Source organism: Netta rufina, assembly GCF_964035555.1.
Source record: "Netta rufina genome assembly, chromosome: 5".
Classification (NCBI taxonomy): Eukaryota; Metazoa; Chordata; class Aves; order Anseriformes; family Anatidae; genus Netta; species Netta rufina.
The window spans coordinates 50,311,758-50,418,859 of record NC_140128.1 but is presented as its reverse complement, the minus strand read 5'-3'; the positions used below and the strand labels follow the sequence as shown (position 1 = coordinate 50,418,859).

Genomic DNA, 107,102 nt, shown 5'->3' with positions numbered 1-107,102 from the left:
TAAAGACAGAAGGAACTGCTAATTCAAACGCCTCAGTGACAGATTAATTGTAGGTGGTAGGTGCTGATGTGCCAGGAAAAGACACAGGAAATGCTATTGTGGAGAGAAAGATAATGAGGGTCTCTGTTTGATCCTTGGGAATCAGGGGTTCATTATACATCTGAGGTAGGCGAGGTTTTTTGTTCCTTTCCAAGTAAATGCAAGGTGTGGCCTTCAGTCTTCTGGGTTTGGGGATGAGCCTAGTCGATGCCTTATCGAATGCCAGGGGCTTTCTGGCTCCTAAGCAAACAGGGCAATGAGTTCCACATCTTTCTGCCACATGAAAAAAGTATTCCACTGAATTAGGTTTCAAAATGGTGGGGGTTGCTTGATTTTCCTTCTCTGGCCCGTGCGTTGAATCCGAGGAAGGAGACAGACCACTGTTAGCTTCTCCAGACCGTTTGTCATCTTCACTTCTTTTATCATGTCTTCTTTCTTTGTTTACTTTCCAAAGTAAATGAACTCAGTCTTCTCTGCTTTTCATAAGGCACCCATGAACTTGATCATTCCTGTCACCTTTCTCTTAACTGTTTCCAAAGCCAATTCTTCATTGATACACATAGCAAAAATTAAGGTCTAGTTCCAACGAAATGAAAAACTTATTGGCCACCTTTCTTGTTTTTTACTCCTCCACTTCTCCATCCTGTTCAGCTTTCCTCTCTCCCTGCAGCAGTCCTGCTGCAGCACTTAGGCTTGTCTTTCTGTCTGCCAAACTCTGCTCGTCCTCAGCCCCTCCTTCCAAGGGTTGTTGGAAAGTTTCATGCCAGAGTCTTGGTCCCACAGCAGCCAGCCCTGTCATTCCCCCATTGCAGCTCCTCCTGCAGATGCTCTGCCTTTTTCTACCACACCCTGTAGCAAAACAGCCATCTGGCTCCTTGTACCCATCTGAGGCAGCTCTGGCCCGTGCTGCTGTCTCTTCCAAGTCTCCTGCCCATGTCTTGCCCTTACCTGCCTTCTGTATTGACTCGGGGACCATCATTAATATTCACACCTGCAGATCAGAGTGCAAGGTGTTGCTTAACAAACAGTTATTAGTGATGAAAGCCCTGCCATTAGCATTGTTCAGACCCTGCCCAGACCCTTTTTTCCTCCTTCTCTCTAAGCAGGTTTTCCTGGGGTAATCCAATTACTGCATGCAGAAAAGTGCCCCTTAATCAGCGTGGAGGGCTGGTATTTTCGGATCTGTTACCCTTGTGCTGCCACTGCCTCTATGAACACTGCCATGTGCCGCTGGGCCCAGGGCTGCGTGCTCAATGGTGTCTGCCCCAGAGCTGCCCAGAATGCTTGAGTGTTGCTGTTAGACATCAAAATAAGCCAGGACACTGTTTTATTTTATTTATTTATTTATTTATTTTGATTTGAAGAAAAAAAAAGAAAGAAAATGGTCACTTCTAGCAAGCTGATTTCACAACTCATTCATCAAGCCCTCTAGCAAACTATTTATTTTAGCTCCATTTAGTTCAATCAAAAGCTGTATGTTAAAAAAGGGAGGGAAATTTGGAGAGGCTGGAAGCTGAGGGCAGGCTGTGTTGCCACCCGCAATTATCTGGGCTTTGCAGTGAGGCCTCCAGCTCAAATCTGGGGTTAGGAGCTGGTACTATTCCTAAAGTGGTCCCTACCTTCACAATCAAATTTTTTCTTTTGTCAAGTCCAACAAGCATCAAACACCACAGGCTTGGTTTCGCTATAGCTATGAACACCTCTGTATGGTACTGTCCATTGCTAAGAAATACACGTATGTATTTGTGTATGAATGGAATGGGAAGTGTAATTATTTTTCTGCTTAAAGAAAGGTGACATTCCACTTCACAATGTAACTCTCAAGCGCAGCTTTTAAAAGAAATTGTGTCTTGAAAGAAAGCTGGGAAAGTTTAGAGGTATGTGTTTAATAAGCTTTAATGAGCTTTAATAAGCTTTGAGTTAGAGCTTCAGCCTCTGAGGTGAAAAGCTCCCAAGATTATTTTCCCATCAACTTCCCAGATCAGACACTAAGAGTTTAACCTGGGAGTCGCGGACTGAGCACTGGGGTTTCTGAAGGTATTTGGATGCTGGAGGTACTGAACGTACAAACACCTCAAACACCAACCCCCATTTTGTACACGTAGTTTACTGGAAATCGGAAGAACCCTCTTTGTCTTTCTCTGAGACTCTGACTGTTTTTGTCTCAGTGGATGTATTGCTTTTGATCAGTGTCATTATTTAAATGTTTTCCTTGTAATTAGTGCTTACCCAGTTTATGGGGTGATTCCAAGAGAGCATCCTGGAATCCTCCACCCCGCCAGCCTCCAAGCTACCTTCCCAGCCTCCTACCTTCTTTTCTGTTTACCAGGCTGTGCTGGACCACTGTGAAACAATTACACAAACAATAATGTGGGTGTTGCGTTTTTCTGTCATTGCTTTTGTAAGACGTAACACTGCATTGACTTTGAAAAGTGGTAGGAGACCCAGAAACCTCATTATTGTTTACTAGCAATATAACCAATGTACAGTGCTTCTGCAGAGGACCTGTCCTCACTTCTCAAAACAGCTGGCTGTCTTGGGCCCAATTTCATTAACAAGGCTGGATTATAAACACTCTTGGATCCCTTCACCAGCACTCCATTAATCTTGCTTCCATCAGTTTTTGTGCTTTTGTTTAGTCTTAAGCTAGAGGAAAATTTAAAGAAATGTGCTGAGACACCCTTTTAGGGTGCATAAATATCCCATGTGCATCACAAAAATTATGGCAAAATGAAGGGATTTACTCTCACATTGAATAAAATTAATAAGAACTTCTAATGAATGTATTCAAATTATTAAGAACAGCCTGCAGTGAATTTTTCTGTAATTGAACCATTCTCTGCTTTTAATATAAAAGTCAGCAAATATTGTATTCTGTTAGAAGTGACATGGAACTAAAATGGGAATTGTCCAGAATTAGAGGCTTATTGATACAGATCTAAATTACACCATTATGTCCCATCTTACATCACCTGCCCCAGGGCCCTGAGGAAAACCAAAGCTGTTCACAAGAGGAACTCAAGTTGTGAATGGCTTTAAATTCTTCAGAGCTCCTCCATGGGTCCAGGGCTGGTAGTGGAGAGGATCAGACAACTTCCCGTGAACCCTGTGCATTCTGCTTGCTGAAACCCTGGCTTGAATTCAGGCCTCCCCCTCCCCAGCCTGGCTTCTTGTAAATGTTAATGTCCAAGTAGAACAAAAATGTTAGAGGCAATTACAGCACGAACATCTCCTCTTGTTTATGTGTAGTAGCTGATAGCAGAGTCTGCAATAATAATCTGTGTTTATACATGTGCTGTTCAATGTAACCGCTGCCTGCAAAATACCTTTTAAGTGTCACAAAAAAATAACTGGATTGATGTCACTTCTTGCTTGTATGAATACAATTATTTGCATTGCAGGGACCAGTTCCACTTTTGTCATGTTATTTATGATTTTAAAGTACATTTGTGATAAATTAGGCTCATTTCTAAGGTAAACAATACTGGAGCCAAGCAGCTGTCTCTGTACATGTGCATGTTATCACAGCTGATATCAAGTCCAAGTCAGACTCCTCGTCTTGCTTGGACCTTTCCTTAACCTTTCTGGCTTATTCAGGGAAATGTGGACCAGTCTATTTTCTTATTAAAAATGTGGCTTTTTGAAAAGCTAAACTTATTTTTTAAATCCTTTCTTTTTACAACTGTTGACTCAGAAAGACTGTACACTCATATTTTTCTAAACTGCCTATTTCTTGTGTTGGAAAATAGTATATATAAATATATTTTTTATTCTACAGATTTCCATGTAGTTTTGAAGCTCTTTGTTTTCATACATGTCCTCCTATTTGCTAGAATTATCTCAAGGAGCTGGATGCTTCTGTATGCTGACTCTCTATGAAATCATATAAAAACGTAACTGCATAAAAAAGACTGAGTTTATTTTTTGTTTAAATTGCTGGAGCTAAGTTGTCTTTAGTGTTATTCCATGCAAGATGTGCGGAAAGAAATCAGGTCATTTTTTTGAAAGCCTGGACTGCGTTATGTAGCACTTCCTAAAAAGCCTTGACTGCAAGTCAAGGGAGTTTATCCTAGAAATGTTGCCAGTCCGGGGCCTGACTCTGTAGGTCATTCACACCGTTCAGAACCTCATTTCACAAGCAGTCCCGTGAAATTTCACAGGAAATATTAAAAATAAGAGCCTATGATGTGTGAATAGCAGTGGCAGAGCAAGGCCCTTTTCTAACAATGGATGGGGCCCTTTCACCAGGAGGAGGTTGAGTTCTCAGTACCTCAGGACAGCACTTTGGGTTCCCTCCTGGGCTGTGGGCACCTCCTGTGTGCTCTGGGCTTACCCCACAGCTGAAACACCAGATTAAATCAGTTGAAACTGCACATGTAGATGAACATAATAGAAACCTACGGTGCAATATTGTGGAAAATGACCTGATTTCATTCCTCAGGGCAGCAGTGGGGGCTCAAGTCACCTGCAGCCAGGGCTTCTGTGCACCTGTGAAGCAGGGGCCCGTGGTGTGTGCTGTGATCGTGGCGTAACGTGGCAGGATTCCTGCATGCTGCCTGCAAAAACACTGCCTAGTCCTCTGCCTTGCCAGAAGCATACTTTCAACAGTAAAAGAATCTGATACCACGGTACTCTTCTTGGATAGGTAGGCAGCTGGGACCTCCTGTGATCAGGCCACATTATTCTGAAAGCTTATCCCTTGATGACAAATAAAATACGACGTGGCTTTGCTGTTGGCAAGGGGGATAAAGAGACTGGAAATTCATCACCCCAAGCCTTCGCCTTGTGACTTCTGTGACACTCCACTGTTTGCAGTGAACTATGTTGCATTGGATATAACATCAGAGTATTTTATTTTATTGCATGTATCCTTTTTTGTAATAAAAAAAAAAAAAGATGTTGCAGTTATAATGCCATAAATAAACATATGTTTTTCTTTGTAAGGACTTTTAAATCATTCTTGGGGGGCAGTTTTACGTTTTCACTGTGCTTATTTCTTATCATCAGAGTATTTGGACCGACCTAGAAACACCCAGAACAAGTGAAGCAAGGATAAAATTTGCTGCTGCCTGCCTCTCTGCTCAGGTACCACTGGAGGAAGGTTGTGCTAATAGTACCTGCTTCATTCTAGCCCTCTAAAATTTAATAGAAAATGTCACCTTTTCTATAAGACTGTGATGCTGTTTGAATAGAATTGTTCAGAACCCAAAGAAAAAGTGAATTTGCTAAATCATATTATGATTCAATATAATTTCTTGCAGCATTAGCATCTGACATTTCCTCTCTATGGTGTTCCCCTCAGTCCCAAACCTGGTAAGACAAAGGGGAATTTTTTCAGGACCTCAATCCTGGAGTTACCTCCAGTGAGCGAGCGGTGTGTTACTTTAGCTGCTGCTGACTTCTCTGAAGGCTAATCACCGCAACGTGTGTGTGCGGATGCACAGCTCTCATTAGCATCCGAGTAATTGCTGTTTTCTTTCCTGAATCTTTATGAGACAGAGTCTGCCAAGTTCTCTGACATGAAAGGGCTCCACAAGCAGCTACTTCTGGAGGAATAGGAAACCCCTATGATTTTTTGGTTAACCTATGGGCTCAGTTTCCTGTCGCTTTTATGAACACACTGATCTTTATCCAGGTCTTCGTGACATTTCTCAGGTATTTGTGCAATGTGGTCCTGTGCCTTCCTATGAGCTGTCTCCCATTAAGCCACCAAAAGTAAACATGCAAACACTACAGCTGACCATAGCTGTGTCAAGATCTGACCAGCAGCTCAAATTCCTCCCAGAAGAGAGTGGGATAAAACAGGTGAAAACTATGAAGGGGGGGTCAGTTACATTGCTCTAAGGGCTGCAATCAGTGCACAAACAGAATTTCTTTTCTTTTCTTTTTTCCTTTGCAAAATATATTTTCATCTTGCAGGTTTTGTTGTTGTTGTTGTTGTTTGATTTGTTTTGTTTTGTTGTTTTGTGGAGGTTTCTTTGTGTACATTAGGCCAGTTCTTCTGGCACTGGTAAGGAAACTTGGAATGACTTGATTTTGCCCCAGACACCACACATAGACCAGGGAAGACTGTCTTCCAGCAGAGAGGGGAAAGAAATGCCTAAAAATAGATAAAATAACTCATTCTTTTATGGTGAATGAATATTTTGTTGACCAGGTTCAGGCTGCTAACAGCTCTACAGCTGATCAGCGGGAGCTGGTACAGTCAATGAGAATTGTTATAAACACTTTTAGAGGACAGTGAAATACTCTGAGCAGTTATAAATCTCCTAAGTCATATATTACTAGATAAACACCTGTTTCAGATAGAAACCCCACTGCTGGAGGATAGAAATATCTGTTTAGGTTGTAGCAGCAAAAGGTGGCAAGTTCAATAAATAAAAATAATAAGGTAAGACCCTTAAGTGGAGTAAATCAGGGTAGCTGCATTAAAGCTGTTGGAACTAACTCAATTTACAACAGTAAGAATCTGGCTTGTGGTCAGCAGGGATTTTACTGAATGCTTAAAACCTCTCCATTTAGAGAGCTCTCCTCTGCCTTCTGCCTCTGCATTAACTTGTATCCACACAAAAGCCCCCACCAGTATAATGAGGTTGTTTAGGATGTGAGCGTTCATTACATGATTAGGTAAATTAAGGAAAAAAAAAAGAAAGAAAAAAAAAAAGAAGAAAAAAAAAACATAATTAGCAATGTCTTAAATAAAAGGAGCAAGGTTACCGAGTGAGAACTATTTAAATAAAATCAATCTCAGCTCTGGAGAGTTAACAGGGAGTGGCTTTCTATGGAAAAAGGGCTGATGGTGTGTCCAAGCTGAGTGTTACGGTCATGAGAAATTACAAGCTGTGGTTTGTTGTTTGTTTGTTTATTTATTTGTTTGTTTGTTTCCAGGTTAATATTTCAAACTTTCTATACGTGATTCCTTGACATACCATGAATGCAGCCTCAGTTCCCAGCTGCAGACAAACACCCTGATAAACACATATTGCTGGGGCAAATGAAACTGAAGTTTCATCCGGTTTTACTGTAGCACTCGTGGTATTAAGAAGGATTGTAATATAATCCTCTTCGATGAATAACCCTAACAGATGTTATCAGGGTTGCTCTGTACGAGCTGTGGACCTCTTGCTAGAACTCCCTCTGTGGCGGTCCAGTTCATAAATTGTCCTAATGGGCTGCCTGCGCCGTCCTGCTGCTGCAGCAGCATGAAAGGGGTGCTCGGCTGCGGCCTTGAAAGCCTACATTATTCCCATCTGGTTTGCATTACAATGCTGCTAAATATTTCATGCTCTGTGTTTTACAAACAAATAGGGGCAGAACTAATCTTTTTGTTTAATGTTCCTTGATTGACATTTGAGTGGGGGGGGCGGGGAGGGAAGATTTGGGTTTGTGCATGTCGTTGTTGTGCTTGTTTTGGGTTTGGCTCGGTTTGGTTTTCACTTCAGATCTAAAAGTGGCTCTGCAAAAGCTTTTAGTGGAAGATAGAGCAGATCTCCGTCAGCTTTTCTGGTGGGCTTTTTATGGCACCATTAATACAGAAAGAGATACCGGGGAAATCCAGATGATGAACATGCTGTTCGATCAGCTGGGATTTCTTTGCTTGTGAGGAGATAACTCGATGAAGTGCAAACAGAGATGGGGAGCAGACGCTGACTGCTTGTCAGCTGCCCAGGGAGCTGTCTCTGGCTGGAAGCATGGCGGCTTTGACCTCCGCCAGCATTTTAACCTCCCATTTTGCCCAATCCGGACGAGGCGTTTAAGCAAAGGTGAGCAGTACATAGGCAGCTTGTCCCCATGTCCGTCCCTATGCAGGGTCCACAGGGGGCCAGGAACCCCGCTGGGGTGCGCAGCCTCCCCATAGGCACCTGCTTGTAGATACATAGACCAAAGTTAAGATTTATATGGTTTTCTCCAAATCCAAAGCAAGCCCAGGCACAGGGAGGGGCCTCTCAGCTACTTCTCTGCGTCAATGGCAGCATCAGCTGTTTTACCTGATGTTTGGTAAAATGTCTTCATTAGGCTTCCAGCAGCTGCCCATCAGGCTGACTTATCCAGCAGGCCTAATCTCAGGAGGTGGGAGGGGGGGTGGGAGAGAGAGGTGCTGTAAGGTACAAAATGTCACTCAGAAAAGGCTAAATATTCAGAAAAGGTGAGTGTTCCCACTCCCAGCCTGCCTCCGCAAGAGGGTGACAGTGTGTCAGCACAGAGACTTAAACATACTAAATTTTACACTGTGGTAATATATATATATATATTTTTTATCATTGCATAAACAGAATTTTTTGTTGATTTCACTCTGGGGCTGAATTCTCTGTAATTATTGTGGGGTGAATTTTTTCCTTATGCCTGATGCATTGGACATCCCATCCCTTCTTCCTGCTACTGCTGGCCTCAATTCTGAGGCAAAAGTGTGCACTGACTTACATGACTTACACACGTCATGACTTACACTGAACAAGACATTCAAGCAGTAAAATTATATACTGCTTTCTGTGTTTTCTTTTCTATCATTTTCTTCCTGGGGATCTCAAAGCAGGCTGAGAGTTTGACTAATTCTCAGCAGTCATCTGTGAATTAAGTGCTTTTTACTAATTGCTACTGCCCAGCAGAAGGCTGCAGTTCTTGAGTATCTCTCTGCGATAGCACACAATATTTTCACTCAGGACTGTAAAAATAAATTGTAAATTCTAAATGTTGCAGTCCCATGCATTCAATCATTTTCATTGTGGAATTTGACTTTCCACTTACAAAATTTCAAACCCAGGAATAGCAAATGCCGAGTCATAAAAGCCTAGGAAATGGGGAGAATCCAGAGTGCAAGGCAGCATTACAGCGTCTGATCTGCTGTCTCCGATAATACCCTCACAAGACAGGGGTCTTTTTTTTCCATTCCTGAACAAATGAATTGCAGCATGTATGAAAATCTCCAGAGGCCATCTGTGACTGTAATTCATTTACCCACCATATTATGGAACAGATTTTCCAGTGAGTTCAAAACTTGAGGCTGAGGTGGGGGAGGGACCAGGATGATGAGAAGGATCTGTGATCCGTATCTAAAAATAAAAATATTATTCAATTGTCGTATTTGATGGATAAAGTGTCTGACACACTGGGCAAAGCCATAGCAACTAGATAAATATGTTTAAAATATTTAATTTTGATACATTAAGAATGAGATGGAGCAGAGGCTTATCGGTGCTGAAATTAAGCAGACATTTCTAAGTTCCTAAAAGCCCCTGATTTTGTTTAGCTTGGAAGAAAGGTTGCTGCAGATAACTTGGGGGTGCAAGGGGAAGGCCGGGCAGGCGGGGCCCAGCACTTACCTTTCTTCCCCAAACGGTGCCTTCGAGGCTCCAGCGGCCCCAGCCCAATCTGCGTGGCACTGCACAGGGCCCCCAGGCAAACCTACAGGTCCTCAGCTCCTGCTTTTTAGCTGAAATTAGTACAGTCATTTATGACCTTAGCCGCTACAAAAATATTTTTATATATAGAGCACTCTCGATATTTCTCCAGCGCTGTTAACATCCAGTAATGGTAATTAGCAACAGGCCCTCAGGAGCAGCCTGTTAGTTCTGTGGCTGCCGGATTTCCTCCCCAGGCCACTTCAGGAGGTGGCCGTGCTGCAGCAGGAGTCAGTTCAGCCTGCGGCGACCTGCAGGGCCAGCCTTTATGTTGACCATGAGGTAGGTACCCACCGAGAGGTTTTGTGTTTCGCACTAGGTACCAGGCTCCTTCATAAAATGGTATCATGCAGAAGAGGAAAATGGTGCAAACATCCCTGCTGGCACCAGCCCTTTCTTCCTAGTGCATCAGGCCCCCATAGCTTGCACAGGTGCCACAGGGCACAGACTGGGGAGCAGCATGAGACTATCAGGCACAGCGAGTGCCAGCAGCCCAGCCCCCAGCCCCCAAAGGAGGATTCGCAGCTCTTCATCCACACAGATAAAGCCGGGTGGGCCTGTTTGGGGGCAGAAGTTAGCCTAATACTGCTCACACCCCTACATTGCTGCTTTCAACAACAGCATCTCAGCCCATTAGGGATGAGTTGCTGCAGGTTGTATTGCTTTTTTGCTCATGACTTCAGATAGATATCAGGCAAAATGTCTTGCACAGTGCCATAGTGCTGAGTGTAGCTTTTGTGTTGGGATTATATGTTACTGGCAAAATCTTCAGTGACAGGAGATGGTTTATACCAGCAAAATTGCATCTTTATAACAACAGCATTTATTTTTACAGTAGAGAACTAAGACATATTGGCAGAAATATGTTTTTACTGGGACAACCATATCTATGCAACAAGCTTTTTTTTTTTTTTTTTACATACCTATATATATTTATATATGTACTATATACAAACATACTATTTATATAATATATATATATATACCATGAGACTCCTGATGTACACAGACACTAGGCTATTTTATTAGATAAAAGCAGTGTAGGTTTGCCCCTCTCTGTCTTGGCTCTGCTCCTTGCACTTCAAAAAGCTGGAGCAGCTGATGAGACCCATGAGCAATTCAGATTTCCACTTTGTCTACACAGGGTGGCAATTTGATCCCAGAAAACTTACAGGAAATTAAAAGAAAAGCAAAAATCAGTGCAAAACCAAATTAGCCGATGTGAAAACGAGGAAATAGAAATAAATGAAAGATGCAGCAGCAAGGTTAAATAAATAAATAAATAAATAGATAAAAAATAGCATTTACATGGATAGCAAAAGGGTAAATAACAAATGGAGTGGCAGCTTTGTAACTGTCAAGTTACAAAGTCAAGACTGCATTAGGGCACAGGCAGCTCTTGTTTGTATTCATGCACACCCATTGGTATTGGAGAGGGAAGAGAACCAGAGCATTTTTTCTGGAATCTAACAACCACCTAACATCTAACAACATCACACTTTAGCGTGCATGCCATGCTGCTCACTCTCTGCTCAAACTCATGCAAGAAGTAATGGATTAATGGATTAATGTCTGGTTTTATATGTATCTTTATACACTGTTAACACTTTATTTGCAAGGAGCCCAGGCACACAAGCAACAGGAATAAAAACTGGGCAGCTTCACAAGCAGAGAAGCCCACGAGATGCGCAAGCCATGGCCTGGTCAGGGGCAGCTCAGGAACCCTTGTGACGAGGCCATCCGCTCAGTAAAAAGGAGCAGCTGGGACTGAACTACAGTCTGTGGAATAAGAGGCTATCCAAATTTATGTTATTACTTTATTTATTTTTAGAGGACTTGGCTGGTCAGACCTCCTTGGAGGGGCCCGGCTGCTGACTGTGCAAGCAGTCAGTTTCCCAGTTCATACCTCCAGCATGTACCATTGCTACAGGAAGATCTTTGGGGCACACATGTGGATACACACAGGGCTGTGAGTGCTCCTACGGAGACAAGGACATGCTCCGTTTCCCTCACCACTCTCACACCAAGGCCTGTAACACTTGTGTTTAAATTCCATCACATCCTGCAAAACTTCTTCTGCTTCAACCAGCCCAAACCAGCTGCTATTTCTTCTTTTGTTTGAAATAGCAGTGTTTACTTTAATTCTTCAGTGTGTCACAGATAATCTGTGGGAAGGACTCCTCATTTCCCATGCACTCCGAAACCACCCAGTGTCACACACAGCTGCTGGTGCTGCACAAGAATGAAATGGAGTGGTTCGGCTCAGACAAAAGCAGATAAAAGTCCGGTGTGCCTTTTTCTGTGAGCAAAAAGGAGGAAGGGACAAGAAGAATCTCAATATAACAGAAATGCGAGGATTTTGGAGACTCACAGGAGGATAAAGGAATCTGAAATCTGCCAGTAAAGAGGGATCTGTTGCCTTCCTGAAGCATGGGGATCTAATTCCTGTTTTTTCCCCTTCGTTATAAAGCGACTATTGCAGAACATAAATGACCTTGTAGACTCGCACGATATTTCTGCCAAAAAGCGTATCCATTATCAAGTAATACATTTTCTGCTTGTATAGTTCCAGTGTGCTCTTTTGAAAAGCAGTAAGTTCTCCTCCGACTGCCTTATCGCATTTCAGGATGCCTTTAGTCATGGGACTCTGCCTATTCAGTAGTTCATGTCAAATTTTCTTCAGTAAGCAAAACTTAGAGCTCTTTCAGAATTGCTTTCCTGTTCCCCAGTGATGGAGGTGTTGGACTTGCTCCTTCCCTCTCTGAAACACATCTGAGGTTTGCTATTGATTTCATGGAGGCCACAAAGGCACCAAACAACACGTCTCGAGACCAAGCCCCTCTGGAGCTAGGCTAATTCACACCACCTGAAGTGTCTTTTTGCAAGAAATCAGCAGCAAAAAGAAAACTGAACTCCGGGAAAAACACCTCAAAAAGGTTGAAACAGCTCACGAAGTGTGTCTGCAGAATTTTAACATAACTGAATCATCCCAGCTGGCTGTACCACTGCACAACTTGTGTATCATGAAACTTTGGTGTCTGATAGGGAGTAAGTTTAGACTGAAGTCAGGTAACCGTAATTTCAGAAAAACAAACAAACAAAAAAACACTAGAAGCCATCGTTCCCAAAAGGTCTTATGCCCATGTTTCAAAGTTGAACATTCTCAGCATTTTGACTGTGTCTGTACAAGCAAATGAAACGTCTGCAAGACAGATCTCTGGCACTGAGGGCAATGCCACAGCCGAGCATGAAAGCAGGTGGCTGCAGCCCAGTGCCTAAGGGGGACATCCCTGGCCAGCCCTTGCTCCTGAGCCGTTCCCAGCAGCTGCTCAGAGCTGTGTTATCATCGGCATCCCAGCTCCGGGCCATCTCAACACGTTCTGGACACAGAAGACCAAGTGTTGGGAATGGTCACTGCAGAAAGATGTTACATAAACACAGTTCAGAGTACCAGGTTCAGGTACATGTGTTGGTCTCTGATACCTAAATTTGGATTTGAGCGGTTTGCTTTGTGATACATTAAGTGCCACAATAATAAAAGATTATAGTTCTGTTAAGAGCGGAAAAAAAAATATCCACTATTTTTGGCTTAGAGAGTGAGCCTTTTGTTTGCTTAAAATAACTCATAAATGGGAGCTGAGCCCTTAAGAATATAGCTACCCGCTTTCATTTAAGAAATATTAAAATTGCTATTGTTATTTTGTCCCACATTTTAGTCAACTATAATGTTACGGGGGGGAGATATTTTTACTGTAAAGCATTCAGACATTTCATCCCCACGGGGGTATGAAACACCACACCAAGATGTGTGATGCATCTTCCAACTGCACATTTGCAACAAGAGGAAAAAAAAAAAAAAAAAAAAAGAAAAGAAAACTAAAAAGCTTTGAAAAAAAAGAGTCACAGAAATGCAGAAAGTAGTTCTGATAATTTTTAAAAGATGTTTCTTGTTAGAACCTATCAGTTGTGATAGCCTCCCCAGCTGTGCTGAAATATTCAGTGTCCCACATTCACAGGACTATTAATGGTCTGTGGAGCCTGGAGGAAGGCACGTTATCCTTGTCATTTTGTGGTTTCCCCAAACTTGAAGCAGGATGGGTTTACTCTGTTCTGTGTGAATTTATGTTAGATACTTCAGGTTCTCCAAACAATAAGGAACACTACAGAAGATCTTCTACAAGGTTTGTGTCATTGTCCTCACTGACAGAGGGACAAGAAGTGACCTCGTGCAGTGCCTGGAGTTACCCAGTAGCTCAAGGACCAGCATGACAAGTCTGATGTGATGGTTCCTTCAAAAGAAATCCAATTTTGAAGGTGGGAGAGCTTTTCCTGAGCCCAGCACCCCTCCTGAACTAATGTCATCCTGGGGAGCCATGCAGCTCATGCTCTAGGGACAGAGGTGCCCAGGATGGCTCCTGGTCACCTTCTCTGCTGTGCCAGAGCCTGTAGGTTTGGGCTCACTTGGAGGAAGCGAGCTGCAGTCCCATTGCTTCTGCAGGAAAGGACTTGTGAGGAAATGTTCAAGAGCCTCAGACTTACTGGATCATGCAGTCTCTAACAACTAATCATGAGGCTCTCAACATTGATCTGAATACAGCAGATAAAATATAGGTTTTTCCAGCTTGTTTTAGTTTCTGCAGATTGGTTCAAATTTTTTTATTGTTTTCAAAGTAGGAAAACATTTTATCTTTTTTTTTTTTTTAAAGAGCATTTCCCCAACGGGTGGTGTCCCAGTAGCTGTGTCTAGCTGTGACTCCTGTGTCCTTTCAGTCTTGCTTTGGACCTGGGTATGGTGCAGTCAGATCGCCCAGCAAGTCAAGGATGTCTCTCAGCAGCAGAAGAAGCAAATCCTGATTTCAGGTGAATCTGCATCTCACAGGTCATTTTATTTTATTTTTTTAACCAAGTTAGACTGAAGCTGCAGCATGTGTTTGTGAGAGGAGAGAGGACTTTATGAATGCCCTTAGCACCGGAAAAAGCTTCATCGGAATTACCTTTTATTACACACAGGATATGTACCTCATTTAGGGAAGACAACTTGAATGATAGGTGGATTTTTATGTCTAATAGAGCATTAACTGTGATCTACATTTTCCTGCTGTTAAAGCATTTAGAGTGGCCCTTTCCTGTGTGGATTCTCTGAAGTCTTAAAGAGCTGAGCTCAGGCTGTGTGATTTCTCTCCCTGGGCTGTTACTAGCAGGAGATGTTCTCCACCTCATTGCAGGAAGAGCTAGTGCATGGGTGCAACAGTTGTGTTTAGGAAGTAAAAGGGAACCGGGAACACCACTGAGGTACCTGAAAGGTCACATCACGGTGTGTCCCCATCAAATAATCCCCACGATGACACATCTACAGCCTGTAAGACACCGACTCCATCTTTCTTCACTCTCAGTGTACCCCCATGGAGCAAGGTCTATCCCAAGCAAAACCCATCCTGCCAGCTTCCTAAGGAGCAGCTCTTTGCAGGCCTATGATTCACCTTTCTTTGACTAGCTGAAATCTTGGGTTTCTCAGTCTTGCGGAGCATCCCAAGCCTTCTCCCTTCCACCTGCCACTTGCCACAAGAGCTCGGTTGTGCTACCAAGCCGAATGGAGATGACTGAAGAAAAACACCCAGACTGCCTGCACACAAAGCCCCAAATGTGAGGGAAACATCAAAAAAAAAGCAGGAGATGTAACTCAGCCAAGGCAAACATGTAAGAAACTGTGCAAGGTTCTCAGAAGAGAAACCAGATTGCTGTTGAAATAGCTGCTTAACGTTTTGTCTGGAAGCACGGCTTCAATAAAATAGGTAAGGAAACCAGCTAAGGACCCCCAATGGCAAACATATTTATTGAGAATCCAATAAAAGTCTCAGAACAAATAGCCTGAAGGACCCGTAGACACAGCCTCTGCTGTAATAAAAACGCAATACAAGGCTTCAGGGAAATGGTAAGGGAAAAGGGTTGCTCCGCGAGGAAACCAAACAGGAATCCCAGAGCATGAGGCCTGGAGACACAGGCTGCGATGTAATAAAGTCACTGCCATTAGGGAAAAAGAAAGAAAAACAAAACATCCAACAAAGGCACAAAGCAGCCCCAGATACCCCAGCTAGCCTAGAAAATCAGCACAAGTTGCCGTAAAAACACATGGGAAAATAGGAAAGGAATAATGGCTGCAAAGAGATCGGCACCGGCAGGTACCGCAAGTCCACAGGAAGCAATGTCAGCGGCAGTAAAGGCTGAGGGTGCCTGGGAGACAAATCTGCAAAACGTGACAAAACGGAGGCCATGGAGGGCCTGAACCTCTGCGTCGGAGGGAGAACTGCATTAAACACACACCCCCACCTTGCACTGATTCCTGTTTTACTTATCATGGAAAACTTCTCTGTAGGTGAAAAAAAGAGGTCAGAGGATTCCTGTTGTATGGGGACAGGCAAAGTGGGTTTCAGAGGCAGCTGTTGGCTCAAAGGGTTCAACTTGTACCCGCATATCGTGAAGTTTCAGGAACCATAAAAGCATACAGGAAAAAAATATATATTTTATTTTATTTTATTTTATTTTATTTTATTTTATTTTATTTTATTTTATTTTATTTTATTTTATTTTATTTTATTATTTTTAAAATTATTTATTGCCAGAGTTGTTGTGATGTTCACAACAGCTGATGAACATTACAAGCAGGCATTCATATGATTAAGCATTAATTTTTTGTGCCTCATTAAGGAAAATGAGCGAGCTGAGGATGAAGGTGGATTTCACTGCATGGCTGTGGCCACACGCTGCAGGTCGTGGCCATAAAAGCACAGGGTGAGGATCAGTGTCCTCGGGTTGTGCTGCCAGGAAGGCTGTAGGGGCAGGTCAAGTCCAGCACAGCATCTCAGCAGCACGTCCTCCATCCGGTGGCAATTTTTAATTTGGGGAACTCTCTGCACAGAGTAACAGTCACAGCCTCCAGGAACCCCAAGTCACAAAGCACACAGATGGAGGGCTCTGACACCAAGGTCTGTTTGCCTCTCTGCTTGTGCTGTTCAACTCCTTCCTGGTCACAGGCCCGTATTTTTCACCTTATGAAGCATGGCTTGCTTCAGAGAAACGTTTGGACGTAGGCAGGTCTGCCACAGGGGTTTCCCATCACCACTGCCAGCTCTGTCAGCAGGGAGTGAGGGCAGAGCATGGCAGCTCTGCCCGTGTTTGAGCAAGGATGCCCTTGAAACAAGCCAACACGCAAGTGTCAGCTGCACTCCCCCAGCTCTGGAGGAGGGCGGCACACACGTGTGGTACAGCTCTCTGCAGCTGGCAAGGGATCCAGTGCTTTCCGCCTGAATTGCAGCAGTCTCTCCCAGCAGTAGAGTTTGTTGTTCAGATAGTGAAAAATGTTTTGGAATGTGCTGGGATTTTGAGTCTCATCAAAAGCATCATTCTACCCATGCCCAGAGGTTGTGCTTTTTTTTTTTTTTTTTTTTTTTTCTTTTTTTTTTTCTTTCAGATATACTTCTGGAACAAGCTTGGATTTAACTAGCTTAGAGATGTGTTAGAAGTTGTGAGTAACAAAGTGTCTCCTTGTTTACAAGCCTCTGAACTAGGAAACCTAGCATGGACAGTGCCAAGTGACACCCTTGGATCTCCTTGTCTAATTTTATTTTGCTTTGCTGGGAAAGAGGTGCTTTTTCAACAGCTGTGCTTCCACCTGTTCCTTAGTTCTATTGCTTGCACCGATCCATCTAAACTGCCTACACTCCTGAAATTTGTTGTCCTGAACTGGACTTCCTGGGCTGCAACAGTCCTGGGATTTGCTTGGCACATGGCTTAATGGTCAAGGATGGTATTTGAACATTTCTGAATCATGGCTCAGCCTGGCAGGCTGCTCCTCACAGCCTAAGTCTCTCACAGCCAGCTCCCATCAATACCTTGGGGTAGATTTGCACAGATTTGCCCTCCTTGGGTGATTCACAGCATCACTCCCTGCCAAGGAAATGGCAAGTAACAGCCACTTTTTCCAGCTGTCAAGGATTTATCCACCACTACCCACGCTGTTTCCATTTGCTGCCATGCTATGACGTGCTCAGAGGACACAGCGGGGTCTGTAGTTCACCGCACCATACGTGTAGGGGTGCTCTCATCACACACAGCTCTGGAAGGAGGAAAACCTGAAAAGACTCATTACAGCAAAAAGGTTAAGCTGTTATATCTGTGGTCCAAAAGAGTGGTGAGCTGAGCTCATTCCACCAAGTCTCTTGCTAATCTGGAGCTCTCATGGGTGTGAAATATTATCAGCTGTTAGAGTTATTAACCAGTGTTAACCAGGTAGTGCGTGCGCTGAGCTATGTTTAAGGTTAACTGTGCCATTAAGGGCTTACAAACTCAATTAAAGATTTTAGTGCTCAACAGTTAATGGTTAATTTCTGCAGATGTCCTGTTTCCAATTACTATTCATATATAATGTAAGCAGCATGGCATCACACTTCAACCCAGACTGATTTCTTTAATATATTTTATACCAGCAGCAGGTTTCACTTAATTGCGTAATACCCAATATTTAGTATTCCTGGAGTGTCTTTGAAATCCCTCTTAAATCCCAAGTCTTTTCACCTTTCTTTTTCTATTACTATCACCACTGCCTGCCTCACTTGCTCTCATCGAGCCCCGCCAGGACAAAGGCATGCTCCCTGCATCATGCTGAGAGCCCGTTGATGGTAAGGAAGACACACTGATAGATGTGCTTGTGCCTTCCTGCTCCCTGCACTCACAGAGCTTTCCTTTTTTTCCATCTTACTGGAAATGACGTGGGGAGCTCAATACCCCTGAAGTGCATTGAGGATCTCAAATACAGAGCCTAAACCTGAGTCTGCTGAGTTTGGAAAATTTTAAGCAAGAACAAGCCCTTTGTAGGACCAACTCTGGTAAGGGAGGGTTTCACTAAATCTGCAGTGAGTTAGCTGGAAACTTCTGAGCCCTGAGTTACATCCAGGTGGGAGGAAAACTGCCACTGTCAGTAATGAGAAAGTGTGAATAAATCATCTCTCAACTAATGAGACAAGTAAATTCATAACTGGAAGATGCATTCTTACCAACACACCCATTAGGAAAAATTGGTTCCTTTCTATACATGCAATTATGCCATTCCTCATGAGAAATATTCTCATTTCAGCAAAGAACATGAACACATACCTAACTTTGCACATGCAAGTAGATCTATGCTTATCATTAAGTTTAAGTTTAAAATAAAATTAAATTGAAATTAAATATGAATTGCCTTGGAAAATACTCATGAGCTCAAAATGCAGTCATCTAAATGCAATGTTGAACTGAGACCTTGGGGAAAAAAGGATGCAGGGAGATGCACATAGTGCTAAATCTTGCAAAACTCTCTGAGATGGTTTCACAAGCACTTTCAGCCATCTGATGATTGCACTGTTATTAAAAAGGCACGTCCCACCTCTTGCCCCTGCCATGCTTTCCTAACACAGCAATCATCTGGCTGTTCGGCCAATTGCATCAGCAAACAGATCTGGATTAAAAAGAAAAAAAAAAAAAAAAAAAAAAAAAAAAAAAAAACACTAATAGTTTTCAGATGGCTACATTCTCTGATTCACATAACTACACAGTCATGAAACTGCAGACAGTAGCCCACAAAACAGAGGGGTAAGCGGACAGGGCTGATCCCACCACTTTTGGTGACAGCAGTAGCTTCAGTCAGCCAAGCTGATAAGGAAATCTCATGCGCCCTGACAGCTTGTTACAAAGTTCAGGTCATTTGGAAACTTTCACCCCAGCAGTCATTTCTGACGTGTTGTATGTGAAACCATGTCTCTCCCAGTCATTCTTTCAGATAGAAGAGAATTTCTGGAGGATATTTAAGGAGAGCATTGAGATTCACAGCACCAGTGCCTCCTATGGCTATGTAGGCTGTTGTTGGTCTCTGTAGAAAAGGTGTTACCACCCAATGGTGGAGATCTGATTTTTCCTAAGAGAAACATCAACAGGAGCCATTAACGGCATTGGCATAAGTGTGCTCAATCACTGTGCACTGGCAAAGACAGGAACAAGTTTAACAGAAGAAAGATTCAACTTCAGCTGTTGAATCCAAAAGAGGCAGTGCTAAGTTCATATGATGGCATATCTAAAAATCACAGTGGGTACAACAGATGGTTGGGACCCAGAGCTCGTCTAGACCCCTCCATAGTTGTGGGGTGAGAGTTATCTGTCTCAGGTGTATGGATTTTTTAGCTTGCAGGTAGGGCTGCTCTGGGAAGAAGTCCCAACTCTGGTGGCTGTCCAGAAGCTGTGGGAGAAACTCCAGAAAGATGAAAGGTCCTTCCTTCCTAATGCTTCTTGTTCCAAATGTAAGGAGCACTTATTAACCTTGTCATCTCCTACAGAAATACAGATTATTGGGCACCTCGAAATGCACCCTCACCCACGGATCCCCAGAGGGGCAAGAGCAGCCCACACAAATCTTTCAACAGAGAGCAGATGAGAGGAGGAATGAAGCGTGTGTGACTGATATTAGTCATGTCCCTCACGGCATCACTACATTTACACAGCCTATGCAAGTAAAAGTAGTGTAGAACAGACAGAATTTATCTATGAAAAGACAATGTGTGGGTGACTTTTTCCTTCATTTAAGCTTGTGGAAATGAAGGAACAGACAATGCTCCTTAAGGACCTGTTTCCACTTAGTGCTGAGCACCTTGCTGTAGACATCTATTTTTATCAGGCATTTATTTTACAATAGCAGTGATGCCAGAATACCAGGCCACCAGAGTGGAGAATAACCACCTCCCTACAAAGAGGCAAAATCAACTGATAAGTTGAAAGGGTTTCTCAAACCTTGTAGGATATATATTTTTATCCTGGGTGGAAACTCATTGAAGCACTCCAGTGGATGGCAAAGTATCTCACAAATATCTTGTATAGTTTGGCAACCACCATGTTCCACATCTAATTTCACTGCAGTACATTTAGTGCTTTGTGTTTTGTTTTGTTTTGTTTTTTTTTTTTTACAGTGGTTTTGCACCTTTAACAACATGTTGATTATTGCATTTTGAAATAACTCGCTTAGTTCTTTAAGAAAAACTTAAGTGAAAATTTCATTTAGAATTGCAACACCTGGAGAAAATCAACATCATGTGACTTGTAGGCACTTCTAAACAGGAAATACTCCATTTATTTTTTTAGCTGTGTTTGTGTAATAAAGTCTAGCATCCAAGTGTGAGCAACACATTTTCTTGTTTTATTAAACAGCATGAAAGGATTTATTACTTCTCCTCTGAATGCACTTCTGGCACCAAATGGAGCTGGACAATAATTGTCAGGCACTGAGTTTAACATTACGAGAAAACACCTTCGGTAGAGTTCAGAGTTTATTGTATAATGAAAAATACACCTAGATGGTGAGGCTTCCTTTGAGAGTTTGCTTGGTGAGTGTAATCTCAGGTATTGCTGCTAAATAAATTGGCTTCTTTGAAATAAAAATTAAGGTACAGAAATAATACCTAGGAAGGTTGTTTTTCTTCTCCTCCTCCAGTTATATGAAGTTCCTTGAGAAGGAAAATAAAAATGCAGGGAATAGTGAACATTTCTTTCACCACTCTGTAGGTTAGGGCTGTGGGATGCTCTCGAGGAGCAGTGTACAACACACAGGACTCTTCTCCCCTTCTCTGATCTCCCTTTTAATGAGCTGGCTGCTCCTGCGGTCACACCCCTGGCTGGAGATGGGCAAAAAGGATTTTCCTCCCTCTACTTGTTTTATTCTCTGCATAGGAAAGGAAAGGTGCCCTGGGCAAGACAGGAACCTTGATGATGGACTTGGCTGAAGAAGTTATCTGACTTTTTGCAGGTGTGCAGCATTCTCACACCTACAGGAGCCCCTGCAAATAGAGAGTGACAAGGACAGGGAGAGATGTGGTTAAAACCAAAGCCCTGTGTAAGAAGATGAAGAGAAGGGATCGGTCTCAATGACGGCGAGTTCCTCGCACACACAAATGTGCTGGTGCTGTAAAATGCGGGCAGCAGAGCTCTGTGCTCTGTTGACACTGCCACAAACGGCTGCTCGAGGCAGAAATAAGAAACAGGCCCCGTATAAGTCCATGGCCCTAGGCTGAAAAAATTCTCCCCAAGGTCTCGGTGGAGCACTGCAGCTCTCCACATACGCCTCGTTTTCCGCAGAGACAGGCAGTGCACGTGTTAGGGGTTTCGGGTTAACTGCAGGAATGGGAAAACGCTTCACGCCAGCCCCAAATTAGGGGTTCTGCCTAATGACAGAGCTCCCCCATTAACCACGCTCCTCAGAGCGGGGCGGTGGCAGCTCCACGGCACGTCCGGGCTGCGTGCCTGGGGCAGGGGGCACGGGGGGGTGTCCCCCCGTCGGGAAGCACCGAGAAGCTGCTTTGTGACAGCGACCCACGCCCTCGCCCTTCAACCCGTCGTGGTTTTGGCTGGGCCGGGCTGCGGGCAGCCCCCTGAGGCGCGGGGCCATCGCCGTTCGCCGCGGCGCCAGCAGAGGGCAGCGCTGCCCACGCCTCAGGCGGCGCCGCCGGCCGGGCTCCAAATGGCGGCCTGTGCCGCGGGAGGGTTTCGGCCCCGGCCGGCTGCTTGCCGGGCCCCGAAGGGTCCTTTCGATGGTCTGAGGGTGCGATGAGGCACGGGGAAAAACGCCTTGCCGTCAGTGGTTGTAGCAGGAGCTGTTTGTTAAGGAGATGACTGGTGGATGTGTGGTGGGGATGAGGGGTCCTCTGATGCCCTCACCTTTCCTCTGGTTCTCAGGGCTGCACGGCTTGGTGTGGCCCTTCCACGGGCAAGTGTTGAGCAGGGAAAGGAGGACAGAAGGAGGGAAGGATAATAAAGGTGGCTTTTTAGCCCATGTAGCAGCTGCCCTCCCAGGAAAGCCACCAGGCTGGCGGGCAGCGGGGTGCAAGGTGGATTTAACCTAGGTATCAATGGATGCGGGCCACTGCAGGAGCTCTGCTTCTCTCCATCTTGCAACATCAGAGAAACGGGCCTCGCATGGGAGCTGGAGGTGGTGAGATCAAGCCAGCCATTCTCTTCACACGATTAGGCAACACAAAAGCTGCTCCTAGGGCATATTAAAAAGCTCCCTGTAGTCCAATTTAGCCTGTTAGCAGAGCTGTGCAACGGTAACAATAATACCTGGAACAGCATTGACCAAAAAAATCAGAAACAATGTTCAATGTAATGTGTCAGCTTTTATGCCAATATCTCTGTTTAACAAATGAAGGAGGCTTCCAACACAGGGGAGAGATGACCTCATCTGCTTGGCAAGAGGTTCTTATGCTTTTTGACACTCCTGGTGCTAGTCATGGTTCCAGGAGAGGATACTGGACAAGACGCCCCTCCTGGCTCACCCAGTCTGACCATCCCCGTGCTCCCATTGTCCATGGGGAACAAGGAATGTCATTGGCATTGCATGAGAACCACAGGTGAAACAAAAGAAAACCTGTCTATTAGCCTACTCTTCCTGTGCTTACTGAAGGAAACAGAAAATCACAGCTGGTAAATATGGTTAAAAGTAAGATAAATATCTAAAATTGTTTATGTTTTTACACATTAGTACCTTGATCCTGAAAACAGTTATGCACATAATTAACTTTACCACCATGATAATCCCATCATGGCACATTTGCTGTAGGTATTTGCATAGTTACAGAACCAGAAGATAAGATAAGCTATTTTAGTTCTTCCTCAGTTATGCAAGTTGTAGGATATAACATCCTTATGAATGTGTGGATAAATGACATTTTGATGGAAATGGTCATAATTAACAGGTATTATAGAATCAAGACCTGATTATAAATAACAAGGTCATTGCTAAAATGGGGATACTTTTCAACCAGTTTTAAATTTTGTTTGGCAAATTTAGGTCAAGCCACCCTAAACGGCATTTGCAGTCTGATTCCGAGCAGTTCTGAAATCAGTTTGGGGGAATAGATTTAAAACTGGCATGAGATGTAGAATATGAAGTACAATCTCAGGGAGCTCAGATTGTATTTATGTGACTCTGCTCTGAACATGAAATTTTGGTTTCAAAAAGCAGAATGATACCTGAACCTAATAAATCAAATATGAGATAGAAGTGGTAAGAAAATGGCCTAAAAACAGTCTTTCTAATAATTTACTTGACATATGCAAGGGATATGAGTGGTGAACTTTCAAAGCAGTTCTCAGGGCCATCCTCATTACCTTTATAATCCTCATAGATCATAAATGTCTCCTTACGCTCAGACCCTGGGGCCACTGGTCCAGGGCATCATTTGGCTGGGAAATTACTCCTCCTGTAGTGCCGTTGCACACACAGAGATGCACATGCGTTAAAGGCCTGTTCCTGTGAAAAAATGCAGCTGGGATTTGCGCCATTGCTTATATTTATGCTTAGTTTATTTTTCATAAGAGGTCTATCTTGTGTGATGCTGATGATAATTCTTGGCTGACCAGACAGCCCTGTGCCTGGAGATTGTTTCCAGAGACAGAAAAACCTAGCATGATAGCTTGTATTGGTGAAACTGAAGTCTGGTAGGAGTAAAAATAATTACAAGTATTTTTAAAATGGTATCTACTTCAAATTTACTACACAAAACATCTACAGCTGGCACTCTTGCCTCGTTTTAACAGACTGGACATTGTTCCCATCTGAAGATTCAGCACGTCAGCTAAGCATGTGCTTAGATATGAATGAGGGCAGGGAGGGAGGGAGGAAGAAAAACAAGGTCAAATGTAGCAATTCTACCTAAATGGGCCAGAAACATGGAAGGGTCTTGGGACGAGGAGGTGGCAATTAGAAATCAGATAATTACATCAATGTTAGACAGAAAAGACTACCTCTAAAGAGGGGAGGGAATTGGGCAGACTCACAAGGCATTGACAGTGTATGACATCCTCAGCCCAAGCCAACAAATCGCCTGCCAGCCTCCAAGTCAAGTCTTCCCCAGCATCGTCCCCATGAAACACATCACAGTAATCCCATCATCCTTGGGTCCGGGTCTGTAAGGGGTTAACTCTCTCTCAGCCTACGTGGCACAAATTAAAAGCTCTTGTTATTTTGGTTTTGTTTTTTAAAAAATTGTGTTGGAGAAAGAGGCAGGCTTTAAATATTTGCGTAGGCTGCTTGGCAACAAATTGCATGTGATCTTTGTCAAAACAATGGATTCTGCGAGAATTTACATTGCGTTTCACTGGTGCTAAGGGCTCCTGACCAGTGCTCAATGGCTGTTTTGTGGGTTCAGACAGCATGAGCCGGGCCGTGCTGTGCATTGCTATCTGCTGCTGGACTGCTGGCAAGAGACCGAGCTGTCAGAAGCTGAGAGCCTGGGTTTGAGTGAAGCTGAGGGTTGTGCTGTAGGTGAAATGAGCAGGTGGGAGTGTATCCCTCTAGGCGTGGGGGCACGCTCCTGGATGCTGCTGTGGGTGTAATCTACACACACAGCATCGTGCTCCCTGTAACTGGTGACTGCAGGGATCTCTTTTCTGGTTTCAGGCAGTGGGCTGAGCACCCAAAGGTTTTCCTTCAGAAAGGATGTCTGCTGTTAAACAGACTGTATCCTTTCCCCATCAGCTGAGAAATGACTTTGGTTCAGCTGTGCAGAGCATATATTCACTTGCAGCTGCTCAAAACTCATTGAAATCAGCACAGAAATTGCTTTTTTTTTTTTTTTTTTTTTTTTTTTAACACTAAGCACTGTGGCTTTTCCCTCTCCCTCTCCCTCTCTCTCTTCCTCTTCCTTTCCCTTTCTCTTTCCTTTTCCTTTTCTCTTTCCTTTTCCCTTTCCCTTTCCTTTTCCCTTTCCTTCCTAAACCCCAAAACATTGAATACATTTGGGGTTCTCTTCCTGGCAGCAACTGGACTTTTAAGAGAACATAATTTACAACAGCAATGAGAAGAAAACAGTGAGAATTTCTGGTATGGGGTTTGCAACCCCTTCCATAATTTGGGGAGATAACACCATTTCCCTGCTCTGATGGCCTTAGGTTAGCACCTTTTGAACCATTACTGGTGAGGGTAGAGGGGTTAGGCACATGCGGTACCAACTGGGTTGCTCTGAGAAAGAATGTAAGAAAGAGTTGAACAAGGATGTACCTGGTACGCTATCTGCAAATATGGAGGAAAATAAAAAGCAACCCGATTGCTGTCTCTTTGCTTTCATCAGTCAAAATACAGCCATTGCTTTCTGTTTACACAGGTGATAATAAAACCACATAGCTCTTCTGAAACTTCCTCTGTGTGAAGATAACGTGAATATACCAGCTCACAAGAGCTGGGTGAAGTAGGGCTTGGTAAACAACAGCATCCAGTCCTGTAAGCAAGGAAATATAAATCCAGAGAAGTGACTTACATGTGATCATGTAACAACCGAAACCACAGCCGAAGGCTGATATCCAGATCTTCCAAATTCAGGTGCTCTGAATTCAGCAAATAACCATAATTCCTTGAAACTCTGTGGCTATTTGTTTTTGCTCTCGGAACACATCTAAATGGGGGAAAGGAGCTTTCTAAAAGAGTCACCCAGTAGCAGGGCACCTACTGTCTGTGTTTCCGAGCCTCTCTCTGTGGCTATTGTGTGAAAGAGATGAGTCTTTGTGAGGCTGTATGAGAGGAACATGAGGCAGTGGCTCTTTGTGCGTGGATGTGTATGACTGCTAGAGATGGCACTGTTCGCATGCAGATGTGTGCACACATTCATGTCCCACATTTATAATTTTATTCACACTCATGACAGAGAGGACATATGGGCTCTGTACACACAGAGGTGTGAACTGCAACAAACATCTAGCAACACGTGTTTTCAAATATGCCAATGCTTTTATTTTTAAGTGCAGGATAGCCTTGAAAGACTGGGCTGTATGTTTTAGCAACTGTCTTACTGTATTGGTAGCCGAGGATTAAGTTATGACCATCACACCATTCACCTTTGTCAGTGGATCTAAGCAGAAGCTGTTTGATAGCGACAAAAAATGCCGCCTGACGGCAGCTTTGCAGCTTGGTGAATGAGTACATTAGTTCCCAGCCGCTGAGCACTAACTGCACCCTGTTATCACTTTGCAGTTGCTGTTACTACTTTTGCTTTACTCAGTAGCTTCTTTTCCCAAGGTAGAAATCTGTAAGGAGCAGCATTAAAACTCTTGGACCTGGTCTGTGCAAGAGCTAGGAAAATGCAAAGAAAAAACAATACCATTTTAAAATCAACCTCACAAAACTAAAGGCAAAGGACCATTAGATGGACCCTTTGATCTGGCTTTTACGTTGCAGACCATTACACTTTGCACAATTAACCCACTTTTGAATAAACTGTACTGTGTTTGGATGTGGCACATCTCGAAAGGCCTGCTCTCTCTCTAAAGACACTAAGAGTTGGCAAACCATCATTTCTCTGGATGACTGACTCACTATTAAAATCTCCTCATTTGGATTTGTCTTGGCTTCAGCTTGCAACCATTGGTTTTTGTCTTTCTTGTCCCAACTGCATTTAAAAACCCATTGATGGCTGGTGTTTTCTTCTCAAAAAGAAAATGAACTACACGCATGAAGAGACCTGAACACTTTTGCCTCTTCATTAAATACTTCAATGGTGTTTCAGTGGTCATCATCAGAAAGAGCTCCTGGACAGATAAGTATTTTTGCAATCAATTGTGCAATAAAACTCAGCAAGTTGTGTAAAAGCAGATAAAAAGCACTGAAGTCAAAATGCAAAACACGCCAGTGTGACGGCATGAGGTCAGGCTTTCACCTCTTCCCAGAATCTCAAAGAGCGCCTGTAAAAGTTTGTTTCAATCAAATGCGATAAGCCATTGACTTGTATAAAAACCTGTGGGATGTAACAGAGAAAATCCTTGAATGGATTGGAAAGCTTGCCAGATCTTCCCAAACCTGGGAGCTTTCCTTTGGCAGATTTTTACACTGGCAGTTCTACAGTTTTGGAAACAGTTACTGCTGGGGGAGGACTTCCATTCAAACCCATCTCTGCTGTGTTGGTTTGGGCCAGTAGCAGACGCACCAAATGTCTTTACTTTCACTTCTAAGGGGAGAGTTACAGGGTGTTTTCTAGTCCCAAATATGCCCTGAATTCAACATCAATTGAATTTTGTACTATGGCATCATCTGCCAGTTGAAGTCAATGGAGCTGACATAAATAGATGTATTCCTGAGTCTTTCTCAGAAGCAAAGTAACAGACATTCCCATCAAAGCTGAGTTAAGAGCAATAGCCAAGTAGTAATGCTTTGTATCCCTGTCTTCCTCCTTAACTGCTGATCATTTTTACAGTTATTAAACAGGCAAAAGAAAGAAAAAATTTCATACAAATCCATCATTTTCTTATCCCCTCAACTTTCATGTACAATCCAGGTTGATAAAGAAGTTGGTAAACCCTGTTAGGTGCTTACAGTTAACTGTGACCAGGTGAAGTATCACTGGCCATGACATCTAAACTGCCACAGGGCAGCAACCACAGGGGCATGTTTGACATTGGTAGGGCTCCTCAAGGTCATGCTTTGATATAAGGTAAGGACAAACTTTCAAAATCACCAACCTCCTTCTGCTAAGGAATGGCTGCTGGGTTTTAATTCTCCCTATGTTCGGAGGCTTCTGGCAGAACTGCTACATTAAATATTCAGTGAAATACAAGTAAGGTTTGAAAATGCCTGCTCCTGAAGGGCTTGGAAACATTAGTGCATTTTTTCTGCAAAAACCTCAGCCTGGCAGGTTAGGCAATCAGCAGGGTCATGCACCTCTTAACTTCAAAATAAATAAATAAATAAATACATAAATACATAAATAAATCAGCTTATTCATCAGCTACAAGGAACTGCCCCTCAATTTGAAATATTTATGTATTTCTGCTATTGCCAAGCTGATATTTTTGGGGGCAGCAGGGATGGAATCTCTTCTCACATCTCTTTCACAGTCAGGCTGACTTGACATTGGATGTAAAATAGAAACCATTTCTTCAAATAGAAACAAATAGAAGGAAGGTGGAATTACTTCTGAAGTGAGCTGCATTGACAGGCAGTTTAGCTGAATGTTGTATTTGGAGACTATTTGACATCTCCAATGTTGTAAAAGAGGTCAGGCGGCTTAAAAGGAGCATTCTTGCTTGCTTGCTTATAAGAAACTAATTTGTTTTGTTATGATGAAGTAAGAAGGACAGATCACACTTAATTTATTGCTCCACAAACATTTTATTGCAAGAATATGCAGGTTGTTTTCTATAATATAAAATATTATTTCAGAGCTAGTAGATTTTGTTTCAGGCATGTTAAGTCAGGAAATTACACAAAATTGCAATATACAGAAGATTTGAGATCTACAGATGGAAAGCTGTGCATAAAAGCCAGCAACGTTATCATCATTTTTATAACATCTTCAACTACAGCGCTTAAGCACTGTAATGACTACCTGCTGCCTTACTTCCAATCCTAGTGTTCAAGGGGTAAAAAAAAGACTATGCAATCTCCATTTTCCACTTGAAGTATTCATTTCTGGTTGGCGTAGGAGACAGCTGATTTATCATTTACACCATGTTAAATATTCGTAGTTATGTCCAGAAATAGTATTTGCCAGTGAATATTATTCCAGAACCCTTGACTTGTATTTATCATATATACAGTGAAAGTACCTCAAATTTCTCTAATCGAGATAATTCAGGTCACCTGGCCAGATAGGGTCAACTGGAGCTGAACATTGTGCAGCAAAGGGAGTTGTCCTGCCCAGAGCATCACTGGGATGTGGTTTGGATTGCTTCTACCTGCACAACTTCACCAGCTGTTGCTATCTACAGAAACATCCACCATCCCAAATCACGGGAAGCCCTTGCATGGCATTGGCTCTTCCATTTCTTGGGACATTATTTAAGCCACTGCTGGCACCAGGCTGGCATCTCTACCCTTGCACTGAGATCAGGCAGGATGAAAAGATGAAATTGATATTATGGGAACAGATTGTAGAAAAGCTGAAACCTCTTAGGAGACACACACAGATGTTCCAAAGATGAAAGCCTCGCTTCATGGGTCTTTTTCCTGGCCTTTAGGCCATCTATACCTGGAAAACAGGTCCCATTATAGCTACACATTGCAGCCTTTGTTCAGTATCTGCTGGGGCAACAAATCTTCATAACATGCTGGAACATACAGAAGGAAATTTGAAGGTCATAAAATCAATTGGTCACACACAACTGAGAGCAAGTAAGTCCCAAAGGAGAAGAATTACACAGTACTGTCAAATGGATGAGATCAACTGCGTTCTGCATCCACTAGAAACAAAGGAAAAATAATAAGAAGGGGAAAAAGGAAAAATAATGAACAAGTTTCAAAAAACTTTATAGAGTTTTTACTGTCAAGTTTTCTGTGAATCTAAGAAAGAGTTTTGCTCTAGTGAAGGGGAAGATTTTGAACAAAGGGGCCATGGCAACAGAAACAAATCAGCTCCACAAGTGCATAATATTCAAATGAGTTTTACATAACAACCCTCCTTTTCTTCCAGCCTTCAGACTGCATGAAAGAATGACAGAAAATCAAACTGAACGTAAGAAAGCCAGCCTGCAGGCCAGGGAAGGGACTATCCTGCTGCCTCTAACAAATAAAGCATGCAGCTTCTCAGTAAATCACACTTTAAAATAAACCACGCTCACTCACCAAAGGAAAACAAACAAACAAACAAACAAAGCCCAACAAAACAAGAACAGAGGAAGGACAAGGAGTGATCCACACAACCCGGCTTCCACCACAGCACCTGCACTGGTGCAGAATCTCAAGGACTTCACTTACATGACTCTCATGTGGAAGCTTTTCCTGGTGGGACACCATCACCCCAGAAGACAGAGTCTTGAACATACTACTGCTCACTGGAAAATGCATTTTGCTGCTGTGTTGGTACATACATATTTCACCATGCAAATAATATAAGTCCAGCTCAACCTATCCAAGTTAGCGGTGTATGGCAAAAATTATTTATAGCAAACCGAGACCTTTTAGCAAATCCTGCAGTCTACTTCTTGCCATTAAGTTGTGGCAGTCGATGGCCTAAGGGTTTCTAGGAGTCAAGGAATGAAGAGAAACAGAGCAGACGAAGAAAGGCTGCTCAACAGAGTTTGTTCATACTCTCAGCAGTACATGGAGGCAGGGCCACTAGGCACCACACCTCTTCATCTGATAGCAGCTGAAAGGGATCAGAATTGGGACTAGTTTAGTGGGACACAGCACTCCGCTTTTAAAGCTGATACTCATTTAATTGATTACATTAATTGTAAAAATTAATTAATTGCTTGTTACTGAACTTTGTTGGAGAAGTAGAACACACATTTTACTGGTCTTGCTTGCCTTCAGAGAAAAACTCATAGACAACTTATATTTTATACTTTTTTTTTTTTTTCCATGACCTCGCTTCTTCCAATTGCTTAATCCTCTTAATACAGTTTCTCTCATTCCTTTTGCACCTTTTCTTGAGTGTCTCCTGCTTACTTTGTTGAACTAGACTCTCTTTTTCCTCCTGACTTTTCTTGCGTTTTGCTTTGAAAGTCAGCTTCACATGGTACCCCTCCCAGTGTTTACATGTGTGTGGGTGGAGGAGCCAGACTGGAGGGTGGCTGCTGTCGGACAGGGTAATAAAAGCAAAATCTTCGCTTAGCTATTCATCTGGCACAGTTAATGAATCTTTTCTCATGGTTGGCACTCCTTGGTGTTTCAGATATGGGGTAAACAAGAAAAATGAAGTGTTGATGAGACCTGTGGTGGCATACTTATTGCCTCGAAATGGAGTCACCATCCAGGTCAGGTTGTACTGTAACTGTAAAATGTGAGAGTTAAATGATAAGTTGGATTGCTTTTAGTTGAAGGTTACAGATTTCAACCTTCCTCTCTTTTCCTCATTCAGCTGTAAAGTAAGAAAACCTCTGTTTTTACTCCTCCAGGAAGACTTCAAAAAAAAAAACAACCCTACATGTATTAAAAATTGAGTGAGATGCTCGCCTTCTCTATAGCCCCATTGAGGAGCTAAAAGTGTGGGAAGACTTGAGGGCTGTGCTGGTAGTGTAGGGTCAAGACCCAAATGTCCAAGACCTTTCCAGAAACACCGTATTTGTCTTGAGCAGGCCTACAGAATGCAACAGGGACATTTTGGGAGTGTGGGGTGGAGGGAGGTCTAGAAAGGTTTGCTGTGGAGATATTTTTGTAGCTCTTTGACCAGAACAGTCAGGGATAGCCAGCAGCATGCCTGTATAGGAAGTTACACTCCTGTGAGGTATGGGGTGAATATTCACAGTGCCCTCACGCGGATGTACCTATTGCAAGAGAGACATCATCTTTTTCTGGTTTTCATTGCTCTGGAACTGGTTTAAACAAAGACAGAAAATAGTCTGCGCCTAGAATGATTGTACATATGGAGAACTCTGTAAACCAAAGCAATGTAGTTACAATGTCATAAATATATCTACATGTATAGTTTCCTTTGTGGTAGACACCTTTTCTTGGTGTTTTAGCAGGAGCCACAAAGCACCTTTGATCTGGACAGGCAAAAAACTTATCTGTAGGATTTGTGTGGTCCATTGTTTTTTATCATTTTTATTTATTTTTCTACTATCAGACAATCTTCAAGTATAAATTTTCTTCTCAAACTGAGTATTCAACTCATTAAATCACTCACAGGTAAGATATGCAAAGGAAACAAATGCAGATGGCAAACAAAGCTTTTTAATATCTTTATTCTTCATAGACTAGAAAGTGAAAAGATAAAGGTGATGAAGAATGGTAAGTTCCCCATGAACTTCCTATTAGACTCCTTGTCTTCTCGTATGTGACCAAAATCTTTTTTTTAATAAACCTGTTATTATAGTTTAGAGTCTCTGCCAAGTGTTTATAGTGTTGCCCTGAGTAACGAGTCTGAGCCAAGGGACTTAATTAAATGTAACCTGCTTTTTCAGTTAGAGAATTGTCCTTAAACATCAAAAGGCAAACAAACTTCAATAACAAAATCTGAAATCACTTTTTGTTTAAGAGAAGTTCTTTACTCCTCACTGTATATAATCAGTTACTTCTTAGTAGGCATATAGTATTTTCACAGATAATTTCCCACAAGCATTTACAGATTTTATGACAAGTAACATAACGTTTGGAGATCTAGCTTTATGTGAGAATCTCAGATTTCATACTTCTAGGGCTGATTCATAGACCACATGGTAGCAGGGAAGAACTTGAATACAATAAAAACATAAAGAAAAATTATTATAAAAGATGGCTTTTTTCATCTCACAAATTTTACTGTCCTTACAATTTTAGGGGCTTAAATTTTTCATTTTGGAGCATGTGGTTCTGCACATATTGCACTTTGTTACAGCCATCACAGTGGAGGTTGTACCCAGGAGGGTTTCTGCTCACCACAGAGCTGGTTTGGGGAAGGTGCTGAGGGACTGGCTGAAAGGCTGGATAAACTCAGGCCACACACCTGCTACATGCTCTGCTGCCCGTGTTCACGTACAGCATCTCACAGACCAGTGTCCTCGTGGAAGATGAGGCTGATGAAGCTTATGTTGATGTGCTGGGCTAGAAAGCAGAGAGGCCAACCTCCCAGATGGGCGTGGATCCCCAGCCAAGACTGAGGTCCTGCCTGACCCCCCCGCAGAAGGGCTGTCTGCCATGTGGCTGCTCTCACCTCCCATCACCCAGGATGAGCAGGAGGTCCAGGCAGCATTACCTGCTGGTCCTCATCGTCTGTTGACATTTTGATGGGAAAAGGGTACACAGAACAAATGTTTTCCTAGGTTAGAAAAAAAAAAAAAAAAAAAGAAAGAAAAGAAAAAAAAAATAAAAAGGTTTAATATGCTTTCTCCTCCCCCTAAATGGGATTTTAAACTTCTTTGTGCCCACACGGTTAATCATTTACATCTTCAACCCAGCCTGACCCTGAGACCCAGACTGTGCAGGTCCAACCTGGCTGCCCAGCGGGCCTGGAGATGTCAGGAGCACTGGGGCTGCTCCCTCAGGCACCCTGGTGATGGATCTGGGCACCTCTCGCACCAGGCAGGGCACAGGCTGAAGGCAGAAGCAGATAAGGCAGCCCCAGCATAAGGTGCGGGAAGCAATGAATCAGCTGTAACATCACACAGTGGGCAGGGCTGGCAGCGAGGACTGGCTTTATTGCTTCCTCTTCACCTTTGCTCCTTCTGCTGCACCCCTGTGTACACCTTTCACTGCTGAAGGTTGCAGAGCTTTCTGTTTCTCCTCGCCCATTTACCTGTGCCTTATCCCAGCTGTGTTTCTGCAGCTGCCCATACTGCCCTGAGCAAGCAAAGGTCTCATGAGGGCTAGCGGAGACTGGGAGCAGTTGTCTGGTGAGCTCGGGGAACACCAGCTCCTGCAGGGTGCCCACACATGGTGAGATGAAGCCTCCACCGTCCCCATCTGGTGTTGGTGGCTGTCAACTGCAGCAGCAGCCTGGGAAAAACCAGGACTTCCCAGCGCTAGATGAAGTCAGAGCCTGGCACTGCCACTTGGGCAAGTCTGCTGGAGTTCAGATGTGTTTTTCTTTTCACAACTGTTTGTTCTGTTCCGCACATCCAGGCTTATAAGTACTATGGCATGGAATTCACCTGCCTTTACTTCTGGGCAAAACTCTGGAGCCTTGAGATGAAACTGGTCATAAAGCTGAGAGCAGCCCTGGTCTCCTGTGGGCTGGGCTGTGGGATAATCGACCGGTGCTTGTTGGAGCGACAATAAATAGTTTATGTATTAGATACTCTACAGATGATGTCACATTTCCACCATCTCCACCTTATTTTGTTTGACGTGTAGCAGAGAAAATCACCTGAGCAGGCTGTGGGAAGCGCACTGCTGAGTGCCACAGCGGGTTGTGAGGTGCAGGCGTTCCCTTGGGATCGCACAAACGCTCCCCACTTGAAAGAGCCACAATCTCCGGCTCCTCGTTTGTTTATAGTTAACTCTGCAGATCTCAGGTGGAGTGTTTTGGTAGTCTAACTAGTGATACTGGACGAGTCTGACTGGATTGTGTCAATTTCTCTCTGTTTACATTATACAGCCCTCACGGTTGGAGAAGCAAACAAAACCCGCACCGACCTACAATGGCTGTAACAAAGTGCCCTGAGTGTTAGGGACAGGCTGGCGGGGGGCAGGCCGTGGCGATGCTAACAAGCACCGTGCGGCTGAGGTGAAGGGCGGTGTGAAGGGAAGCATCCGATGGGCGAATAGCCTCAAAGGAAATCCGACAGCCCGCGTAGGCAGCTGAAAGCAGGCTGAGGGAGCACGAAGACAGCCTGGAAGGGCTCTCCGTTTACAGCGGCGTTTCATTCAGCCCCACCAGCGGCTGTGGGGAGAGGCGGATCGCTTTGGGGCGCCCACAAGGGGCAGGGGCTGCGAGGGCACCGAGGAACGGGACGGGCCGGGGGCGGCTCCCGGTGAGGGGGCGCAGGACGGGGGCGGCGGGCACGGCCCCGCACCCTGCCCCGCTCCGCTCCGCTCCGCCCGGCCGGTGGAGGCGGGAGGCAGGGAGGGAGGCCAGGAGGGAGGCCGGGAGGGAGGCAGGGAGGCAGGGCAGGGGGAGGGAGGGCCGCGGGGCGGGGCGGGGAGCGGAGAGCGGCCGCCTCCCCCCCCCTCCGCTCCGCGCTCCGCTCCGCGCCCGCCGACGGTGCCGCTGCCGGTGGCGGTGGCGGTGGCCGTGCCGCCGGGTCCCGGCACACCCCCCTCCCGGCACGGCACGGCACGGCACGGAGCGGCACGGAGCGGGCCGCCCCCGCGGCCCCATGGCCGGGCAGGAGTGGGACTGGTTCCAGCGCGAGGAGCTGATCGGGCACATCAGCGACATCCGAGTGCAGAACCTCCAAGGTAAACACCCCCCCCTCCCAAAACCCCTCCCACGCCGCCCCGCTCCCCTTCCCCTGTTTCTCCTTTCTTCTCCCTTTCTTCTCCCCCGGGGCCAGCAGGGGGGCAAAGTTTCCCCGGAGCCCAGCGCAGGGGGTCCGGGGGTGCTTCCCGAGCCCGGCCCCGTCGGAGCTGCCATCGGGGAGCTGCCGGGCTCGCCCCGTACAGGGGCTCCGGCCTCTCGCCCCCGCAGCTCGGAGCGGGCGGGATGCGGGGATGCCGCGGGCTGGAGATGCTCAGCTCGCGGTGCCGAGCAGCGGGGAGAGAGGGAGGGAGGCTGGGAGGCTGCTGGCCAGCCCAGCGCCCACCCAGCGCACCTCCCGAGCGGCTGCTGTTGAGTAAACACGGGCAGGGATTTGGGGGAAATCATCCACGGGAGGCTCTGCCACGGGCTGTGCCGGCGGGCGGGATGCAAATCTCCAGGTTTGAGTGCAGCTGGGTGCCCGTGCTTCAGTTCCTCCAAGTTATCACTGCCCCTCACCAGCAAACTCTTCGTGATGGGCAAGGGCAGCACGAGCGGATTAAAGAATCAAAAGCATCCTTGGTTTATAGGCAAGGCAGAGCAATTTGTTTAATGCTGCATACCAATCTTAATCAACGGCTTGCAATATACTGCGATGCATCTTCACGTCCCATAAAAATAATAGACTTGAATTATAGGTCATTATCTCTCTGTTTCTGCATAATGATGTTAAAGCTTGTTCTGCTGACAGAGACCGTGCAGTTGCTGGAAATTAGTTTTTGGTTGGGTTTGATGGTAGAACATGTATAATTTGTCAGAAAGGAGACCCAAATTAGCCATTCTTTCAACTCATTATTTAACAGTGGATGGGGTCATTCTTCAACATTTTGACTTGCATCTTTATAACCTCTGAAATCCAGATTCTGATTGGCCAGGGCAGGCAATTCCAGGTTGAACTCCCCGTGGGTTTTGCCAGTCTTTCATTGCAATATAATTCTACGTTTCTGACTCGTCCCTGTCTCTTTTGTTTCTGTGTCTTAGCATGGATGGCCTGCATCTGATCTCTTGTTGCTCAAAGCCCTACTGATTAAAATAGGTTTAATCCTTAATTCATGTCCTTTTATGAGAAGGAATAGAAAATAAATATTTTCTTAAACAATAACAACAACATGTTTTTCACTTTCCCTCTCAATTGTTTATATAAGAAGTTAAACTCCTTTCCCTCTCTGGAACTTAAAATACATTTTTATGGACGCACACGGCCTTCTCTAAAATTCCTATAGTCCTGTAGGAGAATGTCATCCTACAGGGCGAATTCCTTTGAATAACATTATGTTCATGAAAAGAACTCCTGTCTCCTTGCCATACAAGAGGAGTTTTTAGAGATCTAGCAGTTGTCACCTTGCTTGCGCTACTAAGTAAGATTTTAAGAAGTTTTATGCTTGGTGTGGGCTCTAACAGGAGAGAAAAGGCAATTGTTCTAAGGTGCTGCTCCAAAACAAGTGATAATATCTTCCACTTATAGCATATATGATTTGTAACACAGAGCCCTCACGTTATCTTCTAGAAATGGAAAGCATTTTACAGATGGTAAGTCTGATACTTGGGAGAGTGTGATTTTTGTCACATGGGAGCTCAGTGGCAAAGCATGATGCTTTTCTTCAGTATGCTTTCTTGCAAAATGGCAGCATATGCTTTATGTTCATACATAGTAATTAAACTTGCTCCTGCTTTATAACTCAAAATGCATCCTCCCAAAAGAATGCGATCTGAATCATCTCTGGTATCATTGTCTATCAGTTGCAGAATCAATAACAGGTTTGATGTGCCGGAAAGTCAGGACTCTAGGATGAGAAGTAGCTGGGGCTGATGCAGTTTCCAGCAGTCCTGGCAGAGCCCCTGCAGGGCCCTGCTGCTCTGGGCCACATGAAGGAGCTCAGGTGGTCGGGTCCCTATCTGCTGCCACAGCTCCTGCTCCTGCAGCACTGCACTCGCCCTTGCAAGACCAGAGTAGGTGTTAGAAAGTCAGTGGTGTGTCTTATTCCAAAATGCATCCCTTCAATGGAGAATGTTGAACATGTGAAAGTATATCCTAGTCTCTGGGGACCCTGTGGTATGAATATGGACCCGAGAGGTATCTGCGGTGCACAGAGGGTATGTTGTAAAGAGAGTTCAGTAGGCAGCAGCTAGGTATTTGCGATTATGAACAACACATGAAAACACTGACATTCCTGCATGTAGAGGTGGAGACTGACTGTCTTCTGCTGATGCAGGCAGCTAGTCAAACGGGAGCCCTGTCAGGTCTGGAAGGCAGATGGAGGCATTACTGTCCTGCTGTGTCCGAGCCATCCTGTCCAGCAGCTGATGGAAGAGCCCAAGGAGACAGTGGTGATGACCATGAGGAAGGGTATCACCAGCTCCTCAGAAGCCTACCTGGTATTCAAGCTCCTGCTGGCATCATGCAACCATCTGCTGTAGCAGCTTTCCATACTCTTTCTGCCTCCTTTTTTAAAAGCTGAAAGTATTCATTTATCTTGAAAAGTTCTTCAGCATTTCTTAGCTAAGCTGTAGTGCACTGCTGGCTTAAAATGCTATTTGAAGAAGGCATATGTGGTTTCAGTCTGTCGCATGTTCCTTCTCCATGTGGTAGCTCCACAAAACACCGTTGAAGGATCCAGGATGCCAGTTACTGGGAAATGCCTGCTCTCGTGGGGGTGCTTTTGCAGTAGTGCGATCCCACTCAGGTCAGGTACTGTTCGAGGTACATGTGCTGGGTGCAGAAGTAGCCCCAGAACCTATATATTTTGGTATAAAACAAATTGGTGAAATTATAATAAGCATACTTTTTTCAGATGTTTCTCAGGAAGACCCAAATTGACAGTAGTGAAGTCTTCTAAAGTGACTGGACATAGAGGAAAAAAACAAACAGATGCTTTTGAAAATGGAGTTACAGCTGATTATTTAGATATGGGCTTATGTTGATAAGCTTTTATTACCAATTAGCATCAAGAACTGAGATTTTCAATTCTTTATTATTATTTATTTATTTATTTATTTATTTAATTTAATGAAGGAAGTAGTGGTTCTAACCTGTTTTAAGTGAGCAATGCTAAATCCAGGAGTATCTCTTCCATTTTCAACAGAGGTATTTTCAGGGAACAGAATCAAAAGTGGCAATCTGATGGAGAGGAGAAGAGGTAAACATAAGAGGGAGTGAGCACCAGGTGTGGTGACATGCAAACCAAGTTCCTCACTCCAGTTCTCTTTGGTCTCTAAATGCGTTTAATAAACTAATATTCTTTTGCTCTTTGTTCTATTTGTATGTTCTCCATAGTGAATTTCTGCACATACTGAGAGAGAAAAATGGAAAGCCTGCACAGAACGTAGGAGCACATCATCAAGCAGTGGAATGCTCAATAATTAATTTCCTGCCAGGAGATTTTTTTTTTCTTTCTTTCATTATACCACCAGCGGGAACATTTTGTTACAACATAAGAATATTTTAAAATCTTCCTTACTGGAAGCTTGATTTAGGATCATCAAAAATATACTTCCTTATGTGGTGAATTGCACTCGCTAGAATGAGGCAGCATCCTCAGCAGCAGGAATTACTCTCTTTTAGATGATATTTTGTCCTGAATTCAGTACTTTGCAAGAGTCCAAATGTATATTCAATACTGTGTTCCTTTCCTTATATTCCTTGGAATGGAATATATAGAGGTGAATTCTTGTATAGCCAGAAGTTTTTTCCATCTCTGGAAAACGAGTGCTATTACAACCATTTAAAAATAACTATGATATAAATGTTCATTTCTTGTATTTATAATAGTGTACATGGTTTGGGATGGTAGAAGTCTGCTATTCTTCTATCAGGACAAGACAAGGAGCCCAAAGTCCTGCTACTTGTCATTTTGCTGTTTACTCAGGGTTTGATCTAGATCCAACAGAAATCCATGGGTGTATATTCCTTGATTCCATTGTATTTAAATATTTTCCTGTGTCTCAGGCTTTCTCTGCTGAAGGTTGCATGGTCTTCAAGCACATTTTGAGTGCTAGACAGAAGCATATTGTAGTGTTGTCAGAAATAATTCCAAACTAGTGATCACAGGCTGAAAGAAATATGTGCCATACCAGCTCCATAGGCTCTCCATCCTTGCCCTGGTCTGTAATGTTGCTTCATCACTTCGTAATAAACTCAATGCTCCCTGATTTTGGTTGCCTTCTAGATCTAGAATGTTATAAGCTTTTTTTTTTTTTTTTTTTTTTTTTTTTTTTAATATAGCTTTATAAGCTTTTGTTGTAAGCAATAACTGTGGTTGTTAATGGTATGAACCCCATGAACCCCAGCTTCCTTTGAGATACGATGTCCCAAAGCCCATGTCTTCAGAGGCAATACAGGTGCTTACCTCATGATAGTTAACTCTTTTTCAGTGAGCCTGTCTACATCTCTTTACATCTGGGGGCTTGTGCATCTCTGATGGACATCCAAAGGCCGGTGTTCATAGACAGTCAGGAACTCTTGAAAATGTTTCTCTCTCTGTATTTTGTTTATCTATTTATGCATAAAGCATAATGACTACAACTGTTGCACTTAACTGTAGAGAGTGATTTTTATTTTTATTTTATAATTACAAGATACATCAGCATTTGACCGGGTTGCTGTAGTTTGACATGCTTTTGAAACACATGGAAATGTTATAAATGGAAGGAAACCTTTTTAATATAGCCATTCATTCTGACAAAAGTAAGGTGTTGTAACAGTTTGTTACTTCAACTCTTCCATAGCTTGTCCCTATATTCAGTGGCATTTCATTCTGCCCATAGGCATGCTAATTTCAGTGGAGCTCCTTGTGGATTAAGGTGACATTTGGAAAGATTAAACTGCCTGGAGAGCCTTAGATGAAGGTAGAACCACAAAAAAGAGATATTACTCTATATACAAGTTATTCCATATACAAGTTAAATAGGAATTCTAAATGCAAAACCCCAAAATACAGATTCAAATCCAAGTATAAGAAACTAAAGATGATGCTGTAAAGATAATTTTACTGGTGGGGATGGCTTACAGTGTTTATCAGCAATGACAGGAAGACTTACCTGTTCCAAATGCAGGAAACACTGGCAGTGAAATGAAGGAGCCGTGAGAGGTAAGAGAAAGTACAGATTGCATGTTTCAGCATGCAGTTTTAACAAGGTCAATGCCTAATTTCTCTAACAAATTAGAAGTCTGGGTTCTCTGTCCCATTGCAATGATGAAATTACACCAAATTGAAATCATGCCCAGTAGCTCCACAGTCAAATGAACTTTAACACCCGTGTATTAGCACTTCATCATAAGAGACACTTTTCTTGTTTGGCCTCCACGCATGGACCTGGCTGGAGACATGCTGTCACTCACCAGCATCACCTTCTCTTTCTTTCCTTGGGGAGCTCCTGCTCAGGCAGGGCCCAGTCTCAGCATTGCTCCTGAGAGCTGGTGACATCTCAGAAGGTATCGCTTGCCTGAGGTTGAATGGCATTAGTTTAAAAATGACAGACTTCAAAACGCTTTATTAAAACTAAAGCCAGTTAAAAAATATTATGTACTTCTCATAGTTCCTCCTGCTTCTTTTTTGGTTTGTCCACAAAGCTTGGACAGAAATTCATCAATTTTCTTTCTCCAAGCCAATTTCAAGGTTATGTCACTTGCATCCTGAAGTATTTGTAGCATTTACTTTGAAAATATTACAAAGCAATGACTTTGTTTCCTTCTTCTGTTTTAAAGACAGCTTTCTATTGGACTAGAAGCAACCTTGGGCATTTCGGCTTGTCATTGTCCATTTATGCACTATTTGGTTATGCACTGTGTTGTTTAAACTTAGTGTTGTTGCAGAATACTTAAGGGCGTATGTCTAAAGTGCACGAGCCAAATTTTATCTGTCTATGTAGAAGTCAAAAAAAAACTCAAAATTATCTATTCACGAGAAGAAATCACCAGATATTGACACAGTCATATCTGTGTCAATACTGGTGTGGTGAAGGGCATCATAGCACTTTTAAAGAAATAACAGTCTTTCCCTGCGTGTCTCTTTACCTACTACTCTATTTTTATCTCTCCCCACCCAGTTAAGTGCAGGGACTGTAGGTGGAGGATTGCAGGATGGATTTTACTTCATTATAATTGCTGCATACTTCTGTGCAAATAGCTGAGCGGTGTTTTAGCTGTAGTTTGAAGCTTCATAACCACAAACACAGTTTAAATCTGCATCTTCTAAGGAGGATCATAAGAGCAACAGCCTGCATGTCTGCAGAATGAGTGCCTGCGGACATGTAACCTGCAACAGGAAGGATTTTTTTCTAAATCCAGAAATCCCATTGAATCTGAAAATATGTTATCAAAGACACTAAAAAGCTAACTCTAATCTCTATACCAATTACTCAATCTCATGGCATGATTCAAGGTACAATAGTTAAAATAATGAATTACTCAGAGGGATTCTGTTAACAATTTTCCACTAACTTAAATGTGAAAAAAACATATTTTGTATTGCAGCATCTTGGAAGATACTCCTGGTGTACATCAGTATAATTCAGACCCAGTGAGTCTGTGAACAAGGATTTGCCTTGCTTCTTGTAACTTTTATGTTATCATCTTTTACTGTTTTTAGTCAGAAATGAGATCTTTCTTGATCAGTGTAGTTGATTTACTTTATTATAGCAAATTATTTTCATGTTTTTCTGTTTTGGAAGTATAATTCCGGTTGTTTATAAAGTACATGCTCACTAAATATGCACCACAGGATTAATTTCAAATAGAAATATTTATATTGTAGCCCTTGTTTTCTTCAATTCATGTATCCCGTTGGATCTTCACCCTCCCCTAATTAACATCGGGGCTGAGTGCATTTTGTTTAAGTCCCAAATCAGGCAAAGAAGTCTCTGCTCTTGGGCAGTGCCCATTACCAGGGAACACGGTTGGTGCCCCGTGGGTCAGATTTACACACCGGCCAGACTCCAATCTTGCCATGCAGATCCCACAGGCTGTGGTGCTGCCTCGTTCTCTGGTAACGCCCTATACTCCTGAGTCCACCCAGAGCCCTGCTGAAGTCAGGAATGTTCTACCAGGAGATGGTCCAGCTAGATCAAATTGCAGCACCAGGGCCTCCATGTGCACAGGTATTTTAAGTGCAAAGACAAGTTAAGGGCGAATCTCGCCTGCTGGCAATAAATCATACTCATCTGGACTGGAATTTTGTTTTTTCTGGGCAACCGGACTTTTCAGTTTTCTTGTAGTGGTTGTGAAACAAGTCTCAGGTGTCTAATTAACCTCCATCATGGTGGGTGCCATGGTGCTCCGGTTCTTATAGCAGGACCCCCAGGGTGGGTGACCACATTTTAGCCACTTACACCGAAGCTCAGGTTTAGGTCTCACACCCAGGATTCTCCCCCAGAGGGACTGAAGTGGCTCAGGTGGCTGTTGTTCATCGCGGCACGCCAGCTGCAGTCTCTGGGTTAACAAAGAGCCCTTAAAAGAAAACATTTAATACGCTGCACCAGGAAGAAAGTATTTACATGAAAGAAAATGCACTTCAAATAAACTGTCTACGTGCATTTTTTCCCTCCCCACCCAGCTTACCATCACTGGTAATGGTGAAATGGCAGGTCCTACTGTCTTGGCCCTGTCCCTCAGAATAATTCACTTATTAAACCCTCTGAAACCCAATGTGAGCTAATTTTGCTATTGTCTCGTAACTCTAGTGCTTAGTACAAGCTACATTTTTAATCTCCCATCATGTTTTTCTCTGTTTTTTTCAAGAAACCCAAATAACAGTACAACAAACACCTCCATGGATTGTCCTCCATGCGTTACTCATATGTTGTGAGAGCCCCTGTCTCAGCCAGGGCTGCCCATCACAGGGGGCTCAAGCCAAAGTCCTGCGCTCCTGCCAGACCATGGGCCCTGCTTACCTGCACAGCCTCTCTTGTACTCTAGCAGTCAGGTAGAAATGTTTTGCCATTTTGTTTTAGTCTTTGCAAAGAAACCACCAACTAATGTATGTCAATAGGTGTTTACAGATGCAGCCAGTGTAGTTCACCACTAATGGCTGATTGTGCTTCTCAGCTCAGTGAGAAATGGGAAAGGTGAGAGGCCCCTGGCACCGTGACACATGAAAGCAATGGCAATGAAAATTACTTTGTTAAAAACTCATCCTGTGTATGACTGCATCTGGACACATGGCTAAAGCTTTCTGGCTCTTACTGATGGTCATTGTAAACATGAGCTGCAGTCATAAGTTAATAAAGACATAGCATTTAGAAATAGCATATGAAATGTCCACTTTAGAAGTATTGTCTGGGGTATATGTCAGGAATGAAACATAAGTCTGTCTGGGCTTTTTGCCCAGGGGGAGTAAGAAAGCAAACAAAAATGGGCAGATGGGGAAGAGCTACAGGGAGGGGGAGCACCTGGGCCCAGCATTGTGGTCCTCAGGAGGCCTAATGACAGCACGGGAGGGACTGCGGTCAGCACCTGCACATGATAGGTAAAATTGATAACAATGTGTTGAGATATGTTTTGCCCCATCTACATTTCTGACAAGTACTCAGTAGGCCTATATCTGTCATAAATTATGAGTGACTTTGGCCATTATCACTTAGAGTCACTGGGGAAGCATTTGGTCCCCATCCTTGTTCCCAGATTCCACACTGGGTTGGGTTGGGGACTTCCCATCCCCGATGATTAATGCAACTGAACGACATTCAATTCCCGTAGCTCTCTCTCTTTTTTTTTTTTTTTTTTGTTTCTTCTAAAGATCTCCCTGGAGACAGGACAAGGCATGATTTAAAGTTACAGGGACTCTTGCATGAATTCTTTCATTTCTGCCCATTATAAAGAAACAGTTTTAAAGGGGCTGTAATGCTGGTTAAAAAGAACTTGTGCTCGGCTGTCTTTCAGAAGTTAATATAATTATTGACCTTGGCTGAAAGAAGACAGAGCATGAATTTTTGCTGGCTAAGCTGCATTTCTTTTGAAGGTAGAAGGTCTTTTTGATCTATTCAATGTCGGTCTTTCAAAACTTTAAAACATTGCATGTTTATCAGAAGAATCAGAAAGGACAGGAGATTTAATTGTCTTCAGAAACCATGTGTATCAAAAGGAAGCACCATGTTTTGGTTGCTAACGCGGTTAAAGAATGCCATAAACCCCTTTGCCTTTAATGCTGCAGTTGACAGTATCACTCATTGTGAGTTTATTTAAGAACTTGGAGGTCACACCAATGTGACTGCTCTGAAGTCAGGAAGTGGCCATGACCCTGGAGGTGGTAGCCTGTGTTGTCAGAAGAAGGGCAGGCGTGCTTCCTATCTGGTCCTGGATGTGACCAAGGGGGGCTGTCCTCAGGTGCTGAGAGATCCCCGTGTAGCTGCTGAGGTCTGGAAAGCTGATACCCACGTGTTTCTCAAGACTGATTTGAAACTAATTGACACAGCCTGTTATATTCAGATTTAGTTTCAGCCCACTGAGATCTTGGGTACCTTTCAAGTCCTTGACTTCCTTTAATTTGGTGGGGTGTCTAAACATTGCTTCTTTGCTTATCCCACAACTAGCTCTAGAGCAATTTTTTTTTCATTCATCATTTAGTCTGTCACTTTTCTGCTGATACTGATGAAAGCCATTTGCAGAGGTGGTCTGGATGCCTACAGCAAGCTCAGATCTGAGACACCAATGTTGCGTCACTCAAACCAGTAGGTAGCTTTGTCATTCAGGCACTTAATTATGAGCCGAACACTCACTTGACCTCTCATACTCTTGTTTCACTAATGAAACAAAACTTAGAGCAGTGACTGATGGGAGAGCTGCTGCAGTTTGGTTTCTATGAGCAGGAGTTTCCACTCATTTCATTTATCACACTAATGATCAGCTTTGGAGCCTAAACACAGGCTGCCTCACAGGAGTTGCATGGAAAACAGCATAATGTGCTAACGTGAGGTCCATGTGACAGAAAGGTTCACGGAGGCTGCCCACTTCATTTGGGCTTGGTAGTCCTGTTACACATGTGCTTTCTTGCACACTGCATTCTTAGAGAAGGATGGGGCTGTTAGGGACATGGAAGTGGCATTTAGCAATTGTGGTTTTACAGAGAGGGTCCCAGCTTGTCTTCTGGTACTCAGGTAATACTGATGCCTGCAGGATTTTTTTTCCCATAGCTTTTCATTTGTCTTGATGAAAACTGAAGTATGTCCTTAATACATACTAACTAACAGGGAACTATTTTTCTTTCCTAGTATTTGAGTGTCTCACAGTTTTAATGTATTTGTCTAGATGCATCCCTGTTTCAGGGTTGGGGAACAAAGGCACATGAAAGCCAGAGAAATTATTTCAAACTTATCCAGGTAGCCTAATGACATACTCTTGTGTGTGTGAACACGGAAAGTTTTGGTGGAGCAGGCCTTGAACCTCGGTCTTCTCTTTCCAGTGTGACCACTTTAGCTACATGACCACTTTCCTCCTTTGACACGTTCTTTTTCTTTCCTTTGCCACCTGACAGCAATACCTAATGTCACCTAACAATTTACATGCACTGCAATACGTATATCTTCTATAATAAACTTTTACAACTTGCTAACTCACATGATGCTATCAACCCACCTGTCGTCCCAGCGTGTGCTGTTCCCTTGTTTGGCTGCGGGCGGTTTCCTTCTGGATTTACTCACATTTGTTGGTGTTGTCTACAATACAGACAAGTTGGTAGGTCAAGACTAACGGAGTGCAAGCACACTTGGTCAAAGCATACTTCATTTTGGCTTGGCTTAGGTTTTCATGGTACAAGTAGGACCAAATGTTTATGGAATGTAGACAACTTCCTTTATTCTACTTCATCCTGCCTGGGAAGATGTATTTTCTGAAGTCTTATGTTGACCATCTTTATGAGTTGCTATTTTATCATCTTCAGGTAAAACTTATTTTCCTCCAAATGCTTTGGAATTATCTCAGGCAAGAGCCAAGTCAGCTGTGCTTTCTTGGCCTCTTCTTACTGTACTTTCAGTTCCCTGAGTTTATTCCAGGAGTTCTGTTTGCTTTGCTTTGAGTCTGTGTTGCTAGAAAGAAGATAAAGTGGAGCTGGGGAAGGAAGTAAACTTCCTACTAGGAGCCAGAAGAATATCCTTCATCATGAACATCTCCAGGAACTGTGATTTCTTTTTCTTGGGGAATGTATACTAAAAGCTTTCCGTTTGCATGTGTAAATGAATCAGATCAAATTTATCCCAAGCTGTCAAATTGTACTCTCAAGTTTGGTTCTCAGAATCACCCAAATGTTAATTTAACACAGAGCAGTGCTGTGTCTAGTGTCATGAAACCATGTCTCCTTTGTTTGTGGGTCTGGAAGAGCTCAGGTGTGGGTAGAGAGAAAGACCAACAGAGAGCTTGCTTAGGGCATGCATGAGGTATTAATCCTGCTGGAATGTAGAGAGAGATCTGTCTAAAGATGTCTGTCTGCCCTGGAATATTATAAGGGTATGTTCTGCAAGAGAAGGAAGTGAGAGAGTTAACCGAAAATTAGAAGTAGGAGAACAATCAAATTGCTCAAAACCAAATCACATCATAAAGGGGTGAAGCAATGAATTGCCTCACCTTGCAATACGGATTATAATGGAAGCTCTGTGACACCTGAGAGTGTAAGCTGCCCTGACTCGGAGCCATTTGAAGCTGGTGTCTTGTGGAGTTACAACTTGATAAATAAGCCGTTCTGCTCTTCTCTGGAAAGACTTCTTTGTTTTCTTTTCCCAGTTTCTCAAGCTCTTTGGAATGTATCTAATGATGTCCATCTAGGTTCGGCTTCATGGCATGAACAGGGGAAAGCACTGCTCTCTAGTCTCATGACTATTAAAGATGAGTTATTAATATGTAAAGGGATTAACATTGGTGGTTTGCTGAGCCTTTTACCACCTGGTTTTTCAATTGTTCTTCCCACGTGAGTGTGAGCAGTACCAACACCTGGCCACTTCTGAAGTAGCCCGGAGTCTTCCCAGGGCAGGGCTGCTCCTGTGCTGCCTTCCCACTGCACCCCAGTGCTGACTTGCGATCAGCATGCGCGTAGGGGCTGATCCATTGCTTAAGGCTTCTTTGGGAACCCCAAAGAACAATAATATCCTGTTGACTAGGATTTTGCTATTTATATCCATCAGCTGAGCAGCCGCCTCCTCTGCCTGCTCCCTGGTTACCAGTGTGTAAGTCTCTTAGCCACGTGGTCTGTTGCATGGTTGACAAAACAATTTTTAATTTCAAGAGGAATTTGTTTGAGGCAATTAGAAAGGTAAATGCATTGATGAAAAAGGACTGAAGCTTTTCTTGCTCTGTTAACCTCTTAGTGTTTTGGACATAATGCAAACAGACCAGCAGGAAGCTAACCTAAAAATAAGGGGTATCATCAGAAAACAATACAAGCCTATAGCAATGCAAAGAGGAAAACAACTAGATCTCCTATAGGTATGTCTGTGGAGAAGTGCTGACATACATCTTCATCTTTCAGATTAAAGACCAAATCCTGCCACCCACATACTCTCCCAGCAGTTAATTCCTTTCTCTCTCTCTCTCTCTCTCTTTTTTTTTTTTTTTTCTTTTTCTTTTTTCCTGTAGCAGATTTTCAATCTACTTGAGTAGAAAAGGTGTCATCTTCTAGAAAAACCCTTCTCTGGCTTTGAAACATAGGAAAGGATATGTCAAATTTAGACTGGTATTTTCAAGGCTGCTTTTTTAAAAAGTGAGCTTTTTAAGAGAGGCTGCACAATTTATTTAAAAGAGAGAAAATAGTCAAACCTGTGGGAGTCTGCTAGGGTGAAGTGAAAAGAAAGCAATTATTTCACTGGGACCTTTTTATAAAGATTTCTGAGGCTCCAGTCAGAAAGGAAAGTGTGCTAATAACTGCACTTAGTTAACTGGCATCAAGTCCAGTTGCTTTGGCTCCAAAATGGATAAACCTTGTCATGGGTGGAGAAGGAGGTTAAACATGATCTGAAGCAGAAACAGCCACTGCTTCTAGTTTGAGCTATTTTTATCTGTGTGAATGGGGATCGTGTAGTTCCCAAGTTCTGCTTTGGTGCCATCCCACATGCAGGTCTATGGACATGGTTTCCAGATTTTCTCTGAAGTCCCTGCTGGTGTACCCACCAGGGAAGCACCATGCAGCTCTTTGCTTCCCAGTTCCTTCTCCTCTGCATTTTGGGAATGTGATGGTTCTGCACAGTTCCTCTCTCCTGTGATAACACTTCCCAATGCTGCCTTTGAGGTTTTCTAGTACGTGTACATGCTCCCTATTAATCCACTGCAAGCAAAATACAGGACGTGTTCAGCAGTTAAAAGTGAACTGGGAATACTTGGAAAAAACAGTATGTTTTCTGAAACCATTTTTAATTATAATGAAAGCTTTGTGCATATAAAAAGTTTGGAGTATTTTTGATACCATCTGGATACCTAGGCTTGGACAGCAAATTGCTTGTGACATAGTGACGACAATGTATAATACTGTGTTCTTGCAACCCATGTCTCATTAATGTGGAAGCACATGGATTTTCCTGCAAAATGTTGATTCACCATCTGTGCTAGTATTATTTGCATGAAGTTAAAGACTGCCCTTTGTGTTGCAATTGCAGTGGACCCATTCTGTTCTTAAGGACTTGTCTCTCTTGGACCAAATGAGTAGGTCACAGAAGAAAAAACTACACTAAACAGTACTTATTGGTAATGGTTATTTACCTTACTTCCAATGGGAGAGCTGTTAAAATTTATTAAAAGTGGAACTCACAAGATTAAGTGACATTTTACTGTTGCTCACACTTTCCATTTCTCATGCTTTGCCTTTAATTTGCTTACTTGGGCTGTAAACCCTGGGTCTTGGGGAAACTGTGAATTCTGTGTATGCCCCTTGTAGATGTCAAAACCTAAATTCACAAGTTTGTAAAGGACAGTAACATTGCTAGAATTAAAATGTCAGAGGTGGGAGCTGCACATTGAATGGTTTACATCTTGTTTTGAGCCATGTTCTTTCTCAATTCTAAAGTAGCTAAGAGATTATTTATTTTATGAACAAGGAATTAGCATTTTGAGTCTGGGCTAAGTCTGGGGGTCCTCAGTTTCATTTCATTTTTCTAGTGTCTTGAACTGCCCTCAATGGGAGGCCTGTTATATTTAATTAATAGTTGATATTTTTATACAGATGATGTTGCAAAACAGTTTGTCTCTTCACTGTAATGTGATTTGAAATACTCAAAGGATGTTTCAGTTGCTGTGAAACTTTATTCCACTATCATGTAACTGATAGCTTCATTTATACTACCGAGTTTCATGAGACAATACTGATGGTTTCCAGACAAAGCATGTCTAAACCAGGGATCTTTAACCATCTTGTTTTTTATTCACATCTCCTGAGTCCTTCTGCTTTTTCATATTCTTGACCCTGAAAAATAAATGGATTATCTTTAAGAAAGAACATTAGCAGTAAAAATTCAATCTGCTTCAATAACTTCATGAACAGAGTATAACTTAGAACAGTACAATTAAGGGACAAATCTGTTTTCTTGCTCTTTCACTAGCTTTACAGAAGTAAACCTCAGCCTTTGGAGAAGAGCTGCTTTATGAAAGATATTGATCTACACTTTTATTAATGAGTTTTTAAGGTAATTTTGATGTATCTGTAAATAATACTAAAGGGGAAGGAAAGGGCTTAAAAAAAGAGATTCTTTCTGATGTGATGTAAAAAGTGACACAGAGTTATCAGTCAAGACTTCTAAGGGAGCTGCAGGAGAAGACGATTAAAACAGGACAAGAAGAAGATAGTTTCAGAGTTTCCTAAAGGGCTGGAGCAGGAAAGGCTGAAAGAACAGGAAGGCAACTGATCCCTCTGCTTTAGAGGCAAGTTCATCTCTCTGACGACTCAGTGAATGACTCTAGCTGGATAATATAACAAATTGGAAACAGCAATAGAGAAGCCTTTCTAAAGTCCTTGAAGTTAACTTCTGGTGGGGTCTAACAAAGTAGAAGCAGTAGTGGCTAGGAGTGCTTGCCAGACTATTATCAGAGAACTGGCTAGAGTAGCATATTCTGCACTAGAGTATGGGAATAGAAGAAACTTGAACGAGTAGCTAGATAAAAGCCTATGATTTTGCCTGCTGGGATGAGAAATCCTAGGTTTTTCAATGGGGACAGGGAAAAAGAGTTGGTTATGGCATAGGAAAATAAAAAATACTTTGATGAATATTTTTGATGGCTTAGATCTGCCAAATTAATGTACATATGCAAACCCCTGTAACATATATATAGAAACTGTTATGCCTTCATCCTCCCTTTTTGTCATATTAATATCCTTGCCTGCAACTGGGATCTGATCTTGCACCCACTGAATTTTTTGCCATTGAGCTCAGTTGGGCTAAATCAGGCTGCTGCAGCTGCGGAGCCACTCATTTCTGCTGGTCTCAAGTGCACAGTGGTTACATGCAAAATGGTTACATGCGAAGGTGCAGGGCATACAGTGGGACTCCTCCATGGGCCACAATACAGCTACAGTCAGTTTATATATCTGTCTGCAGCCCAAAAACCTGAATATACAGAAATACATACCAGAACAAGATCCAGATACGTAGATGAGCCCGTATACTGGGCCTTGGTTGGCATATGGTCAGGTGGGCAGCAGCACATCTGTGCAGCAGGAGTGATGTGGAAGCCCCTAAGTGGATGTTACTACAGCTTTGTGTATTTGCCTAGTTGTAGGAGACATTATTATAGCTTCCGGACTACTCAGAAGAGCAATTAACAAGTCCAAAAGGTCTTGCCTCAAGGCTCTGACAAGCCATGAATTAAACATTTAATTCTGTATCCTGTCTCCCATTACTATAACATGTTTTTTCAGAAAATTGCGTAATGTCTTATTTTCCTCTTTAGATAAAAATTCAACAGCCTAGCGCCCATAGCAGGGGAATAGGAAAGTCTTTTAGTCATCTCTTAACAACATACTTTTTTTTTTTTTTTTTTTTTTTTTAAGGTGCTGGTTATGAAAGAAACATTTGTTTCCAGACCATAATATCTTAAGGCTATTCAGTACCTTCACTGATGAGAATCCTGAGAGCAATAGCAATCTGCTGGGCATTCAGCAGTAACAGCTGCTGCCTTCCTGATGCTATTAAAACACAGATTTAGCATTTATTTACTGTGCCACAGAGCAGTGAGCCTGGCTACAGCCACTGTGATATGATGTAGTTAAGGAGTAACAAAGCATGTGTCTTACATGAGTACACTCCAAAGTGAATCTAAATTAACTTTCGTGAAAGTTGAACAACTAAACCACTCTGGATGTCAGCATGACATTCCTCTGCAGAACTAAGGTGGCTCTACTTTAACTTTTCATGGCTGAATGTAAAATGAATTACGGATGCTTTTTCTAGGTGCAGATTACCTCTGTAGGTGTTTTCCTTGAGATGAGGTCCCAGCTGCTAGCACTGCCCACTTGAAGCCAACCAAAGTCCATGGCAGAGGAGGTGGATGCCAGGCAAGCTGTGATGCCCACCTGCCTGGAGGCCAGCAGCACACCAAGGGACATGTCACCAGCCAGAGAGGGGCTGAGGGAAGTGGGGGACAGTGGCAGGGACCTGGAATGGGCCAAGTGTGTGCTTTGCAGCAGGATGAATGCCTTTGGAGCTGTGCTGAGTCCCAGAGACAGTGGCTGGAGGCTGTGCCCAGAGGCACTGGCAGAGGAGAGGTTTGGCTGGGAAGGCTGAGCAGAGAGCCCTGTCCTGCCCTGGTGGTAGAAGTGACGCTAATGCGTGTGTAATTCTGTCTCTTGCTTTTGTCATTGCCTTGGGGCAGTGAGGAGGAGTTGCTATGTGGCTCCTCTAAACACAAACAGGCTAGGAAAGAAATTCCAGAGCATTTCCATGCATTTCTGCCTCAACAAGAAAGTCACTGAGGGATGCCTGAGCTTTTAATGACAAGGATGCTTACCAAGAGCCACATCTGTGTGTAGGGGTATGTTTACTGTGCAGTTGACAAGGCAGAGTGATATACCTTAATGTGCTAGTTCCCTCAAAACAGCTTATTAATCTTTTTCCAGACTTGGGGATGCTCCAGGGAAACCTCCTCTTCCCTAAACTCTGCTGGGTATCCCTACACCACCCCATGGCTACACCTTACCTGTTTGCCTGGTAATCCATGCCATATAATTATTTCTCCAACCTCTCAGAAAATGCTGTCCCAATTCAATGTCATGCCAGCGAATGTGGAATGATAAATCGCTTTCAGTGCCCAAGGAGCTTGTTGCTGCCTCGCAGGGGTCCCCAAGGTGCCCTGCATGCCCACCGGGGAGCAGCTCACTTCACAGATCAGTTATGTGGGGCACAGGCCCGCCTACGCTGGTGACAGTAATTCTAAACAGCGTCATCTTGGTGGTAATTTGGTCCCAGAGCCCGTGGCTTTGCTGCTGGGGGTTCTCTGCAGATGCTGGCTTTGCAGTGTGTGGGTGGAGGAACTTGCAGATCCAATGCCCACGCCAGCAAAATGCTATCATCTGTGTTTCCAGTACTGGTGCTCCTCTGTTTTTTTTTTTTGTCCTTCTGCACTGAGAACCTTGTTTAGCTGCAAAAGTAAATTATAAACTGAGGCTGCTCTGTGACTCCCAGTCAATGCAGAATTTAATTGTTAGGATGATAAATATTTGAGCAGTAAAGTTGCTGCCATGGTATAAGCTATGTAAGGTTTGCAGGGAGAGGTAATGTCTGTTATTAGGCTGGCTGATAAGTTGCTCTGTTGTTTTTCTAGCTCCTGTTTGTTGGCCTAATAAAAGCTACTACCTCACCTCAGTCTTCTTTGTTGTGGCACACTTATCTTTGTAATAGAAATCAATGAAATTAGCCCTGTGCCTTGCTGACCGCAAACTATGAAACAAACAAACAAATTCAAGGTTAGTTTGAATAAATCCAGATTATTTGTTGCCTTGCATATGTTGTTCTTTAATTTGTTACTATTGAAGAGGGGAAAAAAAAGGTCTTTCATTTATATACTCTTGAAAATATATCATGGCTTTGGTAGCATGACTACACATAAATAAGATTACAGCCATGACTGACTGAGAATAAAAATTTAGCAAAAATCACAGACAAGGCCTGGTCTGACTACTAAAGCCAATGTTGCTGCAAAATGTGAAATTTTGGCTTTGGTAGGTAGCAGATGGATGGATTAAATTGAACCGTAGGCAGGATGGCGTTGTCTAGTTATGCTACCATAACCCGAGTCTGCTGGTCCCTGAGCAGAGTCCCACAGAACTGTTTCATGACAAAAAACAATGTGTAAAATGTGCCTGTGCAGTCTGTAGCCTTGTTAGCGATTCAGGCATGTATAATATGTCAAAACAAGAGGTTCCATTGCTCGCAATGTAAATACTACAAATCACACAAACATTTTCCCTTGCTCTTTTGACTCTGTAGGGCGAGGCCTATTTGAAGTTCAGCTTACCTGGGTTTACTCATGCAGGGCAAATACCTGGAGAGCACTCCAGGAGGATACAAGTGAGGGCCTACCAAGGCCTCTCCAGGCTGCCGGCCTAGTTACAGAAGCAGCCGTGGGACTGAATTCACCTTTCCTGCTCCTGCCGAGGCCAGGAGAGCAGTCAAAGTGGAAATGTGTTTGCTGGAGCAAGATGCAATTTACTAACGAGAGTCACATTTGGGAGATCTTCGGTGTAAATAACAGGGGGGTTGTTTGGAAGGCTCACTGGGAAACCATGTTGGCAAGTGTTGCCTTGATAAAAATTCAGTCTACTCATATCTGCTGTCACCGTAACTGCTTGTATGACATGCCTGGGAGGTCCCTTGTGTTGCCTTCATCCCCACTCAAGTTGTCTTTTTCATCGCTGCAAATTTTAATGTCAAACACCTTGAGCTGTGGTGGTTTCCAGTGACTGGGTGCGATTTCTACACCTAGCCATCCTGGCTGATGAGGCCCCCAGGGCTCTCTTTACCATTTTGGCATTTCTCCCTCTCAGTCCCAAGCTGTCTGTGAGTTGGATGTCCTAGGCTAAGCACATAGATTTCCTCTGGAGCTGTGATTTTTCATTGTCTGCAGTTATTGACAAAATAGTTGTGCAGATATGTAAAATCCATATTTTAAACACATGAATTGCTACTATCCTGGCTGTGGTACCAAGCACAAGTCCTTTAGAAATGGACCAATATAGGCCATGAGGGAGTCACTGTTTTCAGTGGGGGTAGGAGATAACAGGAGTGTTTGTCCTCCCTTGCCATGGCTGGCTGTTCACCCAGCTACCTGGAAGTTTCTCCTTGTCATGCTGGGTCACCTGGAGCCCATCCGGCCTGCAGGCTGACTGTAAAACAGAGCCCTCCATTTTTTTTCAAATTGACTTGCACACAACGAGGAGAATTTCCCCATTCCCATTTTCATTTCCTTGAATCTCAGGGATGGGGCGAATGCAGAGGTCACCCCGATTTCCTTTTGGAAACACTAATCCTTTTCTGCAAACACTCATCCTTTTCTGGCAAACAAGAGCTGCCCTGCTCACGAGGAGCCCATGGTCCTGTCAGACTGCCCTTATGCACCGCGCACGCTACCAGAGCATGTGAAAGGGCAGTGTTCTCCGCAGAGCCTCCTTCATCATGTATAAATGCTGCCTTGTTTAGGCGGCTTGGCTATTTGTTTTTATTTCATTTTGCCAGCATAAACTCCTTTCATTTTTCTCCCATGGTGTTTACAGAAGATTGTGGTCCCATTAATCACCTGCATTCCTTGCTCACTGCATCTGCCTTGGAAACCTCCAGATTTACTCATCTGCACTTGGAGCACCAATTCCCACCTGCCACTGTATTCTGAATTCAGCCATCTCTGCCTGCCCAGATTTGAGTTCCTTGTTTTCTTTCCTAATGCAGATTGAATAGCTAGTGCTTATCAACAGTTAAAATTATACTTATTAAAATTAAGTCATTTGGGTTAATGCTGAATTTCTCTCTAGGGGAAATAGGACAATTGAGTGAAAAAAATCCTGGATATGGTCAGGATATTCATTCTTGGGACAGGACAAGATTCTCTGGTTTCTTTGGATGAGATCCATTAATGCTTCGTGTAGAAAGCCCAGAAAGCATTTTGCTGTGGAAAAGAACAAACGGGTCTACCAAATCTGAGTTTCTGTTGATTTCAAAATAAGTTGTCAGGTGATTTCAGTTTTTGGTGTGTGTTTGTGTTTTTTTTTCCCCATTTTCTTACATTGTTCCATTCTTTTCCTATTCCCCATCCCACCAGCAAGAATCATTAAATAACGTCTGACAAAATCAGAGATATGGTGGTTGTAAACCTGTCCCTGCAGAGCTTGTTGCTTTCATAGCAAAGCACTCAGCATGGAGCAGGAGCCAGCTCCTAGTCCTTACTCTGAAAAAAATCCTTCTCATGTCAAAGGGATATTTTACTTATGCACTACTTTAATAATGCTCAAAATATAACTTTGTTCTAATGATATTAACTGTTTTTAAACAACCATTGAAGTGGTATTCAAAAAAACCAGTGGAAATCCCCGACAACTCCTACTCATGAAGGTGTTAACTCTTTCCAAGAGCAGCCTGGCTGTGGTCTCTCTGTCACTTCTACCCTAACATGACGTGCCACCTAGTACATGTCTCAACTGTGTTGAACTTGTCTGGAAGTAGACTGGAAGTGCTTCAGGGTAGCAGCTTTGTGTGTGTGTACATAGCTATGCAGTCTGGATCAAGCTCTTTCTGATTTTCAGCTCTGTTAATAATTAACCCTCGGCTAGTAATAACTATCCAGCATAATGATAACCACACCACTGGCTCTTGTCCATAAGGTTACTAGGTACTACACGGCAGATCTTGTCCACTTAAATCTGAGAGCTGATGTCTGCAGATGTGAATGAATGTTAAAGCATCTAAATCTGGGCACTTTCCAGTATCTTTTTCCAAATTCTGTTACTTTATAGGCAGATCTCAGTTCACCTGTATTTTGATCTGTTACACCAGCCCTGAAGAGCTTTCTTCTTGCAGAGACTTCATTAAATCTCTTGAGCACACATTGCGGGCTCTGCTCTAATGTTTGCATTAGTGATGGTGCTTTTTCATGTTAAACTGGTTTGACCATAAACTGTGTGACATTAAGTCCAGATCTGTTTTATCTAGATGGCTTTTCTCACTTCCATGCTATGTGAAGGTGAGTAGGCAAAGCAGCAGTTGTATTTCTATGTTTTTAATCAGTCTTTCTGCCAGACTTCTTGAGGTATGTAACACACAAGCAGGCAGCAAGGCTGTGTACTGCCGCCGATCACTGATGCTTTGGCAGCTCACATAGGAAACATTAGTAAGAGGCGCAGAATTTAATGTAATTTGTGCTTTAAATATAATCTGCTGTAAATATCAGCTGCTCATTCTTGATTCCCTTGCCCTGACTGCATTCCCTCAACTGATTGCCATAGGAGCCAAAATCCTGGCACACAAGACTCGGCTGCTGAGCTGCACGACTGAGTCTCATTCTGATGGATAAAACTCAGCGAGGAGAAACTTCTCGCTGGAAATCAAAGGCAGCTAACACAGATGGGGAAGGGGGAGCACAGAGTCTTCTTGCCCCCCTGCCTGCTGTTTGACTGGAGCAGTGACCCCGGGTCTCACCTCACAGATGGTCTGTCCTGAGTCTCCCAAGCAGCCAATTTATGGCCTCTCCCTAAGTGCATGTGTGAAGGAAGGGGAAAACTGAGCTGGTTTTAATCGTGTGTTTCTAAGCAACCAGGTAATTCTCTGCAGCCTGTCCCTAAAGGGAAATTCCTGTTTCCCTGCACCTCTGCTCAGCTGCTGCAGATGATGCCTTCTCTGCTTTCTCCAGGTCCTGGTACGGGGGGAACTGCTGCAGACAAGTCAGAGAAGGGTTAAAGCTTTTCAATATTTTTCCAAATGTCGTGGGGGAGGGTGAGGAAGCACAAAAAGGGAGCTTTGTTCAGGGTGGCCATACACTGCGTGTAACAGGTAAGGGGGTGCAAGTCCTGTCTGCAGTAAAACTTCTGCTGTGAAGTTCTGCTGGTGATAAAATGACTGAATTCTGGTTTCAGTCTGTTTGAGCTTCTCAGAGTGACTATAAGAATTAACCTTCTATTAATAAAAGATCAATGAACTTGAGACTGTAGAGATAAGAGTTGGAGGAAATAGAAATCAAATGAGATCCCTGAGCTACTCCCCTACCTGAAGAATGGGGATGCCTGGTAGGGGCTCCAGAGTAGTTGTTAGATTTACAAAGAGTTTTCTTTAAGGATGCCACGTGAGCTATACACAAGCAGTTATACTACAGGGTCTAGTACCTGCTAAGCCCCACTAGTAAAAGTGATGTGTGGTGAACCCAGAGGTGTGCTGGCTTCGTGCAGTAACTGGGCAATTAACCCGAGTCTCGGCTGCAACCTCAGTGGGGAACCTCAGTGCCTGTTCAATGAAGTGGGGTTGAAGAACTTGAGAAATGTTCAACAGGAGGGGATATGGTTAACAGAAATGGGCATGCCTTGGCCATGCAGAAGGGATGCACCACTGACACCTGGTTTGGATTTTGACATGCCAGGTGTTTGGCAATCTGAAACTCAGCTGAGAACCAGTCCCTGTTGTCCTTTGTTGTGTGTATTGACTAATATGTGCTATTGGCCACTGTTGCAAATGAGGTGCTAGGTCTGACCAACACTTAGGTCAGATCCAGCCTGATCACTGTCCAGAAAAATTCATGGTTAAACCACACTGCATGAGGGTTTTACAGTTTAGTTGGCCAAATGCTGGGGGCAAATTTCTTTAGAATAAGTCTGCAAGCCTGATGCGTTTAAGCCTGTAACAGGCACGTGCTTTTATAGGGCGGGGTATTGGAAGAGGTTAACTTTGATGATATCACTTCAAAGTGCACTGTGGTGTGAGCTGGAATTTGTGCGAAGGGTGCTTGTGAGAGGAGTTGCCTTTGGCTGAGGTGCTGATCAGGCAGGGGGCTTACCCTGTGCACCTCCTCCATGACCCCACGATAAACATGAAGTCACACTTCCGTAATGCCAAATAGCTTTTTCCTTGCATCACCCTGGTACTTCACTGGTTTGCCTGCTTGTTACAACTGGAGATTCACATAGACAGCAATCATATACCCTGCCTGTGGTGCATCCTGCACAGGGGTTAGCCTTGCAAGGGAACGGGCACAACAGTTCTGCACAGAGCCGAGCGGCTCTTATTTCAAGGCAGGAAGTGTTGTCAGGGTAGATTATGTGAAATTGCCAGGAAATCTTCCAGCAAACTCATTTTACTGGTGAGCCTGGATACCTTTATCTGTTTTCATGTAGCCGTAGCCATGTATGCGTTGTGGGGTGGTGTTTCACAGGCTCGTGCTCTGAGTTCAGGTGTGTAACAAATATCAGGGCAGCAGATCTGTGCCATTACGTGAGGGTGTGTGCGGGTACCGAGGAGCAGCGGCTGGCTGATGGCTGGCAGTCTGTACAGTAATAAGAAGCACAATGAATTTCTTCTCCTCTTGTACCTTTGTTGAAGATCAGACCATGGGCAAAAGGAAAGATTAATGGGCAGGAAGTGCCTGAGAAGGCAGAGAGATTAAAGCTGTTGTAATTTTGGTTTGGGAACACGGTGGAAATATTCTAGCTGACACCACCAGAGCTGTGTTTGAGGTAGCTGTTTTGTGTCAGGCGTGTCTCCTCTCAGCACCAACAAGGGCTTTCATCTGTCCTTAAATTAGTGTTAATTACATGTCATTAATTTTTTAAAACAGCAAAATGCAGCTGAAAGCAATTTTTCCTAATTGCTAATTTGTGGACGTACACCCAAATTGGTAATCTCTTTATCTGAATACCCAGTTCTCACTGACGTCAGTCAGTGTGCTTTTGCCATCATTTTTTTACTTCAGGTTTAGATCCCATGCTAGTTACTCTTTTAGTGGCTTCTTTAAAAGCTACTAAATCTTTTCCTCCAAGTGCTGTGATTGTCTTGAAAGCGTGACCTTGTTAACTGCTAACAAGGTCACAGTACAGAGAAAATCTTCTTTGGTTTTAGAAGTAAGACTTTAATGGCAGCTATTGACTTTGAAAATAGCTCAACTTAATTCTTGGAAAATGCACTTAGATAGGCACCTGAATTTCTGTTGGACATTGATTTCTTCTGTGAACACTACCATCAGTCTTCAGTAAGCTAAAGAACATACAGACCACTGTTCTTCGGTTGATAAATTGATGGTACTGTTCAACACTGGCCTCTGCACTCTGTAGTCTCAGATTGTTTGGGACTTAAAAAATTTAATTCAGAGATATTATGGCTTCTTATCCCAACTGTGTGTTTTCAGCCTTGCCAGTCTAGGAAAGATTCAAAGCTGCCAAATTCTGCCAGTGGAGAATGGCCTTTCTGATACTGCAGACACAGCCTGGATGAACAGATGGTTAGGTGGGCTGAAAACTGCCAGGACCACCTTTGGCTGGAGTGCAAGAGATCAAAGGGTTGACATCCAGCTGGCACCAGGTAGTAAGCAGTTTTTGTGGCTCAGTGTGGGGAGCCACAGTGCTTCACATTTCCATCATCAAGCTGTTGAAGTCACAGTGTGCCTTCCACAAACCTGTTGATGACACTTAATTAGGGGGGAGCAACTGACTTGCCAGGTGGGAGAGCCCAAGTCCAGAGGAATAAACCTGGGGAGTAGGCCAACATGAAGCTCACAGAGCTCAGTAAGAAAAGATATAATGTTTTGCACCTGGGGCAGGATAAAACCTTGCATTGGTAGAGGCTGGGAAGTGGCTGGATGACTTGTAGCCCTGCTGATAAGGATGTGGCTATTACAGTAGATGCCAGAAGGTATCAGGAAACAACCCAGCAGTGCACCCTGACTGCAAATAACAGGAACCCTCGACTGGGCTGCATTGCTCAGTAACATATTGTGCTTGCTTGATACTGGTGAGGAATGCTGTGACTGACTGTGGGCCCCCGAGGTCAAAAGGGATGTGGAGAAGGTCCAGTGAAAGACTGCAAAGATGGTAAGGTGACCAGGGCACATCCCAGGAAAATACGTTATGGGATATAAGCTTGTTTAGTCTGGAGAAATGCAGGCTAAGGGAGGAATTTAGCTACTGGAGGAATCCAGTTACTATCTGAAGGGCAGTTACAGGAAGCCAGACTCTTCCTAGTGGTGCCAGACAGTGCAACGAGGGGCAGTAGCCTCACTTGGTTGCTTGGTTGGGCATTGGAAGAAGCTTCCTCACTGGGAGGCTGGAGGCCACGTGATCTCCATCTCTGGAGGTTTTGAAGGCTTGGCAAGCTGTAATCTCATGTTGGGAATAGTCCTGCTCTGAGCAGGAGGTTGGGAGAGAGACTTCCAGAGGTCCCTTCCATCTGGCATACCTGTGGCTGCGTGAGGAGTGATGCAACGTGCGTTTGGCCTGTGTTTTCACAGTGTTCCTCTTGAACTCTGCCTGCTCACAGTTCCAAAGGAGACCTGAAAAAATATTGATGTGCTAATGCAGAAAAAATGTTAATGGGCAATTACCACTTGTTAGAACAATTGCTTTTCTTTGTTTAAAATAGCCCAGCTTTTTAAAAGAACTAAGGGAGGAAATGCAAGTGATTTTTATGCCACCTAATTTACTGCTGTGACAGCTCTGCCCACCCTGCTCTGGAGAAATGCAGTGCCTCAAGTGCTCAGGATTTTGTCCCGAAGACGAGGAACTGCGCCTGAGCACCATGTCCTCACCACACACTGACCTTTGGGCTGGTGTTCCTATACCTGGCAAATCCCAACTGCGATGGGACCTTGGAGGTTCACCTCAGAGAGTATTGGTTGTGACTGATGCTGAAATGCTGCATCCTACGGCAGCGAGGACTCATTGGTATGTGGAGGCAGAGACTCCTCCGTGGTGTCTTCAGGTGTTGTAGTTCAGCGTACTGAACTGAGCATTCAAAAAGGCTTTGTCTTCAGAAGCTCTTCTCTAATTTTTTCAGGTCCTCGCCTCAAATTATAGATCCACCTCTTATTCTGAGGTATATTCATAGACCTTTTCTTCCCACTCCTAAGGTTAAGAGGACTTCTGATTGTGCCACTGGCACATGAAAGTTGCCCGCTCTGCTACAGACTCCACACGTGTGTGGGCAGCAGAGCTCCTCTTCATCACTGGGCTGTGAAATAGATTTCTGGAGCAAAGGTGCATTTGTTCCACCTGCCATCCTGCCTGGTAGATATGTGCCCATCTGGTCTCAGTGAACCCAGCAGTGGTGGGCTGGGCTGGCAGCAGTGAGCCCCCTTGCCCAGGACCACCACCAGCAGCAAACTTGCTCATGCTTTGGCACAAGCAGGGTTTTTAGTTGGCTTCACCTGTGGAGGCAGATTTTGCAGGCACAGTCTATATTTAGCCAGCTTCTGTTTGTGCAGCATTAAGTCACTGGAACAAGATAAGTTTATTGTTTATTTTCCACTGGTGTGGCATCTTGCAGCTAATGAAAGTCAAATCCCACAGCCTGTGCGCTGCTCTTGTTTGGCTGTGTGTGGCGTGTTTCATCCTGGAGCTGCTTGCGAAATCAGTCTGAGAGAGAGGGAATCCTCCTCTGCCCGTGCCGTGCCACCGGCGTGGTGTGAGGACAGCTGTGAGACCAGCTGTGCAAGGCAGGGACGTGCCTGCACGCTGCATGTGTTTCCCAGCTTGGAGCTGGGGTGATTTGGGATCAGTGGGTGTGCGTTTTGTACATCAGAACCCCAGTGCCAGCCTGCTCTGCATATGTCTGGGTGATTGATCTTTTGCTCTTCTATTTTTTGTATGTGAAAATCTTGACCTGTTAGATGTTTTCCTGCTCCTAACTAAAGATTTAATTCTTGCACAGAGTGCGTAGTGCCTCTAAATTATTCATTCCCTCAGATTTGAAATAACCAATATAGAGGATCCTTTTATGGTTAGCTGGATTTAAAAGGCAGCAGCCCCTTGTGATACTAATATTTAATGCATGAGCGGGGATAAATCCTGCTATCAGGCCTCCTGAGATGGTGCATCAGCTGCCTTTGGGCAGTGTAATGCCTGGATGCCTGAGGGGCGTTTTGTTCATTTTGTCCTGACCTGAAATATTATAGCTGGCGTGACTGGATATGTGCAATGCTCCGCTAAGCACTGCTATCTCAGAGCAGCATCACAGATGTGCTATGCATAGTCCTGCCTCTCTAGCTTGTTGTCTGGTAAGGGAACTACCTCTACAGATCTGTGATGGTTTATCTCCTGTGAGAAGGAGAGGAAGAACAGGGAAAGGAAGAGGTACAGATAACTGTGTACCCAGATTACAGGCAAGATCAAAGCCTGGATGGGGAAATAAGCATTAGGAAAACAGTGGAGGGAAGATAAATGCAAAGAAGGCAAGGAGGAAGGTGGCTCTCGATCCTTACGTATCCAGCCACTTGTGAAAAACAAGTTCTTACATCTTTGGGGGTAGAATTGGGATGAGCCACCAACAAAATGTGTAATTTAACTGTTATAAACCAACAGTGTCTACACTATATTCTAACCACAGAATAGGCAGAGGAAAAGGATTAGGGACAGAATGGAGAGAGAAAATAAACTCTTGAAATGAGGACTTCTCGTAATGCAGGCACAGTGTCTCTTAGCAGCTCTGTGAATACACAGGAGAGAATGGACAGTCACATCCATTGAACTTCTTAGGTTCATATCATAGCTGTCTGTTACATGTTTAGATGTTTTTAAGAGTCTCAAGAATCTTAAGTTTTTGTCAGTTGTTCTTTCACAGGCATGCAATCAAAATATTAGCTTTCATGCTGCGATCTTGCAAAGTGCTTCTGAAAGGTAGTGGCAGTGGGGCACAAAGACTAATTAACTTGTTTGCTTCTCTCCTGTTGGCAGGATATCTTGGCAACCCTCTGCTCTAACTACCAAACTACAAATATTTCCAAAAATGCAGCTATTAGAGACATCCACAGGATCGCTGAGTATTTAATTAAACATATCATAGTTTTCAGTCCTGGGTGAAGACTCATGCTTTGTTTATTGAGTGTCTCCAGTCTGGACAGCAGCAAAAATCTGTGTGATGTATGTGTGACTCAGGAGACTAAATAAAATGGCTCAAGGGCTATTAAGACATAGTTTTACATACAGTTTAAATAGAAATAAACCAGTGCTGCTGCCAAGAGAGGCAGAGCTCTAACACACCCTTTTCCCCCTTGGCTCATACAGGCACAAGTGTTTGTGTGACTGTGCAGTGAATTGGATCGAGTGACCGAGTTAAAATAAACCCTTTTGTCCACCAGGTTAATTTTAGCTGGGATCAAATCCTGCATCTGGTTTCCCATGGAGTCACAGACAGGTTTAGTCCGCTCTTCCCTATCTCCCACTTTGCTTAGGCTGTTTGGGTTTGTGAACTGCTGGAGAACATTAAGCAAATCTTTGTGAAAGGACTATTTGCATGCCCTCATGGGGTATGTAAACTGTGAATCTGTGATAAAGGTAGGAAAAAACAGATGTGGCACTACACATCGAGTTCAGTCGTGTAGTACTAAAGGACAAAATAGAAAGCAAGCTGCTGTTCTGCTAGGGCTCTTCTTCCTCAAGAGATACTGATTGCTCTTGCAGACTTGCAGTTGTGAGTGAAATAAATGTTATGTGACTGATGAAGCCCAGTGTAGGCAGTTAGTTCTCCATTTATGTTTCTGCTTTTGATTACTTCCCAGGATGAAGATTTGAATCTATCCACATTAACACTTCTAAGTCATAGTGATGGTTAAATGTTTTAGTTACTGTCTGCTGTTTACAAGACCAGGTAATACTGGATGACTTGTAATTGAGTTATAAACCTATTCAAATATGATATTCATATTAAAAGTAGTAGATCCAACCTATTTGCTTTTAAAGACTCTCTCTTGCTACCTTTCCTGAGAATATTACTTTCCTTGAGAATAAGCTCTGATCCAGACTCTCCCCAGCCAAGATATGTACAGACATAAGGGTTTAGCTTTGCTTCCAGACCTTTTTCAATGGGCAAAGTGGGACAGAATCTGATTTTCTTGTTCCTCTTTCTGATATCTGCGGTGGCTCTGACAGCAAGTCTGAGGCTGTCCTGGGTTGGATAGAAGCTGCTTGTGCTAAAATACAAGATGAACCAAGAGCAAACTTCGTGTTAGGTTTTTCTCTCTACCTACCCAGCTCATCACTGTTAATACTGAATGTGTGTTGTTACTGTACAATAAAGCAACACAGAAGTGAGCCATATCACACGTGTGCTCACTATTCCTGCTCTGATGAATTCACCAGAATGTGCAAACGAATAGTTTGGTGGTTTTATCCTTATATGCCAGCTGCTAGAGACCAGAAAATAACTGATGTGGTCTAAAACTTGGTCGTACAAAGTTAACTTGCAGCTTGTTTTAAATAATAAAGCAGGTAGGATAGGTTTGTATTAGTTTAGCATTTTGTATGATGTGGCTTTTTAAAAAAATCTGGTTCTTCAAGCTTTAGGATGGATTTACTGTACTGTTGAACTACAGCGTTGTTCTTTGCTGCTTATGCTATTAAGTTACTGTGTTTATCTCTGAAGATAATGAAAATGAACTAAAAATTGATTTTCCTTTGCAAAGCTTTTAGGAGGCAGACTCTTGTGTACGGAAGACAGCCTCAACCCTTACGTGGAATAAGTATTTGAATAAAACACATTTATTCTTAGGTATTTTCAGGAAAAAAATAATAAAACCTACATCTTGGCCCCAAATTATTGTGGGAAATGCAGAAATTGAATGCATATGGGGGAAAAACCACACTTCATAATTTCTTTTCATAGAATCATAGAATATCCTGAGTTGGAAGGGACCCTTAAGGATCATCAAGTCCAACTCTTGACACCGCACAGGTCTACCCAAAAGTTCAGACCATGTGCCTAAGTGCACAGTCCAATCTCTTCTTAAATTCAGACAGGCTCGGTGCAGTGACCACTTCCCTGGGGAGCCTGTTCCAGTGTGCAACCACCCTCTCTGTGAAGAACCCCCTCCTGATGTCAAGCCTAAATTTCCCCTGCCTCAGCTTAACCCCGTTCCCGCGGGTCCTGTCACTGGTGTTAATGGAGAAAAGGTCTCCTGCCTCTCGACACCCCCTTACGAGGAAGTTGTAGACTGTGATGAGGTCTCCCCTCAGCCTCCTCTTCTCCAGGCTGAACAGGCCCAGTGACCTCAGCCGTTCTTTGTACGTCTTCCCCTCCAGGCCTTTCACCATCTTCGTAGCCCTCCTCTGGACACTTTCCAACAGTTTCATGTCCTTTTTATACTGTGGTGCCCAGAACTGCACACAGTACTCGAGGTGAGGCCGCACCAGCGCAGAGTAGAGCGGGACAATCACCTCCCTTGACCTACTAGCGATGCCGTGCTTTTCTTGTCTTGTGTCTTGGAAACATCGATAATTGTTAAAATACATAGCACAATTTTGATAAGTGTAGGGGTGTGTTTTTTCTTGAAAACATTAATCAAATACTTCAGCTGTTTCAGAGCGGCTGTTTTAGCTGGCAAGGGGATAAAAGATGATGGAAATAATCATATTAAAAAATCTGCCAGAAAACTCTGGCAGATTAGTAAAGAAATACCCAGTAAGACATCTCAACAGTTTGTTAAAGAAGAGGTATATTGTTTGGGCTCCTAACATCCAGGTGATCTGGAATCTCCAAATACCGCTTGGGGCCCAGGAGGTGCAGCAGGTATGTGCCCTGTCCCACGAGCACTACAGCTCTCCCTGTGGCAGCCTCTTACCTCCTTCCCTTCCTGTTTGTGTGCTGGGAGAGGAGAGTCTGAGGGCTCCATCTGCAAACATGGCTGCAGGGCTTTTATCCCATTCACAGTTTAAAGATATTTTGCTACTATCAGGATTAGTTTTTGTTGTTTGTTTTTTAATTTAAAAAGATCTTTCTGATAGGTAGAATAAAATGGTTAAAGATTCAACAGATTTCTTCATTCCTTATAATTCAGTAAAACTCAGTATACTCCACATTTTTGAAAATAGTTCTGAAGCATAGTATAAATTTAGCCAAAACATACAGAAACTTAATATTTCAGTAAAGTGCAGTTGGATTGTATTTTTTTTTTTGGAGCTACAAAAATACATGAGATGTTGACACTGATAAGAAGAGAAAATCTATAGACTGATACATTTTAATAATGCACATAAATCCTTCCTTCTCTCTCTCTTTTTCCTTCCCATCCAGAATCCTCTTGGCATGGAAAAGTGTTACGTTCTGTCACTTAGCAATTGCTTGGCCCTTTCTGATGCGTTCTGTTTTACTTATTTTGGGGCAGAAGCTCTGAGCTGTTGACTAATCCTATAAGGAGATGTATCCAAATTATATAGCAGGAGTCGTAATTCCTCTTGGAAATCTCAATAAAAAGCACTTAATTGACTAATGCACAGTTGACAGCTTTTTAAATGAAGTGGCAGATAGAGCTGTTTGCTAATTGTTGAAATATTTTAAAGTTTAAAATGTAATGCTGCTTCTGTAGGGAAGCTGCTCATGCCACTGAATTATTTACAGTGCTGGTCTGCCGTGCTTGCTTTTTTATCCAGTTTTCATATGTATGCAGAAAAAAAATGAAGTATAAAATGCTTGTGATTTGCATTTACATTTTCCTTGAATAAAAGGAGATGATTTTTTTTGTTACAATGTTGTCAAGGGACATTCCTAGTGGAAGTCAGATTACCAATTCTGGAGAAAGCCTGAGAAGTGCCATGTTTATGCAGAAACACGAGAACTGCTGAAAAGCAAGTTGGGGCAACTTGCATTCAATTTCAAGGAAGAAACCCAAGTTACAGAGGGAAGGAATTTGGTGGAGTATGACTGAGACAGACTGTGTGCCCCTGGTAAGATAAAAGAAATACTTGCAGTGCTTCCTCACTCTGGTCTTGGAATTAGCCTGGATCTTTCTGAAAGTGGCCTTTACTCATCTTTTCTGAAACTTGGTATTTTCCAGTACTTGGTATGCAATCTAGCAAATAAAGAATAGAAAGGGAAAGAAAAGTAGCAATACTTAGAAGAGTATACATCCAGCATAAACTAGCTGGAAAAATGGTTTTCCTGTCAACAGATACTTGTGAGCATGTGGAATCAAGAATGGATCCTGAGTGCAGAGGGGACCATATGGGAAAAATAAATAAATTAATTAATTAATTAAAAAGCCTTATTCAATTGTGCTGTCCACTGGTAGAATGGTGGAGGTGACAAGATGGTGAATCTAAAGTATTTCTTTCTTCTATTTAAAGTATTTGTTCTATTAATTTTTAATAAGCTGTACTTCTGAGGGAAAAGTATGCAGGTTGTTTTTTTCTTTTCTGACTTGACTCAAAGAGCAGAAGAGGGATGGATGGTGGGATAATCTGTGGTACATGTGACTTTGTATCCCATGAAAAATTGAGGAACAGATTCAATCCTTGCGAAATGCCTGTAAATAGCAAAGCCAGCTGAACTCTTAAGAGAAAGGGTAAAATAATACCAGTTACTAGTGTGGAAGAAGCTTCCAGGCTGCAATTAAAGGAGCTCAAAGAGATTAGCAAAGAGAAAATGTAGCATCTTATCCACAGTGCATATTTTAGACAGTGACGCACAGGTTTTAAAGTAAAATTCCTCCTTGCATGCTGTGGCAAGGGAGCACAGGAGGGCAGGAGGACAGCACCATGCAGGTCCCAGGCTCGCAGAAACCCCCAATGGGGCAGCAGTGGGTGTCTGCAGCTGGGCCCATGCACAGTGCCCCTGCTCTTGGTGATATGCACTGCTGTCCTGCTGTCCATGTTGGACCTCCTGTGGCTGTGCAGGTGGCCCAGCAAGCAAGGATCATCTCAACAGGCCTGGGTCAGGAATGAGTTTGGCTGCAGTTTTGAGGAGAATTGGCAAGAGGGTGCAAATCTGGGACAGTGATCTGGGACACTGACGGAAGGAAAATGGAGCGCAAGGTCACACATCTACGAATGGGCATGCAGGGGACAAGTGGATGTTTGAATTAGGCCTCACTGGATCTGTAACATTGTGATGAAACTTCTTTTTCCACCTGAAACTACTAAGTAGAGGACAGAAATTGTCCATTATTATGGTCTGATATTACTCATAATGCCAACTCTACTCAGGACAGAGGGTTCTGCTAGTTTAAACCAGGACCATGTGTGTGGTTTGCAGAGCTGGCTGAACCGCCAGATATCACATGCAAACCTCCTAGTATAGAAAGCTGCAGACATTAACACGTTTTCATGGATGTTTGGTACAATTTGAAGCAAGCACCAGGAAGTGAAGAGAAAGCTAGTGCCTCCCTCCCTGTGAGGAGGGCAGCCCATGACCAAGCATCTGGAGTGAAGCCCTTTGCTGAATGCTGCCAAACTGACAGTGAAATTCAGGTGTGCCATACTAGCCATTGACTCTGACTGATCCATGCTACAATCTGAAAAATGATAAGCTATTAAAAAAATGTCTTCTCCAAAATATATGGGTTGCTGACTATGTTCCTTGGTGTGGAACAATTCTGCTGCCTCACCTCTGTGACTGAAGTGGAAAAGGAGTCTCAAAGCCCTAGGAAACTGCTGATGAGCATGTTCTCAGACAGATGCAAATCATGTGACATTTAAAGACTATGGCGTGAGAGGTTCCTGCCCACAAACTGCAGGTGGTGGCAGATACACTAAAGGGTAGGTGTCCTTGGGACTGCAGCACAGGTGGCTTTGTTAACAAAATGCTGGGATCTGCACCTTGGGTGTATGTCATGAGGATGGTAGCTGCAGCACCTGGACTGAATTGCTCACTCAGTAAGAACCCAGATCCTTTTCAGGAACTTGGGGGTTCTTCTCCTTTGCTCCAGGTGCAATTCCTGAAAAACTACCACTTAAGAAATAGTTTTGTTTGTTTGTTTGTTTTTTGTTTTGTTTTTCAGAGAAGAACACAGGTAGTAGTGAGATGCCCTGAATTAAAAGAGCATTCTCATATAGCACCACACTGACAGAATTTATCAGAATTGAATTCTTGTTTTGGCATTTGACTGATAAATTCTCACCTCAGAGTACAAAGTCCTAGGATGCTGTTATTTGCCAAAGGCAAGTATGCGGGACACTAAGTGCCAACATTCCTGGAAGCTGTAGGTTCCTATAAACACACTCAGATGATATCATAATATTTCCTTTTTAAAACAAGTAAATATAATGGTGGCCTTACCTGTGGAGGAAATACATTGTTAGGAAACTAATGGAAGCATAGTCCATACCTCTGGGTGTTCAGCAAACCTACACCATAGTACAGGAATCTCTCCCAATAAAGGACCAGGAAAAACAAGGGTGTACATATCCTCTGTTCAGCCCAAGGCAAAACAGAGACCTAAAATGGGAAAATACAGCATTTTCTGATATCTGACGTGCAAGTAGGGGGAGCAGGGTGAAATATAAAAAGATCTTCAAGGGAATGGGGAAATAAATCTCCCAAGGATGTTGGCATCAGTGAAAAGCACCCGCTCTGTGGGTAGGAGAAAGAAACCACTCTTTTCATTTCAGTCCACACCAAGCAGACTGTTTCTAGTCTAAAAATATTCTCCGTGGTGACCTATCTGAGAACAATTTTGTATCACTTTCCTGTCTTTATTTCTGGGTTTTGCTTTCCTGTAGAGATCTGCAGTCTGATGGGTAAGGCTTGTTCCTGGGAGTAATTGTGGCAGTCCTTTTCGGCAAGGAAGGGCCCTGAATGTGCTTTCCCTGGCGAGTGCTGGGTGGTGGCAACCTTCAGGGTGTGACAGCAGGCCTGTTTGCTTGCTTTAGGTCTTATGCTTGCTGCAGGGTTTTTTCTGCTGTGTGTCTAGCTCTGGATGCCAATGCTTCTATACCACCCATGGGCTCTGTGATAGCTACACCCTGTAAGATATACACTGCAGAAAGTTTTCATGGCTGTTTTGTTAACAGACAGCTGGTTTAACAAGACTGTCTGTTTTATAAATAGGGTAATACACTTTAAATTAATAAAGTAATGTTTTAAAGCAGTCAGCTTTAACAGGGGTTGTTACTTTTTACCTGCAAAAGTGAGTGAAAAGCTCTTGGAGTAGGTACCCAAGGGGGTTGTCTCATCCAGGTCCCCCCTTCCTCCCTTCTACCCTTTTAAAATGTTTCTATCTTTATAAGGGTCAGACTGTCCAAGATTATTCAAAATCAGCTGTAAATTGCTGTCAGTATATGGTAGCAGTCATCTCCTCATCTGCAGTGGTGGAAGTCCTACTCTAGGTTGGACAGAGCGGGCAGTGGTCCAAAAGAAAACCAAGCTCAAACCTCTCATTTTCCCATGAGCACACGGATTGCTGGATGAACATGGGATGGAACCAGAAAAGTTTTTAATTTCTTTTCTGTCTCCCAGCACCTTTTATCCAAAGTAATCTCTTACTTCAGCCTAGGGATATAATACAATGCCTCAAGGCCAGCCTCTCTCTGGCCTGTCCCACTGCTGAGAGCCATCCACTATAACACATGATGGAAGAATGTGCTGGAGGCTATATGTCACACCAAAGGTCCATCTAGCCAAGTGTCTCTTTCTTGTAGTGGTCAAAAGAACTGGGCAAGAGTTTTCACAAATTCCTCAGCTAGTCTGCAGCCATTTGCAGTCCAGGGAATTCCAGAGCCAGAACAGGGTTCATTGCACTTGGTAAACAAGGGTAGGTTTCTCTTCTGTGAACCTGTCTCCACCTAGGCCCTCACTAAGTGTGTTAAGACCACAGTGTCTGGCTGTGAGGTCTTCCACAAACTGACTATACTGTGTGTGAGGAGGGACTTCCCTTAATTTTGTTTTTAAACTTGCCTCCTGAAGTTTTCATTTGATGTCCCATAGTTCTTCTGCTGGAAGAGACAACAACCAATTAGTCTCTATCAGTGCCACTCAGATGTTACAGACCTCACACAAAGGAAAAAAAAATGTCTGTCAAATCTTAAGGCTTCTCTTCTTCAGATCAAGTAATTTTTCTCTTGCCATTTCTTCTTGTATCAAAGAGAAAAAAGAATTGTTTATCACTGAAAAAAAAACATCTGCCAGGTAGGTAGTCACAGAGATCAGCATGATGCCTTCTAGCACCTCTGTTCTGGTAAAGCATAAAGACAAGGCAAAGACTGGTATCACCCACCCACTTTTCTCCAGAGCCGACTCTTCCTAGGCAGAGACATGAAATACAAACACTCTGCCAAACCCACTGCAACTTGGAGATCATATTAGGAAGCATGCCAGGACCAGCACTGCCGTGTGGCTGTAGGTGGATATTGGCAAGAAGTTCAATGCAGGCTAATCAGAAAGGGTGCTGGAAATATGCAGCTCCTTCTTCTTGTGCTCTCATAGTGAAGTATTCATCAGCATTTATGCTTTTTTTTTTTTTTTTTTTTCTTGAAGAAACCAAGAGAGACAAATGCTTATGCTAGTGCATGAGCAAGAAGAGAACCCATCTCCAGAACCCAAGTACCATTATGATTTTACACATTTGCTCCCAAGAGCTCATCTCAGCTGGAAGTTCTGGATAAGTTATTAGTGCTGCAGTGTGCCAGGCATGGTACAAAGTCAGGATACAGACCCTTTCCTGGAGTGCCATCAGTGCCTGCTGAAGCACCAGCTGGCTCAGATTGAGCAGTGTTTAAGTGTAGGGCATCTGCTTTCCCATTCCAGAGGAGAAAAAATGCATTAGGGCTCCTCCTCATGCACTAGGGACTTGCATTCATTAACTTTTGGGAGTATATTGGACCATGGGTTACTTCCGTTGCTGTCTCAGTTCTTAAAAATAAACGGGTCCTGAGAAATTATGAGATTTGACCACAGCAAGCAAGTTTCAGGGACACAAACTCAGTAGTGGTTAGCCTGTCTCTGTACTTGAAGAACAAACTGTTAGTATGAGAGATGAGTAGAGCAACTGTATTTAGAAACGTGTTTCCAGGGAAACATTAGTTTCTCTGGAAGACAACCCTGAGACATGAAATTTTATGTGACTCTTGGGACAAATGTGAGTTTGAAGAAATTTCCCCCCCTACTTTTTATAGCAAGTACATTCTGCTCCAGATTTATGTTTCAGACCTGTGTGGTAAAACCTATTTTAACCGTGGAGTCCAGTATCTCAGTGGATTTCATTGAGAAAAGGCTGCAGCTTAAAGATCTGCCTCTTGCATAGCAACTGCAGCCAAATGTGCACTTGCTAAGCACATCCCATAAAATGGGACCTAAAGAGCAAGGCTCAAGATGCAGCTCAGCTTTGTGCGTGACATCAGGCAAGTCAATTAACTACAGTGTATTGTAAAATCTGTATAATGGTAATTCCCTACCTTTGTTCCTAAAATTGCAAGGATCTATTATTAAAGCTTTTAGAAATCCGGATCAAGAGGGCCAGTTTGTACTGGCCAGAAGTGTTTCCTTTGAGTAGTTCTTCCTCCTGAAACCAGGCAAAGTTTCATCTCTTAACCAGCTGATACCTTCCTTACAAGACAAATTCTCCTGACAACTGTTCACTCTCAGGCAGTGAGCAGAGTTTGTGTTCTTTACCAGAGAGGTTTGTCAAAATCAGAGACTGTGTGCTTGCATTTCTTTCACTATTTTGTAAATTGTAATTAATTTATTCAGAAACTCATTGTTTTTTTTTCTTCTTTGCACATTGTCAGTGACAGAAGTATGTCCCATGTACTTCTATAATAGATTTTATCATTTTATTTTATTTTTTAATGGAAAGAGTGGTCTGAAAGTATATAAATGGAAGAAATTACATCATTAAGCTTTAATATTCTATGTTCAGTGCACACCAAAGTAAATAAACTGGTTATTTTTCCAGTAGAGACATATGGGCCAATACTGGTATATGTGAAAGTCAGCAGCAAATAAAGTTTGTCTTGTGATTTTGAAAGGCCCAGTTTCCTTGCTTCTTCTCTGCTAATGTTTGAGTCTTTGTTTGCTTACATGTGTGCAGTTTAATGTGGATGTCCATAAAACAGCCTTAAATTTAAACCTTTAAACCTTCCGAGTGTCAAAAGAACAGAGTAACTATTATTTATGTTGTAATAAAGCTGCCTATAGATTAAGTCTGTTTGTTTTAGCAGACAAATAAAAGCTAAATCCTGGTGCCTATCTCTCGCTCTGCTACTGACACAAGGAGTCCCTGCAGGACCCAGTGGTGCCCGGGGCACTGAGGGATGCGAGGTGAGTGGGCAATGAAGGCTCTCCAGAAGAGGTGTGCAGCATGTTGTGGTGTCATAGCATCAAATCCCGATTAAACTACGTGCTTAGGGATTTCTGACAAGCTTTTCCTACTTAAATTCCACCCCCGTGTTTCATCTGGCATATCTCCTTGTGAATAATTACAGGGCTTTCTGTGGTCCAGAGTTGCTTTCTTTGCTTTTCCTGTATCACCAGTGCTGCTCACTGACCTCCAGATAAACAGAAAAAGCCATTTTCTGACAACCTGTCTCCAGGCAAATGGTCTCTACCTTCTCTGCACACACCAAGAAAATGAAAAGCGTCCGTGTTATTGAGATTGCTATTGCTGACCCTTTGAAAACAACCAAAAAGTGAAACAACTGGTCTGGCGGCCAGGCACAGCTGTAGTCAATAGCCTGAGCTGAGTGGCAGTAAAACAACATGGAGTGAAGTTATTTTTCAATCAAGTTAGGCTTTGCCGTACTAATCCACTGAAACTGCAAAGGCTGTTTTCAGTAAACTCGTCACTTTATTAAATAGAAGCCAAAGCTGAAGGAAATCCACTTAAGAGAGAAAAGTTAAACAATGTAATTCTGCAGCTGTAGAAATAAATTGAAACAGAGGTGGTGTATTTTCAAAGCCGTTCTTACAGCTAAATTGCAGCCATTATTAGTAAGGAAAAAATAAACTAAAATATAATCGTGGAAAGTTTCAGTCTCTTCTTTCGAGTGCAGTTACATGGAACAAAAATCCCATCCTGACTCTTCCGAACACTGGCTTGTAAAAGTAATGCTTGTGAGCAGAGGAAGAGTGGGCTGCTGTGATGGAGTTCAGCCATGGTTTTTCCCCCTCAGTTACTTCCAGTATCATAGGGCTAGCAGGTAAAAGGTGTTTCTGTCTTTACAATTTTACTGCATTGGGATTTAATTTTATACAACTGCAACAAAATCCAGGATGGGAGTGGCACACGGTTTTATCAAGTCCTGTTGACAGTCCTTTCCTGGCGAGGTAAATGATCTTATTGAACAGCAGTTGTGATAGTGTTGGATGGATGCACCACAAAAATCACCCGAGGAACGGGTTATTTTCTGAACACCAGGGCCTGGCTGCGTAGTTGTTGCTGAAGTGTCTGAATGCCTTTGCAGTCGGTGTGTGTGGGTTTAATTTCAAGATCTTTTTGAAGCATGAATGATTCCCCTGTTAAAGATGACAAGCACAGAGAGCATGGAAATTTGCCCAAGGTCTGAAACGAAGTCATTCGTCCATTTAAGACTTTGAGCTTAAGACTTTGTTTGACTTCTCTTCTTCTCTCTGGGTTCCACATATAATTTCCTGAGCTCACACTGTGATATGTATGACCTTCCCAGCTATATGTCATAGTAGAGTCTAAATACTGTTTGTCCTTGAGACTCCTTTCTTTCTTGTAATGATACCTCCGTTTCAAGGTAGCTTCTTATGCTTAAAGACTTCGTGTTTCCCTCTTGCCATGCAAGAGGCTGCAATCAGGTAGTCAGGTTCCTGATATTTATTTTTTTTTCTTTCTCAATGAAGATTTCATTGTGTTTCTAATCCTGAGGGGAAGTGTATGACTGTGTGATCATGTTTTAGTCATGATTACTCGGTTCTCTGGTCTGACTTCACCTGTACCTTGTGTGCCGCGAGTACTTTGATGAAGCTCATTGCTATGCACACTTCAGGCCTGCAGAGTCCTTGAAGCACTTAATGATGTCTTTTCCATGACCCCGGAATGACAGACACTGGGAATATACAGACTCAGGCTTTCTAAACCCATGAGTCAGGTCTCAGATTCCTGAAATGTTTGGTTTGCCTTAGGTCATTTCATACAGCTGTGAAGAGTAGACAGTGTTCCTACGAGTTAAGCTCCACTCCATAAAACCTGGCTCTCCAAACTAAGCAGTTGCTGAGTGGTGTGAGCAAGGCAGGGCACTGACTGTGATGCTGGAACCTTTACCACTTGCAAAAACTTCTCAACTTAAAGCACCACATGAAGACAGAATTACTCTGGTGTGGCTCTAATACAGCACTGTGAGATTCAGAAATATATATACATACGTATATTTTGAGTAAGAATAGTGTACAGGTAGATAGGTCATAGTAATTAAACACCCTTGAAGTCTGTAGGTCTAAGCATAGACGTGGCCTTAGAGAAGAGAACGTCTCATCATCCTCTGTCACCCAAAACCCAATGTCCATGCCTGTATTAGCTCAGCTGACCTCAGTGTTGATAAGAAGGTGCTGCTGACTTGCCCACTTCTGCCAGAGGCTGCATGCAGGGCAGCTTTTAGCATCTTTTCATATTTTACTGGGTTGTCCACCTAAGTTGGCTTTTCCTTGAGGAACTCAAGGATGTAAAGCTGAAAGCAGCAGCATCCTTGCTGTCCTTCTAGGCTCATCCCAGAGATCCCATCCCATGGATGAAGAAAAGAAAAATGGAGGCTGAATAGTGATTTTTCCAGCTCTGTCAATATCTGCAGGCCGAAAAGAGGTGGATATGTTATAAATTAACCCTATCCAGCACATACCAGCCATCCTCTGTGCTGAAATAGGCAGGTGTGCCTGTCACAGTGAGAAGAAGAGGCAGGACAGGAGCAGGCTGATTAGGGCTTTTCTGACTCCTACAGAAGTAGGAATGCTGTCAGTCTTCATGCTCTGCGTTATTCCCATTGCACAACCTTCATGGCTTCATGTGGCGCATGGATAAAAAGTGCGAGGAGCACACAGCCACCAGAATCCTGTAATTCTGGCTGGAGGCAATATGTGCAAGGCAGTGCAAAAGCAGCGTCAGGGGAGCGAGCGAGCTCATCTGCAGCTGCTGTGTAGACGTACAAGTGCTCTCAAGCCAAGGGTTCATGTACACAGCAGGCCAGCCCTGCTGCCAAGAAGCTGCTTGATGCCCTCCCTTGTGCCGACTGAAATGTTTGCTAAGCTCCTTAGTGGCAGTGCTGATCTACACTAGGTTAAAGGGTATGTGAAACCCTGCTTCTGCACAGCTGTGGCTGCAGGGCCACCAAGCACCGCTCCTTCTCCTGCTCTGATAGTCTCGGGGAGTGGCCGAGAGCACCAGGAAGCTGCTGATAAGTCATTTCAATTGGCATTAAAGGAAAAATGAAAGTGGAAAAGTGATTCAAAGGGCTGCAGAAACTCTGTAGACCCTCTGATGAGAAACTCCCTCTCTTTTCAAGGTGTCTTTGTTCCTCCTGTGCTGTGTTGCGTGGCAAGTATTTGAAGGTCTTCCTTGCTTTGGAATGTCTGATCACTGCTCTTCTGAGCAAATAAGATGGCCTACTTCACATTTTGAAGTATATCTCCTAAATCCATCTCAGGAGGGAGTGTTAGCACGTTGAACAGAGTTCAAAGCAAAAAAAACCCACGTGTTTTTTCCACAAGCTTCTTCTTTCTTTTTTTTTTTTTTTTTTTTAATGTTGCCTCTTGGAAAGATGTGATGCCATGTGAGCAATGCTAGGTGTATTAAAGGAAGGGCTTGATGCTTGCAGGATAAGCAGTTGGTACTCCTCTGTTGTCCCTGCTCCTGTCCCATCACAGCCCTTTGTGAACCCGTGCCTTTCAGTGTTCGGCATGGTGAAATCAAATCAAACGTGCACACAGGGCCAGCCGTTTGGGGGTTGCTCACATTTTTTCTTAGGGAGAAAATGCTTGTTTCCAGACTTCCTGGTTCTCCCATTTTCTCTTCTATAATGGAAGATAAAGCTGTGTCTTGTCACCAGTGACATGAAACACTGATAAGGGGGATCACAGTGCTCATTAGATTGAAAATACTGTGCAAACAGAATATAGGGACAGGTTTTTGCTTGAAACAAGACTGTCTTGAAGTGAGTAATACTGCACGTCTGGAATGCCTGTCTGCTAAATTCTACATCTGGAAACATCTGGAAGTGTCCATACATAACATAAACATAGACTTGGAAATTAAGTCTAAAGTCTTTTTGTTTGCTTTTTTTTTTTTTCTTTGTGGATGTTTCCAGTGAGGCATGAAGGAACAGGTGTGTGTTTTCATGGTTTCTGTAGTGTCCTCCCTCATTTCAATTTTGGAAAACATTTACTAAAAATAAAATTAAAAAATCATCATGAACTATTTAATGAAGAAATCAGGAGGTATGACAGTGTCAGTGTGGAAGACATGTGAAATGTCTACAGCTTATTCTGGTCTTTTGGAGAAATTGGCTTAATGCCAGAAAATGGCCCTATTTTTATGCTGGATCCTCAGAACAAGAGAACCTGTATACACTTTTATTTTCCTTGGGTTTTCATTGATGATTTTGCTGAAACCTGGCTTCTGGCATGCAGCTAAAAATGTGTAATTCCTTAAAGACCTTCAGTCACTTGAGGGGTTCATTGTCACATTTTGGGGGACTGGGAAGGCTGGGATTGTGAGTGCTACACAGGCCTCAATCCAAGTCCGAGTCCAGGGCTTTGTCTGACACCTTCTGGTTTCTATTAATTGGTAAACTGTGCTGGTATTATTTCTGGTTATTTCAGCTTTCAAAGCCTGCTGGAACAAAAGGAAGACTGCTGCTGACTTCAGTTTGAAATTTTCTTCACAATCTCTTGCAGTCAGGGAGCAGAAGGCACTTGTACTTCATTTTGTTTTCTTTATAGGGAAGAATAGTTTTTTGGTACCTGCTGGCAACTGGATGGCATTACCCAGAGTAATGCCCAGGATTCCCAACTCGTGGTTCCCCGTGCTGCCTAAAGCAATGCTCACCAACGTGCAAAGGGACACAGGCTTTCTGCTGTGCTGCCCATGTCAGGGTTGGAGAGGGGCCAGAGTTAGGGTCGGGGTCTCATGGGGAAGGCTACGTGGTCAACACAGCTGAACGCTCAGAAGTTTGCCAGCTTTGATTTGCCTACAAGTTCTGCAGCAGCAACCCTTGTCTTAGAAAAGCAGGTGTACCACTCTTGAAATGTTCCTCCTAGCAGGTCATGTAAGACAAATGACAACTCCTCTGGAGTATCTACTTGTCCCTGCTAGGCCCTTGCATTTTACAATGAATCTCAAAAAGGACCTCTGCTGTAGTTCATCACCTTAGCCATTTTCATCTAATTTTAGCAGCTTACACTCTGCCTTCATCCATTTTTAAATGGTAGTTGCCTTGCTCTGCAGCACAGCTCATTCCAGTGTAGCTCCAATCTCTTACTGTGTGTTTTTGTTTCTGTTTTTGTTTTACTCTCCATGTCTCCAAGGACGGTCCCATACCCTCTCCTTTAGATCATGTGTCTGCCCCACAATGGACAAAGCATCTGCTTATTCCTCTAAAGCCACAGGATTTTGTGCTAGTTAATATTAATCTCCGTAAATCTCTTCAAGCTTTTGATCTCAGAGTTGCATTATTTCTGCATGTTTCCAATATTCATCTGACCACTATGTTCCTCACTCTATTTCTGCAGTGCTGCTTAGTGGCTTTGGTAACAGACATCGGTGGGCTAAAAAAGTGGAAGGAAGGCAGGATGCAGTGTTACAGTAGTTACCTTTTTTGCTAGGGAGACCTGTGTGAGGCCCCTTCTTTTCCTGAGCGTACACTGTTTTGGTGGTCCATACAGTGGGTTACTTCTTCTGGCTCTTGATAGTGTTCTTGCAGTACTTCACAAGTATGATTAAGTTTTACATCTAAACTTCTGGTGCTGTGGTGTCCTGTTCAGAAGGCATCAGAAGCATTTCTTGGTTTGGATTATTTGCTGGCAGGGTGATGTCCCCAACTTGTTTGAGAGCAATGGGGGAAGGAGCAAGGAGAAATCCAGAAGTCACAGACATCCCAGCAGGCATTTCTTTGTGATTTCAAGGCATATGTGAAATAGTTCCATGACACACGATGTTTGTGGTTGCCTTTCCTTACCTGATTTTAGAAAATGAAACCACTGTCTTCTAAGTACTGATTTCCCACAGTTACAGGCAAATTCCAGACAGGATTACATGTCTCCGGCAGCTGTCTCCTCAGGCCTCCTGTTCCATCTCATAGCTCTTTGAAGGCCCAGGCCATTAATTGCCAGTGTTCAGATTTTGTGTTAAAGACTGACTGTGGCCTCAGGAAGCTGTCCTGGATGTTTGCTTGAAAGCAGATGTATTGATGGTCTCCTGTGCCGGAATTTTCTTCCTGCTACTCACAGATGCAGTTACAATGTTTTCAGGTGCATACAAGCACAGTTAATCACCAACCCATTACCATTACCTGCTGAGCACGGGAAGCTGTGGGAATCTGAGCACACTCCAGCATATCTCCAGCTCTGAGTGTCAACAAGTAACCCTGACACACCATGTGGGTTTTGTTGGGCTTCTTTACTCATCTCTAATTATTCAGGCTTTAGCACTGCTGTCAGAACTGATGTAAAGCAGAGTGTCTTGTTGCATTTCAGCTTTTGATGTCTCAACAAAATTAACCAGCCAAAAGGATATATTTTCTCTCTGGAAGGAAAAAAAAAAAAAAACATAAGTAATTAGGAATGTTTAATGGTTTAGACTTTCTAGGTTTGCCACAACAAATAAGGGTAAATGGAGAGCAGTGGAGATGTATGGACTTTGTGACTTGCCCTTACTTGGTTGAGGTAGGATGGCTTCTGGAAGCTGCTGTTGTTTTCTTCTCAGGTGCTATGGGATGATCAATGAGACCTTCAATTAGGAGTGTTATATAGATATTAATATTGTTGGTGCAGGTGTTGGTATTGGTACTGGGCATCCTTCTCTGTGTCAGTGGGAGGGAAGCCAGTGCCAGTGATGGCAGAACCATGCTGGTGAGAAGAGGTAAAAAATACCTCAAAATACCCCTAAATACCCCTAAGAAGCATCAGGAGCCTCAGGAGCCTCAGGAGGTGAACCGTTTTCAGAAACTGGTACTACTATTGCAAAAAGCATTGGAACACAGTGAACCCCAGGCCAGGAGAAACTCTTGAATCAAGATGTTGTAAATGTGAATTGCTCCTACTGGTTACTGCTGGTAATAGCAAATCCTGTTTATTTTCATGTACAGCAGGAGGTATTAAGCTCCTTGTACAGCATGTAATATACCGGAAGAGGTGGTGCACACAGTCTGAATATGCCCCACTGGATCAATGCTTGAATCACTTGTTAGATCAATTCCAAAGCCATTGAATTTAATCTTATTACCTTATATTTAACCTTATAGTCCACTAACATTCCCAGTAAACACTGACGTTTGTTTCTTTCAGAGTGCTCAGAAAATAATTGTATCTCTTTTTTTGAAAAATTATATATTTTTTTATAAGAACATTTCTAATATGTAAATGAAAAATGTTAATCTGTTCAATAACATTTTCAATGCATATAAAAAGTCATTAAAACAGAGATATTTACTTTGTAGCCAAGGGTACGGGGAGAGGAATCTTTACCATCTGCCACTACCAAATTACTTTTCAAGGGGGAAATATAAATCCCTCTCATTGGAAGCTATTTTGATCAGCTCTAATAGTAATATTTTATGTAGGATTTCTCTCCCAGAGCCTAGTAGAATTTACAAGTAAATTCATCTGTCTAATGCTTTGGTAAGAGGAACATCTGTCTCAGACATTGGGAGGATTGAAATACTAAGAGTTTTTTAGAAATCTCCTATTCATCCCACAATATTTGTTTGGTGTATGTAATCCTAATACACCAATTGCAGCACTAAATATTTTGCTGTAGCCAGAAATTGAACTCCAAGAGAAACCTGTTTAACTGCAGCTAATGAAAATGTCATGCCTGTGATCTTGCCAGGTTTGTATTCTGCACTACCAACCTGAGTTTTAAGGAATTTTGAGCCAGTAAGACTAAGACTTTGCAACTTTGATGGAATGAAAAAGCTTCAAGCTTTCAACACCTGCCATAGAAATTTAATAAGGACCCTAATAAATGGGTCAGTTTCAACAAACAATTAACTTAACAACTTCATCTGGAAGGCTTAGAGGCCCTATTTCATAGGAGGTAACTTGAGAGTAGTCTCATGTTATATAGTGTAGTTAATGTTTCCTTTAGAAAACCAGAGTTTTTAGGATTTAATATTTCATGTGCTCCAAATTACATCAAATTGGCATATGGTACACAACAAAGCCTTCATCCTGCATATAGGTCAAAAAGAAAAATTATATTAATTCTCTAAGCTTTTTGGGGGGTCCTTAAGCACAAGGAAAATATACAATTCCCAGGAATTCAGAAGCTTATAAAATGAATTTTGTGGGCAATTTGGATAAAATTATTCCTTATACTTTGATTATGCCATTAAAATTCACACTCTTACAAATATGGAGATTTTCATGTAAGTAACGAGTATGTACTGGGTAGTGTAGCTGTGCTGTACTATACAAACTTGAGAGGAGTGTGTTTCCTACATGTTGTCTTACATTGTCTTGTAAGCTATTTTTTCAGCCTCTTGTAAAAATATATAATGGAGATTGAGTCTCAGAAAGTTTATAGTTCAATGTGTTTAAAGTACCTCTGTGTTTGGATGAACCAGCCAACTCTAGAAAATTTAATTACACTTTTCCCTGCCCTACTTTACACATTTCGTTTTCAACTTTCCATTTGTTTTGCTGTCAGTTGCTGTCCCCCAGCAGCTGCCCTTTCTCACCCCCCTCTTTACTTTATTTTACTTTTTACTTTATTTTATTTTATTTTATTTTATTTTATTTTATTTTATTTTATTTTATTTTATTTTATTTTATTTTATTTTATTTTATTTTATTTTATTTTATTTTATTTTATTTTATTTTATTTTTGTTACAGCTCACTTCCAATCACCCTTTCCATGCAGTATTTGTTGCTTCTTGCAAGTGCACTGTCTTTTGTCTGCCTTCCTCCTTCTCTCTTTCTGCCTGAGCTTTGTCCCACATCGTCTTCAAACAGTAAAAGCTCTCCTGGACAAGGAGCTGTGCTCTCTCCAGTTCTGTCAACATCCTGTATCCAACATCAATGTCCTGTATCAATGTCTGGCTGCATATTGTAACTAATGTCATGGCCCTTATTTGCTAGCATGACATACGCAATTACTCACATCTATATAAGCAAGAAAGGTGGAATGGCATGGAAGGACTCATGTGTCCCAGATGCTCTGCATACAGAAATTTACTGAGGCAGATCTCAGCCAGACATCACACTGGGTAGGCTTTGGCAGATACTCTGATACCTTCAGAGCCAGAAAGGATAAGAGGGCCATTGGCAAGTTATTGCATCTGAAGCCAAAGGCGGTCAAAGCACCCCCCTAAACAGTTAGGTGGCCAACACCACCATTTCCCTCTTGAAAACTTGCCTGTCATTAATAACTTGCGTAGATCTTGTATCTGTAGAGGTTATGACCTCTGGTAGAAATGAGGAAGCTGGCTTTTGTGCATGGTATAACACTAGTAGTTAACGAGATGTCTTGAAGGTAAGTAACAAGCGAATCTAAAAGCCAGCTTGGCCTGTTGTGAGGTTTTAATGTCATCTGCTGATGATATCCTGGGTGAAATGCTAATAGCTTTAGAAACAAATTTAAGTGGCCTTTTGCTTTGCTTTGGGAGTAGTATCCGTACATGCAAATCAAGCAATTTTCTGAAGCTGTGTAATTACACACTGCCAAGTGTTCCACTCAAATCAGTTTCCACGTATCGTACTTCCTTCATATGCCCAGCCCCATGGTGGTGTACCTCAGAGGATTATTCATAACTGGTTCTACAACAACAGAATAAATAGTATTTAAAAGCAAATCAATATTTGCTATCTCCAATTTGCTGTTGAAAGTAGAGGCTGGGGATTGGCTTCTTGTATGCATTGCAACAGCAGTGGCCTTTGAAGAGACGTGAAGCAGGAAGAAATGGCATTAGCAGCACATGCCTGAGGAATTTCTAGGCTGGTGGGGACGGAAATGGTGCAACAAGGGAGCCAGGTGAACTCTCTTGTTCGTATCAACTTAGCCTTGAATTTGCCCGAGCGGTCTTTGAATTAGCTTGGTTTTATTCTGTGACAAATGAGTTGCCTTTGCCATTAGATCTGACAAACCAAAATACATATCTCTGTGAATATTTATTGACAATATGACTGGGGTGTACATACTGTACTGCTACTCTGATGCCTCCAGAGTCATAAAGGACATGAGCTGATTCTGTGGTGGCCATTGCCTACTGATGAATGTGGGATGATTTGCCTGGCAAGTTATTGAGTCTGTATCAGAGCCTGTGTGCTTTGCTATAAATACTGTGCCTCTGCAAAACTGTAGACATGTCTGTGAGTCTGCTGCATTTGAACTTATTGGAAGAGCATGGAGGACCTGGCTCATGTGGGGTGGCCAAATTTCCTCTTTATATTTTTGTCTCTTATATCAAGGCCTGAGCTGAGCTTAACCAAAACAGCAGTTCTTAACTTTTTACTGCCTTCCAGCATTACATCTTCGAATTCAACCCTCACAGCAGGCATCCTCCTTTCCCAGTATAATGCATTGGATTTGTGTGCAGGCCAGCCATATGGTGTGTGTAATTATTATTTTATAATGGTGTTATTGCTCTCTAGCTGCCCAGTAAACCCAGTGCAGTTTCAGTAAACTGTATACATCAGCATATGAACTTTAGACTTGAATGATTTTCTTCACTTTTATACAATAGTAGGTGTGAAGGAGAAAAAAAGATTCCATTTAATTTATAGAAACTGTATAAAGTTTATAGAGTTTCTACAATCCTTGCAAATGAAAAGGCCGTGGAGAGGAGGAGCTGTACCAAAACTGGGAGGTCTACAGAGCTAGAGAAAAATAGCCATTAAATGCACACATCAGTAGATACCTGGGCTGAACTTTTCCTATTAGCTCTACAGGCAAGCATATGGCCTGCATTAGGGGTTTGTCTGCCTCAGGGATTTTATAAATACATTTCCTCCCCTTTCCTCCTCCCCATCCAGTTACTCTTGCTTTAGACCAGTACAGAATCAGACTGTCTGTTCTGGGGTCATCGCTCTTACTGCAAGGAGTCTGATGTAGAAAAGTTCACTGAGTAGTGTCAGGAATTTCTCTCTATCTGCAAGTGCTCTCCTGTGTGTGCCTGCTTTTTTTTTTTTTTTTTCCTGGTATGTGAGCTTCCTGAAGCAGTAATACCAGCTGGGCTCGCCCATCTTTTCAGTCATATATGTAACTCTAATTTACATTGATGGCAGAATTTTGACAGTAAAATAGGACCACAGTGAGCTCAGTAATACGGGTGAACTGTACATAAACATAGCTCCCTTTTGCATCCTTATTTACCCTGAAAATGAAGAATGCCAAATTGATTGGTGAAAAATAGGACCTGACCGAAACCAAGCCTGTGATGAAATTAGAAAACATAAATTTCACTTCTGTGCACCCTTCTGTGTGTCTTGATTTTGGTGGCCATTGGAAGCCCACCTAGCCAGCCCATTTGGAAGGCCTCCTATCCTCCCTGAGACTTGGCACTGCCCACTCCAGCGCTCCTGAGCATTTCAGACCAGCTTGAGAAAGACGTGGCCCCATTTCCTGCTGTTCTGCCTCCCCCTTTGCACCAACCTATGCATTTAAACAAAAAGCCGTGTACCTGGGAACAGATCTGGCTTAACATTAATGTCCACCAGCCCTCCAAAATGAATTTCAAGAGATCAGTTGTTGAAGTTATTCACCTGCCTCTGAGTGCTGCACAGATGTGGATGTGCGAGTGCATCAAGAGCCAATTCTGGGGTTGAGGTGCTGAAGGAAGAGAAGCCCAAGAAAGATGTAACACATCTTGTAGCTTATGGTACTTTGAGATCTGTACGAAGTAAATGCTGCATTTTTTTTTACAGATATTCTAGACCCTAATATAATCTACAATTTCATATGTAGAGAGCTGTTTCAAATCTGTGTGGGTTCTTCTAGGATATTTTAAAAGAAAAGACAACAGCAATAATTAGTTTGGCATTTTACATATTTTGTGAAACTCTTAAGGGGTAATGACTTTTTAAACCGATCTTACATAAAATCATGTTTTAGAGGAATAAGAGGACTGAGAAGGCCTGAATGGCTGTCAGTGACAGACGTAATTCATGCTGAAAGCTCTATTCCAATACATCAAAATACGGAAAGCAATTATATATATGATTAGAGGCTGCTGACCCTTCACTTAAAATGATCAAAAAGAACAATATTAAAATTTGATTTACAGAAGCTACTACTTAGCCTATAATTAGCCTGACCAATAAAAACAAACCAGACTTTTACAGAATGCGATTTCCCAGTAGATAGGTTAGCTATTTGTGCAGGGCTAAGGAAACACTAAAAATGGTCTTAAAATATATTTGATATGCTCTATGAGTAGGTTGAAATACATCATATAACTAGTTTTAATGTTTTTTGTTCATAAATTGCCGGATTTCCTTAATTCAAGTGAAATTGGAGAACCACTTGAGAATAATTGTCTCTAAAATGAAATATTACTTTGTCAGTCTACTTCATTTATTTTAAATATAAACTTTTCTCTTTTATATAAGAAGCTAAATTAAAGTTGGTCAGAAATATGATTCCCCTTACACTTTCTCTGTAGTTCACTATGGAAATGGATTCGGGAAATGGCATATGTGATTAAAAACTCTTCAGCTGGCACAGGAGCTATTTGTACAGCTCCTAGCATACAGCACTTCTGGCAAGGAACAAGCGCTTCTCGTCTTACTGCAATATAAATAAAATGATTCATCAATGTAGAGACTTGGAATTTTGATTTGAAATGCACTGGTTGGGAGATTGGGAAGATGAGATTTGAGGAAGTTTTTCCATTCGTGAGAATGAAGACAAAATTATGTTGACTAATGTGATCCTGTTTCCTTGTGCATGCAAGTAAGTACATTGGAATCCACAGCAGCCCAATTTGCGTGACGGTGTCAGGACAGGAATCCTATAAATTGATGCAGAAGTGTCAAGCTGCCTGCTCAGAGTCTAACACCACTGGAGAGCTGTGCACAACATGTAAAAGTTAATCTCTCAAAAGCTACATTGAAGATGGCAAAGCCAACAGAGACTTTTTCCTGCGTAATTTAGAATGCATCTACAAGCACATAGCTCATGTCTGGGTGAAGAAATGGAACGAAATACCATAGCTCAACCTTATGTCTCCTGATTTGGAATATAATTGTTTTATTCACAGGCCCCTCATGAATTTTGACCTTTTTGTGCATAAGATTTTGAGATTTCCTATAAGCATTTCCTCTTCTGGAAACTTAAGTACTATGTTTTGTTTCTGATATTTCTAGTGGAACGGGAAAATGTACAGAAGAGGACCTTTACCAGATGGATAAACCTGCATTTGGGAAAGGTAAGACTTGATATTGAAGTACAAGAACACAACAGTAGACAGACTATGTTATTACCTTTAAAAATAGTTAGAATTTGGAATCAAGGATAACTTCTGTGTGTATGAGAAGGTTTGTAGGAGAGTGAGTGGAAGCTGGAAGTACATTTCTAGGTAAATGAATATTGCTTTTCAGGTGCAATTAACGCTTTGCTGGCTCTAAGTAATCTCGGGTACCTTTCTGTCTTTAATGCTGCTAACTGCTACTGCAAGGCTAGAATTTTCTCACAGAATGCTACATACCCACATAAAATCAAATTGTGGTTGAGGTTGCTCTGTAGGGATGATAACTGTGTGCTTCCCTGGACTGGAAGTTCAAGTATCTGAGATACCACAGCCAAAGTCAGATGGTTCTTCAGAACCTGGCTTTATCACAGATCTCCAAATGGGAAACATTAATTATTTGTCATTCATTTTCAGAGGGCCTGTATAATGGGATCTTTATATATCCACTTATGTTAGGGAACTAATTTTTGGACATCCCATCATATTTTTAAAATACAGTTGTTTCTTAAACACACCATAATATGGCTATTAAAGCTATCTTATTGTTCCTGTTGATAATAGATAAGTAGTAACTCTCATGAGCAGTTTGCCATCCAGAGGAGGATTTTCCTGTTGTTGAGGATGAGAAAACAAAAACAAACAAACAAACAAACAAACAAAAACTTTGTATTACTGAGACAGCAGCAATGCTTAGTGCAGCTTCCTGACCTGGACCAACTGTCCTAACTTGGACTGGAGCTTGGGTTCACAGTGCTGGTAGTGTCTGTGGTTAAATTACATGAAGTGCAGACCAGGACTAAGTCTGGGCTACAGGTCATCTCCAGACTCGCTTGTGTAGCTCTTGGAAAGGGGCTGCATTTCTGACAAGGTAAAACAAATGGATTTAAGAAGAAAGGCATCACATATATAGTTGCTTAAGTCCACTACTCTGCAGTGAATGTTCCTGAAGGAATAAATTGACCCTCTTAAATCTCATTGGAAAATCAGAATAAGGCCAGCTGGTAATGTTTTAACTATCAATTGCTCCCAAAGGTTTCTCAGAATGAAGATGGTGTTATGCGACTCTTTCGTGAATCAGGCTCTAGAGCTTTAAACTAACACAATTTGAAGGTTGTCAAGAAGGTTTGTTGAATATTTGACTGTGGAAAAGGTCTTTAATTTACAAAAGGAATTGGATCATGAAAAAGGTTGTAGGGTGCCGTTAATTCTGCTGTGCCAAACATATGAAGTCTTAGAAACTTTTTGGGCAGGTGAACTGCTTTCTCTGGAGTGCATACAATTTATTTTCCCTCTCTGATTCAGTAAAGAAAAATGCTTTTCTGAAGAAAGGGAGAAAGTCTACTGCTACATTAATTTCATTTTTTATTTGTTTCCTGGAAGTGGCGTAACAAACACATCCCTGAAAATAATGAGAGCATTGCTAAAGCTCTCTAATTACAGGTGATTTCCCAAAGACACCCACTGAGGGAGGTGGCTTCTGCTTTTATCCTCAGAGAAGCATTTCTTGTGGAGGGGCTTCTTATAAAGGCAGCAGTGAAGTCTCCCTCCTGTACTTTTTCGGGAAACTTGTGGTGTGATGTGTCCCATTTTGGAGCAGACCATCCCATGTGGATCACCTTTTGAGAGGAGATATCTCTGATGGTCGTGGGATGGTTGGGGGCAGTCCACATTTCTGTGACTTCTGGTGGTTCTTATCTTGTTAGGAAAGAATGAAAAAGCTTTGGATTTGTGGCTTTCAGGTAGCTTATTTAATCTTGAAATGAACAGTGCTTTTCTTCCTTTCAATACAGAGCATTGTTTAGTAGTCTCGGATAGATTAAAGACTAGGAACAAAAATGTACAGTTCTGGCTTGCCAGAAGCTGTACTTAACCAAACAGCAGTGCATTGCTGAACCAAAGATAAAAAGGCCTGGCTCCTTAGGGACACATGCATGAATGACACCTGAATGGAGCCTAATTGCTGCAGCTAAGACTACCCCTAAGGGCTGTGCTGCCTTGGCGTGTGCCTCACAGGGCTCACAGCATCAGACACCTCTGTGAAGTGGGGAGGTGGCTCCCCTTGGAGGAGTTTGGTGAGAAGAAAGAGACAAAATATAACACGTTGATAGTTAAGTACTGAGAAAATACTGGGAAACTGAATGGCACCACCAGAAACATTACAGAGGAGACAGGACATTGTGGTTGGCTAGATCTGAGGCTTGTTTAATGCAGTATGAAGTGGGATTCACTTCTGCTGGAGCTGTCTTAGTTGGAGGGATCAGCATCAGCCCTTGGGTGCTTGCTTCCCAGGCAGAAGCTTTAGGATGAGATCCTGGTATGGGAGATCTGGAATAAATCCTTTCAAATCTCAGCTACATGATCACTGTATCTCAGTTTTAGCTTAGACATCCCCAGGGCGGAATTGCCACTGATGTGAAGAAAAGTTGGTCCTTTCTTCCTGCAGGCTGAGATTTATTTCTAGTATCTCTGTCTTGTAAAACTCTCCTTCCTGTTCCCTGCAATAATGGTGACTCACCAAGCAAAAATCTGTTTTAAAATCTGCCTGCTTTCTTTACTCCACAGTGCAAGCCGCCTCTGAAAGTGAAAGATTTGTTTATGGATATACAAGATGGCAAAATCTTGATGGCGCTGCTGGAAGTCCTATCAGGACAAAAGCTGGTAGGTGTACAAGGGGAGGGAACCTGCCTCGCTGTGGAGCTCTGCATGTTCCAAGTATCAATGTACTCAATGTAGTCAAGCAGTAAGGGAGAATTTGGTCCCATGTCTTGGGTACAGTGAGAGGCATTTCAGCAGCTTTGCTGTGATTTTCTCATGTGTTCTGGCTGGCGTCCTGAGCTGTAACTTAGATCTTGAGGAAATATCTAACCATAAGGTATGAAAGGTTTGTGATTAGTGTAGATGTTCCTCCCCACATGTTTTTAATACTTGAATATATTAATGCTCACCTACTTCATTTGGAGCTCACACAAGTCACGTTATCAAGGAAAGATACATTTATGGGGACAATAGTATTATTTTTTTAATCCATAAATTCAGTTTTTATTTTGTCTTAAGACATTATGATACTTAATAGGCCTGCCGATGCTGGATGCTTTGATGTGGTGTAGTTGTGAGTTGAGCTCTGGTATCTTGGCTCCGATTCCTTCAGTCTTACTGGTAGGATCTAAATCAGATTGGCAAAGTTTCACTTACCAGCATCTCTTTCTCTCTTTTTTCTGTAAGACCTGTATAAAGTTCCACATACCAGAAATGGAAATAACCCGTGCTTCATCGGTTGGCTTTAGTATTTTCTTTCTACTTCAGCCTTGTCAGCAAGTACTCTTTTCTGTGTGGGTACCACACTTGCTTTTAGATATGAGGAGAGATTTGCTCTTCAGCCATCTCACTGCTGCAGCTGAGCTTGTGATTGAATGGTGATGCTCCATAGTGACCGAGCCATATGCATCCTACAACATGAGTGCTCACTGTGGGCACAGATTCAGAACAACCTATTTTCTAATAATCCTGCAGTTTGGGCTGTAGCAGAAGCAGCAGTGTTTCTGTCAGTATTCACACAGCTAGCAGAGCCAGGCTGGAAAGGAACTGAAGGGGGAAACACATAACAGCAAGCCCCAGGCTGTGCACTGGGACGTCAGGGAGGAGGGCAACGAAGGAGATGAGTTCAGCTGGCAGTTAGGCATTCCTGCACACAGGTGGTACAAACGGTGTGCTGAAGCGGAATTGCTGGGAGATGGGCATGCAACAAATCTGTTTCATCTCTGCCAAAGCGAAGGTTGCTGCTTCCCACCTGCCTGTGCCTGGTAGCCTGATAGCAAAACTGCTCGTGCTTCCCAATTAAGATCATTTAATTCAAGACAAAAAAAAAATAAAATAAAATATGAATTTTCAGGTAAATTTGTTCCTGTGACTGAATGTTGTTGGGGATTGATTATATAAATAATCAACCTGGAAGGTCCAGGAGAGAGGTAATATCTGGAGAGCAGGAAAACTGGTTGCTAACTCTGTGTTGCTACAGCTTGGGCTGATCCAGTAGTTGAAACTCTTTACTGATCAGAAGAAATGCTAATACTTTTATATAGATTGATTTCCTTGTCTTTATTTTGTAGGGTTTTCTTAAGCTTTGTGTGAAAGGGCAAGTAATTCCAGCGTTTGCATTTTTAAACTGATCTGGCTCTTATTTTTTCTAGATGCACGAGTATAAGTCTTCAACCCATCGCATTTTTCGTTTGAACAACATAGCCAAAGCACTTAAGTTCTTGGAGGACAGTAATGTGAGTATTTCCAAAGGCTGGTCTTAATCTCTTCTCTTGATTTATGTTGCAAATTGTAATAGTTGTGATTATAACTAGTCTGATGCAGGGCATATATATGAGGAATATACTGCTTAGGCATCGTGACTTACCTTAACAGCAAGGCTGAAAAGCCACATAAAAATCCACAAAGGGAACACCTACAGAGTCTAAAACAAGGATTATTTGTTCATTTTATAATGCAAAAGTTCAATAGGATTAAAGGATCAGGAACCCAATATTAAAAGAAAATAAAAAGAAATGCAAGTAATCTTTATGAACTGGGTATTAGTGGCATTACTTCAGTTACTTTGAAGGTAGATGGCTTTCTTTCATCAGAAATACTTTTGGTATTACAGATCATGTATTTATCTGGTAAACTGCTGCAGCAGCTGATCATGAGTCAAAGGCAAGAGAAAATTAAATCTGGGAACATGACATAAATGCATAATTCCAGGAATCAAAACCTTATAAGGATATAATGTTCCTCATAGTCAGTGTGGCACCACTGCAACATCACTTCCTAAAAACTGACACAGCTGTAAGTGACCCAGCAAGATCAGCCCTGTAGCTTGAAATAATTCAATCCTTTTTGATTTCTCCCATTTAAGCTTTCTTCCAAAGCAGTATTGATGTGGTCTGTGTGTTGAGAGCTCTCTGCTCTTGAAAAGTGATGAAAAGTTATGGTGTCAAGAGAAGTTCCCCAGCCACATGACAACTTATTTACATGGTATGCCCAGATCTTTCAGAATGAGAAAGCAAGCAGTGGACTATGCCTTACAAAGGATTACAGCATTCTTGCTGTACTGGAAGATCTTTTTATCTGAAATAAACTTTTACAGCTTCTCCATGATAGTGTTTAGGATAAAACATAACTCATGATCCTATTAACTCCAGGGCATGAATACTCTAGCGGATTAAGCTTTATAGGTAAAGAAAGATCTTGTGTGTGTGTGTGTGTGTGTGTGTGGAGGAGCAAAGCCATGCCTAGCAGGGGATTCCGTATCTACTGTGACTACTGTCACTTTGCTGGTTTCTTTTAATGAGCTTAGGCTTTGCTTCAGAGATCCTGCAGAAGTGCTAGTTACAGTCGCGAGAACCCCAGTGCAGGAATGAGCACGATGTGAGGCATTAGTGGATCTCTTATGACCCAATAGATTTGGGAGGTTTAACTTTCTTCATTCTGTTCCCCAGAAGAGGATGTGAAAAGCCAAGAATTTGTGCACTGTCTTCCAAGTGATGCAGTCAGGGGCTGATGTGGCCCTAAATGTATAGGTCTACCTGGCCTGACCTAGAACTGCTAAGAAATACCTTACAAGTTCTTAGCTTTCTTAACAGTTTCTCAGACCATGCTTTCCCCGCAAAGCCAGCTGGCAGATGAGACTTTTTCTCTCTCTTGATGTCAACATTGTGGAGTTGCTGCTGAAGCATGTCTGGTTGCCATGACCTTGCCAGGTGACAGTCAGGAAATTCACTGAGCAAGGCCAGGCAGGAGGAGCCTTAGACACAGGCAGCCTCTTAATTACTTGTGCCAAAACAACTACTTTTCCATGGATTTCTTGTTTCCTTGAGAATAAGCAGCTGGTATCTTATTGCAGGTAGCTCTGCTGGGACAGGTGACAAACATAAGCAGCAGTAAGAGGGCAGAGCTGACACTGAGAACATGATAAATGCCACTTACAACCCATTTTGGACAAACTGCTATTAAAACACACTAGGCCATAAAGGTTTTCCCATGCCAAATATTTTGGAGCTAGTAAGAAAATCTGAGCCTTGAAGTATGACAGCTTAGAGGTGTCTTCTCACTAGGACTGAAAACTGTTGTGCAAACCACTAGATAAAGAGTTATTCTGCTCTCTGTTTTTCAGTTTAATCAAGCCAGTTAGTGAAGGGTAGTGATAAAAGTGCTGGCAACATGCCTTGGCTGCCAAGAGCTTCGAGGTTAGATATTAAACCACAATGGGTGGAACCCATCAGCAAACGCTTCTGTGGAACTGGGGCAGCAGGGTAAAGCTCTGCTAAGTGATTCATCATGTACAGAATTTATAAATAAATGATAAATGGGCTGTATGCTGGGCTTTAACTCACTCTGAGTGTCATGTGCTGTGCTGACAACTTCCTTGCTTCCTCCCTTCTCTGTGACCTTTGCCAAAAACAAGTCTGTGTTGTCTAAGAGAATAACATTCTGGTGTTATCATGTGGAAGAGACTTCAATGTGGGAAACCTTAGAGTTTGCTTGGATTAGGCAAACTTATCCTTTGCTAACTGATTTCCTCAGAGCTCTGTGACAAGCAGTGTAAGGTGAGATAAGCAAAGAGATTGGCGATGCATAGCAAAACAGAAGGGGGCAGATCCTACTACAATTTTAAGTTATTTATTTTTTTATTATGGGAAGTGGCTTCAATCCTGCCCTCTTTCCTGGGGTTTATGTGCATTCCAGCCAATCTGTTGAAACCTAGCCAGAGAAAGACAGGAGGTACATACATGTACCTGCCCTCTGCTTTTTAAGAATAGGATCCACTAGAGGGGACACCATTCTTGTTCCATGGTTGTGTGGAGGAAATGCATTTGTGGTCTTAAGATGTACAACTGGGCTCACCCCTGTGCTGCAGACTATGCTACAGGCTTGAGAGGCTTGAGATAAGACTTCAGGGAGCGTGGTGGATGTGATCAGGGCAAATTATTGTTAATACAAAATTTCAGTCTTGCATTTTGACTGGCTGGTCAGTGACAGAGGTGTTCTGGAGATATCCAGCAGTCTCATTTCAACCAAGTGTGTTGTTTTGCATTTACATTTCATTTTTTTTTTTTTTTAAATTTGTCTGTGAATTTATGATCTCTTCTACAGGTAAAACTTGTTAGCATTGATGCAGCAGAAATAGCAGATGGAAATTCCTCTCTGGTACTTGGACTAATATGGAACATAATCTTGTTTTTTCAGGTAATAAAACTTGAATACATTAATCATAAGTGAACAATCAATTTTTTAAATTGATTTTTAATCCTAAAAAACATAATTAAGCATGCTAAACCTGAGCTTTTTTCCTCGTGATATAGGTAAATTTAATACCTGCAGCTGTTTTCATTTTATTTCATTAGACCTATTTTGGTGTGAATAGGAGGCAGTTTAAGCCCTGGTTTGACTTGGACCAGAATTAGAGCTTCAGATTACTCCTTTCCCTTCTCTGCTGTGCCTTCTCAGGATTCTGCTCCAGGTTCCCTGGATCTGCACCAATGTCTCAGATTTGGTTTCAGGTCACAGTTTATTTTCAATAACCTTATCTGGAACTCGTCCAGCGTGGTGGCAAATTCCATGCAGAATCACTGATCCCTGGAGACCTACTTACCACGGCCAAACTTCACAACTGATGTAGAGGGCCAAATGAAAGATGCTGAAGGGCCTGAAGTTTTGGAACTGATAGAACTGATCTAAACATGAAATTTGATCTAGTCACAGGTTTAGTCAGATTAAAACTGCTTACTAACCTACATCTATTTTGATAACCTTCTGAACAGTACCAAATGTTAATGAAAAGAGAGAGATGGAGGGAGGGTCTCTGCAACTTTTGTAAGACTGTGAGGCGCAAATGTTCTTTCATTCTCTTGGGCTCATTTCTAAAGTGGCTGTGGGTTTAAAAAATAAGCCCTGTCTTGAAGTGGTACTGAGGTTTCTCTCTGTGGCTGAGCACTTCAAGCTGAGCAATGCTGTACAACAGCAGTTTGGCCAGGCGGACTTGGCAAGAGAAGCACAGGGAACCTGAAAGCAGCATGGTGAAAAACCTGGACTCAACTATCAGTGCAGACCAAGGATGGGAGTCTGTTGCCGGTCACCATTTCTTGACTAAAATTGTTTCACTCAAGTGAGTCCTGCAGATAGAAAGAATGATTTCAGTTAAACTAACTGAAAGGACACGTTTCTGTGCTTTTTGTTTGCTATGAATATTTTCAGTTCAGTCTTAACTGATCCCATGCCCTTTCTGTTTCCTGGGGTTGCCAGCTGGGCTGCTGCTTTTGTCACGTTGCGAGTTGTAATGGACAGGCCTATAATTACCTCTTAAAATTCAGTTATGGCCCCGTTATCTTAGAAGCATGCGAATTTGCCTGAAAACAAACATTCGTTTTCCCATTCGCCTGACATTAAATCGGAGCACCGTGCATTTCACTTTTTGTTACAGATTAAGGAGCTGACAGGTAACCTCAACAGGAACTCCTCCTCATCCAGCCTCTCGTCCGGGCCCAGCGGGCCAGAGTCAGACACATCTCACCCTAGCACTCCCAACGTGGAGAGGAACATGTCTGTCACGGTGAAAGACCAGCGGAAAGCCATCAGAGCCCTTTTAATCTGGGTCCAGAGGAAAACCAGAAAGTAAGTGAGCGAAGTGCCCTAGAAAACTGCATCCACCTGTCTTCTTGTAGCCAGATCTCATCCCTTGCCTAATGTGTGTATTATCACGGCCCAGGGATCTTCTGCTTTTGAAGTCTGCAGGCACGAGGGATCTGCAGCTGAGTGTATCACTGCATACCTGTGTCTAAAGCAACCATCTGACCTTGAAGCATTCTGTTGCTGGCTTCGTGACTTGAGCGTTAAACGTTAACTTGCACTAATCTGCTTGGCACCATTTAAAACAGGATGATTCCCTCTTCCCTCTCCTCCCCCAACTTCTGTGTAGTCTGCTAGGTACCTTTTATTAAATGAAGAAATAAAACAACAACCACATGTTGAAAGACTTTAACAACAGCCTTTTAAATTAAGCAGCAGCCCTGAGGGATTATCTCTGCAGAGTTGCCTTGAAGGATAGAGTTTGTATTAGAAGCTTCATTTCTTCAAAATTAAGGAGGAGAAGGGGTCAAATCTTAGATTGTTTCTTGTGAATGTATTACATTTTGCGTCCATTTTCATTGATCAGCACATCTCTCTCATCTTTAATAACAAAAAGAAAAAAGTTCTTTCACCAAAGTGTTTTGTTTAGTAATGTCATGCAGTACTGCTGAGTTAAAATACTTTAGTGTAAGATGTCTAATGCACGCATAAATGCTTGGCATGTATTTTACATGTATTATTATCTTGAAGGGGTGACTGCCAAAGATTTTTACAGAGGGCATGGGACAAGCTTATGCAGATTCAATAGCTGTATATTTGCCATTTTTGTCTGTTGATAGATTTATATGTCCAGATCTGCCTGTGAACACAGACGTTCTGTGTATAGTGCTGAAGATACAAATTTGCTTCTTATATACTTGGTCCTGTGGGCCACATCCCTTGGTTATCTACAGTGAAGCTAATGGTGCTTGTTGTGCAGATAAACTTGTCCTATTGATAACCACAGTTAATTGCTGCCAATGTAGACCATGGAGGAAGTGCAGTTTTACTCCAAAAATAGTGCTGGTAATTAACAGGGAGGTGGCACAAGGAGAGTTAGAATGAGAGAAATAAAGGCCATAGTCTTCATTCTAGTCAAGGTGTACAAATCAAAGCATTTAATAGGAGAAAATTGTTCTTGCAACTGGGTTATTAAAACATAATTGCATCATTATAACCACCTTAACCAATGACCTGTGCAGAATTCTATTCTGAGCCTGTAGTGACTTCATTACAAGTTCAGTGATTGTATTTTCCTGCAAAACTTTGGACATCTAATGCACTTGTGATCTGTACATATACTGGCACTCTTTGCACCTGGCAAAGCATGATTTTCTGCTACAGAAGGCCAAGGACGCAGGAAAGCAAATGATTTATGCTTATGTTTTTTAAGTACTTAAGTGTTGGCAGTCATCCCAAGCTATGGCATTAAAATGCTGGAACACAACAGAAACAGGAATCACACAGGCATTTGTTTTTGTGAATGTTAAATGTGGTTGCTGAGTACTTGAGGGTTTTGTTTTCACCAGCTGCTTCCTACAAGCAGGTTGATGTCAGTTGTTGGCCACAGTGATCCAGCCTATGAATCCTTGTGTTTTATGAAAGTATTTTGTGTGTTTTGAAATCCAAAAGACCTCGAACATGACTAGTGTGACTCAACAACCTTACTTTTACCTTTCAAAATGATGATGCCTTTATGTTGGATTTTGTAACATGGCTGCCATGTAAACTGTATGTACTTCTGTTTAGGTATGGTGTTGCAGTTCAGGACTTTGCCAGCAGTTGGAGGAGTGGCCTGGCTTTCCTGGCTGTCATAAAAGCCATAGACTCCACTTTGGTAGATATGAAGCAAGCACTGGAGAAATCAGCTCGAGAAAACTTGGAGGATGCTTTCAGCATTGCACAAAATAAGCTGGGTGTTCCTAGGCTCCTAGAGCCGGAAGGTAAAATGTTTACATCAATGTTGTTGGGTAACATTCAAGCAATAATGAATTAATGAATATTGCATTATCACACCTATTAAAACCTCCCAGTGATTAGATTGTTGATGTGATCATTGTGTGGGGCTGAATGATAAGAAAAATTAAGTGGTCCCTGGCTAGTAGTCCTATGCTTCCACTCATACTTGTAAGCTCATGGGGGCAGAGATCTTACCGTAGTTTTAGCTACGTACACTGATCCTGGTTAATGATTAGATGCTGCGTGACATTGGTATTACTAATGGGCATTAATCGCTAGCCTGCTGAGCTGAGAGGTGTCTCAGTGCAGTAGCAGCATTTCATAATGCCTACAGTTTACAAAGACTAAATGTCACTCCAGGACAAAGCGTGTGAGCTGCCACACTAGGAAAATGGGTAGATACCTATTCAGATGTATTTGCATTTCCCAGTTACTTTTCTACAATTCATATATGTACTTGCATATATAAATATGTGTACATAAGCATATATAAGTGTTCAAATAAGTTTATGTATATAAGTGGAGCAGCTTCTTGCACTGTTTTTTATTGAACACTGCTACACTGGTGTTAGGCCTTGACTTTATAACTGAAAGCACAGTTTGGTTATTTGTGCTTTCTTGGGTCACCTTTCAGAAGAATGGGTTCTGCTACAAACAAGTCTCTATTCTGTCACTCAGCAAGATGACTGTCTAGTGATAGTGACATACAGACTGTAAATGACATTATCCAAGTAGATGAAAAACGACCCTGTTCTGGGTTCAGTGTGTGCTTGGAAACAGGAAAAAAAAAAAGTGAATAAGACGGTGAGAACTCTAAAGAGTACAGTCAACAGTGAAAAGAAAACTACCTGTTCTGATCTGTCAGCAAAAGAATAGTGTCTGTAGCTGCTATTCCTCTCATCATAAAGGCAGATTAATGTCTGTTGGTCTTTTCCTCTGCAAGAAGGCTTTAAGGCCAAGCGTGCTGATGTACCTTGCATCTGTCTCCACAGATATAATGGTGGAATCCCCCGATGAGCACTCTATTGTGACCTATGTGGCGCAATTTCTGGAACACTTCCCTGAGCTGGAAGGCGTAAGTGTTTAGTCTTACGTCATGTCACTTCTATTTGCTTGGGTGTACTTAATAAAGTCAGATATTGCATTTATCTTCTAGGTTTCTTTCTGAGCTATTTAAAATAAACCACAAGCTCAGTTTTAATTGTTCACATTTTCTGTTAAATCCAGTCGGGTGGGCTTTCATTGCAGATTGATAAACAGATTCAGGAAGAACTCTGCTTTTAAACCTTTACATCTAAGTATAGCTTTCAGAGGATAGAAATGGTTACATAGGCTCTGCTACTTTGGTATATTAGTTTCAGAATAAGGCTGAAGTTTATCCCTTCATCTATGATGATTTGTTAGACTTTAAATTTGCTTTTGTCTTCAGTCATCTCAAGTCTGAGGGCCACAATCAACCTGAATTTAGCAGATATTGTATCAGACACAAGGTACTAGAGACTGCATCTCATCAATACAGCAGTCAAAAGCACTTGTTGTAAGCATGAAATAATTTACAGCTTCAAGGACCAGGGCCTTAAGGCAGATTTATCAAAAATTAAGGTTTGAGGAGCAGGCCTCAACAAGGCCTGACAAATGGCTTTTTGAGAAACAGAAGATCAACTTAAAGAGTAATTAAAGAATAGGACACAGAAAACTGGAGGAAAAATTAGAAGTCCCGGGAACTTGAGAAAAGATCTGCATACGTTGAAAAACTGAAATGGAGGCTGCTCGTACTTCTACGCAAACCTAGTTCAGCATAGTCTTTTTGTTATGAAAGGGTCCCCAGGAGACCCAGTGTCCCTTAAGTATTTATTTATTCTTTTGTGCTTGAGTACATGTACATAAATCATGGTTCCTACATTAAAGGTATTTCCTCACATTTATTGACTGAAGGTTTCACTTAGTATATATTTCATAGCTTATAGAATTGGTGGACATTACTAAAGTCACTGGAATTAAAATTATTAAAATAATATGACCATGATTATTACATTAGATGAGCATGAAGATTGGTTGGCATTAAGACTTACGGACATTATAATGGAGAAAGAAAAAGCCTATTTATTTATTTATTTATTTATTTATTTATTTATTTATTTATTTATTTATTTTCAATACAGTCTATTGGAACCGAATAATCTAGTAGATGAATATATTTCACAGTAGATGTAGTTGATTTTGGGATTGTGTCCCAAAAAAGCCAAGTCAGTTGTCTCCACAGGTGCAGCAGGGAAAGATGAATATGTTAACAACTGAGGAGTAGGCTTGTCTGCGTTCTAATCTTCCTGTACAAGTGGCTTCTTCATGTTGAGCTTTGTTCAACTTACTTGGCTTGCCAAATTTGTTTCCCTACTTTCAAAATAAACGAGTCATTAATTGGCCATTCAAAAGGTAATGGGGTGGGTGATGGGCTAGTTACTGTAGCATTTGGGAGAAGTAAAATGGTATGTGAGGTATGATTTGTTCTTTAATGAACAAAATCATCACTTAAATCATCACTTATAGGAAGACTTTGCAGATCCTGACAAGGAGCTTCCAATTGAGTCCACATATGTTCACATCAAAGACACACCTTCAGAAAAGGAAAGCAAAATCTTGATTTTAAGTGAAAGTGAAGAAAACATGTATACTGTTAATCATGAAAGGAGTCACCCTGCTCCTCCAAAGGTTCATATTCATGACACCCCTGAGAGAATCCTGTCAGAAACTGCTCCTGAAGAATGTAATGGCAAATTGAGTCAAGTGTTAGATGATTCACAGGAAACCTCGGAAGAGGAGCCTCAAAGGCCTACCTCACTGAACATTACAGGATCTATCCGTTTTGAATCCAATTCATCCCGGCAAGTGCTTAGTGATAAATTGATGCCAGGTGAAGGGGACATGTCTGATGACCCACTAAAACAGAATGATGACTTTTCTCCAGCTGTTCTGACAGACCAGAAAAATTCTGTTGACTCTTTTGAAGACTACTCTGAAGAATTAACTAAAGAAACCTATACTGAATACGACAATGAAACTAAGAGCCTTTCAGCCAATACTTCTTCTTTAAGCCCATTGTCCTGGACTTCAGGTATACTTACAGATGAATCTATAAATAAAGTAGAAGAGAGCAAGCCCCAAATGTCAATTCTTTTACCAGAAGATAGCTCGAAACAAGAAGATACACATAAGTATGTTCTCCATCTTCTAAATGAGGAAGTACTGAAACTGCCAGAAAATGAACATACAAAGCAATCGCCTGTCTTTGAGACAACAGAATCTAACCACTGTTCAGTGAATGGTTCTAATCTTGAAAGCCAAGAACTATCTACACTGCTAGAAACATCCGATGACTCTCTCTCAGATGTGCCCAAAAATGCAGAGGACCTTGACAGCTATGATGAAGATGAGTCTTCAGCGGAAGTGCTACCCAGTTCTTCAAAAGTATCAGTAATACCACATGATCTCTTCTATTATCCACATTATAACGTTCCCATATCAGCAGTTCTGGATGCTTATGTTGAGCCTTGTCTCGAAGGTTATGATACTGAAAATGAAAACTCTTGTGAAACAGTAACAGATGTTTTACATGAGGAGGTGATACCAGCACAGGACTACTTGGAAGATGCTCCAGAGCCAGGCTTAGGGAAAAACCAAGGAGGTCCTGCACCAGAAATGGATACTGAGAATGGAGAGGAGGAAACAATAGATATTAATGGTCATGGGAATTCTTCCTATGAAGAAGTACTATTAGTAGTAGAAGAATTAGAAAATGAAAAAGATGGCCAAAAGGCCACCAGCAATGAAGATACCACAATTCTACAACATTCTGAGGTATTTCATTTTTTATTAACTGTATTGCTTTGTGAAAATATGGGGGGACTAGTATCTGTACTGAGTGGCTGCCATTTCTTTTCATTTTGCATGCTCTTTGGATAAATACATAAAATGTACTTGGTCTCCTGTCCCATAACACTGTTTGCCACAGCCCTCTACTGGAATGAATGGAATTGCAGCTTCCTGAGATGTGAAATTATCAAAAGAAAGAATAAGCACAATTTGCAGAAATGTTATTTTTACTGATGTTTTAAAATATTTTGAAACTCCTGGGTATAAAAGATTATCACAGTATTTTTATTTTAAATAATTTGTAATGAGAAGAACAGGAAGCAGCATTGTTGATATAGAAAGTATACAAGTAAAGGTATATTTTGTCTGAATCTAAATAAGTTTGTCTATGTAAACAAACCAATTTGAGTAGGTTAAGTTATGTGGATACAATCAAGATTTATCTACACTGCAGAAGGAGGAAGAGAGGTGATTTGGGGCAATTATTTGTGTTTTAGATTTAGGCAAAGTGCGGTGTTGTATTTATCCTTGCAGGCACTGATTTTGAATTGTCTTGCACATTTTCCAGCATAGTAATTTTATGCAGAGTTGTTCTGGAAGGATTGCCCATTTAAGTGTTTGAATGTCACTCTAGTTGTTGTTTAGGCTTGTTTTGTTCCTGGCAATTATTAGGGTAATGAAGTCAAATTTCTGTTATCTCCAACAGGCTATTTTGAGATAGATTAAAAACAAAAAAGTTTTAACAGATTATTTCAGAGTCATGTCATGCCATGATTTCTTATGTAAAAAGAACTGTCAATTAATTGCATGTAAGTTTAACTTGTGGTACTTTATAGCTCAGTGTATTCAAAATGCTTTTCACGATAATTTTAAAAAGTTTTTCTCTCTTTAGTGACACCTTCAATCTTGTATGACACATAATCTAGCATCTGAGTAAGCTGTATCACTAAGATATTTGGAAGGGTGGGGAATCAGTCTTGTTGTCTAACACAAGATGTTTCTTAATTTCAACAGGCTGTAGATTTCAACCATCTAGATGATTTAGCAACAATGGGAAAGATACTGAAAGAAAGTAGTAACAGGGAGGAAAAAAACAAAAATATGATAAAAGCAGAAGACTTACAGATCTCAAAAGTTGGGACTACTACTCTGTTACAAGATGAACTGGAAGAAATTGCTAATTGTCATGAATTTTACAGGTATTTCACATTGATTTTGTCTTAAATACATCTAACTGATACAAATGTCTGGGCTTCTAAAGTGTGCCCTGAAGTTTCAATGTTGAAACTGGATGTTTCTTCTAGACTTCCTTTAGAAGCATTGTATTGGGTCATTGGCTTCCTCCTGTGTTTCTCTTAAACATATCAAGCGATTTAGTGCCCGTGGGACTTGATTTGACTTTGCTGTACAATCTTAGCTACACAAAGCCAACTAGAATCCCAGTGCATTTTGAGCATGGCTGTGTTGTAAACTTTTTTTCCAAGGGAATGTTTAGCAATATAGATGAAATAACGCACATGCATTGTAACGCCATGTGCGAGCACAACACTGCATCATTCCAATAGATATTAGATGGCCTTTTTTCTGCCTGAAGAAGTGAATGAGACACTGCTAATTTTAATCCATTCACTTCTCTTCCCTCTTACATCCTAATTTAGTTCTTAGGTAATGCATTTGAGTGGGACATGAACTGTCATTTGTCAGTGCTTGTCACTATAGCACGCTAATGCATTTAAAAGTATTTGCTTAGAAAAAAAAAAATCTCCTTTTTCAGGCTTTCTGTTCCCTGCAATCTGTCAATTATATTATAAGTACACAACCATAGAACCTCACTTAGCTATAAGTTTCACTTAAATCTAGATGATGTCAAAGCTGCAAAAAACGTATCATATACTATTTTCCAGAAGAGATTTAAATTTGAGGATTGGGATATTTTTTTTTTATCAAAAATTTTAACATTTTCCCAAAGCTGTTGTTTAATGTTACTGATAAATTCAAATTCATATTCTAAAACATGCAACAATGAATGTTTGTGGTTTCACGTAACCTAAAACTAGCATGTGCAATTGTAGTAGTTCCCTTTGAAGTCAAAGCAAAAATTAGCTTTATAAATTAAAACACTTTGCTTTTATGTACATTTCAGAACTAGTGACAATGATTCCAACATTTATCTCCGACAAAGGTTTCCTAATACTTCTGAGAAGGTAAGTGGAAATTTACCTTTCTATTGCTATTTCACTATTTCTCTTAAATTCCAAAAGTTGGAAGATTGTAAAAGAGTCTGCTCTCTGTATGTACTATGATAACACAAAAGCCCTAAGACTTCGAAGAATTTTAATGCTAAAACCAGGAATAAAGAACTTAAAAGCTTTATTGAACTCTTCAAAATAAAGGTAATTGAGCCTTATTGAACCTTAATCAAACCACAAAGAACTACTTAAAATTCAAATTAAATATATTCTAATTTTGACGTTTGCTTTGTTATAACTATAGTTGAAATGTTTCAGTTCTTTGAAGCTTCCTTTACTTGCAGCTTCAATTTCTTCTAGTTTGTTCACTCACTGTATACACGTAGGCATCCTTGTCACAGCCCCACAAAAATGCTGTGTCTCTTGAAATGCACTTTTTACCACAGATTGAGCCTTTTGCCTCTCCTTTGTAGTATATTATATTATCTTATACTGTGTATATATATATATATACACATGTATATATCAATAGAATCAGCTAACTGTCAAAGAAATTTATTTGTAATGTGAAACTGCATCCTTAATGGCAGATGTAATTCATATTTATTTCTTGAGAACATACTCCATGACTGAACTCTGGATTTTTAACTCAGAAATGATAGCAACAGCAGTCTGGGCATGCTGAGCAAGGATAGGAATATGTCTCTTTTCAGCACAAAATAAAATTTGGACCTTCTTGGAATTATAAAGAAATTCTGCCACCAAGATTCAACAAAACTGATGTTTCACACAGGTGCTCTGATTTTGCAATGCTGTAAAAGAAAGGTATACGAAGGAGGAGAGTTTTTTCCCTTTTTGTGTGTGTTTATACTAAACTGCAATGGTAGATCTATGGGTGCAGAATAAATTTAGAAGCACACTTTCATTTTGAGTAAGCATTAGACATGTTCTACATAGAATGCACACAAAACTGCCATCTTTGTGAGACACTGAACTTTTTCTCCCCTTCCCTCCCCTCCCCTCTTTTCTTTTCTTTTCTTTTCTTTTCTTTTCTTTTCTTTTCTTTTCTTTTCTTTTCTTTTCTTTTCTTTTCTTTTCTTTTCTTTTCTTTTCTTTTCTTTTCTTTTCTTTTCTTTTCTTTTCTTTTCTTTTCTTTTCTTTTCTATTTTTTTTTTTTCCCCTCTTCTGTCCCAATACTGGTCACTTGTTTGTTTAAGGAAATCTTTGGCGAAAACAACCAGACAATGACAGATGTAAGTGAAAATCTACCAGTCATCAGGTGAGTTTCTTATTCAGACAAAATCTTCTGCAAGGAATCTATAACTTCTAATTAGTTATAGCTTCTAATAATGTTACAAAGGAAAAAAAAAATATAATGGTAGACTGGCTGGACATCTTGTATACTGGTTTAGAGTCCATATTTCCCATAGGTATAAGATACAAAACTTCTTTGTTGCTAGATCTTCCCCTCCATTAAAATGTCTTTTGCTTGAGAGGAAAGGTTCAGCTGTCTTAGCAGGATTGTCAGCTCTTTTTCAACATGGTGGGTATTTCAGACCAGGTAAAGGGTGAAAGGACTTCATACATGAGGCCCTCATATAGCTGATATAGAGAAATTTCTGTGTAATACTCAGATATATATCCAGTACCATATCTGAGTGAGCAGGATGCCCAAGGTAGAAAAACAGACTCATTAAAAGAGGCCAAAAAAGTTTTCCTGAAAATAAGATTTAAAAAAAAATGTGTACAAGAGCATGATACATGTAAATTCATTTTATGATATTACCATCTTGCACCGTTTTAAAGAAGACCTTTTCTTGGTTTTGTGAGAGCTTAGTGGTGCTGGCAGAGTCCATCAGGTTTTGCCGCTAAGACCTGCAGTTGGACTGCTGGGGTTGTTCTCCTACCCCTCAGTTGCTAATTTGTTTCTGGAAGTCTTGGGCTTCTTCTGTTTAATTCTTTTTGTATCTGACATGAGAAACTCTAAAAGTAGCTGATTTGGGGAAAATATATCAAGTCAAATTACATTGTATAAATAAAAGTGTGATATAAGTGTTGCCCAAAACTGTGTTTACTTTCTGAAAATAAAGAGGTATCTTTTTGGCTGTTCAAAGTCAGCTTATGTCAAAGAAATATACTACATTGGCATGTGTTTAAGATACCTGAGAACTTGTCCAGAGTTTTCAGGGGATTAATTCCTATGTTTTGACTCCTAAGGAAATGCACTGCTAAAACCCATTATGCATCTCAGTTAGCTTGGGCTCCAGCTGATTAGATGGAAGTGGTTTATTAAACTGCTGACTGTTAGTGACCGTGTGATCTTTAGAGAAAATGTTAACAGTGGGAGTTTTTTCTTCTTTTTCCTGTCTCTTATCAAATTCTCTCCTATATTCAGGAATAAAAAAGACATGGAAGCAAGTGAGACTCCAGCATCTCCTCACCAGGCTCCAAGTGTTGATCAGTCAGAGATGTTCTATTTCATCATTTTCCTCTGGTTGCTGATCTACTGCTTTTTAGTTGTTCCACAGCTTCTTAGCAGCAAGGTTTGATCTCTGTGAGGTGTGGAAAAATAAAAGACAGTGGCCTGATTGCTTAGTGTATCTGCATATGAGTATGTACCTTCAGGTGAAGCACAAACAGAAACGTAGGACCTGGTATTTGTGTTCACTATCAGGTTCTCCTCAGTTCCCCTGCTGTTGTGCTATGACAGTGTCAAAGCACATTTTATATTACGACAACTGTGTAAATATATATAAAAATGACCTTATTTAGTAGCTGCGATTTTGTACATTTGTGCCTTGCTTTATAAGATGCTAAATAAAAATGGATAATTATCAATAGAAATATGAACAATTCAGAGCTCTAGTCTTCAAAAATAATTCTTCTGGCTTCATTCACTTAGGTAGGGCCCAACAGCTGTGAAGATGTGTTGTTGGCTTGCCCATGAATCTGGCCCACCTGCAAGGGATGCTTGAGATGCTTGAGATGCATTTTCACATTTTCCACAGAGTTCTTTGGGAGAGATGGAGGTAGAGCAGAGTTGGAGATGGTGGAACTTACTCACCAGAGGAACTGACTGTAGTGCTAATGGCAAGCCAGTGGAGCAACAAAGTCAGGTGAATGGTTTATTTGTGGAGGGGGGATAGGATTTTGCTTTTATGCTGCATCTGTTATGTTTAGTTTGCAGGAAAAAATTGGGTGTGGAGAAGTGTGAAGAATATACAGGTTAGTGGCTGCTTAGGAGGGAATGTAACGGAAGTCTTCATCTAGAGATTTCTCTAGAGAATACCTGAAGAAGTTTGCTTTTTGTATGTTACTGATGATGGCCATCTTTGAAAAGGTAGTCAAGAAACTTTATTTGCAGGTATTTAAAAACCTTCTTGTAGTCAGGTCATCTGCTGGTGAAATCCTAACTGCCCATCACACTTCATTCTTCTTTGTAAGCTTTTTTTTTTTTTCTTTCTTTTTTTTTTAGAGGAGAAATTAGCATGTGATAGCAATAGTGCATGGTAGGATATCCTAAACACAGACAGGAATTCAGAATCTCTTTCATTCAATAGAAAATTGAAATCTTTTCTGTTCTGTCTTGACTAGAGCTGGATTCACCCTGTGAACATAAAAAGTAGATCCTTTGTGCTTGGTGAGCAGCAGATCCAAACTTTGAAACTTAATTTAGTGTAAACCAACATAAGTAAAAAAAA

At 42.1% G+C, this 107,102-nt stretch overlaps 1 protein-coding gene across 1 annotated transcript; it reads left to right on the top strand.

The window, feature by feature from the left end:
- Positions 1–35,171: 35,171 nt before the first annotated feature.
- On the top strand, positions 35,172–105,950 carry CLMN (calmin; the record flags this gene model as incomplete). The annotated part of the gene is made up of 13 exons (XM_084287444.1): positions 35,172–35,253; positions 86,631–86,692; positions 89,297–89,392; positions 90,922–91,005; positions 93,872–93,964; positions 95,199–95,389; positions 97,133–97,326; positions 98,335–98,417; positions 99,890–101,197; positions 102,227–102,411; positions 103,356–103,416; positions 104,619–104,680; positions 105,797–105,950. The coding sequence occupies 13 exons, from the start codon at positions 35,172–35,174 to the stop codon at positions 105,948–105,950; spliced, it is 2,655 nt and encodes an 884-aa protein (XP_084143570.1).
- Positions 105,951–107,102: the final 1,152 nt, after the last annotated feature.